The 144179-nt window shown below is 43.2% G+C and overlaps 1 protein-coding gene, 1 long non-coding RNA gene and 1 other non-coding gene across 3 annotated transcripts; all 3 read left to right on the top strand.

Moving 5' to 3' along the window:
- The first annotated feature begins 33361 nt into the window (after nucleotides 1-33361).
- TGFBR2 (transforming growth factor beta receptor 2) lies at nucleotides 33362-123094 on the top strand. Its single transcript, XM_030330092.1, is given in 8 exon segments — nucleotides 33362-33547; nucleotides 70720-70888; nucleotides 76048-76238; nucleotides 103061-103860; nucleotides 105555-105696; nucleotides 117315-117350; nucleotides 117353-117441; nucleotides 120451-123094. Coding segments are annotated over 8 exon segments (1701 nt in total). The 5' UTR covers nucleotides 33362-33453; the 3' UTR covers nucleotides 120631-123094.
- LOC115523840 lies at nucleotides 41871-51159 on the top strand. Its single transcript, XR_004344078.1, has 3 exons — nucleotides 41871-42138; nucleotides 42263-42435; nucleotides 43258-51159. It is a non-coding gene; the product is annotated as an uncharacterized LOC115523840 (long non-coding RNA).
- Nucleotides 98422-98506, top strand: TRNAR-UCG. Its single transcript has one exon. It is a non-coding gene; the product is annotated as a tRNA-Arg (tRNA).
- Nucleotides 123095-144179: the final 21085 nt, after the last annotated feature.

Below are 144179 nucleotides of genomic sequence, written 5' to 3'. Positions count from 1 at the left end.
TTCTAAAAGAAAGTTCCTCGGAAAATATTCCACTAAGAGAAGACGGGCCAGAGAAGAAGAAAGAGATTTGTTGAAGACGGCATCAGTGAGAATGCTCTCAGGTAAAAGAAACAAAAATACTAAACTATAAGGAGATATACAATTTAAGCACAGCAATTTTTATTTAACAAGAAGTCTAGGGGTGCCTGGGTGGTTCAGTCGGTTGAGCGTCCGACTTCAGCTCAGGTCATAATCTCGCAGTCCATGAGTTTGAGCCCCGCGTCCAGCCCTGTGCTGACAACCTCAGAGCCTGGAGCCTGCTTCAGATTCTGTGTCTCCCTCTCTCTCTCTCTGCCCCTCCCCTGCTCACATTCTGTCTCTGTCTCTCTCTCAAAAATAAATTAACATTAAAAATTAAAATACACCTATTAAAAAAAGAAGAAGTCTGGAGGCAGCCCCTTTCGGGGTTCCTTCATTAGCTCTGCCATGACAGTATGGATGACTGGGGTCTGCCACGCATTCTCTTGGACTCCACCCTGGATGGTCAGGCGGTTGTTGCCACTTCCTCCAGGGCTCCTTCACCTGACTGCTTCCAAAGGCAGGACACAGAGGCCAGGCAGGGTGGTAAGCAAGCTCTCCGTAGACACTCTTCTGCTTTCATCACGGAGGAAAAATCCTTCTTAGAAGGACTCCAGAAGACCGCCCTTACATCACCCTGTTCAAAACTATGTGTCAGGGCCGTTCTTGGCTGCAGGGGAAGCTGGGAAAGGCAACACTGAGTTTTTATCCTTTATAGTAGAAAGCAGAAAAGCAAAAGTGGGGCTGGGAACAGTCTTGAAGCAGACAAAGATTGCTGTCTGCCACGAAAATTCAATAATAAAAAAAAAAACACTGGGGATATAAAATATTTAATAATGTTGATGGCCTGCACAACAGCCAATCAGAAGAGAGGATGGCCTTGAACAGCTGGTTAGACCGTAGCAAGGGCTGCCATTTACATATTAGTCTTGATTACATACAAATCCCCAAAATCATTGGTGAAATTCTCACAAGAATGTTCATGTCAACTTTGTAGTTCTTCCCAGGAAGGAAATACAAGAGCTTTTGTTTGATCGGGCTTTGAGGAGAGAGGTGTGCTGGTAGTCAGCAGTCCATAGGGAGACTTTCAGGGGTTCCTCCTCAGGTTGGAGGGCAGGTCAAGGCCACAGGTCCCTCAAATGACCACCTGCCTTTGTCAGAGCGGCTCTGTGTTTGTTCTGTTTCTGTACTGAGTTTAAAAAGCAGTTCGCTGCTCGCAAAATGTCTGATAAACAGGGGTAATTTGTGGCAGCTGTAGTGTAGGGTTTCCCAAAAAGTGATCTGGGTCAGAATCCCCTAGGCATGCTTGTCTAAAATTCATTTTCCTAGATCTTATTCCAGACCCATAAATTAGATATTCTGATTCATTGATTTGGGGTAGGGCCCAAGTGTCTGTATCTGAAGCAAGATCTAAAACTGGAAACCCACCAGGATCCCCTAGACCCAAAACCGCCCTAAAAAGTCACCTATTTCAATAATTAAAGATGTGAGCAAAGATTAAGTTACAAGGATGATTATCCCTGCTTGTCTTTAATGGTGATTTTTTTTTTCTTTCCTAAATTCTTGGTTGACATTCAGCCTTGAAATGCTCATACAGATTCTGAAATTACATTTCTGGTTTCTCTTGGCTTGTGTCTACGTAGGCGAAGTAAAAAGTGAGATATTCATTGGAAGTGTTATATATAAATCACTTCTTGGTCCCTGCCGGGAATGCTTTGTTCCTTTCATCAATCGGGCAATATTTTAGAATAATTGTTTCAAATGACTGATGTGAGCTTTTTTTTTTTTTTCCAGGAGTTAAATAAAAACAGGCAAGGACAGACACATGCAAGAAGTACCTTGCATATGGTAGAAATTCAGGTACTCTGGTATTAGATCACGGCAGGGTGAGATTAAATTTCAAGCCCGGAGACTTTCATTTCAGTGCTATTCCTGCGATTGCAAAGCATCCTCAAGCATTCCTTCGCAGTAATAATTACCCTTTCAGTAAATGCAATTGTTCCTCAGAATTAAACAGAAAGGCGCTAAGAAAATTACGGTTTCTTTTTGTGTATCACAATAGGAAAGGATAAACTGTAGATTAATTAAATGCTCTTGCTTCTGTTTCTACGTGGCTTTGGTTTTTCAATTCAGAGTTAAAGCTTATGCTCTTGCACTGAAAAGCCTGTTTATAAGATCATTTTTAATCCTCTTCTGAAAAGGTTTAATTTGTAACGGAGTATGCTCTCTCCTCTACTTTAATTGTTCACAACAAACAATGCAAATGAAAATGTCTTTTATGGCATGGAAAACTGGGGATAAGAGAATTCTCACACATTAGCTTTCAATATGTTTTTATAAATTCTCCGGAAATGGTATTATATTTGAATAAGGGCCCTCTCCCATTACAATGGAAACATTGAACAAAAGAATGAGAGCACGGGTTTCTGTCCCAGAGGTAAGCCCACCAGGACCCAACATGATAATAAAGAGCAATAGTTTTGATTAATGACTATAGTGAGTAATAGTTCTGTTCAGGTTTTATTTCCCCTGCCTTTGCTCTCTCCTGGTCCCCCTGCTTCCCTTTCTTTCTCCTTCATTTCAGTGACTTCTCATCTCTCGTTCATCTTTTAGGGTCCTTTGTAGGATTTCTTTAAAATAACATTTTGTGTATTTTAGAAAAATACCAAAGCAATAAGAGAAGAAGAACTGAAACCGGCAATGAGCCGCAGTAAATTGCAAGGAAAAAAAAAAAAAAGTGTCCCTAATAACTAAGTGTTCAAACGATTTAAGCTGGAAATGTTAGCACGTGCACACACACGTGCACACGAAGAGTACAAAAAAAAAGCGTACTGGAAAAATAGATCTTACTCAATTTATCCTTTCGAAAAGCACATGACCTCATCATTCACCACTAAAATAAAGAGGCTTCTTAGCATGAAAAGATTCTGTACCTTCATTTTGTCTAGTGTGGGAGTTTTCATTTGTTTCATTTCCATTTCAGTTTGTATTTGTATCTTAATAGAAAAAGTCAACCTGATCCCAAGCGGACCTCAAAGCCATGATGCAGAATGGAGACCATTGATAAAAGGTAATCCCCTTTTCTCCCAGCCTGGTGGATGAGATCTGGATGGATTAAATAGATTTGGACCAAACCAACAATGTAGTCATTGATTTATGAAAGTCCCAGCTGTGAGCTTGGCATCAGACCAGAAACCATTTTTTGGATGCCCTACTCAGGAAGGACAGCCAAACCTCTTCTTTGCCAGCAAGGTAGAATCATTAAAGAATCCAAGGATCAGAACACTCACAAAGTTTGGAGACCATAAACTGGCCTTTAGATATATGTTGTTTGGGTTTTAAATATTTTTAATGCATTTCCAGTGTTTAAAAATGATTTAACATAGAAAAGCAAGATAACCAAACTTTTGGGGAGAAGCATAAATATCTGGCAACACTGTACCTGCCAAGAACACTGTGACTGGCAAGAACGAGGGAGGCGCTACCCCCTTTGGACGGAATGTGGGAGCTCTGGTTTCCAGCCTCCACTTCTCTCTCTTGCTTGTGCCTGGCCCTCTTCGCTCACATTGTTGACTTCCCGGCCTCTGTGGCCGTCTGAGCGTGTGTCCCCTGATGCAGTCCAATATCTGCACTCTTTCAGATGAGCAGACACAGTCGTAAGAATGGCGGAAGTCAGCTTACCCCTCAGTGGGGTAATGATGAACAGAACTCCGAGGGTCAGACTCCCCTGCGCTGAGAAGGCGATGTGGTATCATTCCAGACACAAGAATCCCAGAGAGAGAATCCCAGAGGTCAGGATGTGTGGGCAGATTTCCTTACCTGGATATGCTTCTGCTGTCTCCCAGTAAACTGGGAGTCACATACCAGAGATTAGAGGCTTACTGTTACTGTTATGAACTACATGCTTGTTCTTACCGGAAAGGCCAGGCCCAATTCCCAGGGCCTGATTAGACATGCGATAGCTCTCCCATCTAACAAAGATTGCACAAGAGCACAAGATCGTGCTAAGGGCAGGTCTGGGAGTGGCTGGCCCCCACTGCGGTCAAGAGACTCTAGGCACTGCCTGCAGACAATGCTAAAAAAATAATAAAATTGACTAAAAGTCAGCCTACATTTTATTAATACCATGCACTTGCAAATCTGAACCATGTCGGTTACATAGAGCTGTTCCTCCCTAAAAAAATACGTTGTTGTTTAACTGCTAAACAATCACTGTGGTTATCATTGAAGCTTGAAAATATATATGTAAGCAGAAAATTAACATATTTCAATATAGCTACGTGACACTCAGAGAATTCTCAGTGAGACAGCCTGACCCACAACACCTAGACCTGGCTATATATGAATTCCCTTTGAGAGTACATGAGTAACGGTTTGAAATCCTTTGAGCTATTACTTTCAGGCTAGTTCCTGTACTACGCATTCCTGTATTTAAAGCGTGACTTGGAAATGAATAATGATGGCACGATGATTGCAAAGACGACAAACAGAACTTGAGTGACGAATTCATTGCATTGTGTTTTAATGTCTGTTTATAATTTTTCAGCTACAGAGGCATTTGCTTAAAGCCCCTAGAATCAATCACACTATCTTAAAGACACAAATCTATGGGTAGATGCATTTTGGAGGATTTATTATAAAGTGGAGTTTTTAAGGTCTCTGCCAAATTGATCCTTACATTTAAAGTATTTCAGAATTATTTCCACATATGTTGTTTAACATAAAAACAACTCTTGGAAATTAAAATTAATAAAGTATGTTCTCTCATCAACTGCAAATAAAATAGATTGAAAACTCGAGGTATACTCTTTTTTTTTTCCAGGAATATGTGAAGAAGATTAATTTTGGTGAGGCCATCAACAAATCGCAAGAAACTAAGCCTCAAAAACGAACTGTGATGTTGTTATTCATTACTCTGGGTGAACCCTATTATGGTATACATTCTCCTCTTTGAAGATTGCATTAATGTACTTAAAAAGTAATAATCTATTACTCTGCGCTTCTTTGAAGCCATTATCATTATGAATCCTTTTACTTCAGAATAACACTAAAAATAATTTTATCTAATGAAGAGTGGTGGTGTTAAAAAAGGATAAGCTCCAGGTGACAATTATGCTAGACCTTTCACCTTGTGAAGTGCCATGCTTCACCTTTACCCCAAACTAGATTCCTGTGACTTATCAGATGTGGGCAGCAGGTTTTCACCTGGCCGCCATCTGGGTGGAATTTAGTGGCGGTTTATTATCTATCATAGAATTCTCTGCATTATGATATTTTCCTAGAGGCCCCACTCCTGAAGAGTCAGGGAGTTATTCACTCTTCAGTTGATGCCGTCGTACTTTGCCCACAAAAAAACATGTCATAAATAAATGTTTGCCTGACTGTCTCCTCCAAGTAGGCAAGAGCTCTGTTATAACATAGGGAACGTGCATTAATTATACTATTCCTACTACATTTCAGGTGCCTACAAACGCCATTGGATGGATGGATGGATGGATGGATGGATAGATGGTGCTCTCATCTAAGAACAATGCTTTGTGAATACATGAGATGCACATTTCTACTAAATTAAACATATAAATTTTAAAGGAGCCGTACATTTCCTTGAAGAGCATACTTTAACCCTAATATAATTGATAGACTTTAAAACCACACCTCACTTGTGTTAAGTGTCAGGAAATCTGAATGAATTCTTTGGAAACCCTTCAATGGCCAATAGCCAGTCAATGATATCATGACAACCTAGTATATACAGTTTCTAAAACTTCAGCTTCATGGCATACCACTTCATATTTTTGCCTAAGCTATTTTATATAATTTTGCCATGATTTTGTGAATATTTTAACCACATGCCCCTTTTTAACGTCAATAAATATCTTAAGAAAGAAATAAGAAATAGCAGCAGGTAAATATCTGAGCTTTATGTGTCTGTTATGTTACTTTCTTAGTGCACACTGAAATCAACAAATAACTATTGCACTATATTATGTCCATCCTAGAACCATCTAAAATAACCTTGTAAATACCATGGGAAACACTGGCACAGTGGAACGAACATATACTTTGGGAGAAGATGAATCTGCATTCAAGTCAGAGCTTTGCCATTTCCCAGGTAACTTAACCTCTTTAAAAGCCAATTTTTTATGTAAATATAGAGATATGGACAGCGACCTCCGGGAACCGTGAAGATTAAATGACATAACATATGCAAAGCACCTAATCAGAGCCTTCCATAGATGATTGAAATGCTCGGTCGTATCTGCTAAAATGGCATTGACATTTCACCTTTTAAACAGTCTTCTTTTTGCCTTTTCCCACTCTCTCTGAAAACGTGTTGACCACTCTTACTCTTTTTTTTTTAAGTTTATTTATTTATTTTGAGAGAAAGAGAGACAGAGAGAGACAGAGCACAAGCAGGGGAGGGGCAGAGAGGAGAGACAGAATCCCAAGCAGGATCCAGCTGTCAGCACAAAGCCTGACACAGGGCTCGAACTCACAAACTGTGAGATCATGACCTGAGCTGAGACCAAAAGTCAGATGTTTAACTGACAAAGCCACCCAGGTGCCCCAACCTTTCTTATCCTAAATATGGCCCCACTGAACCAAAGTGGCCCAATTTTATATAAAGCAAGCATCAGCCATAACAGTCACACTTAATACAAGTAAATAGGAAAAAATATGTAGATAAAGCTGGACAATCAATTCTCAGGGAGCAAGAGTACAAATGGAGAATTCTGCGGGCACTGCTGCCCTTGGCTGCCTGCTACCTCAGAAACACCACATAGGCTCTCTGGGCCTTCGTCTCTTTATCTAATAAAATTGAGGGAGTAAATTCTTCTTCCGTCTCAAACATCAGTTGGTAAAATGCTCACTATTTCACACACACACTATCCCTTTGCTTTCTTGTTCTCTCTCGTAACTGTTCTTATTCTTACTATGAGAGCCTACATAGAGCGAAGTGCACTGAGAAAGTATAAAGACCTTGTACTGGGGTTTCAAGAAAGAATTTTTCAAGTTCAAACAAGTTTTAACTTAGGGTCCCTTAACCCCTCTCCTATTGAACCATCAACCCAGGCCCTTATCAGGGTGTTCCAATCCCCCCTCCCTTTTTCACCCAGGTGGCACCCACTTGCTTTTATTTATTCTCATCTTGTTGAGGGACTTGCACTCTCAGAGAGAAAGTAGGTTAAAATCAAGAGCAGAAATCAATAGCTGGAATTTGAACCGTGGACAGGAATTTTAGTTTACGGTTTTTTTTTCCCAAGGAGAGAAAAGTGCTTAGAGTTTTGATTGTATGGTACAGGCTTCCAAAGCATTTAATTAAGATGTCTGAGGCAGATAATAACAAATGTGAGGGATTCAGCTCTCCAAATGATCATCCTGCAGACAGCCTGGAAACAAACAAGCCCTGAAGCAAGAGGACATGTTTCTCTTTCTGCCCCTTCGTCCTGTGGACTCAGCAGGCTGGCCACACATGTGCCCTCCTTAGAGGTCAGCTTGAGACAGATGTGGTGGTGAGAAGAACAAAGATTCTGCCTTAAGGCAGATCTGAGTTCGAATCCTAGATCTGACACTATCGATGGTAGGACCAAAAGTTACTGAAGTTCTCTCTTAATTTCCACCTATAAAAAATGGGATTGTGCAGGGGTTTGTGGAGCCAACTGAGAAACCCTTCTGATTACTTTTTACTGCATCACTCACCACTCCAGAATGTAATGGTGTATCCATGACTGTGTTATTTTGCTTATGAATTGTATGGGTCAGGAATACAAATAGGGTATAGCCGATATGGCTTGTCTGTGCCGCACCGTCTAGAACCTTGGCTGGGGAAGGTTCACCTGGCTGGGGTTGACCTGAGTGGACGGGCTGGAATTATCTAAAGAATTCTTCACTTACATGTCTGGTGCCTGAGCCTGGATGAGTCAAATGGCTGCACTCGGGGCGTCTACCTGTGATTTCTCCTCGAGGCTTCACCGTCGTGGTGACCACAGGGTGATCAGATTTCCTACAAGGTATCCCAGAATTCTGACAGCAAATGTTACAGCAAACCAGGGGGAAGCTAAGTGGCCTTTTATGGCCTAACACAAATAGATATCATATTTATTGCTATATTTAAAAGTTGCTATATTTAAACATATCAGGCCCAGTACCTGGAACATTATTGGAGATGTAGAGGTATTCTAGAAGAGAATGCCTCCAAATCAATTTCCTATTGTAATAGTACTCTAATAAAGAAAGAAAATATATTAAGTATATCCTTCATAAGACTTTTATATTCATTAGTTCATTATGTCACATTATCCCTATCAGAGTAGGAGAAATATATGTATATATAAAGCTGTAGTCATCAAGACAGTATGGTACTGGGACAAAAACAGACACATAGATCAACAGACGAAAATAGAAAACCCAGAAATGGACCCGAAACTATATATTCAACTAATCTTCAACAGAGCAGGAAAGAACACCTGGCAGAAAAAAGACAGTCTCTTCAACAAACGGTGTTGGGAAAATTGGATGGTAACAAGCAGAAGAATTAAACTGGACCATTTTTTTACACCATCCACAAAAATAAATTCCAAATGCATGAAAAACCTAAAGGTGAGACGGGAAATCTTCAAAATCCTAGAGGAGAACACAGGCAGCCACCTCTGACTTAAGCCGTAACAACTTCTTACTAGACACATTGATGGAGGCAAGGGAAACAAAAGTAAACATGAACTCTTGGGACTTTATCAAGATAAAAAGAGTATGTACAGTGAAGGAAACACGCAGCAAAACTAAAAGGCATCCTACGGAATAGGAGAAGATATTTGCAAATGACATATCTGATAAAGGGTTAGTAACCAAAATCTCCAAAGAACTTTTCAAACTCAACACCCGAAAAACAAACAATCCAGTTAAGAAATGAGAAGAAGACACGAATAGACATTTTTTCCAAAGGAGACAACCAAATGGCTAACAGGCACTTGAAAAAGATGCTCAATATCACTCATCACAAGAGGGGCGCCTGGGTGGCTCAGTTGGTTAAGCGGCCGACTTCGGCTCAGGTCACGATCTCGCGGTGCGTGAGTTCGAGCCCCGCATCGGGCTCTGGGCTGATGGCTCGGAGCCTGGAGCCTGCTTCCGATTCTGTGTCTGCCTCTCTCTCTGCCTCTCCCCCATTCATGCTCTGTCTCTCTCTGTCTCAAAAATAAATAAAACATTAAAGAAAAAAAAATTTGTTTTAAAAAATATCACTCATCACGAGGGAAATACAAATCAAAACCATGATGAGATACCACCCACACCTGTCAGAATGGCTAAAATTAACACCACAGGAAGCAACAGATGTTTGTGAGCATGTGGGGAAAGAGGAACCCTCTTACACTGTTGGTGGAAATGCAAACAGGTGCACTAGAAAACAGTATGGAGTTTCCTCAAAAAGTTAAAAATAGGACCACCTTATGATTCAGCAATTGCACTACTAGGTATTTACCCAGAGGATACACAAATACAGATTCGAAGGGGCACATGTACCCCAATGTTTATAGCAGCATTATCAACAATAGCCAAACTATGGAAATAAATTTATAGAGATATATGTATATATATATACATATATTCAATGCAATATTACTCGGCCTTCAAAAAGAACAAAATCTGGGCACCTGGGTGGCTCAGCCGGTTAAGCATCTGACTCTTGATTTTGGCTCAGGTAGTGATCTCATGGTTCATAGGATCAATCCCCTCATTGGGCTCTGCACTGACAGTGCAGAGCCTGCTTGGGATTCTCTTTCTCCCTCTCTTGCTTGTGTGCACATGCTCTGTCTCTGTCTCTGTCTCTCTCATTCTCTCAAAATAAGTAAATAAACATTGGTAAAAACAAGAATGAAATCTTTCCATTTGCAACGACATGGATAGAGCTACAGTGTATTATGCTAAGTGAAACAAGTCAGTCAGAGGGACACAATGATTTCACTCATATGTGGAATTTTTTTTTTTTAATTTTTTTTTTTTCAACGTTTATTTATTTTTGGGACAGAGAGAGACAGAGCATGAATGGGGGAGGGGCAGAGAGAGAGGGAGACACAGAATCGGAAACAGGTTCCAGGCTCTGAGCCATCAGCGGGGCTTGAACTCCCGGACCGCGAGATCGTGACCTGGCTGAAGTCGGATGCTTAACCGACTGCGCCACCCAGGCGCCCCTCATATGTGGAATTTAAGAAACAAAACAGGTGAACATAGAGGAAAGGGGAAAAATAGAGGGAGGCCAACTATAGGGGACACTGAACTATAGAGAACAAAGTGAGGGTTGATGGAGGAAGATGGGTGGGGGATGACTTAAATGGATGATGGGCATTAAGGAAGGTACTTGTTGTGATGGGTAATGAGTATTGTATGTACGTGATGAATCACTAAGTTCTACTCCTGAAACCAATATTATGTTAACTAGTATGTTAACTAGATTTTAAATAAAATAAAAATTTGGAAAAAAAGAACGAAAGAAGATGCTACCTGAAAAAAAAGTAGGAAACATATGTATGTATGTATGTATTGCGATGGAAATAAAGAAAAGGAAATTCAGACAAGTTAAATCGGTTCCCCAGGATTATACAACTACTAAATAGTATAGTTGGGAACAAAACCCAAGATGTACATTCATGATGCGATCTGTTTTACTTTGTAGAGTGAATGGGTATGAATGTAGTCAAATATATAAGCATACAGTTATACAATTTTTTACATTATAGAGATCGGGTAATCATTGACCATTTCAGTTCATCAACTCTTAAAACTTGCATGTGTGTGTGTGTGTGTGTGTGTATACACATGCACATATATACATAATAATAATATATTAATGTAATAATATTATTATATATAATATATTATGTAAGTTTTCCTTTGTATCTATTTCTTTTACTAACTTGTTAGAAACATAAGGTTGTGGGGCACCTGGGTGGCTCAGTCAGTTAGGCATCTGACGTCAGCTCAGGTCATGATCTGGCAGTTCATGAGTTCGAGCCCCATGTCGGGCTCTGTGCTGACAGCTCAGAGCCTGGAGCCTGCTTCGGATTCTGTGTCTCCCTCTCTCTCTGTCCCTCCCCCATTCATGCTCTGTCTCTGTCTCTCAAAAAATAAATAAACGTTAAAATTTTTTTTTAAAAAAACGAAACATCAAGTTGCAATTTGTACTATGTCACCGGGTCACATTTGTACTATATGATGCTAAGTTCCATGAATATATTTTTAGGCTGAATCCTCCCCTTTTTGTGTGATAAGAGAGAAAAGTCCCTGAAAAGACCACCTTCCTAGAAACCATTAACAGTTACTTACATTTCGACAGAAATTGATTTCTCAGGCTCTCTCAGAGTGAGTTGTGTGCCTGGAGGCTAGTGTCCCATTATCTATTCCACTGCCTTCAGTGGGGAGTGACCTCGGATCAGGTGTGACCCTGACTGGTTTCAATGTAATCTCACTCTTCTTGCTAAGGAAATGTTCGGGAATGATCATGTGGCTAGATTTTGGCCAATAAACCATAGGAGAAAATTGGTGGGGGCTTCTGGGAGTTTTCCTAACTCATTTGGGAGACTCATAGGGATTCCAATACTCTGCCCTCCCCGCCCCAGGAATAAGAATTGAAAAGCAGGTTTCCCCAGGGGTTGCTGCAGCCATCGTGAAGCCGGGAGACAAGAAATGCTAAAGGCAAAAATCCATACACAGAGGAGAGTATAAGGAGAGAAGCATAGACGAATGCAGCTGTAGGAGATGCTGTGGGTACCCTGCCCTGACCCCACACTGACACATGCCACTGCTAGGAGTGTTGGCTGCAGAGAGCTGACAGCTGCCATTTTCTCCTGAGAATTGCTGTCTGTGGATGAGATGCCCGACTGTCCCCTCCCAAAAGGTATGCACCCTTCCATCCCTAAAATAACCGACAGCAAATGACTGACTGGCACAGGAATACAAGAGGCTACCTTCCTAACTCACAGTTAAGACTGGCTTTGTGGTACCATTCATGCTACAGAGGATATCATGTCTCTGCTTGGCTCCTCTTTCTGCCTCTTGATTCATTCACTCCCTTTCTCCTGAGGGTTCTTCCTCCACAAACCATTTGGACTCAAACCCCTGTTTCACGTTATCTATCTTGGGAACCCAACTGAAGACAGTGCCTGAAAGCATGATTAAACCGTGCCTGACACCCGCCCTCTCTGTTCTTCCAATTGTGTGAACCAGTATGAGCTCTTGTGTTTGAATACAGTATGGGTAAGGTTTTTCTACTACTTGTAGCTGAAACTTCCTGAGTTAGGACATGGACGCTAATGGATTTTACTGGGAAATCTGGGTCAGAAAACACACACAGCATGAGCTGCAGGTTTTGATGGCTGCTATAAGACCTAGAGCAAAGTGATCTTGGACTCAGGAAAGAACAAGGATATTCCTGGGATAATAATTTCTGAGGGTATGTTGAATATGAGAGATCTTATTTGCATATGCTAGGAAGTTAAGCCAGGTGAGTGAGATTTGTATCTACTAACAAAATTGTATGACCATTGAGACACGTGAGGGGGGAAGGGGAGGAGTTGGGTCCAATGTCCGAATATCTTCACCACCGTCTTACATTACAATAGAGAAACAGCTTAATCCTAAAGGGAATTACCTGAGAAATGTATTCTTGAACTGACATTGAGATTAGGAGGTTACAGGACCCATGTCCCCATCCCCAGGATATAGCTAGGTGTTTATCCCCCATGTTACAGGCCTGTGCTGACCAGTACACTGGCCATTTGTCACATGTGGCTATTGAGCATTAAAATGTAGTTTAAACTTGCATGTGTGATAAAACCTGAAATATACAATGAAAATAAAATACTTATATGAAGTATCTCATTAACAATTTTTATTAAATTATGCTTTGAAATTATAATATTTTAGATCTACTAGGTTATTACAATTAATCTGACATGTTTATTTTTATACTTACTAATGTGGCTCCTAGAAATATTAAAATACAAACATGGCTTCTATTAAATCGCTGTTAGTACTTATCTGAGCAGTTGAAGGCATAGGGCTGTGTCATACTAATAACATAGGAGCCAGACTTGGAAGCTCATGCCAAAAATTCATTAAGGTGCAGGAGTTTGGGTTTAGAGCTAATATTAGTGTGAAAACATGACTAACCAGACAGTTAAAAACTAAATATCCAGGATATCCAGGGAAGTTTAAGTCACCGCATGCTCAATCTAGTGTTTTACAAAATGCCGCTCAACAATTATAACTGCTTATTTTTTATTTCCAAAATAAAAATGGCTGAAACGACATTAAGGTGCAACGTGGCAACAGACTAAAAGGCGTTTGCCAACAAACTTACAGGAAAATGCACAGAGCACAGGATGGAGAGGATGTGAAAGAGACGTGAAAGAGACAACCGTTACAACGAATGATACAACGTGGGAAGGTGCTGTGCAGTTGAATAAAAATACTTGTCTCTATTTACACTATTTACTAAATCCCTTTGTGACACAGAGATCCATGAAGAAATACATTTTGGGAAACTATTACAAGAGATGATGCATTGCTTAAAATGTTTTGGAGAGGAGCTGTGGCTGTTTTGACTGGAAAAAAATAGATTCCAAAGCAAACTGGCAGGAAACCTTTCTTTTCTTCAGTGATATTTGTTGGCTGTGGTAGTGTGTCCCACTAAGGTACTACAGTCCCCAGCCTCCTTTGCAACTATGTACAGTCAAGTGACCACATTCCGGACACTTAGATGAAGACCTTAGATGGAACTTCTGGGAGGCTTCCTTGAAAGAGAGAACAGAAAGCTAGAAATACAGCCCTTTAGATCTTGCTCTTCCTTTTATTCCTTCTTGGGCCCAGATGTGATGGCTAGAGCCACAGTAGCCATCTTGTTGCTTTGAGGATGGAAACCACAGAAAGGATATGGGAGCAGAAAGAGAAAAAGCTTATGACACTCTTGAAGGTGAGTCTCAGGGCTTTTTCTGTGTGCAATAAAATTAGTGTGTTTTCACTTTTTTTTTTTTAACTGATAAAGGTAATTAAAATTTTTTTGAAATCCCTGGCCTGTGGAAGAAGATAGAGTGTCCAGGATTGGAATTGGGGAATGAACAGAAAAGGGAAAGTAAAACAGACCACAGGAGGATAGGAGAGGGGTTGGGGAGAAGGAGGACTCTCTTTTAGAACCGCACCAACCTCCATTAAGGGAATAATCAAACCTGACCACACCAAGGGGCTCTTTCTTGTTTAAGTTCCTTGGAGGCACCCTAGAGGTATCTTGATAAAGATAAAATAAAAGTCCTCCATGATCAGGCCTGGCTACCTCTCTGGTCTCAGTACCTGCCAATCACTCTTTCTTTTGGTCTGCCATTGCTTTTGAAGACTCGCTCAAACATTAATTCTTTATCAAGAGCAAAGTCAAGTGGAAGAATCAGAGAGATAAAAGCAGATAAAAGTAGATAGGCAGCATTAAAGCCATTTAGCTACCCGCTTGTGAGCAAGACCGAGAAGTCCTATCACTGCCCTATGGTTAAATTTTGATTGTGAAAGGTTATAAAACTCTCTTAACAGTAGAGCCAATAGAAAGAGTCCATTTATTTCACAGCGTTGTGCTGCCAGCTTCAATAGCAGCCTCATGGCTATTGAACTCACTTTCAACACAACAGTCAAAGAATGGATTTTTTTTTCCCCTCTTAACTATCAATTCCTTGCCTGTGAGCTTTACATATGGATTTCAGTTTTTGAACCAGAACAGTCAAGAAGCATCTCCATATCGTCGCCAAACAAATCCCTCAATTTTTCCAAAGGCAGATCCCCCAGATAAACTGAATTTAAGGCTGCTTGAACTCTTTATAAAATCTGAACCAGAAATCTGTGTCAGGTTTCAGTAATCCCTTCCACAGATATAGTATCAAGATCTCCAAACTGCAAACTTCTGCCTTCGTCAGGAAAACATAAATGAACCTCATAAGTATACATGCACGTGTGTGTATATGGCTGGGTGTGTATGCATATAAATGCTCAGAGGTAAAAGAAAAGGCTCCCTTAGAAACATTTCGTTTCTAAGAAAAGGAACAGAGCTCCACCGGTTATTGGATTTAAGTTTCCACAATGAATAAGAGGGTCATGTGTTCAGAATCCCAGCTTTAGCTGCAATTAAATACTGACCTTGTTTGTCTTTCTTATGAAGGATTTGTATTTATGCCCGAATCCTGACTTGACAGATACGCAAAGGAGAATTAACTGTACGTAGATAAAATTTCATTTTTCTTCTTTAAGGTTAATATTCACACTTCGCTTCCTAAAATTCTTCAATGGTTTATAGCCAAGAAATACAAAATTAGATATAAAATTATAATACTTCAGGAATGTAACTGAAAAGGAGCACAAGTAATAAATCCTATTATTGTAGCTGGATAATGCAGACGAGGGTCTGTATTTACACTATTTGCAATGTGATCTTTTATTTGGAATAGGTTTTAATTTAAAATGTAATTAAGATTATATCAGTAAGGACTCTTTATATTGTACACCATAGGAAGCCCAACTCAAATGTAATGAAAGACTGTATTGACTCACAAAATTGGAAAGTTCAGAATTAAGGCAAGCTTTGGGTTTTGTTTGACCCAAAGACTCACAATATCATCAAGCCTCATTTTCCTTCAGTTCTTTCAGCTTCTCCCTCCTTTGTGCTTTCATTTCATCCTTAGGCTGGCTTGCCTCGTGGTAGGAAGATGGCCGCCAGTGTTTTCCAGAACTCCATACTGGAGTCTTCACTTCCAGGTGAGGGATACTGCTTTTCCCCAAACCATGAGTTAAGAGTGTTAAGCTTCACATTGTATCATCCTTCAGTGTTTTAGCATCTCTAAAACTATAAATGTCACAGGAAGTTAGAATTATCTTGATTGACCTGGGCCAATTCTGACCTCTAGACCTAGGGGCCTGGTTAATCTCACATAAACATTATGTCTGCTATTCAGGGGAAAGGGAATGAAACAAATTTTCGAGAGGCCACCAGAATATTCATTACCAAAGAAGATAAAAAAGATATATATTTCTAAAGTGCAGTATTTACTTGCCTTAATGTCATGTCCAGTCATAAAACCATGACAATGTAAGGTCCCAGCACAGGAAAAACTCACAGATTTGATGGTGTAAAACTTACCCAATAAGGAATCGCAGTCTGGGGAGAAGATGGTGAAGTGACCAATAAAGGTACTATTGTGTGGTAAGTACTGTGAGCAATAAAAACACAGTCTTGGAATTATCTGGGGCTTCAGAAGCTTGGATCTGAGTGGTGGATGCCTTCGACACATTTCCTCAGCAACAAAATGGGGATAAGATCTTATTATTCGCGGTGAGTTCAGCTGCAAGTAACACAAAACAAAATTCAAATTCTTTCACCATAAGAACAATTACCTCACGTTACAGAAGACCAGAATTGATAATTCGGTCACTTGATGACCTCATTAAGGACCAAAATTCCTTGTGTATGTTGGTATTTTCCTTCAGTATTAGCCTTTTGTGTTTGCTAGATGACCAGCTCCTCATGTAGCCACACCCATAAGACCAAAAAGGAAGTCATGCATCTCTGTGGAGAGCAAAAAAACTCTTGGGCAGAAGCCATTTGTCACCTTGCCATCAGCAAACATCTTGTTTGGGCGGAATTGTCCACATCTTAACTTCTGTCTGCTGGAGATAGTAGAATGGTATCCTTGGCCCAGACGCATCAAGGTTCATCCTCTTGAAATACGCAGAGAAAGGACTTTATCCCAGAACATGTGGATAAACAAAACTTTTAACCAAAATTCAGGAGGGAAAAGTTATGTAGAGTTGGAGGTGGAGACAAGCATGGACCAGACAGATTTGGGAACATCTACCCAAATGCCCACTAAACCAAACTCACAGTTAGTGTAGGAAAGGAGCTTATCCCACAGTTAGTGTGCAGTATGTGCAAGGGCTCAATAAATAGTTACTAATGCTGCTATCTATAGAAGATTCGTGTGATGTGGAAAAAAATCACGCTAGAGGATGCACCAGTCTGGGTGTTGAAAACAGAAGCGTTGTGAACTTTCCTAGATGACAAATGACAAGGGAAGGAAGGGGGCCAGAGGCTATGGGGCTGGAGATAGTAGATAATTAAGTAGTTGCTAAGGACTTAGTTTCCAATTGGATCAGGAAGTCTAGAAAGATTGAACTTTCTGGTATGACACAACAGGATCTGTGGATAGATGTGTCATTTGCTAGGACAAGAATAAAAGGGAAGTGTCTGGTTAGATTGCAGGGTAGAGATGCCAAGTTCAGGGATGGGAATTATGAGTTTAAGGTGTCTTCAGAACATTCCAGTACAGACTTAATTGTAGTACAATCTGCTACTGTTTATTTAGTAGTATGTCATTCATTCATTCAACAAATATTTACTGTATACCTACTGTGCCCTTGGGTCTGAGCTCAATCCATTACAAGCATTGTTGTATAATCTTCTTAAAATTATTTATTTATTTATTTATTTATTTTTGAGAGAGAGAGAGAGAGAGACAGAGAGACAGAGAGCAAGCAGGGGAGGGGCAGAGAGAGAGAGAGAGAGAGAATCCAAAGCAAGCTCTGAGCTGTCAGCGCAGAGCCTGATGTGGGGCTTGAACCCACAAACCATGAGATCATGACCTGAGCCAAAACCAAGAGCTGGACTTTAACTGACTGAGCCACCCAGGCGCCCCATGTTACGTAATCTTCCAAACCCTGCTACAAGATAGTTGCCCAGTGATCTCCAACCATTGCTTTTGAAGCCAATTTTGGAATCCATTCACTGGCGCATCACCGATAGTTAATTACATTGTTGGCAGCAGCATCCTCAAACACAAAAGCCACATTGTTTATGTTAACTCAGGAGTGAGGTTTTCTCTTGTTATCATTAGAATCAGACCTGCAAACTCATTAACTTTTTCTCATTTATATACGCTAAAGAACCTGAAAATGAAGTGCATGAAAATGCATGGAGTGAAATAGACTGATAACATATCACATCCAAATACATGCAAAGAAAAGCTTAATGTTGGTGCTATTTTGATAATAAAGTATATATATATACACACACATATATATAATTTATTTTCTGTATATATTTATTATATATATAAAGTTAACATCTGTCAGAGCTTTATAAGTTATAAAGAGTTTTCATAGACATTATCACGCTTGATTCACAAGAGAGAGAGTGAGACATAACCCCCCCCCTTTTTTTAATGTATTTATTTTTGAGAGAGAGAGAGAGAGGAGAGAGAAAGAGGATCCTAAGTGGGCTCTGTGCTGACAGCAGAGAGCCTGATGTGGGGCATGAACTCACAAGCCACAAGATCATGACCCCAGCCGAAGTCAAAACGCTTAACCAACCGAGCCACCCAGACATGCCAAGACATAACCCTTTAACTAAACTTCTATTTTAAGATAATTGTAGATTCACATGGCTATAAGACATAATACAAAGAGCTTCCAGGTACTCTAAATCCAGTTATCGATCAATGGTAACATTGCAAAGCTGTCATAATATTTCAACCATGATATTGACGTTGATGCAGCCAATAGTACTAGTCCGTGGTATAGATGTATCACAATGTATTCAATCACTCACCTGTTGAAAGGTATCTGTGTTATTTCCACTTTGGGGCTACTACAAATGTTCTTGCCCCTTTTTCTTTGTGAACGAATATCTTCATTCATATGGGATAGATGCCGAGAAGTGGAATTGCTCAGTTATGCCGGAGTTGTAGATTTAGTTATTTAAGAAACTGCCACATTGTTTTCCAAAGTGGCCATACCATTTTACATTCCCACCAATAGTGTTTGAGTGATCCAATTTCTCCATGTCCTGGCCAACATTTGGTGTTGCCCTTATTTTTTATTTTAGCTATGCTCACAGGTATGTAGTGATATCTCATTGCGGCTTTAATCTGCAATTCCCTAATGGCTATTGTTGTTGAGCATCTTTTTATGTGCTTATTTGTCATCTGTGGGTCGTCCTTGGTCAAATGTCTTCTGGTTTTGTTTGCCCATGTCCTTACTGCTTTGTAGTGTTATACATTCTCAAATAATTTTGAGAATTCTTTATATGTTCTAGATAGTTGTTCTTTATCAGCTATGTGAATCATAAATATTTTTACTCACCTGTAGCTTATCTATTCATTTTTTCAAAGGGTCTTTCATAGAGCAGACATTTTCATTTTGATGAAGTCTAATTTATCAACTCTTTTCTCTTATCCTTTTGTTCTCAAGACTAACAATACTGGGCTAGAGCTACATTGCAAAGATTTCTCCTCCTATGCTTACTTTTCCAAACTTTGTATAGCTTTACCCTCTACATTTAAGTCTGTGATCCATTTTGACTTAGTTTTTAATATAAGATGGGGGGGGGGGTTAGGTCCAAGTTTTGCTTGTTTTCTTTCGGTTTTGGCTTTTACGTAAGGAAGTCCACATGCTCTAGCATGATTTGTTGAAAAGGCTATCTTCTCTCTGTTCAATTGCTTTTGTATGTTTGCAACACATCACTTGGGCGCATTTATACGGGTCTATTTCTGGGTTCTGATTCACTGATCTATGTGTCTTCCTCTTTCTGCCATTACCATGCAGTCTTGATTACTGTAGCTTGAAATCAGATAGACTGAGGCCTCTCATTTTATTATTCTTTTTCAAAATTGGCTTAGGCATTTAGGTTCCTTTGCCTTTCCATGTACATTTTAGAACAGGTTTTTCTTTCAGGACATTTTTCCATGCCAACAAAAGATCATGCTAGTATTTTGACAGGAATTGATTTAAAAGTGTATATCAATTTAAAGAGAATTGGTGTCTTCACTACTTCAAGTATTCCAATCAGTGGATCTTGTGTGTCTCTCCCTGTATTTGGGCCTCTCCTAATTTCTTTCATCAATGTTGTGTAGTTTTCAGCATACAAGTTCTGTACGTGTTTTGTTAAATTTATACCTATGTGTTTCATTTTTGAGCTATGTAACTGGCATTGTAGTTTTCATTTCAGTGTCTACATGTCCATTGCTACTGCATAGAAATATAATTGATATTTATGTGTTTATCTTATATCTTGTGACCTTGCTGAACTCACATTATTTCCAGGAAAGTTTTTATAGATGGGATTTTCTACATAGACAATCATGTCATCTGAAAATAGGGACAGTAATTTCTATTGTTCTATTCTAATTCACTGATTCATTCTTCCATCATTTCTAATCTGTGGAACCCATCAAATGAGATTTTTATTTCAGTTATTATATTTTTCAGTTCTAAATTTCCATTTAATTCTTCTTTATATTTCTCGTTCTTTGCTGAGTTTTCCTGTTTTTATTTTTCATTTATTTTTAGGTATATTTCTAATTTCTTATTGAAGCATTTTTATCATGGATGCTTTAAAATCTTTGGTAGATAATTGTAATAGCACCATTTTCTTGGTGTTGGCGTTTGTTATCTTTTCCCATTCAGTTTGAGATCTTCCTGGTGTTTGATATGAGTGATATTCTAGAGAAACCTGGGCTTTTTAAATTATGTTGTGAAACTCTGGATCTTGTTTAAATCTTCTGTTTAAGGGTTTTGTTTGTTTGGTGTGTGTGTGTGTGTGTGTGTGTGTGTGTGTGTGTTTGTGTCTGCTTGGCTTTCAATACTGCTCCAATAGGTTGAGGGGCACCACAGTGTTACTGACAAGTAGAAGTCAAAGTCCAGGCTGCCCATTTGACCTCCACTGACACCTGGCTGTGGTGTGGGGAGACTCTCATTGCTGGGTGCAGTTAGGAGTTCCGGCTCCCGTGTGGTATCCACTGACGGGAAAGTAGAGGTGGCCTTCTTACTCCTGGGCAATAGTAAAAGTCCTGATTTTCCATGAGCTCTTGTCTGATAGCACCCCAACGGGAAACGGTAGAGACACCTTATCACTGCAGGATAGGGGTAGAAATCCAGGCTCTCTACATGGTCTCCACTCACAGCACAGAAGCAGGAAGGGGCAGAATGGGGCGCTCTACTGGCCAGTGGCGGTGAAAGTCCTGTCTTTCTACTTGGCCTCCTCTGACCCCACCTTAGTAGGGGGGGGGGTGGGATCCCTCATTAAAACTACACAAGCATGGAAATCTATGCTCCCCTTTTGGTCTTTGCTAGTATGGGTGGAACCACAATATCTTATGTGGTATTTTGATGAAGTATAGCAGTTACCGTCTACAATTTTTCTGTTTTGCTGGATTGCCTCCTTTCTAGTCTTTTGGCTGGGGTTTTGTTTTTGTTTTTTAACCTTACCTGTTGATGTTTCCTGGTTGTTGGCTTCTTTAGCTCCGAGTATGAGCTTTTGGGGAGGGGCAGAGGGGAGGACTGAGAAACTCACCACCATGTGGTTCCTCAGGTTCGAGGTCCCTAGTTGGTTTTACTTCTTTCCACCTTCCATAGTCTTCCTATGTTTTCCTACATATAGAGTCCAAGGTTTTTACTTGTGCTAATCAGGAGGTATAGGGAAAAGTAGCTCTAAGCCATCTTTGAAGTGGAAGTCTGATGTGATTATCAACTTGACTTTAAACTTAAAATCAATCAGGCTCAGAAATGTTGGATAAATTGCTCAGGGTCTCCAACCTAGAAGGTGGAAGATAGGAAAAAAGGGTCAAGAATAAGGACTCTGACGTGAGATGGATTGGGTCTGGTTCCCAGATCTATCATTCACTCTAAATATTATTAGTAAACTTTTTTTTTTAATCAAAAACCCCTTTGAAAATCTGATGGAAGCTATGATCCCCTCTTTTGACAAACATGTGTACGTGAATTCATGCAAATTGTTGCACATCATGGTAAATTCCATGAATTCCAGATTAAGATCTCCTGTTTTGGAGAAAAGTATGCTATAGGCTTGCATGTAGGGAAGAGAGAGGCCACACTTATGAAGCAGCAGCAAAGAATCACATCCTAAATGGTCATTCACTGGTCCAAGAACTGACCTCAGGATCAGACGGCTGTGAGGCCATGCAGCAAGGAGAGGGCAACCATGGGGGCATCATGGGAGTGCCAAGAGTAGGGGGTTAAACTGGATGGTATCCCCCTACCTTACCAGCGCTCTACTGTCTACCCCCACCGCATCTCCCATCCCAGGAGTCTCCAGGGATGACTCTCCTGGACAGGCAGTTCCACTGGGCTCCTCTGTGTGTGAAGACACTGTCCACTAATTGTCAATCACCATGATGCATGGGCTGTAGAAATGCTCCCAGGGCATTCTGGCTTCAGAGCGCTCTGGCCCCTTCTGGATAGGGAGCAAGTGACCGTACTTGAAATTTTGGTGTGGACTTAAGCATATCGGTATACCCTGAGCCAGGAGCAGACGTGAGAGCCCAGTGTAGGGACATGTAAGTCAGCAAAAAAGAGAGTTGAAGAAGTCCCTGAGGAACAGAAGAAAGAAAAGTCAGGTAACCAATTGGTGTTCTAGCTCTTACTAGCTGTGTAGCCTCAGGCAAGTCACTAATGTCTTGGAATCTCGCTTTCATCGTCTGCAAAATGGAGTTCATAATTCTCGCCCTGTCAACATCATGTGGTTTCCGTGAGGCAAAAATAAGATCTGGTGTGTGGGGACTCTTTGTGAATTGGAAAATACTACACCAGCATTATTTTTAGGTCTGGCTGGAGATTGTACACTTCACCCAGAAGTAGAATTTTATCTACAGAATCATTATTTTTCTGTAAAAGATATTCATGTAAAAGCCCTGATTTGAAAACCTATAAAAGGTCTATGGTAAAACCGAGATCGAGTTTTCTTTACTTAGAGAAAAAATGTCCTGGGGAATATGGGTGTTCCCCATGAAAGAAACAAGTACGTTTCATGGGAGCAGATGGTTGAGATGAAGGAAAAGTAGAGCATAACAAAAGGTGTCTATAAAATCAGTCAAACAAAACATGAAGTGTTGGGAAAATAGCCCAATGTTTTAATTGTGTTTCGGGAGTTGATTTTGTGTGTGGAGGCAAAAGATAATGATAAATTTCAAAGGCAGCCTCTCTGAACTACTTCCTCTGGAATTCTAAAGAACGAGTAGCATTCTGATAGCCTGTAGGTGAGGAATGACTGCAACAAGCATATGGCTTGATGTTGTTAAGACTTGGCGATAAGCATTCACCATGGCAATTCTAAACAAGAACCAATGGGTCTATTGTCAACTTCCGGAAGGAGGCACCCCTTTGAAATGCCCGAAGGCACATGTAGCACATGCTTTTCCAATGATTCAGTGGGTTAATAATTAATCACCTCTTGAGACTTTTGCAAATGATTATGCAAGAGCGCATTTCACGCTGTGAATTCTTCACCTCTGATACACTAAAGCATAAGTGTTTTGTTACCAAATATTCTTTGCAATTGTTCTTAGCTGTTAAACTAAAGCTTCTGCGTTTATAGAACTGCTGTGAACTGACTCAAGGCATTTTGTCATTGCCCAACATTTGCATATGTTTGGTGGATGGGGGAAATTAGAAATGGGTTGAGAACCCAAGGTCTCCCCATATCCTTGCCACCAGGTTAACACTTAACACTGGAAGCAAGTCTCAAACTGAATTCTGCTACACGTATGTATATTTATTAAGTAAACCAATGTCCACCTCCTCTGTGGAAAAGTGAAGTCTCTGCTGTCTGTCCTTTCACACACTCTGAAAGTATTTTGCAGGAAATAGTCACTCCAGGAAAATGTGACCGTTTTCTAGCAGTAGAATTCAGTTAATCTGAGATCAAGGGTCAGAACCTTCCAACAGAAGCCAAACACAGGATACTGGGTTAGGCCTGGGCCTCCCTCTTTAAGCCAATTTATATGTCTTGAGCAACAATCATTTCACCAACAAAAATTCATTTCTGACTTGCACATGACACTTAGCAAACCTTCTGGAGTTGATCTAAGATAAATATGGCAAAAACTGCTTAGGGGTGCAGTCTCGATAAGAGCTTTCTAGATGCTACTGTTACTCACAAAATATTTCCCTTTGACTTGGGTACAAAAGTTTTATCAGAAAATCTCAAATATTCATCGAGTCTAATTAGCACACATGGGTATTGCATGCTCTGAGATGTGTAATACCATGAAATCAAAGTATAAATTAAATGTAGCTCTTAATATGGTTATATCATTATTTTTCTGAGACCAACTACATAAACTCCCGTTAAGGTATAATTTTGTAAGCCGATGAACCAGTACCACTAAGTAATTTTGTATTTCTGCGAAATGAACAACTAAAACAGTTTGTTGTAATTTAAAGCAATAACTTAAGTTTGACTAAGTGTCTAACAGTCAAGTCTTATAATATCATTTGGTTAATAACAACTTATTCAACTGAATGATAATCATAATAAAATTTTAAAAATAAAAAAATGAAACCTCTTTTGTTGCAGTTTTCTTTTTTTTTTTTTTAAACTTAAAAATCAGAGATGAACATTTACCAGGGTGAAATTGATCAATGTAACTATCAAAAATATAAACGTTCTCTTGGGAGATAAAATCTATTTTCATTTATTTGTACCATTTTCACTTATGGGAAGCATTTTTCAACAACTTAAGAGGAAGTTTATGCTGGTGTTTAAATTCCATGGCAGGTATTTCTAGCCTCATTTGGTAGTCAGGCATTGAGGGTGTTATGGATTTTATCTCCCAGATTCACAATCTGTAGAGTCTCAGTTTTTTAATATTACAGATTATGGAGTCTATTCATTGCATCATCTTATCATTCACGGGTATTTATTGAGCAACAAACATAAATCACGCACAGGAAGCTAAAGATGTGAAAAACACAGTTCCTGCCTCAAGACTGCCACAGTCTATGGGGAAATCTAAGGGGTGGCCACTGTAAGGACGGTAGATGACAAAGTGGCTTAGAGCCTGGGATATGCAGCTGGTCTCTACTGGGCTGGAATTCTGGCTCTGTTGTTACTTAACCTCTGTGTGGTTTAGTATCCCAACCTGTAAAGTGGGTATGATAATACCATGTACCTCATAGGATTGCAGTGAGGGCTATGGGCATTTATTTATATCAAAAACTCAGAACAGTGTGCAACATAAAATGTGCTGGGCGACCAATGTTGGTTACAATTATTAAGCAGGATGTTTTGGAAACCATCTTCTGCAAGACTATCCCTCTGCTTCGTCCCATGTCAATTCAGACACCAGTTTCTGCCAAACTGAGCTCTTTATATATTTCTTATCCATTGATTTCCCTCCATTCCCATGCTCCTTTGGCTCAGACTTGTGATTTCACAGTTGTTTTCCCGACATAGTCTTACACCCTCAGATGCATCCTTCAGACTTTTAATCACTATTTTGAAAATCTTATCTGATTAGTTCTGATCATCTCCCTCCCTTGATCAAAATTTCCTTCAATGTTTTCATCACCTGACATATGAAATATAAACTCTTTAGCTTGACATAAAAAAAAAAAAAAAAAAGGGCTTCTCCAAGCCCAAGCTACTCTGGGCCACTATTGGGTTTTGAGATTCCCTGTTAATGTCCACAACTAGATAACTACTAAAATGAAATAACAAAATTTTGGTTCACTTACACATTAGTTATGTATAAACAAACATATACACGTAAATATGCATTTCTTTATGAATGCAAATACATAAAAAATGTAATTGTGTGATTTCCAAGATAATTGGAGAAATCATACAGTTAAGGCATAATTGACGTGATTCTGTATTTGGTACACAGATAGACAGCCATGTGGTGACTGGAACATCTCCTTCTTTCCATTTCATTAGTGGACTTCTCTGTATTAGTTAGAATTTTGACTGGAACTGACAGTTGACATGATATTAGTTATGATGTCTTGTGATTCTGCAATCTGGACTGGGATCACCTTGCTGATTTCTATCCTCTCTGGCATTTGCTGGGGCTGGGAAGTCCAAGATGGCTTCTTCACTCATGTGTTTGATGCCTCTACCAGGAGGACTGGAATAGCTGGTGGCTGGTTGGGTATCTTTCTCCATGTGGCCTCTTATGGGGTTCACTTGGGCCTCCTCACAGCATATGGTTGCAGGGTATTCAGACTTCTTACCTGCTAACTGGTTTCTGAGAGAAGTCTCTCTTTGAGGCCAGCCCTAGAATGGGCACTGTATCATTTCTACCATGTTCTATAGGCGAAAGTAAGTTATAAAGCTAGCCTGGATTCAAGGAGAGGGAAAAGAGAAAATAGGATCCATCCCACCTCTTGAGGAGCAACCGGAAGCCAGTGAGGAAAGGAAAGGGTCATAGCCATCTGCAAAGACTACCTACCATACTCAGATAATGTCTAAGTTGAGGTGGTTACTTAAATTTTTTTTTTCAACGTTTATTTATTTTTGGGACAGAGAGAGACAGAGCATGAACGAGGGAGGGGCAGAGAGAGAGGGAGACACAGAATCGGAAACAGGCTCCAGGCTCTGAGCCATCAGCCCAGAGCCTGACGCGGGGCTCGAACCCACGGACCGCGAGATCGTGACCTGGCTGAAGTCGGACGCTTAACCGACTACGCCACCCAGGCGCCCCTGAGGTGGTTACTTATATTGGTTCAGTAGTTCTACTTTGGGATACTTTTGGCCTTCTGTCATTGTTGAAAGGTGACTGTATCCCTGTAACTGCTTCAGCCTCCCCTAATTATGTTTAAAGGTAAGAAACAGGAGCGGGAAGAGTGGCTTTCCTTGGAAAGAAAACTTTCTCACAAGCCCCAGTAGTATTCCTTTTTATATTTCTTTGCCCAGACAAACCAGGACAGGCTCTTTCCCTAAGACACAGTTAAATCCATATCCTAAACAAAATTAGACTCTGATAACAAAGCAGGAAGGGGAAGAATAAATTTTGTGCAAGCCAGCCATGGTGTTGGCTGTATTCTATAACTTCCTAAATAATCAAATGTGTAGATGATGCCAAGAATCTAAATTAAAGCTGCCTTGCCCTCCTCACCTCCAGCCCCATGATGGACCCCATGATGGTTTTTGCCTGTGAGAACCCTTTGCCTCTAGTGGGAGGAACTCCACACTCAAAAGGCAAAGAACATGAATTCAGGGAGGGGGGCAGAACTGGGGCCAAAAAATACAACCTAAAATCCCTTCAAATCTGTACTCTGGGCATTTTAAACTCCTTGTATTTCCCGGCCCAGCCTACGCTCGTACTTCCCCTTGTCTTCTCATGGCTGATCTGTGTATCTGCAACATGCTTCCACAGGCCTTCATGGCCTGACCGTGCTTCAGGATTCAGCTCAAAAGGCACTCCTTCCCTGTGGTCTTCTCTCACTCTCAGGCTGGTTCTTGGACCCTAGTGCCTGCTTCTGTCGTAGCCTGAGCTTATCACCGTTGTGACAATTATATTATCAGGGCTATTCATATTATTTTTCTACTTATCTATGTTTCACATCGGATGATAAGGACAGCCTCCTGCCCTTCAGTTAAGGCTGGGATTACATTTTCTGAGTCCTCATGCTTTCAGTGCTTAACACAGTATTTGGGTCATAGTACAGAATCAAATGCTGGTGAGATGCATAAATGGATGGACATCAGGTTGAAATTCTGTCCTGAAGGCAATGGGAAGCCATTGAACAATTTTAAATGTGATTGCTATTCTGGTATCTTTGGAGAAGAATATTTGGTCACAAGGGAAGATGTAGTGGGATGTGGTGAAACTAGAGAGGAAAGCCGGTGAAGAATCTAAAGTAATCCTCATAACAAGAGGCAGAACTAAAACATGCAAATGGGGGATGGGAACAGAACAGACTCAAGAGATATGCAGAAAGTAAATAGACAGACCAGACCCTAATGCCCACTGAGTTCAAGAGGGTAAAATAGAAGTAAACTCTTAGCTGATTTTTAATGTTTCTAGCTTGGGCTATCCATTGGAGTTGGAGCCTTTATACAATTTTCTCTCAATTTTAACTTTAGAAAGAGGTAAAGGAGGAGGGAAGGGTCAGAGAGAGAGGGGGAGAATCCCAAGCAGGCTCTGCACTGATCATGGAGGCTCAGTCCCCTGACCCTGAGATGGTGACCTGAGCCAAAATCGAGAGTTAGATGCTCAGCCAACTGAGCCACCCAGGCACCCTTTTTAACATTTATAAAAAAATTTTTTTAAAGATAGAGCCTTTTCTCCATATGGGGAATGTACCAAGGGGACATGCACTTTGGAGTCCAATTTTAAAATTCTGAGTGTACACGATGCCAGTGGAACATCCATGAAGAGGCGAGTAGGCAAATGGAATAATGTTAGCTTAGGTGAAATTAGAGCTTGATGATTAGATTTAGAAATCATCATGTATTAGTGAAGCCATACAAATGCACGTGTTCCCGGGAGGAGTGAGAGAGGGGCAGAGAACAGAGTTGGTAAGCACTAGCATGGGACCAATGAGCGGAGGAAAACAAACCTGTCAAGATATTGAGAAGGAACAGCAGGAAATTGGGCGCACTAATCTGCTAGCACTCCCATAACAAAATACCATAGACTGGGCGGCTTGAACAGCAGAAATCTACTTCTCACACTTCCAGAGGCTGGAGGTCCAAGGTCAAGGCGTTGGTGGTTCGGTTTCTCCTGAGACCTCTGTTCTGGGCTTGCAGGTGACCGACTGTCTTCCACGGTGTCTTCACTGGCGTTTTCTCTGTGTGTGCACTTCTGCCTCCCTGGCAACTCTTCTTATGACGATATCAATCGCATGGGGTTCGGACCCTAACCTCATGAGCTCTTTCAATGTTAATTATCTCTTCAAAGCTCCTATCATCAAATTTAGTCATATTGTAGGTTAGGGTTTCAACGTATGAATTGGGGAGGATATTATTTAGTCCATAACATAGGAATGGAAGAGCAACACTGAAGTCAAAGGAGAGAGAATGCCAAGGGAGAGAGGCGAGCAGGCTCCTGCTATCCAAGGTAATACAGCAAGAAGCCAGGTAAGCCCCTGATTGGAATACGCCCATCCGTGGCACAAGTTAAAGACAAGATGTGAGCTAAGCAAAAGTACTTTCCAACGGAGAGGTGACTGCCATGGGCTGACCAATGAGTGAGGGAGGAAGTAGTGATAGGAGAGGGTGGGCTCTCACCAGCCCATAGTCACCCAAAATAGTGTGATGATCAGGCTGGTCAGGTGGTTAGGATCGACCACTTGATCAACTTATTCTAGAGTGTAGACTCTGGAGCTAGACAGGCGTCAGTGTAAACCTGGGCTCTGTCCCTTACTAGCTACGTGAACTTTGCCAACTCTCTAATCTCTATAATCCTCAGTTTCTTCACCCGTAAAGTGAAACTCAGATCAGTACTGCAAGGACGTGCTCCCAAATGTTAACAAGTGATTATATTTGGGTGATAGAGTGAAGGATCTTTTTATTGATTTCTGCCTTTGGCTTATCTCTATTTTAGGTTTTTTTCCACCTAAAGTGAATATACATTATTTTTGCAATTTAAAACACAACTATGTTTTCTCCAAAAGAAACAATTCCTGCTTTCTCTAAACATGTGGTATAATAGTTTTATAAATATCTGTAGAGAACTGCAAACAAGGCGATAGATGAGAAAAACAGATATTCTCATTTTTTCCCTTTATCGAAGACAGGAAACATACATGGAGTACTGTAGGGCGCAAAGTGTGGTTCAAATTTGAAAAATGAATAATCTATGTTTCCAAGGGTTTTACAAGTATGTGTGTGTGTGGGGGGGTAGGATTCCAAAAAAAATAATGAATAATTATAACACACTCCGTGTCAGAATGGGATAAACATTACAAAATAGGTCAAATAAACGAAATGCTCCTTGGGTTCCCTCTGGGAGAGGAGAGATCATTTGAAGCTGGAGGAATCACAAAATATTTCCTGGAGGAGCTAACATCACGTAAGATTCTGAAAGGGGTGGGTGGTTCTCACACATTCAGTATTGTCTCAATGTTCATTGGCCTGTTTCACAATAGAAGGAGAATTGGTCAAGAGATAAGAGCTGAGAATGCAGAATATGATTGATTTCTATGAGGAGCAGTCTTCTGTCAACTGCTTTGGTTGCCAGTAACCTCAGCAGCTGCGTGTCAAAAAGTCGAGGGGAGTGGAAAGTTCTGGCTTATCACAACTGGAAAATGCAGGGCTTAAGTTAACCATTTTGATTCAGTGCAATTGTGTGTGTGTGTGTGTGTGTGTGTGTGTGTGTGCGCACGCGCGCTCAGAGGTTGTAAAACTGGAAATGTGAAGACACTCAAGCCGTTTAACTTTGGTTCAACTTGGTTTTTATTGTTTTTCAAATTGGTAAGGGCCTAAAAATTACTCTTTGTTTTTTAAGTCCCGAGGAGTTGGGGTTTTAATTTTTGCTTCTATCTGCAAATGGCCCCAAGTTTTGCATATGTCTATTAACTGAAAATTATATTGAGTCAAATATAAAACTCTGTGTGAAAGCAATGTTTTAACTGAGAGTATCAGACTTCTTTTACGGCGAGAATCCCAAAAGGAAGGTCAAACTGACAAATTTTTAAGATTGCCAAATTGCAGTATGTGTGAGTTTACAGGCCTCTGATTTCATCGGGCTGATGGTTTCTAAAGGATGAGTTTGCATTTGGCAACGCTGAATTCAGACTCTCAATTTCACAGGAGATTGGGGATTAAATCAGAAATGTTAAAGGCAAACAACATTAAAGTCAACATTACTAACACATGATGGCAAAGGCCCTCCAGTTAAATTCTCTGCCACGGAACTGAGTATCTTAAACCTGGCCTCTGACAATCTAAAACATCTGTCTTTGCATTAAATATGGGGGAAAAAAAAGCCTTTGGGATCACCTGGGCATTTATTTGCTTCTCAGTATGTCTGGAGGAGTAAGGAAGTATATGTCAGCTGTCCAGAGGAACTTGGGCAAATTTAGAAAAAAAAAGAAGAAAGAAAATACCCACACACTTCTCCTTTTTAAAGAAAAGGAAGTAATAGTGACATCACCTGTAGCTAAAAACTAGCCTGTTTACATCTCAATTTATTAGGTAATAGAATGCCTTCTCCAGAGTTGTGGAATAGGGCACTGAAGTCCAATTTTCTTCTAAATCTTTATTAACGCATTCTTTCGTTTATCCAACAGCTATTTCTTAAACACCTGTTACATGCTAGGAACTAAGCTCACAATGGTGAGCAGAGGGAAAAATTTAATCCCTGTCCTCAAAAAATTTGGACTTGAGCTGGGGAGAGGAATAGAAGTGAAAGAGCGACACCGATAATGACACAACGATACCTGTAGTAAGTGTTAAAAATGAGAAGCATAAGGGTGCCAAGAGAACATATAATAAAAAGTCTATTCAGAGAGGTTAGGGAAATCGTGTCCATCAAGGAAGTTGGGATTTACCAAGAAGACGAGGAATTGGCTGGGTGAAGAAGAAAGGAAGAACAGAGAGAAGGAAGGGGGCCCTAGGGGTGGCTCTGTACAAGAGGAGTAGTGGACATGCTCTAGGGAATTTGGAGAAGGCTCTCAGCAGGAGAGGAAGGGAATTGAAGGATCCAATTTCTACCCTCTCTCAAGAGCAGTGGGAAGCCACTGAATGCATTTAATCAGAGGACTGGGATAATTAGGTTTGCACTTTGAAAAATGGACGTTAGCTCTGATTTGAGAAAGTGGGTGTCCAGAATGGCCAGGACTGGGGATGGGTGGTTGGGAGACTCCCGCCCAAGGGTTGGCAGTGGAGAAAATGGCAAGAAGCAGATTTTGAACTCCACTTTCCTTGGTGGCTCAAGAGGCACCAGCTTTGGCGAGGCTGTGGTTGAGCAAGAAGATGCCCAGCCCCTCCTGGTTTCCCTGCACTTCCAGCATCCAGAACACAAGAGGGCTGGGAAGTGGCCTTTTCCTAAGAGACATTCAGAGGCCGCTTCCGTGTTGGGTGGAACAATGGTGACAAGGCTGATGGCTTCAGGATCAGGCAAATGAACTCTTAGATTGACAGGGAGGTTTTCCGGCGTTGGGTTTCCTGGGAGAGCTATTTGCTTTTATTCCCAACGAACCTGGCCACCTGCCTCTGCAAATGTTTCTCTCAGATAAAGAAAATAAGTTCATTGTGTAACCTGCTGGAAGATCTCCTGACCAGAGAACCGTACACGGTTGGAACTGGGATGAGCATATAATTCCCTACCCAACCAAGACGCTTGGGAAAGGAAAAGGGGCTCCTTGAATGATCGAACTTCAAAACAGGTGTGCACATGGATCTTTTCGGGCAAACCTGGTCACCCTAGCAAGAAGGGAGGGTTCAAGTTGCCCCAGCTTTCCCTTTTGCAGAGGCGCTAAGGATTCTCCCTTCACGGGCAGTATGGGAGTGCAAACCCTGGCACTTCTCTCACTCCTGGGCCACTGTGATATTAACATTTACTGCCATACTCCGTCCATTCTGCACATGAAATGTCCCACCACTATCCCTCTGTGGTGGCTGCTCCTTCACACTCACTGAAGCGCCCCCACCCCCACCCCCCGGGAAGGGGCAGTTCAAAACGGGAGGCAGCACCCCAGAGCTCCTCGGAAACGCTGCAGCTTGGGGGTCCTGGATCAGAAATTTTACATGTTAGCAAGATACTCATTTGGTTAACACGCACATTAAAGCTTGAGGGAAAAAAAAGGGGGGGGGAAGGGAAAAAAAAAAAAAAAACTTCCGGACTCGGACCTACAGTAAGGAAAACATTTCACAACGAAACAAAAGTTTCTCGAGGCACTGCTTGCTATTTTATTTGAAACAAAACTGCGCTCACGCCTCAGATTTCGGCATCCGCTCGCGGGGGCCGCACTTGGGGGGCTGAACACACGATTCCGGGGCACCCGGGAACAATGCAAAGGGGGTGTGCGGAGGGGGAGGATGCTTGGTGCGGGAGCTCGTGCAAAGCGTGCAGACTCGCTGTGCTCGGCTACTTTCTGAGACGCGTGCCCTTAGTCACGCGGGGGGGCAAATGCTCGGAGCCAGCAACTCCTGAGGGCGGCGGGGGCAGCTGAAAGTTTGCCAAAGCCCTCGGAGGGGCCGGTCTCAGGGACGTGATTGGCAGGCAGGAGAGAGAGCGAGGGCTGAAAGCCGAGCGGAGGGAGAAGGCTCTCGGGCGGCGAGAGGTCCTGCCCAGCTGTTGGCGAGGAGTTTCCTGTTTCCCCCGCGGCGCCCGGGCGAAGTTGAGTGAGTCACTCGCGCGCACCGACCGACGACACCCCCGCGCGCGCACTCGCCGGGGGCAGGAGCCGGCCTCCTGCGCAGCTCCCCTCGGCCGCCGGGGGCCTCCCCGCGCCCCGCCGGCCTCCAGGCCCCCTCCCGGCTGGCGAGCGGCGCCGCATCTGGCCCGCGCATCTGCCCGGCCGGCCGGCGCAGGGTCCCGAGAGGGCGCGGCGCGGGGGCGCAGCCGGGGCTCCGGGAGGCGCCGTCCGCTGCGCTCCGGGCTCGGTCTATGACGAGCGGCGGGGGCTGCCATGGGTCGGGGGCTGCTCCGGGGCCTGTGGCCGCTGCACATCGTCCTGTGGACGCGCATCGCCAGCACGATCCCGCCGCACGTTCTGAAGTCCGGTGAGTGCCCCCCCCCCGCCCCAGGCGGGCTCGGCGGGGCGCCGGGGGTCCCCGCTGCGCTTGACAGGCGGCCCCGGGCGCCCGGCGCTCGGGCGGAAACGGGAAAGTTCCCTCGGCGGCACCCACGCAGCCCGGCTCCCAGAGGGGCGCCGGGGTGTGCGTTTCTCTTTCAGAAGAGGAGGAAAGTTCGAGGGGAAGGGGGCGCGGGGCACGTCGGGCCCCCTTTGTGCGGGCAGGAAAGGCGTTGCGCCGGCCGCGTCCGAGGCGCGCCCCCACCCCCGGAAAGGGAAGTTTGAGAAGTTGCTTGGGCATCCGAAGGAGGCAGGGGAGCCGCGCGGCCCGGAGCCGAGGCCGCCGAGCAGCTAGAGCAGCTGGCGCACCTGGGGTCGCCGCGGCCCGGGCCGAAGCCGCGCGCCCACCCGGGTATGGCCGAGCCACCCCCCTCAGTGGCCAGCGAGTCCAGCCTTCGCTCGGGGGAGGCGCCGCACGTCGCCCCAGGCCGGCTTCTCGGCCCGCAGTCACTGTCTGCAAGTTTCAAGGAAAGAAACAGTTTCCCAAGGAAAGCTCTCTGGCCCCGCCGATGGCTGGGCGTGGACGGGGAGGGGAGCAGGGATGGTCAGGTGGAAGGCGGAGAATTAGGAACTCAGTGCCTACTAGGTGCTGGGTGCTGGAGATGGGGCCTGGAGCGAGACAGCCCTGCCTTCCCTGAGTTGATGGGTTCTGGAAAGGTTCGATTCCTGACCGTCCGTACGCTTCCTAGAGGTTTCTGAAGGTGAAAAATGCAGGAATTGAGTTCTTAACTGACTTGCTGCGGAAAGTGCGGAACCCCCGGGACCTTAAAAGTTAAAGTTTTTGCAGCTGTGATTCCGACAACTGAGTGTCTGCAGCTGGGGTCAAGGTGAACTGAGTATTTGGACCTTTCAAGGCCTCAGTTCCTTCATCTGTAAAATGGTTACATTGGGATAGTTTTACATCCCTTTCATTGGTAGCGCTTGTCGCTGCCTTTCCCCTTCGTGATTTGGAGATGCCTTGTGTAGGTAGATTTGGGACGAAGTGTAGAGGATCTCACAGGCCACATCACCTTCAGGTACTTGCTTGTTTTTCCCAAGGGGCCACAGGCAGACTTGACCTTTATGTTTGTCCAGAAGAGAGAAGCACCGGGTTCTACATGGTACCTTTCAGAGGATTTGAAGTGGGCTGAGAACTTTTTAAAATGATGCTTCATATGGAACGTGGCATGGAGATGGGAGTTTTCAGTGGAATAAGGCAGAAGAACTGTTGTAAACATAACGTCCTGACGCGCATTTGAGTTTAATAAGATCCTAGTATTTCATTCTTGGATGTTTTCCTACGTTGCAGCACCACAATGTTCAACTGTCTCTGATTATATTCCAGACACTTAAAAACTGAACTGTATTTTGCTAGTAAAGATTTGAAACAGCACCCTTCATTTTCAGAGTACGTTAAAAGTCATTAAAACTCTTCGTTTCAGATTACGAAAGAAGGAAATCAGCAGGCCCTGATTTCGTTAGGTTTTGTTTACGAGGATAAGATTTATGAATTTTCAAATTCCAGACTCAGTACTTCATGAGTCCGTTTCATTTCATCTGTATACACATTTTTAAACAATTAGCTTAAGAGCCTAGTGGCTTTTCATTCGGGCTTTTGAACAGTTTTGCAAAACCCACAGGTTTCATATTTTGATGGAATTAAAGTTTCCGAATTTGAACTAAGGAATCACTTTGAATTTGGATTCATTTGAAATTAAACTTTCAAGGATAGTTGAAGGTTGAAGGTAGCTATAATGAAAACAAGAAACCTACCTTCCACTTGCATTTTAATTTTCCATGTAAGTAAACGGTTTCAGGATTTTTCTAAAATAACTGGTAAACTGTCCAGGCTTTTTCAGAGCATCTTAAATGTGTGATAAGATGGGAGGAAATGAGATTGTTTACCATGTCTTGTTAGGTCACCTAAGTAAGTCCCATCTTCTGTTTGGCAGACTGATAAGTGGGCAAAGGATTTCAGTGTAAGAACAAACTTCTCGAAGAAATGTTCTTAAATCCTTTTTTGTTTGTTTGTTTGTTTGTTTCGTAGACCCACTCTTCCCGAATGCCCCAAATACTCTTTAGGGGAAAATCTTACATGTCAAAAAACTCTTCAGATCTGAAAAATGCCACTTGTGCTTTTCAAATACCTAACGAGATTTCTGTGGCGGTCTCAGTGTTGGTAAAAGTGTCACACAGATAAACTTCTTTCCTAAAATCATGTTATGTTCTTACTTTGTCAAGGTCAGAGGCTAGAGATTGCTAGGCCCGGAATTTGATCTTTGGTCCTATTGCTTTTCAGAAAACACATTTATACCCCTAGGCCACTTCCTTTAATAACAGCTTACTTTTCACCAGTTATGGTTTATACAAAAAACTCATCATAGTTTGGATTTATTGCCTTTTATCAAGGTAGCACCCCATGGTGATGAGTCCTCATTACAGTCTGTGTGGCTACCATAACTGCTACAAGGTTTCCATTTTATTTTTTTAAATGTTTCTTTATTCTTGAGAGAGAGAGAGAGAGAGAGAGAGAGAGAGAGAGAGAGAGACAGAGTGTGAGCGGGGAAGGGACAGAGAGAGAGAGGGAGACACAGAATCCGAGGCAGGCTCCAGGATCTGAGCCGTCCGCACAGAGCCCAACACGGGATTCAAACCCATGAACTGTGAGATCATGACCTGGGCCGAAGTCGAACGCTTAACTGACTGAGCCACCCAGGTGTGCCGCACATGGTTTCCATTTTAATTTAGCAATCCTTAGTTATCAATGCTACTTTAAAATTTTTTCGTTATTTTTTTAACCCTAATTTTCCAATTAAGAATGATACCTCATTGGGGCCATTGTAAAAAGTGGCCAGTACTCATTCTGCCTTCTCAGTATTTATGGAGTATGTTCTCCAGGCTCAGACCTGAGGACACTGTCCTGAATGAGTAAGATGAGACTTGGTCTTTGCTCTCATTGAGCTTAACGTTTGGGAGGGTGTGAAAGGCCTCGTGCAAGGACTTTGAAAGGCCTCCATAAACAAGGACACATAGTTTAACCCTGTGCACTTGGAGGCGTTAATGAACCCTGGTGGTTTATTTCCTAGACCCCTCTTTCAAAAGCCCGTTTGCTTGTTGAATGCTCTTATAGGAGTGCCTGTTGAATGTTTGTTTTTTTTTTTTTTCTCCGTCCCTCTGAACATCTTTTCTTTCCATTGATCTGTCCTTTTCTATACCTGCCATGTTGTAGGTCCCCACTTGGGCCACCCTGGTTCCGCACTCTGTAGCCATTGTGGTAGACCCAATGTGCCCATCCAGTCTTTCTTTTGAGGACAGGCTTAGAGATACAAGCTTTGGAATCGAGGCCTCCTGGGTTCCAGAACCACCTCCTGCTTACTGGCTGTGTCGCCTGATGTAGAAACCTTCCTCTCTCATCCTCAGTGCCCTCCCTCATTTGTAAAATGGGGATTATGGAGCCATGGTAAAGATGAAATGAAATAAAGCTTTGAAGTGCTTAACACAGTGCCCACAGCATAGTAAATGCTCAATAAATAGCAGCTTTCATTATTATTATTATTAAGTCCTCAATCAGGCCTCACAAGATGCTCCATGATCTGGTTGTCCTTTGATTCTGAGACTTTGCATCCCACCAAGTGTCACATTTTCCCAGTGTACCCCTGTCATCCTGTATACACACGCCCTGAATAGTTTAGCCCTTTTAGTTAGTGTCTTTGTTCAAGGTGCTCTCTGCTCACACCTCCTGCTCCCTGAATAACTTTCCCTTGTCTTTAAGACTGCACTCAAGGGGCGCCTGGGTGGCTCAGTCGGTTGAGCGTCCGACTTCGGCTCTGGTCATGATCTCCCAGTCTGTGGGTTCGAGCCCCACGTCAGGCTCTGTGCTGACAGCTCGGAGCCTGGAGCCTGTTTCAGATTCTGTGTCTCCCTCTTTCTCTGACCCTCCCCTGTTCATGCTCTCTCTCTATCTCAAAAATAAATAAACGTTAAAAAAAAAAAAAAAAAAAAAAAGACTGCACTCAAGTGTAGAGGTACCTGGGTGGCTCAGTCAGTTAGGCGTCTGTCTGACTCTTGGCTTCTGCTCAAGGCCTGATCCCAGGGTCGTGGGGTCAAGTCCCGTGTTGGGCTCTGTCTGATGGCACAGAGTCTGCTTGGGATTCTCTCTCCCTTTCTCTCTGCCCCTTGCTCATGCTCTCCCCCCCGCCCCTCAAAATAAATAAACTTAAAAAAAACAACAGCAACACTTTGCTCAAATGTCATCTGCCTAAAGAAACCTCAACCCCAGGTTGAGCTAAGACCTTAGCACCCAGGAAATGTTGAGCTGAGCTGCTGGTACAATCCAGGCCAAGCATTTTAACAACCGGCAATCACTATGTATTGGGAGTTTGTCTGAATGATAAGATCTTACTTTTGGTTAGAATAGTTTTGGCTCCGGGATGCCTAGGTGGCTCAGTTGGTTGAGCTTCTGACGTCGGCTGAGGTCAGAGTTTGTGAGTTTGGTTCATGAGTTCAAGCCCCACATCGGGCTGTCTGCTGTCAGCACAGAACCCACTTTAGATCCTCTATACCCCCCTCTCTCTGCCCCTCCCCTGCTTTCTCGGTCTCTCTCTCTCAAAAATAAATAAACATTTAAAAAGGAAAGGAATCGTTTTGGCTCTGATCTAAGTGGGCAGTATGGTTGTTTTTATCCTATGTCCTTGTTTTCTTATTCTGGTGAGATACGGAATAAGAGGCTTCAACTTCTCACAAGGCATGATGGAAAGTTCTCATCCAGTCCCTTCAGCTATGCATTTTGAATTAGCATTAGGCATTCTAAGCCCTTCCAAAACATTAGGGTTTCCACCGAAGAAATTCTCCAGTAAATCCTGAATTCTCTCTCCTTTTTTTTTGTTCTAGAAGGTTGTCGAAAGGAGACTTTCATTAAAAATGAAGTGCTGAAGTCTAAATATAGCTTTTAAGTTTCTTTTTTTCATCAGGGTTTTATGTTTTGGTTTATAAGCAGTGACGCAGAGTTGGTCTAAGGGCAGAGTGGCCCTCGAGCAGTCTCTCTCTGCTGCAGAGCTGTGTGGATGTTATTTAGGTCTGATGCAAACCACCAAAACAGTTTAAAATAGGGTGCAGAGGAAACCTACTTCCTGGCTAGAGCATGGCATTATTTAGCCAATTTCCACATAAAAGCATAACTCCGCTACCTTGTTACCTTCCGCTCTCTGGGTCCTCACAGCTTTGGCCGATTTAATGCGTGATTCTCAGGGGAAGTGACTGAGCAGAGAAGCATTAGCAGTAAGAACACTCACCACGTGTTTTGTGCTACCTATTTTCCGTGTAATGTTGTGTCCCGTCTCCCCCCCCCCCCCCCCCCCCCCCCGTGTACTGTTGCTTCTGACCTGGGCACCGAGATCATTCTCCTTCCTTGCCTGGCATGTCAGGAGGGTTTAGAAGGCCGAGCGGGCACATTAGCTCATCTCAGGGAGAAGTGGGGAGAAGGGAAACCAGCATTTGAAAATCTGCTCGCAGCCGGCTGCTTGACATGGCTGATCTAATTTAATCTTCAGAAGAAGCCTGCTATCTTTATTTATAAATGGGGAAGATGGAGTCTGCTCAAGGTCACTCGAGGTTTGTGTGTATGTGTATTCAAAGTTTGCCCCGCTTGCACTCTGCTTGGCTCTTTTACGTGGTGTATCTGTGAGTACAGAAGTTGAGATGGAAGTTCGGGAGGGGGTGAAGAGTCCCCGTGTTTCAGCCAGGGGAAACTGACCCTCTGATAGGATCAGTTCAGTGCTTCTGATTTCATGATTTGCTCTGCTTACGTGATCTGCCTCCTTCCTGACTCTCTTTGTACTACAGAAAATCAAGATAGGGCAGTCTCTTTGCAAGGAAACTCTACTCTTCTAGTCTGATCACAGAGGCCTTCATGTGACCCACGGTTTGACTGTTGGCGGCGATTGGACAAGCACCATCCAGGCCTAGCGTGTGGGCAGAAGGGGCCTCTGCCCAAATTCCAGGCACGTAGGGTCAGCCTCTGCATACAGGCCGCAAATGACTGTTGGTGAGAGCAGAAGGAACAGACTTTATCAGGCATACCAAAGGGGAAAGATTCGACTGTTGAGGTCCACCCAATCTGAAGGCTTGCAGGTGGTTAAGATTCTTCTCCTCATGATAAGTTCCGGCCTTTTACTTGCTATGATCAGCTTTTTAGGTCTTGGCACTCAGCAGGAAGCAACTGCCTCCTTACATGTAGTCAACTCAGCATGGCTTGCTTAGGCTCTTATGGGTTCCCTAGCATCTTTGTTTTGTTTATGGGGCTGAAGCACAGCTCTTTAGGATGGCTTTAGCTGCAGACTAAGTGCCTATGACTAGTGGGGCTGTGAGTGGGAAAGACTGTCTGCTCTGAAAATAAGCAGCTTGCTCACCCCCTCCCTCCCTCCTTCCCTCTCTCCTTCCCTCCCTCCCTCCTTCCTCCCCTCCTCCCCCCACTTCTTTCCCTCCTTGCCTCCTCACCTCCTCCACTTTTTCTTCCTTCCTTCCTTCCTTCCTTCCTTCCTTCCTTCCTTCCTTCCTTCCTTCCTTCCTTCCTTCCTTCGTGATGAGATCTCCTCCCCCTCCCAGTTTATTTCAGCTCAGTTAAAATATAGGCCTAGTGTATGGGCAAAAGGGTCCTCTGCCCTTGGTTGTAGAGGGCACTACCTTTATTCTTCTCAAGTCAGACCCCTTGTCCATGGGGTGAGGAGACTCTGGGCCTCTGAATCCAAACTCCTCCCTCTTTTAGATCACGTTTCAGGTACCTGGGAACCACAATTCGCTGTCCAGATGGCCCTGTTAGCTTTGACAGACTACAAGGACCTTTTGGTCCATTTTGGTGAGGGCCCATGTAGCCACTGGTCTGTGCACCTGAGCGATGGCTAAGGGGCAGCTGTGTGTGTATGGGGTGTGTTCAGGGGAGTGTTACAGCTTTGTGTGTCTGTACATATCTTACAAGGTCCCTCTTGATGTAGGATGGAAGGGGCAGTGGAAAGAGGAAGCTATGTTGTTGGCCAGGCCCCGGACAGTGTTTACCCAAAACACCCAGTTCTAGGGAGGGATTTGAGTAGTTCAAGAGTTTTCAAATGATACTTGGTCCTGCAAAGTGTTATGAAGATATATTTTGTCAGTGGAAGTAGGACAAAACCTATTTTACTGAATAGTTTCTCAGCTTAATTTAGAACTTCCAGTATTTTGACCTGTGGTGTGTGGGCCTCTTTTTGTCCTGGCCCTGGGTCTTCCAGTGCTGGGGATGCATCTGGCCTCAAGAACATTCCTTTGCAGAGGTGTGGGGTACAAACTTAGTTTTTGTGGATTGTATTATATTTTCCCTGGAGAGACTGGTCATTCATGAAAAAGCTGACTCTGTTTGTAATTATAACGTATTTTTTTTGTGTGCAGTTCAGTTTCTCATAGTATTTTCTTGAAGGAAATTTTAGTTCTATTCATTTGACTTGTTCTGTGTGCTATTTCACGTATACATTTTTTTTTTTTTTAAAGATTTCCCAATGCCTAGTTGCATTTCCTCCATGTGTTGGGAACACTAGGGCAGGGTGAGACTTATCTAGATGTTTTCTTCCACTACTGTAAATGTTTTTACATGAGTATCCGTGGCCCTCTCAAGCCTCTGTAAGGAAAACAAGAACAGTAGAACAGTGCTAAGAAGGAAGAAGCCCTTCTGACCCTGTCAAAGGTATAGATTGCCCAAACTATGCATGTTGGGGAGCCGGGGAGTTGGCAGAACAAACAGGAACGTTTCGAAGGAGAATATGAAGTCTGGTACATACTTAGAGCATAGGCCACAGCAAGTCTTATCTGAGAAAGCTGTAAATCGTTACAGAGAATTCACTGACTTGGGAGGAAACTCACTCGGCTGTTTGTGGATACGACTGGCCATCCGAAAACTCTGTGAAACTTTTCTACACAGGGATATCCAATGGGCTTCATGCTCCCTGTGAGTGAGGAAGTTCTCTCTCTCCAGGAAGCTTTATTCAGGAATTTTCATGAACAGGTTTCCCAATAATGTGTGTAGCTCGCTTCTTGAGATCTTGCTACTTCCTGGATCGTGCTGAGCATCACATCTCTATTAGTTAACCTTCAAACAAATTTTTTAACGTTTATTTATTTTTGAGAGCGGAAGAGAGAGACAGAGCACGAGTTGGGGAAGAGCAGAGAGAGAGGAGATGCAGAATATGAAGAAAGAAGCTCCAGACTCTGAGCTGTCAGCACAGAGCCCGATGCGGGGCTCAAACCCACAAACTGTGAGGTCCTGACCTGAGCCAAAGTGGGACGCTCGACCGACTGAGCCACCCAGGCGCCCCTCTATTAGTTAACCTTCAAAACAACTCTATGTGGTAGATTTTATAATGCTCATTGTAAGTCCTCCGGAGTTTGGGAAACTTAGCGAAGTCTGCCTGGGTAGCAAATGATTATGCTGGGATTGGAACCAAGATGGTTTGGTTTAGACACCTGGCTTCCCAGTTGTTACATTACATACTATACGAAGGCGAGGCTGCCTAAATTGACGTAAGTAGTTTCTCTACTGTAGCGGGGGGGGGGGGGGGACATAGAGGCTGAGAAAAATGATTATATCCAATATTTTTCTAATGCTTTAGTGTTTTTCATTTATTATCCCATTTAATCTCTTTAGCTAAATAAAATAGTGTTTGATTCATACGCCAAGTAATCAGACATCATGCCTGTCTTGTGACCTCAGTAGGAAAATGAAATCTATACATCCATTGATGCATTGTGGAATATTTATGTCATCAAGGGGCAAAACCGGCCCTTTATTTGGAAGGACTGGGGGGAATTCAAGGATGTGTAAGTATGTAGGGAATATATATGGTATACCAAGGTGGGATGTAACTTGCAAGGCTTATCCTTGGTATAGGCCCATTTCTGGCTCTGGAAGGGGGACTGGCAATGTGGTTAGCGAGTGTCATCAAGTTGAAGAATATTTAAGAAATCTTGCGGTGGTGCCCTAAATATCACAGCTCACGTATAAAAGAAACTTGATGGAGGTTTTCCCAAATTTAGAGGCAATTCAAATATTTATAGGATATCACTTAAAATGACTTATGAAGCTGAAATAAACTTTTTCCAAGCTATTAAACAATAAATTACAGGGGCGCCTGGGTGGCTCAGTCTGTTAAGTGTCCAACTCTTGGTTTCGGCTCAGGTCATGATCTTGTGGTTCATGAGTTCAAGCCCTGTGTCAGCCTCCGCACTGACAGTGCAGAGCCTGCTTGGAATTCTCTCTCTCTTTCTCTCTCTCTCTCTGTCCCTCCCCTGCTTTTGCTTTCTCTCTCTCTCTCTCTCTCTCTCAAAATAAATAAGTTTAAATATTTTTTAAAAAATTACAAATTCTGATCAACAGGTCTAGAGCAAAGATTGAGTTCTTTCTTTCTTTCTTTTTAATGTTTATTTGTGTGAGAGAGAAAGAGACAAAGCATGAGCAGGGAAGGAGTAGAGAGAGTGGGAGGCACAGAACCCTAAGCAGGCTCCAGGCTCTAAGCTGTCAGCACAGAGCCTGAGGCAGGGCTCAAACTGCTGAACCGTGAGATCATGACCTGAGCCAAAGGTCATGCTTAACCAACTGAGCCAGCCAGGCACCCCTGAATTATTTTTCTATTATCTCTATAGAGAATATTGTAAAATATCATTGGAAGAGGTGATCAAAGAATATGCAATCAAAAAAGGTAGCAAAAATATTTCAAAGGTATGTCAGTTAATAAAAACTTTTTTTTTTAATTTCATGTTTGTGGTATTTGTAGCTTTTTAAAATTTGTAACTTGTAAGATGCCATTTTAAATCCTAAATATTTGCTTTCATACCTAAATTTCTATTTTTAATTTTTGTATTCTTTTCCTTAAAAAATGCCCTGAAATTTAAAACCTTCACAAGATCCAACTCTATGCTTAATGGTAGGATTTGCTTTTTGGCCTAAAAAGTAAATAGAAGTGCCTCCTTCCCCACCCCCACCCCCATACAGAGACTGAAGTCTGCATTGTTACATCACCAAACCCAAACTCCCCCCCCCCCCCACCTCCAGGCTTAGCTAAACCCTTCATCATTTCCCTAGTTTGGAGGCCCCATGCCAAGCAGAAAAGAAATTGTAAATATGTAATTATCACAGAACCTTGATCTTGAATGAAACCCAGATCTGACCCTTAGTTTGAGTGAAGATTCTGCCTGGGAGACAGCTGAGGAAGACTAAAGTGTGTTATGACAACCAAGGTGTCCGGGTGACTTGCCTAAGTCCCTCGGCCCCGCTAGGTCTAATTTTTTTCTACATACAGTGGCAAGAATTGGACTAGATGATATTTCCAGTGTTTTTCTGTTTTGAAATGTTTCATTTTGTAGCTTAGTGGAGGAAATCATTGAAACTGACTTAGAAAACATAACCCTTAACTAATCTAAGCAGAAAACTCAAAAGTCATGACAGGTCAGAACTGACAGATAAACATCCACTTGGAGTTTGTTGGAGATGACTACTCTTGAAAAAAGAAAAAGAAACCATAGTTATTTTGAAAATTTCTTGGTACAGGTGCCTGAGCATACACCCTGACTAAATAGCATGTTTACTTGAACCTAGCACTTCTTCCTTGCTGAAGAAAAGACTTACTTGGTTTTGGTGGTAATACCATTTCTCTTTGGTTAATTATGGCGTTCTCATTCCCCCTTTCCCCTGAATTGGTTACAATGTCTGGGAAGGCTTTTCCTGAGGAAGAGAATTATGAAATGCTTTGCTGTGTCTAGGAAAAGAACGTCCTAAAGGAGCTTCTATGGGTTTTTGGGGAAGAGAAAGGAAACTCGTCTGAATATATTTAGTCTTCTCCTGCCTTTGAAAGATTTCTCTACCACTTTTCTTAACATAGTCTCAGAAAAGACAGAATTTGCTAAAGATTGGCAGATTGCAGACTGCTTTTTTTAGGCAGAAGAGTAGCTATGAGCCCCGTAATTGCATTTCTGTAGTGTCTGCAGACACCAGTTAGCACAAAAGAGGAATCTTCTAACTATTCCTTTGAATGACTATCTTATTATTACTACATCTCACTTTTATATGTTGTTCCCCAAAACCCATAGGATTGGGGGAAAATGTTGATAAAATTTGACCTCAAATATGTGAAAAGGAAAAAAAGACCCCACGGTCACATTGTGGAATCCCTTAAATCCTATTGTTGTAAAATACTTTCTAACAGTCTCAGCCCATCCTGAGCACTCTCTTATTCTTATCATTTCTATTATAATTAATCATATAATTTTTATTGCCTCTTATCACCTGTTTATTTACTGCAAGGAGCCACAGGCCAACCAGTCTTTTCCTTTTTTGCTATTTTCTGTTTTCCATCACCTCCAGCAAGCCCTGCTTGTCCTAGTTGCTCACCCCTTCACGAACCTCATTTAACATCTACTTTTCATGTGTTATAATACAGGTTGAGGTTCAGATCTTGAGCTCAAGCATTCTGACACCAAAACATTGCTTTTACATCATCCCCTGATAACAGCAACTGAAGATGTTCTAATACCTGGCTACTCAACGGGTGGTCCAGAATCTGCATTTTAACAAGATCCCGGGGTGATTCATGTACGTACTTGAGAAGTCCTGCTCCGGTAGCATTAAAGCATTTTGCACAGAGGAGTCAAAGGATCTACAGTGATTTTGGGAGATCAGATCAGACTTGCTTCTGCCACTGAGGAGGAGAAGGATTCCAGGGGAGTAGTAGCTCCTGGTTTTCGGAGGGTGTTTTGAGTCCTCCCTAGCTACAAGGCCCCCTTTAAACCGTATGTAACTAATGCTGGGAGGCTAGCAGGTGCGAGTGCTCTGACAGCGCTTCAGGTCAATTACTGAGTCAGTTTCACCCTGTTTACCCAAAGCGTCTTCCGTGGCTCTACCATTGACCAACAACCAAGATCCCAGGGATCAATTTCTCTGCTGAACTCATGGCATTTATCACGTTTACTCATTAGGCTTTTAATCACAGACTACCTTGACATTTGTAGGCCTTAATTAAGAGCTATCATACCTTGGCATTTCTGAAAGTGGGTAGCACTGTGCTGTATATAAAGTATGTACCCAGTAAAGTAATGAATAAATGCCCGGTTTTTCGGGACATGGTTTTCCTCTTCAACATTAAAAAAAAATTCTTTTGCCTTGAGAAACTTATTTGGTTGATGCTGAGTGAGAACTCACTAAATTTTTCTTGAATCCATCAACATTTATTTTAGATGTTCTAAGCACCACCATGGACTTTTTCTGTGATTGGTGTCTGTATTTTATTTACCATAAGGCAGGTTTTTTGCACCTTGGTTACTTTCATCTTTAAGAATTTTGGGTCACTAGCAGTTACAACAACAACCAATTCTCATACCTCTTCCTGATCTTATTTTTTTCAAATAGCTTTATCTTCTGACTTTTTTCTTCTTCTTGACAATTTAACTGTATTTGGCAAAAACCAAAATAAACAAAAAACTGAAAAAACTTTCCATTGAAACTTGTATCTCGTGTTGCTGCCTTTTATATCAAATGTCAACTTATTCAGCAGAATAACTGTAAATCTTAATACTTCGAATCTCTTAAGCAGATGTTTATTTACAACAGGAACCTAATTACATGAAATGCATAACCATTTGCTTTCATATTTGCTCCTAAATCATGCTACCATAATGAAAATCTGAACTCTTACCTTCTGCTGTCTGTAAGAAGCTCCATGGTTTCTGCCCATGGACACCCTCTGTCCCTTTTCTCTTTAATAAATATACATGGCCATCAGTTAAATCTTCTCCCCAGACTTCATTTTGAACAGCTGACCCCTGCTAGAAAGCCTTCCATGGATCTTCTCTGTCGATCTCGGGGATTGATTACATGGCCCTTGCTTTCTGTTTGAGGTCAGGCGCTGCATCAGTATCCCTGGTTCCTAAGACTCACTGATGGTTCCTAAGACTCACAGGATGGGTTTGATGATTGCGTGTGTGAATGAGGCCAGTCCTCTCCCCCATTTCCCCTTCTTCTCTCAAGCATGCTATGGACCCTGGTTCCATTCAGACTGGGTCTCCTCACACAGCCTTTTGCTTTTAGATTTTCTATGTTTGACTGTTCTGCTCCCCCGCATTTTCCCATTCTCTACCCATGTCCTACAACACCTCCACCATGCTGAAATAATGCCTGACCAAATGCCACTCCCTCTGTTGGGTTTTCAGTTTATTATCCCATCAGATCTCCTTTCTTTCTCCTCTTTGCAGCCTCTCTAACAGGCCTGGCTTCCACACTCAGGTGGCTTTGGTGGCCAAGCTACTCTTGGCTGTATTATGTGCCCCTTATTAGAATGAATGAAAATTCTTTGAGGGAGAACCTTCTGTCTGATTTTTCCTGGCACTCAGTGTGTATTCTCACTGAAAGGTAGTTGCTGTTTAGAATTTATTACTTTTAAAGACCAGGGAAACTGCTTATAAATCCAAGATGGGATGGATAGATCTATAATATTAACTATAGATATTTTTTTATATAAATTTAAGTATTTTTTTTCTAGACTGTTTACCCTTTCACCACCAAGTGTGTCATCAGTGGTCTTGTCATTTATTGCCACCTTGAGGGCACCTTGGGCTTGTGGGAAATTTTAAACCATCTGACGCGTGTAAGTTGCTCTTTGCAGTGGAGGATCCCCTGTCTTTGGTCTTTAGCTTCTGTGAACTTGGGGGAGCTATAGTCTGTGGGTGTTATAGCCTGTTGTTTTTCCGTCCGTCACAGACCGCCTTTGGTTCATTTATCCTCTTGTGTGTGAATCTTTTGTAGAGGGCCCAACGTGTTGTGACTATAGAAGCCAGAAAAAGTCATAAAGGAAATCATAATACCATCAGACTCAGGACAGGTTTTTATTTATTTATTTATTTTTGCACTCCTGCCTTTCATTTTTATGAATTGTGGGTTATCTCCTGCCATTGAGATAGTTGGGGATGGGACAGTTGAATGAAGGAGTCTTAGTGCAATGGAGAGTGTCCGAAAACACCCTTCCACCTGCCCAAGGGAGGACATCCCATATTGCAAAGATGACTCCTGGCTGCACCTTCTGGAAAGGCTGTAGACATGGCCCCTAGCTCTCTTCCAGCTGGATTGTCACCCATAGACCCCCCTCCTCCAGGGAAATTTTGGAGCTACCCATGAGTTCATAACATTAGGCGTGGCTAGCAATGCCCTTTCTGTTCTATCTAGGGAGAAAGGGAGATGAAATAAGAATTTTATGTCTTAATATTCCGTCGCACTTACAGGAAATGGTTTTAATTTGATGGATGTTGGTTAGCTTTCAAAACTGCTGAAAACCTTTTATCTTTCAAGATTTTGACGATGAAGTTGGTGAGGATGTCTGTGGCAATTATATAATCGGTTATGCAGCACTGTGCAAAGCATTTTGTCAAACTCAGAGCGTCTCCTGTTACCAGTTTATTAATGAAATACTTATCTTCAGGGCCAAGGAAGGAATCTAGTTTCCTAATAGTTTCATATTTACTTGTTGGATAACTGTTGGAGCTACAGTTAACTCTGTTCCGAGCTCACTGGCTTTGTTACTCCTCAAGGTATAACTCCTCTTAAAAGCAATTGACTAAATGTTAGATGCCTCTGTTAGTCATCTTCTGCTAATCAAAACAGTTTTCTTCTTCTCTCTCTCTTTTCATAGAGAGTTCTGTAATTCGTCTTTAAGTTCTGGGAAGGGAATCTTCACTGTGAGCTCTGATACAAAGTACTGTTTTGATTACAATCAGTACTTTAATAAAACGTATGTGAAAGTGAGTTATGGTGAGCATTTGATAATGTATATAATTGTCAAATCACTGTGTTGTACACCTGAAACTAATACAATATTGTATGTTGAGTATACGTCAGTTAATAATAATAATAATAATAATAATAATAAAGGAGTATTTAGAGGGAGCCCCTGAATGTCTGATTGATCCTGTGTCCCTGATCTTAAATCTACTTCCCTTGTTACACAAAGTGACCATAGAGCCCACCTTGGCACTCGTGCTCTCTGAATTGAAGTGTCTTTGAAGTTAGGGGAAAATGAAGGGATCAGAGTGAGGAGCTGATGATTATGCTGGTTGAAAGCCACTCGTGTGCCCTTTATCAGCAGTGACCAGGGCTGCGGTAGAACGTCCTGATTGTAGTGAACATTTCTGCCCACAGCCCTCCCTGGTGCATATCTCTTGGAAACACGTAAAATGTCTTTTGTTGTTCAAATAGCTGTTAAATGAAGATGAAAAGCACAACAAACATCGTAAAAATAGTCATTTGCCAGCTTGTCCAGGCAGATGAAAAACTAGTGTCAGGAAAACAGAAACGAGCAGTGATTTGAATAACTTTATGAGTTCTGAGACTTATGGGGGAAAGAGTACCAGTGGGGAAAAGAGTCTAGTCCGATAACTTTGAAGAAAACATATTGACCATGTCTGGTTATAACAATTTTTAAATAATCCCTTATGTTAATAGAGTGCTTTATTATCTGTAAAAGAGTTTCACCTGGATATCATATTTCATTTTGGAAACGACCCTCTGAGTGGGTATAATTACCCTGTTTTACCAATAATATGGAAATGGAAGCCCAGAAAGATGAAACCATCTAAGGCATTGTAAAGCATCTCAAGTGTGTGTTTTTGTCATTTTACCATCTTTTAGTCATCGTACCCCTGGCTGCTTAATTTCTAAGAAAATGTGAGACAAATGTTATGGTCCTGTCATGTTTTTATATTTCAGTAGCCAAATTGAGGAAGACGGGATCATAGGATTGACCTCAGAAGCCTTGTTCTTTGCTTCAAAAATTGGAAACCATATTTGGGACTAGCGAATACCCTCCTTCAAGATACACTTCTTGGAGGGTTTTGTCACCGGTCTTCCTAGAGCTGAGCTGTATAATGAGTTATTTTTCTCGTTCTCCTTTTCCTGTAGGGCAGTTTTTCTCTTAAATACCATGCGGTCTGCCTTCCCGAGGGTTATATCACCATTGCCAGTAGGCACATGTCGCCATTTATAAAAGACTATGGCTTTGCCACAGTCTTGTAGTTGTGCTCGTCTTCAGAGTTTCGGGATGCTTCCCATAATCACACAGGAAGGGTGTGTCTTCACCATATAGGCATAGAGGTCAAGTATTGTCCTTGGCTTCCTTTCCCAGAACTTCTTAGAGATGAATGTCTGAGTAAAGATATGGAGAAGAACAAGATTGTTTTGACTGGCAGAACACAAGAAACACAGGCATCCAGTATTACTGGAAATCCTAAATTACTTTTGTACCCTAAAACCAAGAGCACACTGTATACGCTGTATGTGAGCCAACTTGACAATAAACTATTTAAATAAATAAATACATAAATAAAAGGAAAAAAATAAATTACTTTTGTATACAGTAGCTTCTATCTTGAGGAGTAGCAAAGCCGACTTATTCGACTGACATTTTCAAAGGATATGGTAAAGAATGACCTTGATTGGCAGAAACTGCACTCAGCTTGCGAGCTACACAAAGCTAACGGACACTCCTGCTTGCCTGCAGTTTGTTCTAGAAATGTCATTTCCCCCACAACATAAAAAGAGAAGTTGAGTCATGATGTCGTTTTACTTAATTTTGGTTAAGGAAACAAATCAAATCAGCTCCCACACTATAGTATGGGCTTCTTTCTCTTCTTTTCTACCATTCTTCTTTTTTTTTTTTTTCCAGTGGACTTGGGACGAAGGATTATTCTGATCTTTCCATCTCTGGGAAAATTTCCTAGAAAAGATGATCTTCCTTAAGTAATGACTGGGTTCATGAATTTATATTAGAATCAGATCTTCTTCAAATTAGAATGGATTTCAGTGTTACTTTTCATGTACTTCTTGTTTAAAAGGGATTTCATGGTAGATCTTCTAGAATACTACCTATTATATAATCCTTTTAAAAATGGTAATTTGTGCATACCGATTCCTGTTAAGGCAGGTGTAACTGTATTTAGAAGAATATTCAAATTTTGAACATCTCGGAGGTGATCCTTCTTCAGATCTGGTAAGATAATACTCAGTATATATCTGTTAGATGGAATAAGAAAGAAAATATACCACAGAGACAGGGAAGAGAAGTTAAGCTGTAGGACTATATTGACTTAAAACTTATTTTTTTGTGTGTTCTATCTATTTAGCTTTGTGATTATCTGAAGGAAAAACTTGTCCACAACCTCGAACTCTGATCTAGGAGCTATTTATCTTGTTAACTCCTTTGGTAGTGCATCTGAAAGGAGATAACACTTTCTTATGTTGGACTTTTTGAAGTCATTATTCATTTTGCCTTGTGGAGTCAAAGCCCTTTAGAAATTCAGCTTTCTCAGGAAACCTGCCCCTTAGGTCTTCAAACAGATCTCCCTTCAAACTCATGCCCTTGGTGATTGACCAAGGATTTCCACCCTTTAAAAACATAGGAATATGTAAAATCCCTACTAAAAAATTAACCTAAAATGACCTTCCAGGGGTGCCTGGCTCATTTGGCTCAGATGACTCAGTTGATTGAGGGTCTGACTCTTGATTTTGGCTCAGATCACAATCTCACGGTTTGTGAGTTTAAGCCAGGCGTGGGGCTCTGTGCTGACAGTGTGGAGCCTGCTTACAATTCCCTCTCTCCCCCTCTCCCCTGCTCATGCTCTCTCTCTCTCTCTCTCAAAACAAATAAATAAACATTAAAAAAAGAAAAACAAAAAATAAATAAAAGTGACCTTCCAAGGGAGAATTTGTACAACAGCAACCAAATGCCTTGGGACCGATTATGTTTACGATCCCTGCCCTATCCCAAAACATTACTGGAGTTTGAGTCACATAAGAAAATCACTTGGGTTGGGTTTGACCCAACCCGTGTACGTTGATAAAAATGTTCTGTTAATAATGCGGTTTGCGACTTTCCCCGCAGCCAGGCCAAGTTGAGAGGCATGATTTGCAGGCGGACCCTCCTCTCTCGCAGACTGCCTTGCTCCCTATCTCTAACCCCTGAGCTTGTTCCTGTTTAGCTCTTCACTCCATACACAATAAATCCTTTCCTGAGCTGTATTTACTTTTTTTACTTCCGGCTGCACATTAGAATCATACGGGGAGCTTTTAAAATAATCCCAGTGCCTGAGCCAAACGCCTGAAGTTCTGATGCATTTGCCCTGGTGGAGGGTCCGAGCATCGATAATTGTTTTAAAAGATCCCCCGATGATTCTGTTGTGGAACCCAGGTTGAGACAGACTGATTTCTACAAAGGGAGAATTTGCACAGAGAAGTCGAGGCGTTCACTTAATGTCCCGTAACAAAGTAGTACCATTTATGACTCCTGACTCTAAATCCAGTATTAACAAATAAGGGCAAGGCTTTGTTGGAGAATGAGGGGAGAATCAAAATCCCTTTACTTCTGGAAACTCATCGGCAGAGTGGGGTTAAACACACACCCATCCAAAAGCCTGTCTCACAGTACAGGTGGTTAAAAACCAAGGCCGAAGGAATCGGAGCGCTGGGCCCTCCTCAGTGGTTGTATCCGTGCACCTGCTTCAAGGGAACCAAGGGAAGCTGGGGGGATGCCTGATTGCAGTGTATACCCAGCAACCACACCCAGGACTCTTCCGGTTCTCCCGAGCGACTCCACCCTCCAGAGCGGACAGTCGACACACTCACTGAGTTGGGCCTCTCCTTGGGGAAGGTGTCAGATGCCAGGTGTCCTTGGAGAGGCCATTCTCCGAGTTCCTTTCCAGCTGCTGGCAGAGGCACTGCCCTCTCTCTGAGGCCTGGGCAGACCACGTTGGGGATGGTAGATGATATGCGGAGGCGGACACGCTGGGGGTGGAGAAGGAAGAAAGGGTGAACATATCATAGGGGTTCTGATAAGACCTTCAGCAGAAAGATACTCAGATCATCGGGGCCTTAAACGCCAGGCCATGTAGTTGGGCTTAATTCTCCAAGTCACTGGCGGATTGTAAGCAGGGACGTAACCCAACCATCCCCAGGCCAGACGTTTGTGATGGAAGGCTGTGAATGCCTTTCTTCTCTTTTCCTCTGATGCCTCTGCAGCTAGCAGAGGGCAGCGGAACCCATCCCAACCTGCCTGTGCACCTGGTCAGCACCTGCGCCCTTCTGGATTCTGATCCCACATCAGGGTTAGGGTGTCATCACCGGCACTTAATGGTTTTGTTAAAGAAAAGAACAGTTCTGGGGCGCCTGGGTGGCGCAGTCGGTTGAGCGTCCGACTTCGGCCAGGTCACGATCTCGCGGTCCGGGAGTTCGAGCCCCGCGTCGGGCTCTGGGCTGACGGCTCGGAGCCTGGAGCCTGTTTCCGATTCTGTGTCTCCCTCTCTCTCTGCCCCTCCCCCGTTCATGCTCTGTCTCTCTCTGTCCCAAAAATAAATAAAAAACGTTGAAAAAAAATTAAAAAAAAAATAAATAAAACACTGCAAGGGGCACCTGGGTGGCTCAGTCAGTTAAGCATCCAACTTCGTCTCAGGTCATGATCTCGCGGTTGGTGAGTTCCAACCCTGCGTCGGGCTCCGGGCTGATGGCTCGGAGCCTGGAGCCTGTTTCCGATTCTGTGTCTCCCTCTCTCTCTGCCCCTCCCCCGTTCATGCTCTGTCTCTCTCTGTCCCCAAAATAAATAAACGTTGAAAAAAAAAATTTAAAAAAAAAAGAACAGTTCTTTCGTTGGACCTCAGAAGATATAGGCGGAAACTCTTAAGCATCGCAGAACCTCTACTGTCTCCACCTTATCTTTAGGTTCTGTGCTGACCTCACTCCATACAAAGTAGTCTGCCGACTCTTCTGGAATGAGGTATGAACAAACCAAACAGGGGCACAAATTCATTAATTCCAAGGGGGCACTTTCTTTTGCCAGACCTCACTTATAGATGCTTTCCTGACGTGTTCACACCCCAAGTATCTCAAACATATGCCTCATACTTTTAGAAATCTGAAGAATTTAGAGTTTCAGTTGGGTAGAGCCTCAATGGAATACTTTTATTATATCCAATGCCATTTTAATGGGCTTGAGACTAGGGAGGTTGGATTGATTGGACAACGTATATAAACCACTGCAAGGAATTTACTAGAGTGGAGAACGATGCCAATAGCTCAGAAATGTGGTATTTAGGGAGCTTTTTACTTCATAGTCACCATGACAACATTGGGACAAATTGTATAGCCCTCTTAGAGAGCAAGCACTTGTTTGCTGGAACTTTCTGCAGTGGTGACAATGTCTAATGTCTGTGCTCTCCACTGTGCTAACCATTAGCCACCTGTGCCTTCAGATGTGGCCGGTGCAGCTAAGGAACTGGGTTTTAAATATTATTTTATCTCAGTTACACTTAAATGTAAATGACCGCCTGTGGCTATTGGCTTCCATCGTGGACAGAACAGTTCTAGAATATCCTTAAAATCCTCATTCCCTTCAAGTCCTCTGATGAAGCACAATCAGATAATTTCTTAGCACCTATAATCATAGGCAGATTACATTATTTATACCTTTACAGTCCTGTACTTTGGAATTGTAGGCTGTTTCTGTCTTGGATATATGATATTCTATTGTTTACGAAAATACTCTTTAGTGTAGTACGCTTTAATTATAATACTTTGTTCTAGGAGGATCCAGCCGGGGCCTCTTTTATCATCTGTGTTTTTAGTTTTAATCTTAAAAGGGCTATAAAAATAGTATTATTTTGTGGGAGAAAAAAAATATGCTTAACGTCAATGCCTGTGGAGCGGTAGGGATTATGAAACATTCAAACTCCTCCTGGAAATACTGGATAAAGAGAAGTTAAAGAGGCAGGTAGAAATCTCCAAGGAGAAAACTTGCCCTGGAGGAATGCTTTTAATTAGATTTAGCTTCCATCAGAAGAGTCTAGCAAGGTGGCTTTCCCTGAGGGCATTGGGATTTTCCCCTGTGAATAAATTCTCTCTGCCATCGGTCACCTATCTGCTACGTTCTTCTAGAAACTCAGCCTTACTTGGCATGCCGTGACTTAAACTCTCCAAAAAACCTTGGAAAAGAAGCCAGTATTTTTTCTAAAATGTTAATTTCCTTGCTTTAGGCTTATGTAGGCTTTGACTGGAAACTCAATCTGTGCGCCTCGGCTCTGCATTATGTTTCAGTCATTGAAATGGGGCTTAATAAGAATTACTTGATACCTTAGGAGTCAGATGAGCCTCACTTTTTTTTTTTTTAAACAGTCTTTTATCTTAGGCACAGGGATTTGCATTTTGAGAGGTCGTGCCAGCTGACTTGAGCCTCTACAGGTTTCAGCTTGTTGCAAACCTAGTTTGGTCCATTTTTCTCACTTCTGGGACCTTCTGTTGCTGCCACTCATGGCTTATGGGTTTACTGAGGAGATCTAGTCCCTGTCCCTAATTGTCTCCTGTCCCTACCTCAGCAGTAATACTACAGATAGCCAATCATTTCATATATAACACATCCCTTAAGAAGTCGGGATGGAATGTTGGGGCACCTGGGTAGCTCCATTGGTTAAGCATCCGACTCCTGTTTCCACTCAGGTCATGATCTCACAGTTACTGAGTTCGAGCCCCGCATTGGGCTCTGCACTGATAAAGCAGAGCCTGCTTGGGATTCTCTCTCTCCCTCTCCCGTGTGTTTTCTCTCTCTCTCTCTCTCTCAAAATAAATAAGCTAAAAAAAAAAAAAAAAAAGTCAAGGTGGACCGTTAATTACAAACAACGTCCAAGCCAGTCTCTTCCCCATGGGACTTCTTTTCTGGCTCTGCCCTACTTCTCCTTCCATGTCCCTTGTAGCTTCTGATTTCAGAGCTCCCTGGAAGCTGAGGAGCCCAGGTCTGTTCAGATTTCTTCAGATCAGTGTTTGTCCAATAGAACTTTATGCTGTGATGAAAATGTTCTGGATCTATCCTGGCGATATGTGGCTACGAAGCACTTGAAGATGGCTAGTGCTACTTGAAAGTGAATATATGATTTTATTTAACTTCAGTTATTTACGTGTGTTAGTTTAGTTATTTAAATTTAGAAAGCCGCGTGGACTTCTGGCCACCATATTACACAGCACAGCTCCAGACTGAGCCCTCGACTTCAGAACAACGTGCCTTGACAAGAGCATCTTGTCTTGGGTGCCCCGTGGTCCTCTACCTTCATGAACGAGCTCTTCCCAGGAAGGAAACTCTCCTGACCTCTGAACTAACTTCTTTATACTGCTAACTTTGATTATTGAAATCTTGAGCTTTTTATTTTTTATTTTTTCAGGCACTGCACAGACGGTTCACACTCTCTACACCTGGGTTCTGGGTTCAACATGCCAATTTTTTTTTTTTCTATTGTCTTCCTTGTCCAACAGCTACAAATACGCATTAATTTACTTTTTAACAAATAAGAGGAATTTGTCAGAAACAGTAGAACTTTTCTCCGGGAACCTAAGGAAGGGATGTGAAACTTGGTGTTGCAGGATGGAGGGAAATGGAAAAGTGGAAACAAGTGTTTATTGCATGCCAGCTACTACGTGCCAGGCAGCGTCGAAGATTCTAGAGGACAGCAGTGAACTAAACAAAGACCATTATGCTCCAGCTAGAAACAGGATTTTACTAATATGTTGGGATAATAAGTGCAGAGTAAGGAGCAGAGGCTGATGGCTGAGTGTAATTTTAGAAAAGGGCTACCATATTCCTATCTGAAAAAGGCATCTATCTTCAGAATGTTCTAGGTGGAGGGAATAGTATGTCAAAATGCCCTAAAACCAGAGCGTGCTTGTTACCTCTTCACACCCTCTCGGTTTCCCCGTGGTCTCTCATCTTTGCTGGTCTCTCTTTCTCTCTCTCTCTGTCTCTCTTTTTTTTTTTTACATTTATAGACACACATTTTTACATTGGACTCCTCAAGAAATGAAGCCAGTCCACAACCCCATTGGTGTTGGTAAAAAGATTAGACTGAAATGGTTGAGAGTCGGTGAAATGTAGTCAAAATGTGCTTTCTCGGTCACCACTGGGGCCATGCAGCATTTTACACATCTTGCCGCTCACTCCATTAGGTAGTTTCCAGCACTAGTTAGGTTTAATGAATAAGATTATTTGAGTTGGGGGGCGGACGAGGGCAAATCCAAGGTGCAGAAGTTAGCTGCCTATGGGAGTTGGCACAAAAAGTCTTCTAAAGAACTAAAAGGTGTCGTAATTTGATCTCCCAGTCAAAGACAATTCAGAACATTTCAAAGTTGAAGTTACTTATTCCACACTTAGCCCTAGCAGTAAATGTTATTGCCGTATGCAAATATGGCCGTCCCCATAGATGGAAGGAGCCCACTGTATTCCAGTACTCAGTGGGAAGAGCCCTCAAGGACTGTGGGTGTGGTTCTCATTTTCTGTACTGAAATGACTGCTGGGATCTATCTTGACTCTGCCACAGCCCGTTGACAACAGTGAAAACAATATCCTCTGGTAAATGGCTGTTCTCTCTTCTTACCAACCGCAGTGGGCTTGTTACAGCGTGGAGGGCAGTTGGCTTTTTACCTATCGGAGGACAGCATCATACAGATCACAGCTACTTACCTTACGAGAGCCCTGTATGCTGTTTACTGTGAATGGCATTAATGACAAGGGTGAGGAATACCCAGGAAAGGCATAAACCCTCCCCACACGTTCTCATCCAACTGTATTGCGAGAAAGCGACAGAGTTGCTCGGTTCAAGAGCAGATTCTCAGAATTCATTTCAAATTTCCTGCCCTGTGATGTCCCTCCTTGAAGGCTTCCCAGTGCTTAAAACGTGTTTCTTTCTTTTTTTTTTTTTTTTATTTCACTTCCTCTCCTTGAAAAATATGAAGGGAGGCTTCAAAGCGTTTGTTGTTATCTTAGAAACCAAAGTGAATCCGAACGCACCCTTTAGTTTTCTCGTGCCAACTAGTCGAAGGTAGTTTGGCAGCTGCTAGTCAATGAAAAGCCTCCCCAGAATCTTTTACGAGTGGGTCACAGTTTTAAACATCATGCTGAAACTGTACCAGAACTGGTTGTTACTTTCATTTTCTTAAAATCGACCATCTTTCTTTGCCTTAATTTTCACTTGAGGGAAAATTCAGCCTCAAATAGATGGCCTAGTAGAAGGAGCTTGGTTTTGAATTTTGGCTTTTACTTCAACATTTATTGAGCCCTGTTCTGTGACAGACCCTGGGCCGAGGCTGTCCCTCTTGGAACAAGACAGATGATAGTCCCTGACCTCATGATGCTGATATCCTACTGCCTGCCAGCCTCAGCAAGCTACCTAAACAGCTCCTCCGTCTTCTGTAAAATGGAAGCAATAATCTAATCTCTCACAGCCACTTGCCAGACACAGTCAAGGCATAGATCAAGTAATGGGATGTTTTTGTACAGTTATACATGTTATTATTACTTATCATTCAAGCTGAGCCCAGAAATGGATTCAGAGTAAACAGACATGTTTCTAATGCTGAAGGTTGTTTTTTTTTAAATGGCTAGAGTGAATGTCTGTGCTGTAAGCCAGAATTTCCTCCACATCCCCCATAAAATTAGAGGAAATGCCTACACGGGCTGAATGGAAAGTGATCCTTTGTCATCTGACATAATTTTCCTTCCTTCAAACCTCGGGATGCACAAATGTTTGTTCCCGCAAGATGGATCAACTTCAGTGATCGGGGTTAAGCCCGAGTATTAATGGGGGACGTGGACCTCCCAAAGTTGCAGAGAGTGTGGTTTCTCAAGGAGCAGAGACAGCAAAACTGAAATCACACCGCTTGATAGTCCTGAAGCCGTTTTTTCTTATAAGCTGAAACATAGCATCTCATTCTGCTTAACCAGGACTGCCAGGTCAGTGCTGGGGCACACCTGAATTATTCAGGTTTCTTGACTCTTGGGGGTTGAACTGTGAGTGTTTTCCAAAACGAAAGGGACTTAAAGATCGTCGTGTTCAGCCCACCTATTTGACCGGTCAGAGGATGGGCACAGTGTGGTCGGGTAGTTGGCCAAGAACGCAAAGCCAGGCACACAGTTAGTTCAGCGTCTTCTCTGCTGCAACCCGCTTCTACTCCCAGCGTGAATTCTCCTCGAGGGGAAACTGTACAGCAATGTCACATAATTAATTTTTACATGAGGAGACGGCTTCGAGGAAAAGAGATTAAGGAATATTGCTTTCCGTGTATCTGAATGGCACAGAACGCTTCTTAACTGGATAGATAGTTACAAATCTAGGAAAATGGTTGCTTATATTCCTCTCCATGTTCCTCATCAGCTGTGAATCACATTGTGCTGGGTTTTTCCTTGAGAAAGAAGGCCAAACATAACTTCATTTCAACATTTTAGAATTCCATAATCTTAAGGCGCCTCGTTGCCTCCCCACGGCTGCCCGTCAAATTCACTAATATTATTAGCATGTTGCCAAATGACACACGAAGTGCCTCAAAGCCAAGGCAGATCAGCTCTTCATGTTGAATGTGGTGCAAGGGTCAGCAGAGGATTTGAAAATCGAACTCGATCCTCCAGTTACTACCTAGTTGCCAGACCTAAGCTGGTTCTGAACAGTATTTTAAAACCAGATGGTTTGGTTCTAGAAGGGTGTTTAAAGATCCAAAGCACTCTTGGGAGCTTTGTTATCAAACAGTGATTGATTCGGTTAGATCTCTTTGAAAGCTTTGGCTCCAGGTCGCTGGTAACAAAAAGTTACCGTATTTCAATTTGTCTATTCGCTCAAATTTCCTGAAATATTTTGTAGAGGTCATCAGACTGCTGCATTCTGGTGATGAGGAGGCATAGATTTACCAGACTTTTAATTATCTTGTGCCTTTCCTGTAATTTTCGTTTGTGAGGGAGTGTTTGCATGCCGTGTTACTTTTCTAACCAGAGTGCTTGTGTGGCACTTTTTATTGTCCACATGATTTTCTCATGTACTTCAAGCATGTTTTCACTTCATCCTGACCCTAGAGAGTACCATTTCATTGATCAAGAGAAGGGGGTTTCAAGAAGTGGCTTGCCTTGGTCCTACAGCCTTAATAGTGGCAGATCCTGAACTCTGAAGTCTTTGACCTTAAAATCCTTGGACTTCACAAGCTGACTGTGATTCTATATGTCTCCTAAAATAAGCAAAGGAATTACAAAGAACCAAAGCTCTTTTCTCAGAAACGTGCTGCTCCCCTGGCCCTACATGACCCCCCTCTACTACTTCTGGCCACACTCAGTATCTTTGCCTTCTGCTGGAGGGACTGTTAAGTGCTTCTCAGGAACCTTTACAATGGGGACATCTGTCACACTGCTAGTGTCAGGGAGGCTGAGGGTTTTCATGTGACTTGTGGCTTTGTTTCTCATTAGCTGTGTCTCATTGACCTTGAATAGTCATCTCACCTCTTTGACCCTTAATTTCCCCATCTGTGAAATGGTGATGACAAAATGCCATGGTGGTTGTGATGAGCAAACGAAATAATCCTCACTCTTGGTACTGGACTAGGCGTTTGGTCTGCGTTCAATAAATGGTGTAGAAATAACTAGTATTATTATTATTCTCCCATACAGTTCTGATTTCTAAAGTAGAACATTTTCCTTTTCTTGAAACGTGAGTGTCCACGTTAGTGAATCAAATACATATTGGAAAATTACCATATTAGAGAGTTATACGTGAGTTTTTGGCGTTCCAGTTAAACCTCTAATGTTGGAATAGAGAGTTGAACAGATATGTTAAAAAAAAATCATTAATGGTAAAGCTTCAGGTGGCCGCAGGGGCCGGGCAGGGGGTAGGAGTCATGAGGGAGCAGCGGTGAATGGCAAGCCGGCCAGTGGGTACTCGAACCACCTCAAGGGCCTACCACCCCTCGCTAGCTAACGTCTGACTATTGTCATGGCAACTCTGTAGGTCCGCGGTTGCCACATCTTTTTAATTTTCTTTTTTGTTTTTCATTTTATTTATTTGAGAGAGAACAAGTGAGGGAGAGGAGCAGAGGTGGAGAGCAAGAGAGAGAATCTTAAGCAGCCTCCATGCTCAGTGCTGAGCTGGATGTGGGGGCTCGATCCCATGACCCTGGGATCATGACCTGAGCTGAAATCAAGAGTAGGATGTTCAACCAGCTGAGCCACCCAGGCACGCCATCTTTTAATTGTCTTAGTTGGAGTTGGAAAGCCAGCTTTTCATGTGAAATATCCTAATTTGAAAACCTGGGGGGCGCCTGGGTGGCTCAGTCGGTTAAGCGGCCGACTTCGGCTCAGGTCATGATCTCGAGGTCTGAGGGTTCGAGCCCCGCGTCGGGCTCTGTGCTGACAGCTCAGAGCCTGGAGCCTGTTTCAGATTCTGTGTCTCCCTCTCTCTGACCCTCCCCCGTTCATGCTGTCTCTCTCTCTCTCAAAAATAAATAAACGTTAAAAAAAAATTTTTTTTGAAAGAAAACTTGGTTCACATTTTTTTTTACGTTTATTTGTTTCTTTTGAGAGAGACAGAGAGTGAGGAAGGGACAGAGAAAGAGGGAGAGAGAGAATACCAGGCAGGCTCCACGCTGTCAAGCACAGCATGGACTTGAACCCGTGAACCATGAGATCACAACCTGAGCTGAAATCAAGAGTCAGACACTTACCCTACTGAGCTACCTAAGAGCCTCGCTTGGTTCACATTTTAAAAAGACAATAGTTTAGGCCAAACAGAACACATCTGTGGACTCTCTGTGGCTCATGCAATCCCCACTTTAATGTGTCTCAGTCTGGTCTACTCCCAGCTTATTTGGGTGTCAGAAACCAAGCATCTCGAACCTCACCCCTTAAAGAAGTACTTCACCTGAGTGCTATCGTATTTCCAGCCCTTTTCCAGAGCATGAGCCTCTGAATCATCTGCTTTGACCAGTATTTTCACATACTTCACAAAACTGAAGAGCCTTTCCATTTCCAAAGTTTTTTTGATAAAAATCATACAAGTACTGTTTGTTTTTTTTTTTTTTTTTGGTTCCCTACAGGACTGTAAGCATCTTGAAAAGAAAGGGTTATGTCTCATAATGTCCACCCTTTCCATAAGAGTTCTTTTTAAAAATTTTTTTTAATGTTTATTTATTTTTGAAGGAGAGAGAGACAGAGAATGAGTGGGGGAGGGGCAAAGAGACAGAGAGGGAGACCCAGAATTCGAAGCAGGCTCCAGGCTCTGAGCTGTCAGCACCGAGCCCGACACGGGGCTCGAACTCACAAACCGTGAGATCATGACCTGAGCCGAAGTCGGACGCTTAACCGACTGAGCCACCCAGGCGCCCCCATAAGGCTTTAATATCCGCTCACAAAGCAGATAGGTAATGCATGTTTGCTTATGTCGGCTAATTTTTCTGGTAATTATTTGAGTTGAGTTGGAATGCTATAGCACTCCATAAATCGTGTGCTCATTATGGTGCCTCTGCCAGGCTATTTACCAATGCTGTTTTGACTGTCACCAAGAGAGTTAATCATATTTATTTGCAATAATCTCTGGGTGCTTTTGCTTGTTGTCACGGTATACCATCCAAGTCACATCAACTGAGGGAGAATTGTTTTCTCAGTTACTATTACTTTACATAAAGCACCAACTAACTTTAAAGCATTTCCCAGCAGAATAGTTATTTTGACAGTATGTGAAATGGTGTCAAATTGTACTCCTTCACTTGGTATAGTATCCCATTTGCATTGTTGTGGCTTAATTTATTCAACTGGTTTCCTCTTTTCCTCAACCCCAGCCCCTGCATTCTCCTGGTGTTGGCTCATTTCAAAGTCTGTAGAGTTAAGATTTTGCCAGATAAACACACTGTGAAAATCAGCTTTCTCAATGGTAAACTAAAATTGCCATGTGTGGACAGTGGCATTTGTTGCCAACTGCTCACCCCTGCCCAGCTTTCTGGGGGCTGTTTTTCTACTAAATCCCTGTTAAACATTAAAGAAGATGATTGAGAGAGCTAAGAGTTTTTCAGCTCTTTGTGGCAAAAATTCTAGTATTCGGAAATACTGCCTTTGGCAGTAATATAGATATTTCCATCTGCAAGAGTCATTTAAAATGTGTGGGTTTTGTCACCTGATATGTGGCCTGATTCTGGGACATATACCCGCCACCCCCCCTCCAAAAGTGTTTTCGGAGAACTCAAGCTGCACTTCATCCTCAGTGATCCAAGAAATTCAGGGCTAAGCAAGAAAACAGAGTGTGCATATTGGGAGCTATTTGGAAGTATAGGGGTTGGGGAGTGTTCAGTTGAGAAGTTTGCAATCAAACTCTAGCTCAGTTATTTTATGTTTGTCACTAGAAAATGCCAATTACTTTTCCATTCAGCTGCAACTTGTTTTAGTCTATATATGGCTTTTAAAAATCTCCCTGTAAATCAGAATTTTAAAATCCTCCTTTAAAGGTACAGTCAAGTTTTCAATGTAAAATGCCCTAGTGGATTAATCCCTTTGAAACATAGCTTAATCCCTTCATTTATTTGTTTGGTGAATACAAGTTCCTACATTGGTTTATGCAGTTTCCCTGAAACAATCCATAGTGAACAATTCGACTCATTTTAGCCAAAAAGGCTAAAGAAAAAAAAAATAAAGAAACCCAAACCTTCAAAGCTAACTTCCTCCACTGAACAAGTCAAAAAGGGAGGGAACACACACGCACACACACAGGCGCGCACACACACAGGCGCGCGCGCACACACACACACACACACACACACACACACACCTCCTCTCCGATTTATTCACAGTTACCTACTTTTTAGTGAATTTAGGCTGGAGTTTTATTAGGATGGTTGACAACTGTCCAGATTCATTAGTTTACTTGCCAGCCCCTGACTTTTAAGTTTTTAAACCAGGCCTGGAGTTTCTTCAGTTCATTCCTAGATTAGAATATTTCTATTATGAGAGGAGGCAGACTACGTCTGAGATTCAGTTCTTGCCTCCTGTGCTTCTGGTCCCGGGGCTTTTGCTCTGCCTTCCCAACTCTCCTTGCCTTTTGTAAATCTCACTTATCGAGCCAGTCCTGTGAATAGCATACACACCAGAACATGCATGTGCCACTCAAATGCAGGATGCCTATTTGATGAATGATTCTCTGTCTTCAGAGATCTCATCTCTGCTCAGACTCTCCTGGTCTGAGCTATTTGCTCAGCCCAGAGTGCCTTTATTTCAATTAAAAAAAATTTTTTTTAACGTTTATTTATTTTTGAGAAGAGAGAGACAGAGCATGAGCAGGGGAGGAGAGAGAAAGAGGGAGACACAGAATCCGAAGCAGGCTCCAGGCTCCGAGCTGTCAGCACAGAGCCCAACACAGGGCTCGACCTCACGGACCATGAGATCATGACCTGAGCTGAAGTCAGAGGCTTAACCGACTGAGCCACCCAGGCGCCCCGCAGAGTGCCTTTTTGTCCTTCCCTTGCCAAAGCCACCCATTCTTCAAGGACCGATCCCCACCCCCCACCCCCCACCCCCCATAAAACTGGGTATTCCTGTGCCAGTCTCTCTCCTTTTTTTGACCTCATGCCTGCATTTAAAGACAAGTCAGTTACATTTGATAATTTTCTTCTCCAACTAGAAGGTAAGCCCCAGGAGGGCAGATGTTTGTTTTAAATCTCTTGGGACGTGGAGAATATCACAGACGCTTGACAGATCCTTAAAGGTTGGCCATGTGGTAGGCAATTTCAGTGTGAAAGGATACGTCTTTTCTTATTAGGTTTTTGACTAGAATGATTTTTCTGCCATTTCAGAGAGATTTTCGAGTATTGTTTCGGTCATCCTTGGAAGGTTTTTTAAAAGTATTATCATAGAACATTTGCACGAAAAGAATTGATGTATTCAGGCCACTTATCTCTGTTTCTTTCCTGCCCATACTCTGGTCTCCAAGTTAACTAAGCGATGGTTTCTCTAGGACTCATCCTGGTCCTTCAGAGACCCTGCCGGACTATCACTTGAAGAAGAGCCCACCTCCCCCGCTCTCCAGATATTTACAATTACTTAGGGAATGGCGGTTAAAATACTTTTAAAACTAAAATAGAAGGTATTGTGTTGTGTTACGATTTCCAGCTATGCTGTAGAGAAGAAAAATATTCCTAAAATATCTTCGACTTAATCACGAGGTGTTATTTGTTTGTTTATAGTCATAGGCCAAAGTATTTTATTCCCTTGGAAATGTCTTTCTTCCGTGAAGAGTTATGAAGGGCCTGCTCTGAGGCTGCTTGACTTGCTGCTTTGTTCTGGAGGGAGGACGTGTGTGACGGGCCAATACACTTGTCCCACCTGGTCTCGGGGGCCGTGGGGCATTTGTTGCCAGCATCACAGACCATGGCGGCTGTCTGCCAGATGGTCGCCTCAGTGTCTGACTCCGAAATGCCAACTGCAATTAAAAACCTTCTTTCAGAGAACAAGTCTTTCAATTCTGGGCCCATATGGTGATCAGAGCCTCTGGGCCTGTGATCGTTTAAGAGGCCAGACTCAAGAGAAAAGCAGATGGAAAGAACTGTAAGATGAGACACGCCTGTAAAAAAGGTGAGGAACGGTATTTAATTTTGCTGGATCCAGTATGAGTGGAGAAGGGGAAATAATGGCCAGGCAAAAACTGGGCTCCCCCTAGCCTTGCTCCCCAACACGTGAACCAGCGGCATCAGCAGAATCTGGGAACGGTCTCAGTTTCTACCTGTAATGCTCAGTTTAATGAGTACTTGGCCAGGTTACAGGGCCCAGCTCTTCAATCAAACATTAACCTGGGTGTTGCTGTGGAGGTACTTTGCAGATGTGATTAACAACTGTAATCAGTTGACTCTAAGTCAAGTCACATTACCCTGGGTAATGTGATTGGGCCTCATCCAACCAGATGGAAGGCCTTGGGAGCAGAAGAGGTTTCGCCGAGAAGAAATTCTGTCTCAGTGCTGTAGCATTCATTCTTGCCTGGGTTTCCAAGCCCTGGCCTGCCCTCTAAATTTTGGACTTGCAAGCCCCACAATTGCATGAGCGAATACAGTAGCCCACACCTGGGGGTTTAAACATATTCCCCAAATCTTTGTGCCCCTCGTAACATCTGAGAAGCACTTCTCAGAAGCATGTGGAGTTCTATTCACCAGTTGCCATGGATTATTCTTTGAGATGCTGCAGGTAATTGTATCAATTTTAGTGGTCCTGCTCTGAAATAAATAGCACTAAACAAGACCTCCACAGGTGTTTGTAGAACGAATTCATTCTTAGGTGCCCCCCAAAATGCATCACTAGGCAACAAGAGATAGATGCATGAATTCAAACACACGGGAGTGCATTTCTGGTGAAGTGTTTAAGATTATGTGTAGAATCTTGAGATTTCACCTAGTACTTCAGTTAACAGTTGCCACCGTTCCAAAGATAACGGACTAAGAATTCCTATCCGATAGTCATATCTAATATTTATCTGGAATAAGTCTAAGCCTTATTAGGCTGCTCATCACTAACCTTCAAAGACAACAGTGTTGTTCCAGAAATAGACACAGCTAAGCTTTTACTCAATTCATATTCTCAAGACCTGGAACTTGTGTCTCCAGGCAATGAGTTTGGGGAAAATGTGCCCTAAAATGAGGAAGGCAGTATGAGCTAGACTGAAGGTCTTGGTATTACTCATGGGTTTGTTTGAAGAGAAGTGAAATGCGGTGTGCCATGTGACCCCATCATATGCTGAAGGAGGCTACCCAGGCTCACTTCCTTTAGCGAATGACTTTCTAGGTGAGAGATGTTCTTATTGGAACCTCTTTCTGGGGGACATTATGAATAGCTGATTTGCCTGGTATGGGTAGAAAATTCCCTGAAGATGGTCAGCTGTGCACAGAGGGCATAGAGACACTAAATGAGAACATATTAACTAAAGATGCAGGAGGGTAATTTAACCCGAATTGGAAGTAATTTGGAAGTTGGTTAGGGTCTACTGTGGGGTTAATTAGGTGGCTTTTGTTGTGGTGTTTAGGGTAATATCTTTGTCCCTGGATATATGCGATTCACATATATCCACTCACCTTTCATTACTTTGGCTTCACAAACATGTATTCACAAACATAAGATGTTTGATACCTGAGGTTGCAATGGTAACTTCTTCTGTTGATTGGAATGCACAGATGGAATCATGCACGTGGTGAATAGCTACTAGGGCCCTTCCTGCACCCCCCCCAGGAACCCCCCCCCCCAACTCTGAATAGCGGTGTGCTACTTAGGGTGCTATCGGTGATTCTTGAGGACTCTGGGCTAGTCCTTGGAATCTTCGGCGGTGGGGGGCTTGTGGATCTTCAGGGAGTCTGTAAGTCAGCCCTCTGAAATGATAACCAAAACGTCCTAAGTATGTCTCCCCCATCTCTTCAGAGTGACTTCATAAAGTTTTTAGCAAAACTAGATGACCTCCAACAAAGCTTAAGAGAAGCTTTGCCCCTTACATTTCGCTCTATGCCACCAGCACACGTATTCACAAGGGAGAACACTGGCTTAAAGCAGAGGCTGATGTTTACTGGCTGGCTGGAGTTGTCAAGGTAGGGAGCCTCCTGAGGTCGGTGAATAGGGAGTGGCTGGCTGGAGAAGGGAGGGCAAGAAATGATAGTGAATATGCCCCGGGTAAAGGCTTTCAAATTTTTCAGAAAAACAAAAACATAAAAAACAGCTGCTCAACCTTAAAAAGTCTGTTCACCTTAGCAGTGGTCGCTTTTACAATAATAAAGAGAAAGATGAGGCCTCTTCACTGGGTACTTACGACGCGATATGTGATAACTTAACATCCTTTGGTGCACAGTAGGTGTTTGATGTGTATGAATCCCCACTGTCAACTGTCCCTTCCCCCCCGACACACACACACCTGTACCTCCAAGTAGGGAGTGAAGTTGGCTGTTTGCCTTTTTCCCAGGGTTCATTGCAAAGGCCTTCCCTTTCTGGGTCTTGCCGTAGGCAGCCGGCTTTGTAGACCTGCATGTCTCCAGGGGCCCCGTTTGCACACACTGCGGTCGGAATGCCACCCCCAGAGCTGTGTGGCTTGGCGGCCCTTCTCTAGCCTTTCTCTTCTTTGATGGCCCTCTTTGGTGTCTTCACTGTTGATTGTGCTTTGTAGGCATCAGATCTAAAGCCCTTCTACTTGTCAACAGGTCTGCGGCTGCCCTGGTGGCTTCCAACAGTGGACTCACTGTTTGCACTCCTCTCCTGACTTTTCTCACACTTCTTAGCTTGTGTTAGAAAAGCACTAGCCATCCCTGAGAAGGACTCCTTTTAGGGGCTGGTACTCCTGGCTTTATGGAGGGGCTGCTCCATTACGGTCACAGAAGTTGTGTGTGTGTGTGTGTGTGTGTGTGTGTGCGCGCGCGCGCGTGTGTGTGTATGTGTTGTGCGCAAGTGTGTGTGCGTGTGTGGTGGGAGGGTTGTTTGTTTTGTTTTGCGCCGGTCATGTTGTTTTCAGTTAATTCTAGGTCAGGATTCTCTGCCTTGGGTGCACGTTAGGATCATCCAGGCAGCTTCTTAAAATCCTGATGCTCAGGCTGCCTTCCAGCATAATTAAATCAGTGTATCTGGAGGTGGGGCCTGGGCCTCATTATCTTTTAAAAGCTCCGTAGGTGATTGATTCTAACATGCCCTCAAAGTCGGTAACCGCTAACACAGGCTAAAATCCTAAAATGCTAGAAGGCTTAATTCCATTTCATGGAGGCTTCATTTTATATTTAAAAAGAACAAAGCTTCTGGCAAATGCATGTTTGTCTGTCTGAAACATACTCTATACCAAAAAAAAAAAAAAAAATTCACATAAATACAACATGCTCCAGCTTTTTGTTGTTTTACAAATGTCTTATAGGGAAATCTAAAGGGTTAAGTTAGTTATTTCATAAATAGATCCAAATCTAACTATTGCAAATATATATATATATATATATATATATATATATATATATTCATTGTCGTGTTAGTCCCAAATTGAACACAAGGTTCAGAAAGTATTTTAGCCTGTATTTTTAGCTTAGCATAGAGCTCTGGGTCTGGGAGACAAATTTCAAAATAGTTTGTTGCCTAAAAATATACTTCCTGAAATGAACTTGAGGCCTGCGAGGGATGAATGGGTTTGGTTTTTTTTTTTTCTTCTTCTTCTTCTATATTTAATGTTACCACAAGAAAGTAAATCTTAAATTTATATATGTTTGTATTTTTAGAGACCCAGGAAACAGGTGCTGTGCCCAAGTGATGAAGAGGGTTTCGTGGCAAAGTGTGGATGACAGAAATCTGAAATTCACGGGACAGGGAGAGACAGGGGGTGGGTGATGAAGTCGTTCCTTTGGCTTTAGGCAGGAGCATGCTTGACACAGGGAGGAGATGGGGAGGCTCTCCTCAGGCCTTTCCAAGGGTGATCCCTGGGAGAAACGTACCTCCCAGCTTCCTAATGGCCAGTGACTGTTATGGTGCTACAGGTGGTCTAGGCACCTAATCTTTCTTAGTCCAGTTGATAAGTGTCTCTGAGGTCATGTTTGTTGACCAAATGCCTAGTAGCCTTGTCTTTATTTTTTATTTTTTTTAATGTTATTTATTTTTGAGAGACAGAGAGAAAGAGGGAGGGAGAACAAGTGGGGAAGGGGCAGAGAGAGAGGGAGACACAGAATCTGAAGCAGGCTTCAAGCTCCAGGCTCTCAGCACAGAGCCGGATGTGGGGCTCGAACTCAAGAACTGTGAGATCATGACCTGAGCTGAAGTCAGACGCTTAACCGACTGAGCCACCCAGGCGCCCTCCCCCCGCAACCCGCAGTAGCCTTGTTTTACTTCTCTTGACTCTCAAACTCATCCATTGAACTTCCACTTTTGCCAGTAGAAATGGATCTCATGCAGGAAAAATAAGGGAAGGTAGTGTTATCCCCTTTTTAATGGTCTGTTAACATGCAGCATGTGTCTTGCAAAGAAAAGTCTGTCTTCAGTATGTTATTGATGACTGTGAATGAATATTGCATGTATAATCACACCCGCCACCCCCCAATCTGAAGGAAGAAGTTATGTATCCTTTCCCGCTTGATACAAAAAGCCAAATGTGAACTTCTTATAGTTAGTCCTTTATGTATTCATTCTTCACGTAGTCATCTGACAAATACTTTGGATACCTTCTATGTAGCAGGTCGTCTTCTTGGCACTAGAGATACAGTGTGTAAACAGGGCAGATGAAAGTTCATGGAGCTTGCATCTTGGTGGATAGATTGTAAGCAAGTAAGTGACTGAGATAGTTGTGCAGGAGATAAAACAGAATTCTGTGGTAGTTACTTGTGGGTTGCTTTAGGATGAAGAGGTCACATTAACTGGAGACCAGGAAGGTGACAAAAAGCCAGACAAAGGGAATAGCAAGTGAAAGGCTCTGGGGAGGAAGGAACTCGGCTTCTTCCGGGGAAGGCCTATGTGTCTTAAAAGGCAACGGGTAAGGAGTAAAGGGGCTGGTGGGGGTGTGGCGGTGGATAAAGTCAGAGACGTAGCAGGTGGTAGATTCTCGAGGTAGAACTCACCTTTCACTCACCTGCGGGACTCCGGCGCCTGGAGCCTTGCCAATTTTGGGGATTCTCTCTCAGAGACAGTCAGTGTTGGTTGATTAACTGATTTCCTTCAAGGCAATGGGGAGAAGTTAGAACCAGTCTCTGGCCAAGAACGCCCTTGTAGCTCTTCCCATGCAGGTGAGGAGAATGACGGCAGTGTCCTGCCTCACCTACAGTGTCTCCTCTGAGTTGGCCCACACGCTTTTGTACCGCACAACTCTGCTCCATTGTGACCTCTCTCTGCCCATCTAAGTGGTGGCCCTCGTTAGGATCCTGTATCTTCTGTGTTTCTATTTTGGGTTACCCTACCCTCATTTGTTTCCTTGTCTGTCCACTCAGCTGAATGATGGTTTCCTTAAGGTAGTGTTCTCTGTGCCTCCAGCACCCAGAACTATGCAGTAGACCGATCAGTTCGCTGTTTCTGGATGGAATGATTGTTTGTAGATAGAGTGCCTTAGGTAACCCCTGACAAAGTCAAGAAGTTACTCAGACGTCCCCCCGCCCCGGCCACCACCACCCTGAAATGGCTTTCATTACGAATCGCCTGTGTGAAGGAAATTCTGATCTGACATAGAGGCATGATTTTATTTCATTCGCAATTGCAGCACATCATCGGGGGGTTCGCTGGCAGGCTGCCTAGCAGTTAGATACTCACTTAATGTGTCCTGCTTTTCCCTCCCCAGTTAACAATGGCATGATGGTCACCGACAACAATGGGATCATCAAGTTTCCGCAACTGTGCAAATTTTGTGACGTGAGATCTTCCACCTGTGACAGCCAGAAATCCTGCCTGAGCAACTGCAGCATCACGTCTATCTGCGAGAGGCCGCACGAAGTCTGTCTGGCCGTCTGGTAAGTGGCCTCTGAAAATCTGCCTTTTCTCTCTTTTCTGAGTGATGCGCGCTGCCGTGCGTAAAGTCAGGGTGTCCCCTGGCCCCCTGACTTGTCCCTTTCCCTCAGGCAGCCTCTCTTCCGGAGATATTCTGTATGTTTTCAGATACATACACACCCCCGTGGCTCTGTTTACATGTGGGTGTGACAGTGTATAAGATGGCCTGAAGTGTTTACAATAAGTCTGGGACCCCTTCCTTGTATGAAGGAGAGACATTTGCCACTTGTCGTTTTAACTGACAACCTCCCGCTCGGTACCCCAGAGTGATACCAGGAGCTTTGTTTCTCTGAGGCAATGTCAGTCTTGTTTTATGGGAGGAGAGGGGATGAAAGGTGGCTGTGTAAAGAGGAAAGACCTTGTCAAAAACAGGGAAGTTCTTAGGAGAACCAGAAAAACAGCCCATTCATTAGTCAGAAGTCCTGGCCATGTTACTCACAGCACCACTGGGCTACATAATCCATCTCGCTCTGGGATCAGAACTGCTTGTTTCTTGGATCACATTCCCTTCATATTCTCTCTCTCTCTCTCTTTCTCTCTCTCATTCCCCCTTCAACACATGCGTGCACGCGCACACACACACACACACACACACGCACGCACGGTGCTCATAAATCCTTTGATTCATTCATAGTTTGGGATTGGGAGTAAGAGCAAGAGATAAAAGGAAAATAGAGATTAAAAGAGTCCTCTTTTATAAAATGTATAAATTCATTAATGAAATACAGCATTTGCAGACTTACTCTGATGTTTTAAATTTGTCAGCCAATTTTTTCTTAAGTAACCTATGCGTTTCCTGGTCAGTTGGCAAATGAGAATATCTGTATCTATCTATCTATCTATCTATCTATCTATCTATTTTCTTAGTATTTTTAACATTTATTTATTTTTGAGAGAGCGAAACAGAGCACGAGTGGGGGAGGGGCAGAGAGCAGTTGGGGACACAGAATCCAAAGCAGGCTCCAGGCCCTGAGCCGTCAGCACAGAGCCCGACGCGGGGCTCGCACTCACAGACCGTGTGAGATCATGACCTGAGCCGAAGCTGGCCGCTTAACCGACTGAGCCACCCCGGCATCCCGGCGAATGAGAAGATAAACCCAAATGTCTCCCTGCACCGCCCCCCACCACCCACCCCACCGCCTTTTGGAGAAGAAGTCTTTTGAGACTTTCTCCAGACCACATACAGTTAGCCTTGATGATAGATCTGAAAAGCTTGCAAATTTCGATACATACCAGGGGATGAACGAGTTTCTTAAGAATGTTAACAGCCAGTAGCTGTCGTGACGGCTTGCTCTACCTGCCAACCTCATCAGGTCCCGTTCTGAGCACCGTCTTTGCGAAAGGGGTTTTGACAAAGAGCGTGTTCAGAGGAAGAGGGGCCGGTACGCTTGCAGGCTTAGGAAGCTTGTGATGTGTCAGCTGTTCCTCACAATCTGACATGGTGAGTCCAGTAAAGAGAAGACATGGGCTCTGTTGAGAGACGTTGGATGGCCGCTCAAGGGGAAACTATAATAAACTCGTTCTCCATCATTCTGAAGGGCAGAAAGAGGATCCGTCAAATGAACAAGGGATCGGCCTGCAGTATAAGTGTGAACATTTTCACACTTGTGGTTTCCTACCAGCAAAACAGGCTTCCTCGTCTGAGGAGTCAAAGTGCAGGGGAGGCTAGGGGACCACCCATCGAGTCGAATGCAGGAAAGATTGAGGCACCAGATTGTTATGGCCTCAAAGCTTCCTCCTTGGCGTCTGGTCTCTGCTGATCACCTTTACTTAAATCTCCACCGTGACGTGAGAGTTTACTTCTGCGACCCCAGACAGGCTCATCTGATAGATATTTTGACCTGTAGTCCAAGCCCCACTGATGGCACATTAATCGAGTCGCTGTGAAATTCCAATCTCTGGAACGAGGCGTTATTCGCTGTCTCAGAGGATGTGAGCATGTAGCGGGGAGGAGACCTCCCTGTTTCCTTGGTGTGCCCACCATGAAGAGTTAATACAGCGAGTGTTGTTTTTCTACCTGTCTCAGCAAAGACAAATACTCCCGTGGGGGTGGAGTGTCGGTAAAGAGAAAGGGAAGTGAGAGGTGCTGTCGCACATCTTGCCCACCCTCCTCCGCACTGAAGCTCTCACCCCCTCAGTTGCTGGCACCAGTCGCCGCTGAGGGATCACCCGAGTCCCTCCAGCTAATTTCCCTCCCTCCACTGACTGGAGCTTCTGCCCTCACGTGGCCTCTGCTCAAATTTGCCCCTCCCCATGGGGAGCCAGCCTCCCGTGACTGATTGACTCCAGGGTCCAAAATGCCAGGCCACGTTGCCTCCTTTGGGACCGCCCTGACTGGCCATCTTAGCTTTACATCTTCTGAGGGATCAGGGAGTCATTCGCTGTGACCTTGCATTGTGGCTCAGCTCCTGCTGCAGGAAGTGCTCCTTCCTTCATCCCTTACAGGTGCCTCTCCAGAAACTCGCCGCAGAAATCTCGCCTTAAGGTCCGTTTCCAGGAAAGCCCAGCTAACAGCCAGATGTGGAAATGGAAAGGCTCTACCCCTGCTCGTGCATGCCAGTGCCTTTTTCGTCGTGGTGTTCTTCTCATTCATTCATTGACTCATTTGTTCGTTTAACTGATGTCAGCTGCGCCCCCATACCGTGTCAGACGCGTACGTTCTTGCCAAGGATAAAAATAATTTGGACCCAAAGTTAATTTCATTATTGTGTTTCTGTTTTCGAGTGGATGTTGACAAACCCCTTTAATGGCTCAGAGCAAATGTTTCAGCACAAAGAAGTCTGTATTTATTCCATCGTATTCTCCCTTCCTATGCTCAACTGCATCTGAAGATGTTTTTCAGAGTTGGCTTTGCCTGCCAGGGAGCACTGTTACAGGAGTGAGTGGAGAAAGCAGTTAAGGACTTTCCCCAGACTCAAGTATTCTAATTGAATTTCCTCTCTGCAATTTTAGTTCTCTAAGCAGCGAGGCGATGGCAGGCAAGAGGCTCGGGGAGCTGCCCAGGGATTATACAGCAGCTTTCCTTCACGGCCCACAGTTCCTTCCTCCTTCCATTCGTTGGGCTCTAGAAGCTTCACAAGGAAGAGACACCCTACTTTTACTTGGGGGGCACAGAAGACTCAGCCTTCAGTTTGTTACCCGAACCAAAAAGCAACCGTCTCTGGGCACGCACACAACACACACCCCCCCTCGCGGTGGGGGCAGGGAGGGAGGTGCTCTTGCTTCATGCCTGTCATTTTTGCCAAGACTTTCAGTAGCTTTGGGGTGAAGGATAAGTGGGTTTTTTAAATAGGCATGGTTCGTTGTGTGATCGTGCCAAGTTGGGTTTCACTTTGTTCCCCGCTAGCCACCCTAGAGTAAGGATTCCGGTTGTGGCATTTCCTTTACCAGGAGGGACCTGCTCAGCAAGGGCGTGCTTCTCTCGTGCCTGCTGGAGTGTTAGTTCCAGAACCCTTGAGCTCTCTCGCCAAGGGCCCGTTTGCCTTTGCGGGAGCCAACCCTAGGTTGCGTGGATGCCAGACACGCTGTCTGTATTCCTGGTTGGACCGTTCTATCTGTACCCTTACTTCTGCTCTTCTTATCCTTGTTGACATATTGCCCATTGGTGTCCTGGAATTTAACACCCCAGCGGTGGTACTGTTAAAGTTGCTCTTCCCCTGTGGACATGGCCTACCTGTTTTCCAGGTGAGGGCTGTACCTCAGCTGCTTCTTGCTTCCAACCTGCCTCCCATTTGCCTTGCTGCAAGCAGTGAGCTTGTTGCCGGGAGGGGAACAGCTGGTGAGTGTGTGTGGGCATGTGGGCACGCGTGTGCACTCAGTCGCACGCATTCAGAATCCTTCCCACGGGAGATTATATTTGCAAATTGATGGTCATTGAGGCCTTATTGACCCTTCCCTAGACAACCCCTGCTCCAGATATAGAGACTACCTTTCAAGACCACACGTATTTTGCATCTGAAGAGGTCAGAGATGGGAGGAAAGAGGTCAAACCAACCTTGGTGTTGGACACAGTCCTCCAAGATGGCAACTTTATGAGGAGCGGATTGAAACAGGCAGAGAATGGTGCACATTTTCAAGGATGCCAGAGTTTTATTTTGGCTTTTGCAATTATAACAGTGGACATTAATCATGTCACTTTTATTTATTTTTTTATTTTATTTTTAAAATTTTTTTAACGTTTATTTATTTTTGAAACAGAGAGAGACAGAGCATGAACTGGGGAGGAGTAGAGAGAGAGGGAGACACAGAATCGGAAGCAGGCTCCAGGCTCTGAGCTGTCAGCACAGAGCCCGACGCAGGGCTCGAACTCACGGACCGTGAGATCATGACCTGAGCCAAGTTGGACGCCCAACCGACCAAGCCACCCAGGCGCCCCTAATTTCTAGGGCCTAAGTAAAATGCCACGTGGGAGATTCTCTGAGCCCTTCGCTGAGTTAGGCTTCAAATATGTGATGTAAAGGGATACTAAATGTAGAAGTAATTTGTTTAAGACAGCATAAACTATTTCACCGAACTGTACATGAAGAACACCTTGCAATTCTTTCCCGTGTGTCTTTTTTTTTTTTTTTTTTTTTTCTCTTCTGTCCCTTTCTGTGAGTCGGGAAACTGCCAGTCCTTCCTCTAGGAAGTTTGTTCCGTTTGCTCAGCCCAGCAATCGGCTGACACGGAACACGCCCTCGCTCATAGTGCTCTGGGGCCCAGTGAGAACATTGTAGAAGCTAGACATGACCCTCATCCTGCCAGATAAACTGGGGATACGGCACGAGCCCGGTGGTGCGTTCAGGATGGAAGGTTTAATCCTGAGTCCCTAGCAATCTTCCGTTTACCGTGCCTTCCTTTCTACTGATCTAATTAAGACATAATGTGTACAATTCTCCAGCAGGACAGCCTCCAAGGAAAGCCTTCGTGTTTACGGACATAAATGGGTTTTGAGACTATGCAATGGAAAAACCAAAATGAGTAGAAAAAGCACAGGGGACTGGAGGACAGCCTGTTAATGCTGGAGAACAGGAACCAGCTGCCATTGTTAGAACAACTTTGTGAAGGCAACACAGGCCAGATTGCTTTTCTGCCCAGAAGACCGTATTTATCCGTCCTCTTTTTTCTCTCCTTTGCGCCCTAGGAGAAAGAACGATGAGAACATAACCCTAGAGACGCTTTGCCATGACCCCAAGGTTACCTACCATGGAATTGCTCTTGAAGACTCTGCTTCTCCCAAGTGTATTATGAAGGAAAAAAAGGTGTCGGGCGAGACTTTCTTTATGTGTTCCTGTAGCACCGATGAATGCAATGACTACATCATCTTCTCAGAAGGTGAGTCTTCTTCCCCTAAGTGTCTGGAGCCCCGCTTCCTCTGTGTCCAGAGTCTCAGGCTCCATCCTTCTGGGACTAGACAGGGAGCTTACGCTCTGTGGATTAGGAACCAGGCACCTGGCGGGACGAGGTGCTTAAGGAGTAACAGGGCTGGTCCTGGCCCAGAGCCAGTCTGGCTCATAGGGCCCACATTCTTCTTGGCCTGCAACCAATAGTTTCTTCCCCGACAGCAGTGGCTCTCCGTGCGGTCCCTGGAGCAGCTGCGGCGGCATCACCTGAAAACTTGTCAGCGACGCAGATTCCGGGTCCCCACCCCAGACTATGGAAGTAGAAACGCTGGGTGCAGGCCCCGCAATCTGTGTTTGAATAAGCCCCCCAGGCGATTCTGATGCCGCTGAAATATGAGAACTACTGGTCTAGAGATTGGAGGAGGCTGTCTTACCTTGAAGACTTACTTTGAATTAAGTCAAGAAGTTTTGTGTACCTGTTCTCTGGATTTGTCTGAAGGGTACTTATTAATGCCCCGTCTCTGAGGAGAGCTGAAATGCAGACAGAAAATAACGACCCAGGGTTTATAGGGAAAGATGAGATTAGAGTCTTGCCTCCATCTTTGAAGTTCAGCATTCACTCAGCTTAAAAAGAGAGCGCACACTATTCCTTCAGTTTAAACCACTATTCAGTGATTTTTAACCACAAAAATAGTATGTGTTCCTTATCAAAAATTCAGACAATCCACAGCCTGTAAAAATTTTAAATGGAAGTACGTAAGTTTCCTCTCCTCACTCTCAACCCAGTAGATCATCAATATGAATAGTTTGTTGGATGCATGCTTGTCTCTGTCATCCATTCATATTATCCTTCCTTATCTCCTCTGTTTCCCTGTTTCCTCCCCCTCTCTCTTCCTTCCTTCCTTCAATCCATGCATCTGTCTCTCCATCCATCCATCCATCCATCCATCTATCTATCTATCCATCCCATACCCTCATTCACCTTTCAGTGCAAATAGTTGATCATACTATAAATACTATTTGACAGTATTTTTTCACCCAGCCCCCTTACTTCTCCTTTTAAATAAGACAATACATATGGATGTACTGCATGCCTTTTAATTATTGTCTAGAAGTTCCGTAATGTGGATTATCTTCTATGACTGATTTAACCATTCCCTGTTGGTAGATTACTTAGTTGTCTCCATTTTTCCACTTAATCCTACATTGAATATCGTTGCAAAAACGTCTTGTACATTTGTGCTAATATTTCTGTAAGATAGATTTCAGCCCCAAGGAGGTCTGATTCAATAAAAAATCCTTTTAGAACACAAGTTCTGGGTTTACGCAGCATCCCTGCTGCTATGTATATCCCAGCGATGGAAAACGAGGTCTCATGCTTTGTGTATGGTGCTCATGAGCACTGCTGACCCACCTTTTTCTCTCTCTGTGTCTTTCACCTCCTCCCATTCTCCTCTTCTTGTCTAACCCCTTACCTATTCCAGATTCTCTGTACAGAGTCAGACACGTTCATCTTGTCAGCACAACACTTTCGAAAATCACCCCTCCCTCCTATTTTCTCATCCTATAATCCATTTGTCTCATTTTTCTTGTGTAATTTGAGTTAGGTGGGAAGATATAACTGTGTTAAATCACACTAAAGCATGGTAACACCTGATGTACTGACTTAACACATGAACCTTCCCCAAGCAGTTCACCTTTTCAAAGAACTCCCAGTCTAAGGTTAAGGGATTAATCTCTAATAGTAGAATATCCAAACAGTTTTACTGCCATCGATGAAACTTTTCTCTCCTTTGGCAAACTGGTTTATCCACCGTGGAAGAGTTTATTCTGTCCAGAAGGGACAAAAGTTAGTAAATGGCCTCAAAGTTGAATATATAGTTATATTACTATAAGCTTTTAAGATATTAATGACTTCAGGGGCACCTAGGTGGCTCAGCCAGTTAGGTGTCTAACTTTGGCCCAGGTCATGATCTCACGGTTCATGGGTTGGAGCCCCACATCCCACTCTGCACTGACAGCCCAGAAGCTGCTTTGGATCCTCTGTCTCCCTCTCTGTCTCTGCCCCACCCCAGCCTGTGTTCTCATTCATTCTCTCTCTCTCTCTCTCTCTCTCTCTCTCTCTCTCTCTCTCTCTCTCTCTCTCTCTCTCAAAAATAAATAAACATTAAAAAAAAAAGAGGGGCCAAATTCTTCTTAAAAAAAAAAAGAAGAAGCTGTTAATGACTTCAGTTTGCAGTATATTTCAACTCAGGTGATCATCATGGGCCCACGTCTGTACTTTCCCTCTTATTCATTATCAGACTGTTTCTTTCCTTATGAGGTAAGATAATCAGCATAAAGGCAGTTTCTCGTTTACAACGCAGGAAATCCAGCCCAGCTGATGACTGGATTGTCTGGATGACTTCAGAGTCTCTTAAAATGCTCCAGGGAGTGTTTGCCTTTTAGGCATCTCCCTTCTCTGCAGTGGGATAATTCCTCCATGTAAAACGCCACATAATTAGCAACATTTGGGGATCCACATCCCTTCTTACTGCCACCATCTCTTTCTTTTTTTTTTTTAATTTTTTTTTCAACGTTTTTTATTTATTTTTTTTGGGACAGAGAGAGACAGAGCATGAACGGGGGAGGGGCAGAGAGAGAGGGAGACACAGCATCGGAAACAGGCTCCAGGCTCCGAGCCATCAGCCCAGAGCCCGACGCGGGGCTCGAACTCCCAGACCGCGAGATCGTGACCTGGCTGAAGTCGGACGCTTAACCGACTGCGCCACCCAGGCGCCCCGCCACCATCTCTTTCTTATGCTGAGGAATGAGATGTCTTGAAGCAATTTTTATTTCTCCATTCCATGTCAAATAAGATGTCAAACACAAACACTATAAAGTGTTTTATGCTGTATTTTTATTCGTACGGTGCTCTGTTCTTGTTGCCAGATCTCTGATCTGCAAACGCTGTGAGTGATAATTACTCACATCTTCCATTGTTCTTAAATATTTAAGGGCAAAAGGTAAGCCACATGGTTTTCCTCTTAAATGTAGATCTTATTTCCAGGGCTATTAGCCACGATAGCTGACATTCAGCGAGAATGAATGCTGTCTCTGAAAGATTCTCTCTTGCTAAAAGGTGTTGTGTAGAAATCCGAGAAGTCCCAGTCCGCCCCTGGACTCCCCCAGACCGAAGATTCCAGCTAGAAGAGCGGGTGGTTGTGTTAGTCCTTCTTGATGGCCTCGTGACAGCTGCTAGTCAGAGGAGACCTGTGAGGCTCCAGGACCGAGCATAGAATGTGGGAGGAGGGAACCCTGAGCAAACAGCTGTCCTGTTTACTTGCAGATGACACATCCACTTTGCAGAGACATTATGCGGTGATCGATCTCCCACTGAACCTTTAAGAATCAAACGCAACCACTCGGCTTTATTCATTCCATAAACGGTTCCCAAGTGCAGTGAAGACACTCAATTTGCAGCGCTCAGAGCAAGGAGATGATTTTTTTGCTGTTTTAGGAAAGAGAAACGGTGTAGTGTAAATGGTTAAGGGTGGGAGCCTGAGGTGGGTTCCCTGCATCGATGGCCTGTTCTACTACTTATGAGCTTTGCCACCTTGGGCCAGTTACCTGATGTCTCCCTGCTTCAGTCCTCTTGGGTATGAAATGGAAATTAAAGGGCAGGGTTGGGGGCTGGGGCGGTGTTGTGATGTTGTCAGAATTGAATAGATGCGTGCGTGCGGAGCCCTTACGTCAGTGCCCAGTACAGCGTGGGGAGTCACTCCTCGCTGCTGGAGTTCGTTGGGCTTTTTGTACAGGTTTGGCACTTTTGGTTAAGACCTGGGCCAGGACTGTGCGGTGCCTAGGTCTCCTCCGGCACTGAGGTCGTGCGGTCGGGTTTTGACCATGGCATGCCAGCAGAGCATTGAGACCCCTCTAGCATACACGGAGGGGCTTGCTTTGCTGGACTCTGAGCCTCATCGTCCGCATGCCTTCACAGAGGAAGGGGAGCGTTTTGGGTCTAGGATTTCTAATCAAAGCTAACCACAGCCCTGACATCGCAGGATAATATTACAAATTAGGCACGTTGTTCCTGTTTTGACTCCGAATCACAGCAGGAGGCAGCTAAATAAAACTAGGAAGACTCACAAGTGCCTTTCAGATTAGTGATGAGGGTAATCACACTGTGTCCTTGCTAGAGGGATTCACCCCCTCTTCTTTTTTCCAGCTGAACGCTTGCCTGGGGCCACGTGCCCGTCTCGCTGAATGGCCTGCCACTGTTGACCGCCTAGTGCTGATAGTGGGGGGCCTGTGGCCTGGGGTGGCTGGGAGTTACAGGTGGTGCCAGGAGGGCCCAGCTCAGTAGCCAGCGCACAGTAGGTACCTTCTGTTTTACTCCTTCCTCCCTGGGGAAGGAGAACCCCGTGCCAAGGAGCACAGCTCTCCTGCATGGTGGAAACCTTTCATACACGGAGTGTTGGCACACCAGCATTACCAGGGAGCTTGCTAGATGTACACAGCCTGCGGGACCTATTGCATCAGCATCTGCCCTGTAACCGTGTCCTTGGTGATTTGTTTGCACGCTGAAGTGTGAAAAGCACTGGTGTGAACTCACCCAGCTAGGCACGGCACCAGAGATGGGTCTCGTTAAGTTCATGCTGGCAACTTGCTGAGCTAATCAGCCCAAGAGGAGTGCATTTGGTCTTAACCCTGGTTCTTTGGAAATGAGCTAAATATACTGTACTCGGTCCATTCATGAATCGCGTTAACGGAACTCCCCAGGGAAATGTGTTTTTCAACAGTGATGGTAAAGTTCATTTCTTGATACACCTGATGTCTTGTTCACTCCACAGACTTTGTGCTAGCGTCTGCATGTAGATACCAGGCCCGTTTTAGGTAACATTTCTTTCGTTTGCATGATAATGTTTATGCTAATTTGTCTGCGGGATTTGTCCCCTAATACTTCCCAAAGCAAGAAGACATTTAGGAATGCTTTTAAGACGTTGTTCTCAATTGGGTCTACAGAGGAGATGTTTAGTAGCCCCGGGGAGCCCTGGACAAGTAATAGAGTAACGTTACAAAGAGTTTGCCTGAATCAGTTTGTTCTTCAGTTGTTTGTCATGGTCATCTGCCAGAGTTGGGTACGTGAAAAACAAGAAAGTGACTTATAGGAACTTCCTGCTCCCAGGTGACTAGGCTCCTGGCCATCCCACCTTTCCTCCTGACTTGGAGCTGAGCTGCTCATTCTAGAAATGAATTCTGCAGGAAAGGGAATTAGCATTAAACTCAAGTCGTGAACTTTGAAAAGTTTGGTTTTAAGGCCAGAGACCCAACGCCTTCCTTAACTGAAGAGCCAGAAAGCTGAAGCCTTGTCCGAGGCCCAGGCCGTGGCAATTCATAGAACAGTTAGAACAATAGCAGCCGCGATCACTGCCTCGGGTTGAGAGTCTACTGTCGGTTGGCCACGTGGGCTAACCACTTGCAGGGATGTTGTCTTGTTTCCTAGAGTCCTATTTTTTTTTCTGCCATCATTTTTTTTTTTCAGCTTTATTGAGGCATAATAGACAAATACAATTGTAAGACATTTAGAATATACACATACGTTATGAAAGGATTCCTCTCATCTAGTTAAATACATCCATCACCCCACCTATTTGTGCGTATGTGAGAACATTTAAACGCTGCTTGCAAGTTCCGATTATTCAAGACAGCATTTTCAACTCTACTCACTGTGTTTTACATTAGATCCTCTGACCTTACTCACTTTGTAGCTGAAAATGTGTACCCTTTTATCAACCTCTCTCCATTTCTCTGACCCTCCAGGCCCTGGCAACCACTTTTCTACTCTTTATGAGTTTGACTTTTTTTTTTTTAAGAGTCCACATAAGAAGTGATAACATGCGCTACTTGTCTTTCTGTGCCTGACTTTTTTTTCTTTTTTTTTTTTTTTTACTTAGCTTAATGCCTTCAAGGTCCATCCGTGTTGTTGTGAATGGCAGAATTCTCTTCTTATGGCTGTATATGGATATATTCCACATCTTCTTTATTGAGTCACCCATTAATGAACACTCAGGTTATTTCTATATCTCAGCCATTATGGATTTATCCTGCAGTGAATATGGGAGTATAGGTATGTCTTTGAGAGCCTGTTTTTATTTCCTTGGATTATTTACCCCAAAGTCAGGTTGCTGGATAGTATGGTATTTCTATTTTTAATTTTTTGAGGAACCACCGTACTGTTTTCCATAGTGGCTGCTACCTTCCCACCAGCAGTCCCAACATTTTCCTTTTCTCTCCTTCCTGGCCAGTGCTTGTCCTCTCCTAGTTTTTTTGAGTCACATTTTTTTTTTAGGCTGAAATGAGTCCCTTGAAAGAAGCTTATCTACACTTTTCATTTTACTCCCAAAGAAATGGGTCTCCAGAGAGTAGCATGCATTTCCCAAGATCCCACCGTTGGTTCTCCAGCTTTTACCCACAGAGAATCAGAGAATCTCGTCTCTTCTTCAGGGAGTGCCCTCACCCTTCCACAGTCAGGTCTGGTTGGGGGTGGGGTGGGTCGTGTGTGCTTTTTAAATCAGGCTTACACCCGTGCAAGTTTGCACCCTTCACATAAGGGGCTGCCTGTTCTGTGGGCACATGACTGGTCACTGAACTGCAATACACAGTCACCATTCAGCAAGTCCTTGGCAAGAAGTACAACCTCAGGCTTCCACTGTTCATGGGTTTGTGAGAAACGTTTATCACGTAAAGAATGGCGAGCAGGATGCCCATCTCTTGAGAAGCTCATGGTTCCCCCCCAGTAAGATGATCCGAGTTTACATCCCAACTAAGCGACTTATAAACTGTCCCTTGAGTGGACTACTTCGCCTCGGCTTTCCCCTCTGAAAAATAGGGATAGAAATAGTGTTTCCTATGACCAGGATAAGTGTGAGGATAAATGACTTCATTCACTTAGGGGACTTAGAATAGTACCTGGATCAGAGCAAGTCTTCAATAAACGTTGTCCGTAAATATTACTATTACTTATTGGATTCAGCCAGATGATCAAGGAGCTTTGCGCACTGAAATCAGGGTGATACGTTCACGGTAAGGAATGCTGTTGGGGAAACTGTTCCCTGCATTGTGGTGGTATCTTCAGGAGGAAGCCGGGAGAAATTTCTCTCAGCTCTCTGCCTTAGAAAGACCGTTCCCCTCTGGGGCCCCGTTTGTGTCTGATCTTATGGACACTTTGAGGCGTATAGAACAGAGGTCAGCAAACTTTTTTGCCAAAGGACCAGTTGGGAAATAGTTTTTGGCTTTCTGGGCCACAGAGTCTGCCTCCTGCAGCTGCTCAACCCTGCCGTGGAAGCAGCTAGAGACAGCCTGTAAACAAGTGGATGCGGCTGTGTTCCAGTAACACTTCATTTACGGAAACAGACTTCAACCCCTGATGGAGAGCGTGTTTTTCGTACACCCCCCTTCAGTACCAACTGAGTTGAGCATCTAGCAAGATATGTGGCTACTGACACCACCCCTGCCTGCCTGTATTCCACATTTATCTTCTGTTTACCTTCATTCCACAACCCGTCTTTTACTTTTGTTGTCTTCTTTCCCTACTGTCTCTATCTGTAGGTGACATGAGATTTTTGTTGTTGTTGTTGTTGTTAAACAGGATGGGACTATCAGTAAACACATCAATTATTTGTCATCAACTTAGAAACGAGGACTCTAGAAACCACTTCTGACTCAGAGTTCAACCGATGTGGTTAAACAGAGAAACAGACCGTCCGATACAGGCTGCCACCCAATGTGTTGTCTCATTGCTGACGTGCCAGCTACGTGCAGACTTTTGCAGTTAGCATGCCCTTGAACCTGAGAGGCTGAGAGAAGAGAGACCAGGGCTCCCGGTAGCCACAGAGTTCCATTCCTTCCTCTCTCATTGTAGAATTTCTTTTAAATGAAAACAGCCTCTTCGGTTTGCAAGCCTAACTCTGGCAGGAAGACAAATGATTTTTTTACAGTATCAGACACGCGGTTTCCTGTCTGTGTTTAACTTGCTAGCAGAACATCTCAGCCAGCTGGTTCCCCCCGGACCTATTGTGACCTTAATAACATGGCCTCGCGCCATCCAGCACACGCACTCCGTGTATCGATCGCATGCCTCGTGCACTTTATTGACTCGTATCGGTTTCTGAGTCAGAGAGGACCTGGGAGCACCGCCCCCTTTCTCTTAAATCGCACTTTGTGTTTGTTCCGTCCCAGCATCACGGCGCTGGCTTCTTGGGGAAACTCTTCATTCTCACGTGGAAGAAATGAGAAGAATAAAGGGGCTTTGGCAGCTCCGTGAGTTCTGGGTGTGCTGCCTTTGAACTGTGCAGTCGCTACTCAAAATAGCTGGCCCGCCAGCTGTGCGTTTTTGTTGTAGGAGAAGCAAACCAGATTTACTTTCTGGTCTCAATGTAGGAGAAAAAAGTTAAGTGTGGAAATATGGTTGTGAAGAGTTGTTAGAAGAGGAAGAAAATTATGGATTAAACTCACTGGTTTCATTCCTGGGAAGAGAAGTCAGTTATTTGAGGTGATGATTCAGTGCTGAAGGAGCCTTTGGTTATGAATGAGCTAGGTTAGAAAGCATCCTCTGAATCTGTGAATACGGCCTATGTCTGGCCAAGGAAATAATAAAGATCGTACATGCCAGAGGGCATTGTGACTCAGTCAAGTGCAGCTTAGAATGTATTTGTGGCGTCTCCGGGCAAAGCAACTCGCCTTTGTAGATTTTTTTTTTTTTTTTTTTTTTCCCTAAGCAGCAAAGTAAACAAAGATGCTCTGAGGTTAGATGTGGTTGCTGGTTGTGAATCTGTCTACACTGGAACCTCATTCCACTGTGAATCATGGCAGAGTGGAATCTCGAATCCCATCCACTTGGATGTGAGTGACCAGTTAAACATTTGGTCCAATAAGGTGGGACATCTGTAGTCTCTCATCACCCCCATGACCAACTCCTTGTGCTGTACAAACAACACATAGATGGGTGACTGTGAAAAGGGTCCGCAGAGACCCTTTGGCTATTTTACAAGTGTCTCAGCGCCCCACCAGTGGAAAAACACCAGGAAGCTAGCTAACCACCATGAAATTGACTTTCATTTCCGCTCATACTAAACTCCAGAGGCTGTATTTACCACCAGTTGGACATCTGGCTGACAAGATTTTGTAAAATCTTTTCTGATCCTGAAATCACTCCTGCATGGTGCTAATTATGTAAATATCAAATTTACCAGCAATCATTATACATTCATTAAGAAGGAACCTTTTTTTTTTTTTTTTTATCTTTTGCTTTAGAGAACGGTATGAAAACCAATATGTGGATGTACAGGAAGTCCACTTTGACTTCATGTAAGGAATAAATTTTTAAATATCCCAGTGTTTAGACCTTATCCTAGATCTACAGCTAGATCTATTGGGATTAGATTGTGGAATGATTTACAGAGGAGTGGGGTCCATCCATTGTAACATTTCATCATTTTAAGGACATAACTCATGTTTTTACTTAAAAAAAAATGTACCTCGCATTGCCTCATTAGGATATAGCATGTTCCATTGTCAAGAACGATTGATCCGCAGCACCTGGGTGGCTCGGTTGGTTAAGGGTTCAACTCTTGACTTTGGCTCACATGATGATCTCACGGTTTGTGAGTTCAAGCCCCACATCAGGCTCCAAGCTGACAGCACTGAGCCTGCTTGGGATTCTTTCTCTCCCTCTCTCTCTGCCCCTCCCCTGCTTGTTCTCTGTCTCTCTCAACATAAATTTAAAAAATATAGTTTAAAAAAATCCAATTGATCCTAAATGTAGGCATTAAAACTCCTTCCATTCCTTTTTTTTCCAGGTCCCATCCTATTCAGAATACCTATTTCTCCCATCCAGCTGAAGTCGTTCTCTGCTTTGGCTGCACTTTGGAAACACCTGAGAGGCTTTAAAAACCACTCATTAACTGGGTCTTAGCCCTGTAGTTTCAGACTTAATTGGTCTGAGTCCTGGTATCAGGATTAAAAAAAAAAAAACAAAAAAAAACACAACTCCCTAAGATATTCTAATATGCAGCCAGTGTTGGGAACCACTGAACTCAAGACAGTTTGTTCTGCCAAATATTTTTCTATTTTTCATCATGTACCTCGTATAACCTGGAAAAGAATGGCAACAATTAGAGAATGGCAACCACCACAGGAAGTAGCTAAAATGCAGCCTTGTAGGTTAGAGGAGGAGGAAAACAACCAAACAAAATACCTGTATTACCACATCCCTGAGGAACAGGAGGGTTCTCTAACACAGGGTAATACCGTGCTCTCTGTAACTTACAAGCAGCTACTCCCGAACAAGGCCAAGCGCGTTACTGGGTGGAGGCATCCGAGGTGTTAGAACTGGTGAACTTGTACGGCATCATTTGAAACCTCAAAGTGTGACTGGAAGGTAGGATGGAAAACTGGGGTACCACTGCCCCGGCAAAGTCAAGGTGGGGCGGGAGGTGGGGAGGTGTGCACAGTTGGAGGAAGTGGAGACCCTCAGGTGGGAGGAACTGCAACAAGCTGTGGTTCACGTGGAAAAAGCCAGAAAAAGAGGCAAGTTGATTGCAGAAAAGTAGCTTACCAAAAGCTGGCTTGGCATCTGTTCATGTGATAAAGACCCCAGGGTTTACAGGTGAGTTAAGGTCACATTAAATTCAGGCTGATCTGACTGAGAGCATCAAAACAAAACCATAGAACCAACTAACCAATGAGTCTTCAACTGTGCTCATAGGAAGGGGCATGAGAGTCCCAGTTAAACTTTGCGACACAGATAACATTCCAAGTATTGTGGCTGGGTCTAGAGAAACATGGAGAATCATGAATAACAAGGATGATTTCAGAGAATACATCACTTCACACTTAGAAAACGGACCTGGCATTTCTTGGGTGCCTGCCATATGTTGGGCAGGCCGACTTTGGAGTCTGACACATAGATCTTTTGAAGAGCAATTGAAGGAAACGGAGATGTTCAACCTGAAACAGAAATGATTTAGGGAAGTGGGTGACATACTTACCAAGAGTTTAAGAGCGGTCATCTGTCCCATAGAAGAAGAAGGCATTTTGTTGTCTTTTACTCTAGAGAACAGCATGAAAACCAGTAAATAGATGGCCACATTTGATTTAATACAAAGAATAAGCTTAATATAAAGAATAAATAAGAAACTATCCCAGTGTTCAGACTTTGTCCTAATAGATCTCCAGCTGGATCTATTGGCATTAGATTATGGAATGATTTACAGAGGAGTGGGGTCTCTCTGTTGTAACATTTTGACTAGAGGTTTTATCTCTACCTCTCGAGAATATTCCAGAAGAGGTGGTCCTACCCAACTAGACTACCAATAAGGCCCTTTTGTTGGGGAGAGAGGTGGAAGGAAACAATGTAAGGGAGACCACAGAAGGGGTGCAAGGGCTAGGGAATGGCTTAGATTTGAAATCTGTGTAATTGGAATAAAACAACCACGTGGCCTGGAGGGAAGACATCTTCCATTATTTTAGGAAGAATTATCCTCAGAGTCTGTCCAGAATGTCGAACAGTCCTGTCAATATTCTAGAAGTTAAATTCAATCGTCTGTGCCCAGTGAGCTCACTGTCCTTCTTTTGTTTAATTAGAATGATTTCTTTTTGTTTGCCTGAATGTAGTTGTTTGCTTTTTACTGAGACAAGGAACGAAGAATCATATCTCCTGCAGCAGCTGATTTCACTAGTAAATTCTCAGAGACCCTTTTCTCACTGGCTAGCACTGAATACAGTTCTACGAGGGCTTTGCAAACAGGTCCTTTACGAATTTGCTATGGGAGAGGGAAACCTCTCTGTGGCAGAGGACCAAGGAACTTATTCCATGTTTGCTGAAGCCCCGCTTCTCAAAGTCTACTGTGTAAATGAAGCAGGAGGGAACTTTGTAAGATGCAGGTTCCGATTCAGGAATTTAGGACAGGCCTGAGATTCTGCATTTCAGATACGTCCCCAGGTGACGCCTGCCCTGGCTGCTAGTCTGGGGGACACACTTTGTTGTCGTCGTTGTTTTATTTGAGTATGGTTGACATACAGTGTTATGTTAGTTTCAGGCGTACAACTGGGAACACCCTTTGAGCAGCAGAGAGCCAAGAGAGTCTTTCTGTATCATGCCACCAGATTTTTTTTTTTTGATACAGAAAATGCTGATAAGATATTAGAACTCCTCAATTAGGAAGTGTGTGTGTGTGTGTGTGTGTGTGTGTGTGTGTATAAAATATGGTGGCTTGGTGTATGTGATGGGGCGAGAACAGAGGAAAGCTGTACGGATATGCAATGTAACAAATAAAGAGATGAAATCTGTTTTGCTTCTTATGCAGTCCCTTATCTTGTTCTCTGGGGACCCTGGCGTGTCTGTGCCTGGAGAGTGCCGTGGTTCAGTAATGCTTCCCTTGCATACTGAATGAACATGCACGAAACGTATTCAGTGAATGAAGAGGAGACATCCGTATTTTTGGTTCACTTTCATCCTTTTCTTTATTGTGACCGGGTCCAACTTCATTAGACATGTGGTTCACCCGAGTTATGTCCCTGGGAGGACAACATCCAAACCAAAACGCGCATGCCTCCGCTTTCCCAGTACAGCCAGACTGTCTTCCGACTTCCCTAAATAAGCCTTCCACCTTCTTTTTGCTGTTGCACTTCAAACTCGTCAGCATACGCTCTCTTAAACTTATTTCTGACAAGGGTATATTGCTTCACTTTCTCAAGAAAGAGAATCTTACAGCTCAGATAGTCATGGGGGAAATGGGTTCTCTAAAAGCAGCATTATCATAGGACATGATACAAAAAGAAGCCAGGCAAAACTGCAGTCAAACCACGAACCTAGTGAAATTTTAATGCTTCTTTACCAGATGGGGATTTTTTTTTCTGGTTGGAAACCTATGAAATATGTTACTAATGAGAACTATTATTTTTTTGTTAGAGTTTATCACAAAATAATACAAACATATTTATCGAATTTTTTTTTTTTTTTTTTTTTACCTAACTTAAAGAGCTTGGCAGATACTTATGAGAGTGCCAGAAATCTCTTGTGAGTCTTATAAAGAACCTAGTGGGGTTATTTCTGGGTTGTCTTCATTCTGCAGGTGAGGAGGCAGAAAGAAACAAAGCTGGCCGTAAAATCAGGTTCCAGAGTTTTTAAAAACCCAGTTATGCTGCTTTTCATGTAAATTTTTCAGGCTCGGGATCTACTTTGTTTTGGGAGCTTTCTGTTGCCTGGGTGAAGTGTTACTAGTTTGAATCTAGAGCTAGTTTCCGCCCCACCCCGCACACCCCCTGCAGATTGCAAACAAAGTCAGCTTTTCGGTGTGCATCAAAAAGTCAGGACACTGGATCCCAGGTCAGTGTGGTGTCTAGAAGGTAAAGTAGCATGAAAGATACTAGTCCTCTGCTTCATCCTGGAACACTCCAAAGAACTCCCCTTCCCAAAGCATCAGGGACTTCAGGATTTTACATGTGGTGGCTGCTGTAGGAGATACTGCTAAATAGTTTAAGGGAAGAAAAGGGACCTTAAATCCCAGGCAGCAAAGGGCGTGGCAAAGGTGATTCTGGGTTACAATCCCCAAATAAGCTGTTTCAACAAAATGTACTTTGTGTGGGTCTGTTTGGAAATAATAGTTTCTTGACTGGAAGAAAGAGTCCTTTTCATACCATGAACCACTCGTCCTTCCCGATACCTACATCATTGTTTGCGCGTATGTTATTTCATGAGAAAAGAAGCCACATGTCCGTGCGTCTGGTTGTAGAGCAGATTGAACTAGCTAGGGACACCTGGACACCAAGCATCACTGAGCCCAGGTGTAAAGGACTGAGCTAGATGAGCCTGTAGATTTATAAAAATTCTTTATCTTGTAACACAGATTCCTCCATTTTGTTTCACTGTGCTGGTTCAGATCTCCAGTTCATGTTCAGTAGAGAGAGCTGTGGTTGGCATCCTGTTTTTAAAAGAAATGCATCTACCATTTCCCCGTTAGAATCAAGTTTGCTGAAGACCATTGGTATGTTTTCCTTATCAAGGTGTTCAGCGTCATCATATAGTTCCTCTGTGTCCACTGAATTGATCATGTAGTTTTTCTGCTGTAATTGATTAATGTGGTAAATGACAGTAGGTGGTTTTGTTTGTTTCTCGTGCTAAAACATGCTCTCCTGTAACCTGGTCCTGCTGTCTTATCTTTCTATTTATTTTTATTTCAGTTGAGAGAGAGAGAGAGAGCAAGCCCAAGCAGGGGAGAGGGGCAGAGGGAGAGAGAGGGAGAATCTTAAGCAGCTTACGTAGCCCAACGTGGGACTCGATCCCATGACCTTGGGATCATGACCTGAACCAACACCAAGAATCAGATGCTCAGTTGTCTTAGCCACCCAGGTGCCCCTCTTATCTTTTTATATCCTTTAATGGGTTTGGCTTGCTGTTTAGTTAGAATTATTTGTTTAAATCACAGTACGTGAGTGAGATTGTTCTGTAATTCTCTTTTCTCATACTCTCCTTGTTTGCTTTTGGTTGTTCTATTTTCATGGAATGAATTGAACCATGGTACAATCTTTTCTGTTCTCTGCAAGCGTTTGTGTGATATTGAATGGGTTTGTTCCTCACAAGTTTGGTTCAGCTGGGACTGGTATGAGTTTAGGGCTTTGGGGGGGGAACACTATTGCTCAAATATTTTCAGTTACTTTTTTCCCCTACTTCATGTTTTTCCTTTTTTTTTTTTAAATGTTTTATTTATTTTTGAGAGAGAGAGAGAGGCAGACAGAGAGGGAGACAGAGGATCTGAAACGGGCTCTGTCCTGACACCAGACAGCCCGATGCGGGCTTTGAACTCACAAACCGTGAGATCATGACCTGAGCCAAAGTCAGACGCTTAACTGACAGGGTCACCCAGGCACCCTTCCCCCACCTCTTATTTAAACAAAATTTAAACTTGTAGAAAAGTTGAAAGGATGGCATAATGTACACTTGTATGCCCTGTCCCTTCCTCAGTATTTACCCTGTGTTAACATTTTACTACTTCCTCGTTTCTGTGTGCCTGTGTGCGCGTGCGTATGGTTATATCGTAGTCAATATTCAAGTTTCCCCAAAGCTGTGGTGTTGCTGCTGTTGCTTAAATTCCGGATCCAGGCAAGGACCACACATTGTATGTAGTTGTTTTACCTCATCCACCTGTTTCTTGTTTTTCACGACATTGACTTGGGACAGGCCGACCCGTTTATTTTATTCTGGATTTGTCTGATGGTTCCTGCTTAATGAGATTCTCTTTGCTGATCGAGATATAATTGACACTTGACATTATATTAGTTTCAGGTGTACAACATAATGATTCATTGTATGTATATATTGCAAAGTGATCATGACAGTAAGTCTAGTTAACATTCCTCACGGCGGCACGTGGTTACAAGCATATTTTTCTTGTGATGAGAACTTTAAGATTTACTCTGTTAGCAACTTTCAAATATGCAGTGCAGTATTTGTAACTAGAGTCGCTAGGGTGTACATTTTATCCTCCAGACATAATTTATAACTGCTACTTTGTACCTCTTGACCACCTTCGCTCATTTGTCCTACCTCATACCTCCCACTTCTGGCAACCACCAGCATGTTCTCTGCATCTATGGGTTTAGTTTTGTTTTGTTTCTTTGATTCCACATGTAACTGAAACGATAAAGTACTAGTTGTTCTCTGTCAGACTTCTTTCACCGAGCACAATGCACTTAGGGGCCATCCATGTTGCCATAAATGGCAAGACGTCCTTCTTTTTATGGCTTAATAGTATCCTACTGAGTGTGTATTTATATATTTATATAGATATATCGTGTTTTCTTTATAAATTCATCCACTGATGGACACTTCGGTTGTTTCCACGTCTTGGAACATTAAATAATGCACATAATGTTGCAATAAACACTGGGGTGCATCTGTCTCTTAGAGATAGTGTTTCATTTCCTTGAGATGGATTAGATTCAAACCAAACATTTCTGTAAGGATTCTACTGGTGTTTTTGTTGTAGGAAAGTTTGGGGTGGGGAGGGGGTTGACAGTTCTGAAAAAATCGAATTCTGAGATGTGTATTCAGACATGTTAATACCAAGAAGCTAATTTGATAGTGAAAGGCTACAAAAGAAGAAAGAGAAAAAAATTCAGAAATTAGGAAAATTTTGAATTACTCATTCAGTTTCTTTAATATTTATGAGATTATCCAAGTCTCATAGTTTTTCTTGGGTCGGTTTTGGTAAATTACACATATATTATTTTCAGGACTTATGACCATTGTTGTCTAAGTGTTTAAATTTATTGGGACGCCTGGGTGGCGCAGTCGGTTAAGCGTCCGACTTCAGCCAGGTCACGATCTCGCGGTCCGTGAGTTCGAGCCCCGCGTCAGGCTCTGGGCTGATGGCTCGGAGCCTGGAGCCTGTTTCTGATTCTGTGTCTCCCTCTCTCTCTGCCCCTCCCCCGCTCATGCTCTGTCTCTCTCTGTCCCAAAAATAAAAATAAACGTTGAAAAAAAAAATTAAATTTATTAGCAAAAAGGTCTCATGATCCTTTGAATCTTTGCTGTGCTTGTAATCACACCCCCTCTGTGCCTTTGCCTTATTGCCTTAACAGCTGCACAGAGGCTTGCGTACTGTATTAGTCAGTATCCACAACCAATTTTCGGTGTTGTTGATCCCTGCCCCTTGTGTCTTTATTCCTGCTTCACGATTTCAATCGTTATGTTCACTATTCTTTCCTCCGGTTCTCTAACATCATCCTCTTTCTAGGCTCTTCCTAGAGCTCGTGCCCTCTTCTCTGTGTTGAACCCTGTGTTGGCTGAAGGTCCCCAGAGCTGCCAGGAGCATCCCTCTTCGGGAAGCCCACCCCTCCATGTGCACCACTACCTGCCATCAGAGCTCCTCTGCTTTGATCCCAGCTCACTTCCTGTACATTTTCCCAGTTCCCACTTCTGCGAAATGGAAATAAATACTACATAACTAGCTGTGTGGCTGCAGGATTCAACATAATTTGTGGTATAAAACATAGTGTTTGGCATTAAGTAGAAGCTTAGTAAACGAGTGCTGGGCTTGTCACCATTATAGTGAACAGAATGACTTAAGACAGGAAGTTCTCCCTCCCCCCACAGGCCTCTCTCTCTCTAGCAGTTTCCTTCTTTGGATCTGGGCCAGTTGCATGTATATCCTGTTGCTTTAGACAGTATTGGCGTGTGAAAGCTTAGCGGTTAGACTGCTACCACCAGCTTCAAGAATCTCAGGGTTGTCCTGTGGTGTTCATTCGTAAGCCCATGCAGCAAGGAGTGTGTGGAACAATCATCCTTGTCCCTTGTATTGCTTGATAAATTAGTGTCTTGGTAAAGTTGTGCCTGAAACTCCCTCATTAAGTGGAGGAATTGCCAAAACTACTTCAAATATTAAAATAGGAGCCCATCTCTCAAATTCATCTATGGTGATTTGGCTTTTCTCAAGACACATTAACTGACCCACTGTGGCTTTTTTTACTATATTGGTCTTATTTATTGTCTCTGTTTACGGTGTGATTTTCTTTTGAAACTGTGAATTATAGAAGTTTACTTTCAAGTTCCTTTAGTAACCAGTGTTCGATTGGGGGCATAACAAAGGACTTGAAAGAGGCTGGACAACCTGTTTTCATTGGTGTGTGCGTGTGTGTGCGTGTGTGTGCGTGTGTGTGTGTGTGGTGTGTGTGTGTGTGTGTGTGTGTTACTAGGCAATTGTTACTTTTAAAATCACTCCAAAGGAATGTATACCATGAAATTTCCCCTTGAGGTTTTCTGCCAGTTTGTATTTTTTTTATGGCATACTAAACATTATCTTTGACATTTTCTTTAAAAAATATTATCATCAAGGCTCTGACATTTGCAAATGGTTCCTTATTTGCAACTAAGTCTGGGCTCTGTATGTGGGGCACATTTGGTTGGAAATTTTCAGAATTATTAAAGAGACCTCTGGGTTCATTCTAGGGAGACAGTTTGGTGGCATGGAAAGAACAAAGGCTTTAGGGTCACTCAGAGTTAAGAGAAACAGCCCCCCTATTTGCCCTTGACTGATTCATCATAACTCTCAAGTTCCCTTCCTTCCTCCCTTCCCTCTCTCCCTCCACATTACAAGAATGTTTCTGGCAACATCGGTCATAGCTCAAAAGGACCAACAGTGGTAGAATGGATAAATATATTATGGTATATTTGGACAAGGAATTTAATTTCTTCACCCCTAAGATGGGGTGAATACTTGAAAGGGTGTTCTGAATATCAAATGAGATTACGTATCTGAAATTTTTGGCACGTAGTAAGTGCTCAAAAAAAAAAAAAAGAATTTTATCTTCCCTTTTCTTTTCCCCTAATAGCATCCAAAATAATTTACTTAGCCCAGGAGCAAGGTGTGGCGTCCACAATTATTCTTCTGATTTCTCTCTTTTGAAAAGAGAAAGAATCTTGCAAATAAAATAAAATAAAATACAAACACAGAAAAGCACATAAAACAAATGTCCTGCTTAGCAAATGGGGCTAACATTCTTATAACCCCTGCCCAGGCCAAAAATGAATAATTTTGCCAGATATCCTACAAGTTCTATGTGTTCTTCAACTCAATCATAGATCCCTCCTTCCCTCCAAAGTAACCGCTATTTTTCTTCTATAATTATCACTTACTTGCGTTTTCTTAAATAGCTTTATCATCCACGTTTGCATCTGGCAAACACTAGCATAGTCCTACCTATTCTTCTTCTTCTTCTTCTTATTATTATTATTTTGGTAATTTGATACACCTACAGGTTCTTTTTTTTAAATCTGCTCTCCCCAGTTCCTTTTTCCCCTACATCGTATCTATTGAAGAACCACGTTGACCTGTACTATTTTACAGTCCGGATTTTGCTGGTGGCATTCATGGTGCAATCCACGGCATTTCTTGATTCGCTGTATTGTTTGAAAATTGGCAGCTGGATCTGGAGGTTTCATCAGACCCCACTTAGATCTCTTTGGCAAGTCTATAGGTACAGTTATTCTCCTCTATCAGGGGTGATGATGTCCGGCCATCTCTGATTTTGTTACATTGGTTGGCGTGGGTGCTTGTTGCCTAGATCCATTTAATTCATAAAGGGTTAAAAAAAAGGATAATCTGTTTCTTCCAACTCATTTGCACTTATTCGCTAGAATAACTTAACAAGGAGATGCTTTATTCAACTCTTTGGTTATCCAGTGCTGTGGTCTGATGGAAATGGCAAGATGCATGCTTGATGTTTTTCTTCATGTTCTAGTTTTCAGTATAATGAGTTGACATCCTGTTGCCCTCAGAAGTTGATAAATTTATTTGTCAATCATTCTTATATCATAAGTTGAAACGATCTTCATTATCCTGTCTTGGTCAGAGAGTCTCTTCATGATGGCTTCTGGGTCCTTTGGTCATGAGTAGTCTTTGATCACCTCCTTGTTATGTGGTATAACAAAATATTCCAAACTTATCATTTCCAGTCCCAGACCTAGAATTGGCCATTTTGCCAAGAAGCCAAGATGTCTTCTGTTGGAAGCCTTCTATTGATGAGGCATTTCTTTTTTCCTCAAGTGGGAACCAAGAACCATAGCTTTCCTAGGAAACTGAGTCCTTGTGAGGTGAAATGACTTGCTTCGGATGTCATGGGTGATTAATGACAGATACAGGAATATAATCTCAGTCTCCTGATCTCTAATCTAGTGCTCCTTCTTTCACACCACATTCCAGGTACTCAAGCTAACAGTGCCCACATGCCATGCACAAATTACAGGGAGACTGTATGTGAGCAGAGTCAGGTCTGGCTCACTCATGGAATTTGGCCTCTGGAGAAGAGGCAGTCAGCTTTGCAGAAATATTCCTCATCAGGTTGATTCATCAGATACATTCATTCATTCACTCAACAAACTTGACTTGTCTCCTTATCTTTGTGTCTGGCTGTGAGCGTGATGATGGTGAGCAAAAAACGTGTCTCGTTAATAACTATACTTCAGCTTTGGCTGTGCCAGAGAAAATTGGCAGGAAACTTGATACTAGGGACAACTTTTACTTGGTTTTCTAGGTAAGCTAAAAGAATGTTGTAGAACCAACCGAGGCTCAATAACCTCGTCTGTAAAACAGGGCTGTTAAGGGAACCTGACTTGGTTGTTGGAGAAATAAAGTGAAATGGTGCTTATAAAGTGAATTGCTCAGTGCCTAGTCCAATAAAGCACATTTTATGATCATTTTCTTTATTATTGTTGGGATTTCAATGGAGGGCTTCCCACCATTACCCATTGCAGACCTCCCTTCATGCGGGGCAAGGGAGACAGCAGCTCTTATGGAATTCAGAGTTAGGATCTGTCATTGGCACCAGCTTCCTCCCTTAGTAACTTCCTGGAGAAACAGCCCAATCTCAGAATCACTGCTCTAGGAAATCCTGGCAGATACTGGCACCCCAGTGACTTCCCTCTGCCATGGGCTCCTCGCTTTTTTTGTGCATGTGCCACGGACAAAAGTCCATAGACTTCCTGGAAGTCCGGTGAACCCAGTGGACCCCTTCTCAAAAGGATGTTTTTAAATGCATAAAATATAATATGCAGGATTCCCAGGAAAATTAATGATATTGAAATATAATTATCAAATGTTTTAAAAACTACATTTGTGATACAGTAATATGTGCTTCTGTAATAATGCTTTAACAAGATCTAGCATCAGATCTAAGACACTGAAGTATATTAAGTGATGAGTATAAATGATATACAAAGACATCTTGTGATAAATGCAACATGGCATGAAAATACCTGTGGTTTCTATTGGTAACAAAGTCATAGCTACAGCTACTTGTAGGAAATGTTACTTTAGCCAATAGTTGGAGAAAATAAAAAGATGTGATTTCTGCCCATTTAAATTCGCAGATCTACTGAATTCTATCCATGGAGCCCAGGCTGATAACTTTTCTATTAGAGTGTAGAGACTTATTTTTTATGAATCTTAAAGAAATTCTCTTATTTGTACTCCTCCCCTCCCAGAAGTATATGGTTTCCTCCACCACCCAAAAGCAGAGCATTCCAGTGAAACCTTTCGTAAGCCAAAATGACATAAAGCAAAGAAGCGATTACCATTAATTTATTTGGAAACATTTTTGAGCATTCCCACATTCCCCCAAATAATCACTTTTTAGGCTTTTCTGATACTGTGGGACACATCTTGCTAACAGATGCACAAAATAAATTGAGATAAAGCACAGATGTTCACAGAGTTCGAAGCTATGGCGGCCTGATGCTGAGCTGCTGAGTGTGGTTCCCAGGGAAGGGGCTTGGCAGGGCTGGTCTCGCTGCTGGGGTGGGGGTTGGGGGGGGTGCCTCCTCTACAACAGCTCACTGCAAAACACTGGATGCTGTTTTCTCTTTTTGCCTACTTTCATAGAAGTCAGAATCTCTGGATTTCTTTCAGTTAGCATAAACAGGTACTAGTGTAGATCTTGTGTAAAAAGCCAGTGACTTAACAGGAACGTTTAAGAAGTAGAGAACACCTGTGTCTAACTGGATGGTACGTGACAAGGGAGCATAATGTGATTGTCAGGTCTCGGGCACTAGTTACCTGACATCCAGGCAACAATTTATTATGTAGAAATTCCAGTGGTTCGGCAGTTACATCTTGAGCGTCCTATGTTGTCAAAGGCCCTGGGGTAGACTCTGACAAAAGAGATTTTAGGTTCTCCCTCATGTAAGACTTTTCTTCCCAGGCAGGGAAAAGACACATATTCATGGGGACACTACTCAACTGTGGTTCTTAGTTAAAAACCAAAGAGAATCACCTGCACACCTAGAACATGCCGTTTGGGATGTGTTATCTAAGAACTGCCAATATCACTTAATAGATGTTTCTAAAATCGCCTAGTGCCCATTGAAGGCAACCAGTTTATCAAGCTAAGGGGTTTTATAAATTCATTCTTCATTGGCTTTCACCAATGTGAAGTGTACAGACAACATGGCAGGGCTCCAATCAGACCGTTCGTTTCACATAGTAGCTTTGCTGCTGCCTCAATTTATGATCTTGGGAAATCATTTAATCCATATAACCCTTAGCTTCCCTATCTGTATAATGGGGCTTATAATAATAGTAATATCTACCTCCTAGGGTTTTTCTGTAGATTAAAAAAATATGACATAAAATTGGGGCGCCTGGGTAGCTCAGTTGGTTGAGCGTCTGACTTCGGCTCAGGTCATGGTCTCATGGTTCGTGGGTTCGAGCCCCGCGTTGGGCTCTGTGCTGAGAGCTCAGAGCCTGGAGCCTGCTTCAGATTCTGTGTCTCTCTTTCTCCACCCCCCCATTCATGCTCTGTATCTCAAAAATAAACATTAAAAAAAATTTTATATTATATATTTTATATATAATATTATATGTAATATATTTTATATATATTTTATTATATATACATATATATGTACATACATTATATATATATATAAAAATAAAAGTTAGCACATAGCCAGGCTCATACTAAGTATTCAGTATCTTAGTTCTTGTGTAATTGAGGGTTGGTGAAAAGAAATACCATCTCCTGGTAGTCTCTGAGTAAAGGAAATGCCAGCTTGTGCCTGTACCTGAATCTGCTTTTGTAGCAGCCCCAGGGTTAATACGGAGAGGGTGTGGGTGGCTCCTATTTAGATAAAACCACATCCCAGAGCTCCCTTTTAACCCTGTTTGCTATTGTTAGGGTTTTCCACCACCTCTTTGAAGTTTCAAGATTGACAGATGTTATTCAGTAATTCCCGCCCCATCAAATTTTTACATGTAGGTTTTCAAAAAGAAATCACAGGAAATTTGAGGGGAAAGTAAAACTTTTGGTTTCTGACACTGAACTGGGGGGCGGGGGGGGGGGGCGCGGTTGGGGATTTCTAGAATCTTCTTCACACATAAATTTCAGGGGATTTCTGTTTTTGTGTTTCCCTTAGCCTGGAAAAGAATAGAAATTAGCAAGGAAGATTATGGCCAGGAATTCTAAAAAATCATCAGCAATAAATAAACAGTTCATTTGAATGTTTTGCACACTTTGATGAATTGAAGACACAGCCAAGTAAATATGCAGTATTTATATTTTTATATTTTATAAAAAGTGGCTCAGTCAGTTAAGCACCGACTTCAGCTCAGGTCATGATCTCTCTGTTCATGAGCCCTGCATTGGGCTGTGTGCTGACATTTCAGAGCCTGGAACCTACTTCAGATTCTGTGTCTCCCTCTCTCTCTGCTCCTCCCCTGCTCGTGCCCACTTGCTCTCTATCTCTCTCCTACAATAAACATTTAAAAAAATTGTTTTTGTAATATTTTACATTTTCTAAAATATTTTAAAATATTTTAATAAAGTAATAAAATAAAATATTTTAAAATATTGTCTAAAATATTCAATAAAATAAAATATTTTAAAATTTTCTAAAATATTCTAAAAATTTTATATTTTATATATTTCTCTCTCTATCTCTTTTATATTTATATTTAATTTATATTTTTATTATAATTGTATTGCTGCCCATATGTGAAACGAATATATTCACCTTGGACCAAAGTGAACTCTCCCCAAATTCTGCCAATTGTTACAGGTTGTTAAAAAAAAAAAAAAAAAAAACACCCACACAAGATGGCCTGCAAACTTAGAGCTCTATATAGAGCGAGGTAGGAAGTATTTTAGGCTTTCTGGGCCAGATATCATCTCCGCTGCATGTACTTGTTAGTCTCTTTCTTTTTCTAAGCAACTCTTTCACAAACAAATAAAGCAACAAATGTTTGTAGCCCACAGGGCTGTACAAAAATAAGCCTTGGGCTGTGGTTTGCCAGCCCCTGCTGCAGAACGGAAAACGTGTGAGGGCTGTTGTCCTGTATAAGTTATCATCCATCCAGCTTCTATAGCGAACACTTGCTGAGTAGTGTAAGTGCCCCTTCCTCAGCCTGGCACTGGGTATAAGGATGACGATCGATACATAGATTTACCCATAAAGAGCTTACTTTCTCTTGGGGGAAACCAGCAATGCAGGGATCAAACCGATCTATGATCATACGGCATCGTGTAGTTACAGACAAGTGGGTGCTTGAAGCAGACACATTCATGGGATACTTCAGATAATAGAGGCAGAGTTACCAGGAGGGAATGTTGTTTTCCGCTCTATTCCTTCATCTGCCCCCCCTCCTTAACCTTGCTCTCCAGGCTCATACTTTGTTGAAAGATGGGGACAGCCTGTACTCCACAGGAACTCTCTTCGTTTGCAGTTCCAGCCCTCTCTGCCAGTGCCTTGTGCCACTGTCACTTACGGTGTCTCACCTGTCCTTTGTCCTATTCATGCCTTCCAGTGTGAGCAAGAATTTGGGTTTGCAAGAGTCAACTGCCATATTGTTTCCCTTTTCCTATTCTTTTTTTAAAAATGCACTAGGGGCGCCTGAGTGGCTCGCTCGGTTAAGCGCCAACTTCAGCTCAGGTCATGATCTCACAGTTCATGAGTTCGAGCCCCACATCGGACTCTGGGCTGACAGCTCGGAGCCTGGAGCCCGCTTCGGATTCTCTGTCTCCCTGTGTCTGCCCCTCCGCTGCTTGCACTCTGTTGCACTGTCTCAAAAATAAATAAATGTTAAAAACAAATTTTGTTTTAAATGCACCAAGAGACTTTTCCCCAAAAGAGTGACTTTTTTTTCCCCCTCTTGGTGGCTGAAATTCAGATGTGTGGGGGTTGCTCTTCCAGCGTTTTGTGGCATCTCCTTAAGATCTGAGGTTTTCATCTAGAACATACAGGCAGTTGAAGTTGGTGTTCCCACTCAGAACTGACCTCAAGACTCAGCGGTACATCATGTGAAACCTAACCACTCCAAACTGGCTTGCTACAAGCCTCCTTTCTCACTGAGCGTTGTTGACTGATGATACCAGACATGATTTAGGTGACGGATTCTCTTTGAAAGGTGATGGATCTCTCCCTCGTACCTGGACTGTATTCTCATCAAACGCCTATAGTAGGTGAAAACTGCCATTTGAACAACGATACTCTCTCTGACGTGCTCTCCAGTTCCGTGTCACCTACCCAACCTTTTTTCTTTCTGTTTCCTTGTGTGGAGCTATTGGTTTGGGAAAACTACTCTTCCTCAAATCATATATTCTTACTTTTTAACAGAACATTTCTTCTGGTCACCACTCACTTTTTCCCATTTTTCGTTGACCAGTTCAGAGGTAGTCCTTGCCACTGCGGTTCCCTGTTTCTCCAAGCTTTTCTATATTCTGCCAACACATAGACTGTAGCACACATTTAGCCCCGTCCCACTGCGGTTCCCTGTTTCTCCACATTTAGCCCCATCCCTGCTTGCTGCATTATCTCTATGCATTTGTACACGTACCCTAATCCTCTCCTGGGTTATAACCTCTTTGAGGGCAATGCCATGCCCACAGTGGCATCCAACAGTGCTGTGTTCAATGAGTGAATCTAGTCTCTGATCATGAGGACTGCTTCTTCACAGGTACCTGTGAGGGGAAATGAACGACGTATAAAACCAGTAGAATTCTGGCATTCTCGTCCAGTGGAGACAAGCTGACACAAAGGTCTCGCTGAACCATGACTGCCTTTCTCTGTCTTCTGCCACTGACTGTTTCCATCTATGCTCTTCTTCCCAGAGCCAGGCCAGGCTAGCACATGACCCAGAGTTTGACATACAAGACATTGTATGTGGTCAGATAGCTGGTGCTAAGGACTCCCCTCCATCAATCCCCAGGCATGCTTCAGTGGTCCAAGCTAGAAAAATGGCTGCCTTTCTTTTTACTCTTCTCAGCTTTGTAGTAATATTTCCACTGTTGTGGGGTGCCTGGGTCCAACTCTCGATTTTGGCTCAGGTCGTGATCTCACAGTTCGTGAGTTTGAGCCCCGCATCGGGCTCTGCAATGACAGCACCAGTCTGCTTGGGGTCTTCTCTCTCCCTCCCTCTCTGCCCTTTCCCTGCTCTCTCTTTCTCTCTCAAAATAAACATTATTTTTTTTTTTTTAAAAAAGACTATTTCCACTGTTGCTAGTAAGAATTCCTATTCTAGGAAACTGCACATCACATGCACGTTCAAAAGAGGGATGTTGGGTGGGTATAAGGTACCTGCCTTCCAAAAAGACCCTTTGCATCGATTCCTCTCCCCACCACCTATGTTTAAGGGTGGCCTGGGTGTCGGTCAGAACAGGACAAGCTAGAGTTTAGAAAAGAACAAAGACATTCTTTGTTTAGAAAAGAACAAAGGTCATTCTTTCTACATTACCGAAGCCTCCTGCTCAGCCTTGGGCTTAGTTAACCCTCAGTAAATGCTTTGTCCGTGTAGTGAGCACTTGCCGAGGACCTGACGTGTGCTAGGCACTGTTTACAATAGTGCCGGAGAAAGACACGGCCCCTGCCGGCATGGAGTTCTCAGTCCGCTGAGGGTGGGGGAAGTAGAGAAAGGCAGATGTGAAGCCAGTAACCAAAGTCATAGCTATTTAATTCAAATTGTGCTAAGTTGTCGCATAGGAAAAATGTAGAGCGTCATGAGAATATATAAAACAAAACGTTTTCCCACATTTTCCTAGATTTCCTTTAGAGAGTGACATCGAAGCTGAAGTTTGAGGGATGAATGGGAGACATTGAATAGGTGGCCAGAGGCGGGGAAGACTGCACAGGCGCACCCATCCCTGGAACAAAAAGTCACAGTATATTAACCACAAAAATAATGCAGGTGTCAAACCCTCTAGACGCCTAAGGCGTGGACCCGCTCCCTGACCGTGTATACCCGCTGAACCCAACTTCTTCTCTCCCTTGTTTTGTTTCCACATCAGAATACGCCACCAACAACCCTGACCTGTTGTTGGTCATATTCCAAGTGACAGGCGTCAGCCTCCTGCCCCCCCTGGGGATTGCCATAGCCGTCATCATCATCTTCTACTGCTACCGTGTTCACCGGCAGCAGAAGCTGAGCCCATCCTGGGATACCAGCAAGCCACGAAAGCTCATGGAGTTCAGCGAGCACCTTGCCATCATTCTGGAAGACGACCGCTCTGACATCAGCTCTACCTGCGCCAACAACATCAACCACAACACAGAGCTGCTGCCCATTGAGCTGGACACCCTGGTGGGGAAAGGCCGCTTCGCCGAGGTCTACAAGGCCAAGCTGAAGCAGAACACTTCTGAACAGTTCGAGACCGTGGCGGTCAAGATCTTCCCTTACGAGGAGTACGCCTCCTGGAAGACGGAGAAGGACATTTTCTCAGACATCAACCTGAAGCACGAGAACATACTGCAGTTCCTGACAGCCGAGGAGCGCAAGACGGAGCTGGGGAAGCAGTACTGGCTGATCACGGCCTTCCACGCCAAGGGCAACCTGCAGGAGTACCTGACGCGGCACGTCATCAGCTGGGAGGACCTGCGCACGCTGGGCAGCTCCCTCGCCCGGGGCATTGCCCACCTGCACAGCGACCACACCCTGTGCGGGAGGCCCAAGATGCCCATCGTGCACAGGGACCTCAAGAGCTCCAATATCCTCGTCAAGAACGATCTGACCTGCTGCCTGTGTGACTTTGGGCTTTCCCTGCGTCTGGACCCGACCCTGTCTGTGGATGACCTGGCCAACAGCGGGCAGGTAAGTTAGACCTGGATCCCCTTACTTGTAGGGGGGCCCCGCCCTACCTCTCCATCCATCTCCCGTGTCTTTTGTCTCCAACGGCCCTGTGCTCTGCACACCTGTCAAGGGAATGTAGCCGAGGTCGGGAGTTGGCCCTGGGAATGCCCCACTGTCTTCTGCCAGGGTGTCGTTACTAATGGACAGCATTTCTCCTCCTGTTTCTGCAGACCTCTTCCAGTTCAAGACAGACATTCTTCTCCTTGATTCGGTCTTCATTTTTCTCCCGTTTGCAGAGTACATTTCATTGCTTCTAACGCCATTAGTGCTTTGCCTCTATTTTTTCCCCTCTCTTACTCTTCTCCTGAGCACTTCCTACTCGGTACTGTTGGTGGCCACATTGTTTTCTTTTACCATTCTAGAAGGCAACCTCCTTGAAGCCCAAATGCACATCCATTTGGTCATATCTAGCACAAAGCCTTGAACGGTGAAAGTGACCAATAGATACTTATTGAGTGAGTTGACAGACTGAGTGAATATACAATTCTACAGTTTTTTTTTGAAGCGTCTCATAGATGAAAATAGAAACCTTTTTGGGTAAGGAGGTATTGGAAAGTCACTAGAAATTACCAAGCCATCCTTCACGAATGACGGCGCTCCATGTTTTCACACACTGGAAGCTTGATGTGGATTATAGTAGAGTCTGGAAAGCACCGTTGTTTCCTCTAAGAAACTGGGGGTATGTGCTTCTGAAGCATTCAGTTACTCCTTGGTCTGGCCTCTTGGGTCCATAGCTGCACAGCCATTGTTGAGGTAAACATATGGAATGCAACATGGACAGATTAATATGGCAGGGTAGTGAGTCATGCAATGACCTATTGAAAAGAAGAATTCCCTCTGATACATACGATTAAGAAACATTCCTTGGGATAGTAATATCAATTCACATGACCTGCCCTAGATTCTTGAAAAGGTAAGGACTTCATTGTTATTTAGTTAAGCTATAGATACTGCAAAATCAGACATTTAAGTGATTGCTTCCCTAGAAATATCTTTCTCCTTTTTTCCTGTGTATACCACTGTTTTTGCATTATCAGCCATTGTTCAAAGAAAACTGCATAGCATGCTCATCACAATTCTACAGTGATCTAGATTTGGCCTTCTACTATAGAAATACTTACATGCAGCTTAGTTTAGTAGAGATTTTATGAAGGTACACTACATTCTTGGCACACTACAATGTACCATGGAGTAAACAAAGAATATTGAGGCGTCCTTAAGTGACAGAAACTAATGGCAATTATTCTTACTTTCACCATAAATCTTGGTGTTTCATGAATGAGAAAATAGTTATTTGCAAAAGCAAAAATAAAGTTCTAACATATCACAGATGTCGTCTCCCCAGTTATCTGTGAGGATGTTATTGTATAATACAATGACATATATCATGAAGTGAGAGAAAGCAGCCCTGGGGTTTGACATTTCCTTATTTTGGCGTGCTTTGTTTATATTTTTGAAAGTGTGTTCAGGGAGAGAAAAACTATTTTTAAAAACAATTTCAGAGGCTGTCCCTTTCTGTACCAGTCTCATTATTTAAAAGAGCGGTGTGCTTTTCAAAGATCATCTGCATGTGTAGAGAACAAACATCAGTTATATTTTTAGAATAAAATGCAGCTGGATTACACGATGGGCCTCAATGTCTATTTTTGCTTTAGGTGGGAACTGCAAGATACATGGCTCCAGAAGTCCTAGAGTCCAGGATGAATTTGGAGAATGTTGAGTCCTTTAAGCAGACGGATGTCTACTCCATGGCTCTGGTCCTCTGGGAAATGACATCTCGCTGTAATGCGGTGGGAGGTATGTATGGACCACTCTCATACTGTGGGGGTAGACGTGTCTTCAAAATGATGTCACGTTGTTCGCTTCAAGCATGATTCCAGGGGTACGACAGAGTTAACCCCACAGTGAGAGCTAGCTGAGATCGGTTAGTACACAGCCGTTCCAGAATGACTGAGAATTGTGCTAAAAAGCCTAGATTTTTCAGCTGAAAACCATGTTTGGAGCAGAAGGCTTTCTATCCCCTTCTTTACAGTATAATTACTTTTCTCTCGACACATCTCTCCACGGCTATTTAAATATCTGGCAAGAGATGAACACTAGTAATATTTATAAGAATTCCTCCTGTTTGTCAAATAGATCATGTTGTTAGGAAAAATATCGGATTTTTGTTTGTTTTTATTTGAAGGTTTTTAAACCCATCACCTATTTGCCTGGGTCCCTGTGTGGGGACGGCACTTCCTGTCTGGCCGACCCCGTTATTTTCTGCTGCCTGCCTTCCCCCCGTGGCACGTCCAAAACTAACTTGGTTTTTCCTTGCACAGTGAAATTTGTTTAACCAAGTTTCAGCCCCTGAGAATAATTTTCTGCTTGAAAGCTTTGACAGTTCCAAAACGAATCCTTCGACCAGTATGAGTTGTATAAGAGATGGTGCTGTTGTCACCGTCAGAATAAATTTACCTAGATTTCGGTATCTTTTCTATCCTTTCAAACCCGTTATTCTGTAAACATGAGCTGGAGATTGTGTCTCTGTCTCTCCCTCTGTCAGCGCAGCCAGCTTATTAAGGCCCTATGTGAACTCTCTGCTTTCATTGTTATCAATGACTGAAGCCCTTTCCTGTTGATATTTGCTGAGTGTGGAAGAATTCGGGCTAATGGGGAAGAACTGAGTTCACCAACTTTTACGAGGTCTAAAAATGGATACAGTATAAACAAGTTTTCCCAAGGAAGGAACAGGATCTCATTTGCTCAGCTAGTCTCAGAAAACCTTTCATAACCTTCAGGATAAGAACGGATGGGTTTTGGGGAACCGGAAAGAGGCCATCCCGGTTCTCATTTTGTTTGATCTTCAGCCCACAGTCCTGCATCTCTCATCTCCGCTCAGGCTGCAGAAACTCAAGTTATTTATCGCTCCTCACTTGGATCCAGCTGAAAGCCCTTCACTTGATTTAGTGTGTGAACTCACGTATTAAGCCCTTTTCTTTACCTTCTTTTGGAAAGCATTGTGGATTTTTTGGGGTTTTTTTGGTTTAGAGGTTTTTTGTTTTTTTGTTTTTTTCGAAGGGGGTGGAATGTATCTTAAAAACATTAAAGACAGATTATTCGCTTCATCTTAATTTCAGAGACTTTTCCTTTTTTTAATATTTTTTAAGTTTTCTTATTTTGAGAGAGAGAAAGAGAGAACATGAGAGCACGAGCAGGGGAGGGGCACAGAGAGAGGGAGAGAGAATTTCAAGCGGGATCTGTGATGTCAGCACAGAGCCCGATGCGGGGCTTGAACTCACAAACCATGAGATCATGATGACCTGAGCCAAAGTCGGATGCTCAACTGACTGAGCCACCCTGGTGCTTCTCAGAGACTTTTCTTCTGTATTTCAGGAGTCCCATGGAAAGAACATAGAGTCGGCAGATAGACACATTCCCTCCCAGCTGTTGTAGAGACACAGGTAGAAGGACAGGTCTTGCCCTCAGGAAGCTTGACTGATGAGACAGACTTTTTTTTTTTCTTCTTTACTTTAAAAAAAATTTACAAATTCATCAATTTCTTGCCTTAGAAATAAAATCAATTATAATTCCCCCCAGTTGATGTTAGGCTTTAATTTTGAAGGTCTAAGAAAGAGGGTGGGATGTAGAAAAAGCTTTCCTTAAGCTTAAACCTTCTTTTCTCTCACTTGAAATGCAATGTGTGTAATTACTATCTTTTATTGACCATCTGATTTCAAAAAAGGAAATGTGGAATCTGAAGCTTAACTTGGTGTGGCGAATTAGAGATTGAGATTGTATTTTGTAACATAGGTCAACTAATATTCCATTCCATCCAGTTTTATTCTGAGTAGCAGGCATCTAACTGCATGCGGGAGAATGCTAACCATTAGGGGACAGTCTTGTAGGGAATGTGAAACCCCAGCTGTCCTGCCGTTAAGGGACGCCATTCTGTTCTTACAGTTGAGCCCAGACTCTTCACGTGAATGCTAAGCCTGGCCCTCGCTCGCCTTTCTAGCCTCATCTCCCCATAGCACTGTCATTCCACACGGCACGTCTTCTATGAATGCATTTTAGGTCTCAACCCTAGGCTTTGACCCGTGCTATTGACTGGGACCGAAGTAGACTTCTAAACACGCAAGTGCAGGTCAGTTGTGACCAGTGCTGCACGAAGGTAAGGCAAGGACACAGGGCCCCAAAAGCCCACGTCAACTGAGGGGAGCGAGACAGTAGGGTCGGGCAGGGAGGGCTCTGGAAGGATGCGTAAGACTTAGGACCGTCCTCTTGAGTTACTTCTTTATCAGCCTGTCTCTGCGAGGCGGCTCGAGGGGAACAGAGAAAGAGCACTACCACCCCACTGGACAAGTCAAGTCTTTCTTATCAGATGACAGAATGGCAGCAGTTGATCACAGCACTCTTCCGAAGCCAACTGGTACAGCCCCCTTCACACGGAGGAGCTCGAGAGGTGGGCTGCAGTCATTGAAGAGGGTGGTCCAAGTGGAAAGGCGTCCTGGTGGAAACAGCTCTGATCATGAAGAAAGCCACGAAGAAGTAGTAGCCACCATTCCCTGGGCACTTGCTTCATGGGTCAGCTCGTCCAGCCTACCGAGCACTCTCGGGCACTGGTATTAAATGCTGCATTTTACAGATGGGAAAACTGAGGCTTCGGGAAGTGGGAAAGCCGTGTGGCCATAACACTGCTGGCTTGACCAGTGGAGGACATCGTAAAGAAAGGACATCACGGATTGGGCAGCCAGTGCTACCTTGTGCATCCTGGCCTCTAATTCAGTGTCTTTCTGGAAGTAGCCAGCAGGACTGTCACACTTGAGGAACGTTCAGTGATGGCCTCACTCGTGAAAGTCTCCAGGGATGGACTTTCCCGTCTCCTCTGGGTGCATCTCTATTAACAGATTCCTAAAGCTCTTAATTTCTGAGCATGTTACAGACTCAGTGCCTTAAAGTCTGAGATAACTTCTTTATCCTTATTTCTCTGAAGATCTGTTTATTCGTTCATTCCTTCTCTTAACAAATATTTATTGAGTACCAGTTGTAGGGCAGGCATTATTCAAATGCTAAGGACACAGCAGTGGGGGGGCAAGAAAAAAAAACAGAAAAAATGCCGTCTCTGTCCTCCAGAGACAAGGAGTCTGTGAAGAACTAATACTGTAGAAAGAGGGGTAATGAACAAACAGATATGTGATTACAGCACCGGGGTGGGAGTAGGCAGATACGAATTTAGAAAGCAAAATAAAGAGGGACAGATGACAGAGTGCATCATCTCGGACACTCGGATCACCTGAAAGAACACGGAAGTCAGGAAAACAGGTCTTTCAGAGTTGTTTGAAGAAGGAGCCGATCGCAGGAGGTGATTGGTCTGTGACTGTCTCAGAAAGGAGGGAAGTCGTGAAATCGTCCTTCAGCAAGGACAGACCCGGAGACGGGCCCTGCTTTACAAAGAAATCTCTGTCCGGCTTTTGGTTTATTTGGTGTTCATGCAAGCGTTTGCGGTGCGTGGGAGGCGGAGGACGGTGGGGACCCTTTCGGGGCCCCCCTCTGGCGAGCACAGCAGACACAATAGGCACATCCCCCCCAGCCCAAACGGACCCACCAGAAAACCGACTTCCAAATAAATCCCTGGCCACTGAGGTCTTTGAATAGAAACTGACACACGGCAGCCGGCGGAGCGGGCGTTTAACAAGGGGAGAGACGTAGCTCTTAAGCATCCTGTCTGCCTGCCACAGGCCTGGAAGACAGAAAGTCACATGAGTCAAAAAGAAAGGCAAAAGAGAAAACAACGACGACGAAGAGGGGTGGGGGAGGAGGGCTGAAGAGAGGATAAGAGGTGCTCGAAGTTTTCCTGGGTTTCAGGGGAGCATCATTTAGAAGCAGATACAAAACTCAGGGGTGCTGCCTCGAGACCACTGTCAGGCGCTCTGTGAAGTTGGAACTGCATGAGAACAACAGCTGTGTTCCAGATGCCGACTTCCAGAGGAAGAGCATCGTGTCCCAGAGACTTGCCCTCTGCGTGCGCAAAATCCGGGGGGCGAGAGGCAAGGGTGGTTTCTCTTAAGAGCCTCCTGAGAGACATGAAAGGAAGCTGCCAGGGTCTGGGAGGGATGGCTTCCATCAGTGGAAAGACTCTGGGGAAAGCCTGGGAGAGGGGAGCCGGAAAGGAGAGCAAGCCCGTACGCGATAAAGAAGTTCCGCAGACAAGATGATGTTTGAGGCAGCCGGGCAGATCCCGAGGTGTCGTGTCGGGCCCTGGTGCGCCTGGCGGGGAAGCGGCCTGAGGGTGGGACAGAGACTGGGTCCGAGTGAATAGTTCTGTCGTGCGGAGTCTGCCTGGGGTTGGTTGCCTCAGAGCCTGGAACAAGAATTGAGCCCGAGTGGTTTATTTGGGAAGAGATCCCAGGAAATGCCAGTAAAGCGAAGGCAGAAGCCAGTCAGGAAAGGGGAGGAAGCCGGGAAATGGCAGGTCATCAAGCAGGCCATCGCTGCGGGCAGCTGGAACAGAGTCCTGCTGGGGACTCCGGGAGCAGACACACACACGCCCGGGAGCACACCATCCGACCCACGGGCAAGCCGGCCGTTTTCCTCCCAAACCCCATCCATCGTGGGTTCAAGGTCGCTCCCGGGGCGAGTCGGAAGGGCGAACACAACCTGCCCAGCGCGTTCCACCGTGTTGGGCCAGCGGGCATGGACAGCCGCGTGGCCGGCGGCCTTCTGGGAGTATATGGAGTAACGGTGCGGGGAGCCCGCTCCCCCCTTGACTGGCGTGATGACAGTTCCTCGCAGAAGGGAGGCCTGAGCCGTGGCATCGTTTGTTCAGATGCACAGACGGCACCTCCAGAAAATCACGCATTAACGCCGCGGCCAACACTGCCCTGATCTGGTGCTCGCGGCACAGGTTGTGATGGGGTCCTCTTCCCCCACCTCTACCGCCACCAGCCCACCTGTTTCGCCAAAACCCAGAATGGACCAGCGTTTGGGTTTCATGCTGGTCAATAAAAGCAGTTAGGGAGAAGGCTGCTCGTTGCCATCAGTGAGGGGTTTTCTCGTTGGCTCTTTTGTTCTTTTGCGTAACTCGTTTAGAAAACACACCGGAACCGTCCGACAGATTCCATAAGGTTCCCCTTCTCGGAGCCATGCGGTGCGGAGGGGCCGGCCAAGGAGGGAGGGACACGTTTGTCACATTTGTGACAGGCACGTTCCCATCTGGGGCTGCCCCAGCTGGGCTTGTTCTGGCCAGGGGGGAGAAAGAACTCACCGAAATGCTTAGTAGAGAGGAGAAAGCATGCAGGCTTCCTAAAAAGGCAAAGCCAGTTCATCAGAGGAACAGTAATACAGCCCGCGATTCTGAGCGTTCTTCCCGGAATCCAGCGTGCTCTCTGGCCTCGGTTTTCGCAACTGGAAAATGAACTGTTGGATCACATCTCTCAAGACTCTTCTTCAGCATTCTCTGACTCATTTGAAATGTTGAAAGTATGTTTAATAACTTGTATTCAGTTCCTCTGTCAAGACGCAACTCCCATTCCTTGCAAAACACGTACAACAGTCCTGCTGAGAGCATGGGCTGCAGAGGGTGCTGGCCCTCGGACGGGTTGTTTCAGATTTGCTACATGATGAGGACAGAGCGGGGGTGCGGTGTCTCTGATAGCAGTCTGGGGTTGCCCAGGACACCCAAATGGCATTCCTTCTTCCTGTAATTTTCTTCAGTGTTTTACCCAAGCTTCAGTCCCCAGTGAATTGGGGGGGGGGGGGGGGGTGCAAAACATCTATCTAGTCTTTTATCAAAAAGAGATAGATTGAGAAGCACTCATCATAAACAGTAAGGGGAAAATTTAAATCACTTTTTTGGGAAGTGTGTTTTTGAGAGAGAGAGCATTTGCGTGAGCAGGGAGGGGCAGAGAGGGAGAGAGAGAATCCCAAGCAGGTTCTGTGCTGTCAGCGTGGAGCCAGACTCAGGGCCTGAACTCACCCACCGTGAGGTCATGACCCGAGCCGAGGTCGACAGAGCCACCCAGATGCCCTTAATCACTTTTAGTCCCGGCATCGCACCTAAGCCACTTTTGTGAGACTAAGGATGAGGAGTGGGACAAAGATTTGCTTTGGCCTATATCCATCTACTTAGTAATTTTGGAGTTTTAAACACATGCATTTTCTAAAATAAAAGCATTTTAAGCACCAACACGAAAACAGATAAGGGCAAAAGATAAATAGACGGGGATAAAAGACATGTAACCCGGACCGAGCAATTTTGCCAGAGTGGATGAAGCATCTCAGCCCTAGTTGCCTGAAACCATGGGAGAAAGTTGGAGCTGAAAACCAACCTCTGGTTTGGCCAGTCACCACGTCTGCTCGAGTCCCCGGACGTCTGGGTTTCAGTGCTCGAGGTTTCATCCCAGGAAGGACCATCGGTGCCCAGCTGGCTGACAGAGGCTTCCTGCCCTCAGCCACCTGCCCCAGGGCTTAGGCCTCCACCTCGGTCTCTGTGGCCACCTCCTTCTGCTGAAGCAAAGAAAATATGCACGGTATCCTGAGGGCCTCTGAGCAGACCCGAGGAGCAGTTAGCACCTGGCCTCCAGGAAGAAAGAAACAGCCTCTCTTACAATGTCTGTCCGCGGTCATCCTCCACAACCTGATTAGAGACCTGAGAAGGCATTGCCTTCACAGTCACAGAAGGGAAAAAAAGGAAAAGAATGTTGGCAGACCGTGGTCTCCACCATCAGAGATTCAAGCCGGTGACTGACAGGCAGAGGGACACATGCTGCCAAGCACAGGTCATCTTTACATGTTATAGGGCATGATTTAAAAAACTGGGTGGGAGTGCGTACGTTTAACTGAGGGCGGAAAAGCAAAGAACGAGGAACTGCAAAAATCCTCAAGACAAAAAGCCCGCTTAGCTGTTTTGAAAAATATATGTTATGTAAATATGACATTCACCGGGAGTTGAAGAAAAGTCAGCTGAAAATATGCATACACTTAGTTTTTTTTTTAATATGCATATACTTGAAGTCTCCATCCCGTTTCCTCACTGGAAAGATACCTCGTTATTAAGGGATGGGGGTGTGCCAGGTGGGTCACAGCATGGTCACCCAGACTTGTCTAATTTTTTTTTTTTAGTGTTTATCTTTGAGAGAGAACGTGCAAGTGGGGGAGGGGCAGAGAGAGAGGGGGACAGAGGACACGAAGCCGGCTCTGCGCTGACAGCAGCGAGCCTAGTGTGGGGCTCGAACTCACAAACTGTGAGATCATGACCAGAGCTAAGTCAGACGTTTACTAAGCCACCCAGGTGCCCCAGACTTGTCTTATTTATTTATTATTTATTTATTTATTTATTTATCTAAAATGTTTTTATTTATTTTTGAGACAGAGACAGAGCATGAGCGGGGGAGAGACGGAGAGAGAGAGACAGAGACAGACACAGAGACACAGAATCTGAAACAGGCTCCAGGCTCTGAGCTGTCAGCACGGAGTCCGACACGGGCTCAAATTCACGGACTGTGAGATCATGACCTGAGCTGAAGTCGGACGCTCAACCGACTGAGCCACCCAGGCGCCCCCAGACTTGTCTAATTTAAACTGAAAAGGAGATTCATAGATCCACACTCTCCCAGTTCATCCATTCCTTGGCCAGCCACGTTCAGACTGCCCTTGACCTCACCTGCCTACGTTACCTCCCACAAGTCACAGACTCCTACCCCTCAGGGATACCAGGGAATCTGACAAATCTCACAGCTTCCCAAGGCTTTAGGAAAAGTAGGAAGTAATCCAGTTAAAATTCTCTTCACTCTGGGAAAGGACTGTCGCCTTTGTCTTCTTTTCCAAAGGGGCATTCATTACTTTTTCTTTAAGCAGAAAACAAGCCCGTGCCTAATGCCCTCTGCCATCCTCAGCTCGCCCCCATTCCCCATGGAAACCTGCGTTAGTCCCCACAGAACTTACAAAATTAGACACTGTGGTTTGTGGAACTTTGAAGATTAGAACTGGAAATTAAATAAATTGGCCCTGGGTTATAACGACCTCAACTCTGGAGATTTTTTTTCTTTGTTCTCTAGGAATCTTAGCCATGAGCTCAACACCTGGGATGATTCTGATCCCGCCATTTTCCTTCCCTGACTGCAGTCATCCCCCGCCCCTTTCTGAGCACTGTGCTATGGGAATTGTTGATGGGTTAGTACGTTCACTTTCTCAGGAAGAAGCCCTGTCAAGGCTTCCTCGGGTGACTTTGCCACCAGGGTCCGGTGGTGCAGTTTAGCTGAGAGATTGACCTGAAGAGAAAACACTTCTTTGACTGCTGTCTTAGGCTGGCTTTCCTAGAACTAATCTAAAACAAAGAGTTTTGTGCAGTGGTTTACTGAGGATGAGGTCTCAGGAGGAGGGAGGAAGGGAAGGGGAGAACCTCAGTAAGCCTGTAGTTTCAGGAGAGGTCTAGCCTCAGCCTCATCTCATGGGAACTCTAGAGTATGAACTGCACCATGGTTATCTCCCTGCAGAGGCAAGAGGGTTAGACTATTAATACTCCCACGTTAATTTATCATTGGCTGCCGGCTGTCTCTCAGGGTGAGGCTTTCTGGAAATCTCTAGGCCAGGCAGCTCTCATCAGCGAAGGGCCATCCTCCAGAGGAGGGTGAAGTTGTGGCCTCTTAGGACTCAAACACCTGTGGCAGCTGGGGGCTGGTGCTCTTGGCTTGGTTAAGGTATAGAGCCAGGGAGCCAACAATGCCAGCTATGGCAGCCAAACAGTTGGAAATGGAGAGCGTGTGGACCGACACGTTTTCTCAGGAATACTTTATATCATCTACAAATCCTATCCCATTGTATTGTATTAGAATATGCACACCTCAAGACATGGAAGTAAGAGGGCATCATATTATTTGACTAGGTTGGATTACAGGATAATCCGGAGGGCGACAGGGAGGTCATCCACTTCAGCCCCTTCCTTTTATAGAAGACAATATTTAGATCAGCGTAAACTGTGCTGAGAACCAGCTCTGATTACCAGTCCTCGGCTTCTAGAATTCGACCCAACTCCTATCTGTCGAATGCCTGCTATGTATATGGCACAATTTTTAGCACTGAGCAGAGAATCAGAGGACACTAGACTCAGCCTCTGCCTTGGGCCTTAGGAATGTACAGTCTGTAGAAGAAGATAAGGGAATGGAAGAAAGAAATATTATGCAGATCAAAATTCAGATCTCACCTCGAGAGTGGTAAGGGTTTAGTGCTGTGGCACTGGAGGGGCAAAAGTAGACACACCAAGGATGGTCTGTGCTCACCTCAATGTGATGGAAAGCCTTCATCACAAATTTCCTGAAAAAAGATCTTCTATTTGGGGGCTAGAGGAGGTACCACAGAAGATGAATCTGCAAGTGGGCTTCTGGGAAAGGGGAGAAAACAAAAATAAGAACGGGCAATCCATTTTCAAAATGGCATTTGCCTCAAAAGCTTCTTCAGTTCTTAGCCTGGAAGGGCAACTTATTGAAAGTTTTACTCATTAAACAAGATTATTTTGCTAAAAGCCCAAGGTCCTGGTTTCTGCAGGGAAAATGTTGGATCCAGCCCATCCTCCATTTCCAGCACAGACATCTTTTGCTTATTTTATTTTTTGACATTTATTCATTTTTTGAGAGAGAGTACGAGTGGGGGAGGGGCAGAGAGAGGGGGAGACACAGAACCAAAAGCAGGCTCCTCCAGGCTCCGAGCTGTCAGCACAGAGCCCAACGCAGGGCTCGAACTCACAGGCCACGAGATCATGACCTGAGCTGAAGTCAGATGCTTAACCCACTGAGCCACCCAGGTGCCCCCAGATATGTTTTAGTACAGGAGTGTTTTCAGTCTTTTAGGCTGTCCTGTGCCATACTGACATGTAGGGGATCCCCACCCACTTACTGCGTTGTTTTAGTATTCACTTAGAGTTTAGGCATTGCCACTTTGGACGGGATCTAAGATTCATCCATCCATCCATCCATCCATCCCTCAACAAAGTATTAATTGAGAGCCTCTTGTAGAGGAGGCCCTACCAGGGGTGCTGGGAATACAAGGATGACCAAAGGGAGTCTGAACCTACTCTCAGATGCACACAATCTTGTTAGATGAGACCCATAAATTTGACTACAGCAAAATATGATACATGCTAACATAGAGCTCTGCCCAGGACATCTAGCCAGGAATGTCTTGAAGGATATTCAAGGAAGTTTCTATAAAGAGATTCACTTTAGTTGAAATCTGAAGCCCTAGGGAAGGAGTACAGCATATCCTCTCTGATCATCTTTGTCACATGTACCGCTAAAGGAAAATTACCTTTTTAAATTTTGTTTGTTGATGTGTTGTCAATCTCTCCCCTCTGCGATCCCACTAAACAGCATTGCTCAATGTTTTTGTCATCATTGCTGGCCTTAGGAGTCTTTATAGTTTTTTCTTTTCTTCTCTTTGTGTGTGTGTGTGTGGTGTGTGTGTGTGTTTTAATTTTAGTAGGCTCCACACTTAGGTGGGTTTGAAACTATGACCCTCATATCAAGAGTCGCATGCTTTACCGACTGGGCCAGCCAGGCGCCCACCAACAGTTTTTTTTTTTCTAATCCTTACTCGCATCAGTGATTTTCCTTCCTGGAAGAAGATACATAATTAAAATTCACTGTCTCAATCATTGTTAAGTGTAGAATTCACTAGCATTAAGTACATTCACAGTGATGTTTAACCATCCCCATTACCTATTTCCAGAACTTTCTCATCTTCCCAACTGAAACTCTGTACCCATTAAACAATAACCCTCCATCTCTCTCCCACACACATGCACCCTCCCAGTCCCCAGCAACCACCGTCTACCTTCTGTCTCTATGAATTAGTCCATTTTAGGTGCCTCATGTAATGGAATCAGATGATATTCTCCTTTTGTGATTGCCTTCTTTCACTTAACATAATATGCTTGAGGTTCATCCAGGTTGTAACTTGTGTCACAATTTCATTCATTTTTAGGCTGGGTATCCCCATGAAGTTTGCCACCACCTATTAAACCTGTGTGTGTCCTAGGGACCTTTGTAGGGCTACAAACCATCGTAATGTGTAAGATTTCTCCACCTCCCAAGAACCAGTGTTGCCTTCTTGGGGCAACATCATCCCCCTGAGAATGCCTGCTTGAAAATGTAAGCTGAGGGACCTTGTTGGTCCCATTTCTTCACTGTCCGCAGCCATTAGCACAGTCCCTAGCACGTAGCAAGAGCTCAACAATTATCCATTATTTCTCTGGCTCTTTCCACAACTACTCCTTCTTTCTTATTTTAATCCACTCTTCTTTAAGCATGCTCTCAGAGGAATCACAGGTATATTTTGATGCTCAGTGGCTCAGGGTACTCAGCCAGGCTGCTCACCTTGTTCTTGTCCCCAAGCTGCCGACGCCCTTCTCAGAGGCCTTGTTCACCTGCTCTCTTTAACAGAGGTGAAAGAGTACGAGCCTCCATTTGGTTCCAAGGTGCGGAGCATCCCTGTGTTGAGAGCATGAAGGACAATGTGCTGAGAGACCGAGGACGACCAGAAATTCCCAGCTCCTGGCTCAACCACCAGGTAAGGAGTTGCTGTTTTGAAGGGAGAAGCAGATTTGTCTGAAGTAGCCTCTAGTAGAGGAGAGGATTTTAGGATATGGGCTTCAGTCGGAGGGCGGGTCGCTTGGTGCTCCACGATCCTGTTAGGTTTTGTTTCTAGAGAAAATGTCACTAAGTAGACTCACACGGCAGACACACCATTCAAAGAGTGCTCTCCAGTAATCATTTGCAGGCCATCGTCCCGTTATGCAAGCCCGCTTGGGTTCTGGCGTTAAAATATTTTGTTTTGCAGCCTCTGCCCCTCACCCCCCAAGCCTTTACGTAGCGTGTTTATGTTTTGTTCCCTTCTGGGTTCCAAATATCGTCTCCTGGGAATCTTCCGCTCTAAGAGTGAGAAGTAAGCAGAGTCTGTCCCCCAGTGGGACTGGGGGGCGGGTGCCGTGTGCTCATGGCCGTGTGCAGGCCGCGCACACTGGGTTGAAAGGACACCAGGTCTGCAATAAAAGAAAGCCGGGAGATGTAGGAAAGGGTCCAAAGTGAACAAATAGGAAATCTGTCTGTGGGGAGCATCCTCAGGGCTACTGCTTTTTCTTTTCTTTTTCCAAGAGATGGTAGGCAAGGGCATCTGTGGAAGGGCAGCGGTTCTGGACTTTCGGGGTGAACTATCCAAATTCTTTTGTTTGGGGGCATTTTGACGGGAGCGGTGATCAGAGAAGAAGAAGAAAGAAAGTGAGTGATAGGTTGCCAGGGCAAGAGAGCTGTGCGACAATACTCGGGAGAGAGCGTGAAGGAAGGACGAGAGGGAGCCGTGTGCTCCTGTCTCACGGACAGAGCTGATCTTTCTCCTGGGTGGACCCTCTGGTGGCCTCCTTGGAAGAATTCCCTTATCCACTGAAAGGCTGGGCTAAGTCGTAGGTTTTCCGAAGGGCAAGGCAAATTGAGATAAGCAACAGAAACAACAAATCACGCACAATCAGGAAGACAGATGGAGCCGGAAGCCTGGTCGGTGCCAAGCCTGGCCCGGAGCCACTTCAGCAGACAGTCCCTAATAAAGTTGGGGTAGAGCTGAACCAGGCCATGGTAGCCCAGGGCTTCCCCGGGGTTTCGGGCAAACCCTCTTTGGCTGAAAATGCAAGGCTGTTTTGTGTTCCTTCCGAAGTCCAGCAGGCACTGGGGTTATTTCTTTCAAACCCCGTTGCCTCCTCTGCTGTATGGTTCTTGTAATGAAGCCATTATTCATGATGATAAATTCTGGAAAGAATTTGCATAATACATTTTTTCTTTTAATGAGATTTGTTGCCCTATTGATTTCACGTTAATGCTTAATATTTAATTTAATTTACTGCCTGTAATTACAGGGCCAGAATAAAATAAATGTTACTTGTGTACCAACAGTACCACTGCACTCTTAACAGGCCATCAATCAATACCGTCAATTAGGTGAATTTTACAATTAATTCAACATCATGAATTCACTCACAGGGCAGGAAGGGAGGGAGAGGCTCCTAGGTGTGTTGGGAAAGTTACCTGTGGTAGATGCTCAACAACAATGTGCGGTTCTCGGGGCAGGTGCTGGGGTGTATCCGTCCCACCTGGGCCACTTGTATCAAAGATCACCAGTGACCATGGGGAGCCTCTAACTGTCGGACGCACGCTCTACGTCTGCCTCTCTGTTTAACCCCTGCCAGCTTGGTTGCCAAAAAGGACTTGAAGTGATGAACGCGTTTGCATTGCACTGCAAAATAAAAATTACACCCGTGAGAGAAGACCCTTGCCACCGTACTGGGCAGCATTTCCTGAATGCCACCCCCTCCTTTTTTTAAATTTTTTTTTTTTTTTTAAGTTTTTGATACAGACAGAGTGCGAGTGGGGGAGGGACAGAGAGAGAGGGAGACACCGAATCTGAAGCGGGCTCCGAGCTGTCCGCACAGAGCCCGACGCGGGGCTCGAACTCATGGACGTGAGATCATGATCTGAGCCCAAGTCGGACGCTTAGCCAGCTGAGCCACCCAGGCGCCCCCAAATGGCTCTTTTGAACGGCGTGTTTATGGGGCTGGACGAAACCTTCTGACAGAGCCTGGAGTCTAGCACGGCGACTTACAAAGACAGCTGCTTCCTAGGGTGCAGCCTGATGTCGCTGGGGAGGAGCGGGGCACGAGGGTCATCCTTGGCAGCTGCCGGAAGCTGTCCAGAGAATGTGGGACTTCACAGGAGGAAACCAGCCCAAGGTTTAGACTTCACTCTGACTGGGCATTTAACACTGTTTAAATAGAAAGGTGTCTGTGATTCCAACTATAAGATGCTCTCAAAAGGCAAAACCATAGACGCAGGAAGATCAGTGGTCTCCAGGGGCTCAGGGAAAGAGGAAGGAGGGGTGGTTGGGGTACAGAGGACTTTTAGGGCAGGGAACTTACTCGGTGGGCTATGACCATTGTGCCTCCATGCCGTTGTACATTCAGCAGAACCCCCAGCACGTCCCCCGCTGTAAACCACGGACTTCGGTTGGTAGCGATGTGTCCGTGGTTGTTCCTTGACTGGAATAAACGTACCACACGATGCGAGATGTCCGTAGTGGGGGACGCTATACGTGTTTCGGAAACCCTCTGTGCTTTCCACTTAGTTTTGCTATGAACCTAAGACCACCCTAAACAATAAGGCCAAAAACTGCTCTAAAGAAATAGGAAGGCGTGACAGGGTGTCAGGGGCCACTTCATGGGAATTTTCCGGTACCGGGGATGCTACTGCACCTCAGAGGCCTCCTGGAGAGTCCTTGTCGCGATCAGACGTGCCGGCTCTCCATCTCACGACCTGTCGTGATGCCATGGCGCAGGAGCGGAATGGGTAGAGCAGGCTTCCAGGACAGCGCACGCCCCTTTGTTCCACAGGCGAGTGGCCGGCCCCCGCCTCGTGGGTGCTCAGTCGGGACGTGGGGCTGGCACCCAGCCGCACCACAGGGGGCGAGGTCAGCAGGAGCCCCCCAGACCAGCAGCTCCGCGTGACTGTGACTTCTGTGACTTCTCTCCCACCGCAGGGCATCCAGATGGTGTGCGAGACTCTGACCGAGTGCTGGGACCATGACCCGGAGGCCCGGCTCACGGCCCAGTGCGTGGCAGAGCGCTTCAGTGAACTGCAGCACCTGGACAGGCTCTCGGGGAGGAGCTGCTCCGAGGAGAAGATTCCCGAAGATGGCTCGTTGAACACTACCAAATAGCTCTCTCCGGGGCAGGCTGCGCTGATCTAAAGAGGCTGCCCCTGTCACCAAAGAACAGAGGCAGCGGGAAGCTGCCCCTGACCCTGAACAACGCTTCCTGGAGGCCCCGGGGGCCACTCCCCTCCCCTTGAGCTGTGGGCGTGAGCAGAAACACCAGCAGCAGGGAGTGGGTATCATGAAGCATTCTACGCCTTTGACATTGTCATAGGATAAGCTGTGTTAGCACTTCCTCAGGAAATGAGATTGATTTTACAATAGCCAATAACGTGCACTTTATTAATGCCTGTATATAATAGGGAATAGCTATGTTTTATATATATCTATATATGTCTATATCTATATATATATACAGCCATACTCTGGAAAGAGACAAGGAAAAAAGATCAAAACATCCCAGGAAATTGGTTTGTTTGGAGCGCTCCGGAACCAGGCACAGGAGGAAGGGATCCGTGACAGCATTAGCATTTGACAATCACACGTGCGCTGGTTCTCTGACTACACAAGGTGGGGGCTCTGCATCAGGAGAGGGCTCCGAGGCTCCGAGCCAGCCGTGGCCACGCTGCACTCGCTTTTGCAAACTAAGAACTCTGGCCATGGAGCTAATTAGAGTCACGCTGTTTGGGGACCAGAATCCTGGGAGACTGGGTCTCCTGGACTTCTCACTTGAGCTTCAAGCCCACGATCGGTTTGTGAGTCACCTTCCTCGACCAGCTCAGAAACCCTGTCCCATCTCCAAGAGCTTTTAGCTTCCCAGGCTTCACGGGCATAAAAAATCAGAACAGATTTCCCCACTTAGGAAGTGGCCGCATATTCTACTAATGACAGATCGTTCTTTCTGTTTGTTAATCCCCCTGCCATATCTGTGTTACTCTTCTCTCCTCCCACCCAGATTCCCTTTCCTTAAAGGGAATACGTCTCCTGTCGAGGGTTCGCTGTGTTCATTTTCTCATCAGGCTCGGTTTGAGTCTCCAGCTTTCTGTGCAAAACGCCAAGAGTTTCCATCTCTCTGGGCTCCTGGATGCTTCAGTACATGTTGGCCTAGTCAGAAGGATTCGAGCTGCATGACACTGCCATGGTCAGAGCTGTTTCCTCAGGCACTCTGAACATGTGTTTTGCTTGGCCAGCACAGCGTTGAACAAAATTGAGCCACTTTTTAAATATTTGGAGATTTTGCAAAACAGAAAATCTGGATCTTCCCAAGTGAAGACAGATAGCAGATGGTTTCCAGTTCTCCCCAGTCCACATTATTCACAAGACAAAGGTGTGGACACACTTTTAAAGCTGCTTTACTTCTCGCTGTAAACGTTGGCATTTTCCACTGCCCACCCCATCCCAGGCTAGGAATTAAACCTGCCCGTAACCAAGGCCCCTTGTAAGAAATGTGCGTTACGTCAGCCATTCTCTGGTTAGATCATATGAGTTTGATTGCCTCTCTCTTCCTGGTCTGGTGTTAAGATTTTAAGTTGGTGGGTTTTTCTGGACTGAAGGGGACCCCCTCAAGTGGTCCCAGTTAAGCCAAATCTATTTTGCCTATATGTTAAGAGCTTTCCTCTGCGCATTACGGAGGGGAGCTCTTACCTAGAAGCTTTTGCCAGGGTTATCAGTCTCTCCACCATACCAGCCTTCCCCGCCCTTTGCAGGATTTGCTAGCAAGGACTTGAATGTGGGACACAGTCCCTTTTGCATTTAGGAAGTCTGTGTCCTAATGGGCAAGAACAAAGAATGAGCTTTAATACTCCATAGGATTTGTTAATCCACAAACAAATGTTAATGCTGCAAATAATCTCTTTTTTAATGTTGTTGAGCTACCTATTTTCAGCCAAATAGGAATATTAGGAACTGGCAGTGAGCAAATCAGTTCCATTTGGATTTTGGAAGGTTTCCTCTCATTTAAGTTTTAGCAGATAGGCTGAGATTTGGGATTAGATGAACCTTGTGGGCACCCTTCTCAGTGGGGGTGGGCTGAGAGAGTTCGGGGACAGTCTGTCTTCAGTACCTTGGAAGTGCCCGGAAATTCCTTTGCACCTTAGGGCTTAGATGCTGTCCCAATAGCTGTTGCTCATTGACCTCTAGTGGTGAATTTCTAGAATACTGGTCCATTAATGGATTTTCCAAGATTCAAAAGAGCTTTATCACTTCTGGGTGGTCATCAGCATAAACTGGAATGTAGTGTCAGATGATACTGTGGCTTTTTTTTTTTTCCTTGTCAAGAAAAAGACCAAGGAATAACATTCTGTAGTTCCTAAAAATACTGATTTTTTTTTTTTACTACTATACATAAAGGGAAAGTTTTATTCTTTTATGGAACACTTCAGTACTCATGTATTAAAATAGGAATGTGAATGCTATATACTCTTTATATCAAATGTCTCAAGCACTTATTTTCATTCTATGCATCGTTTGTCTTTATATAAATAAAATGTTTATTAGATGGAATAAAGCAAAAATACTCAGGTCCTTCCTACCTTTGATCCTGTTCATACGTGATTAAGCCATTTAACCACACTCGGTTATTGTGGGAAAAGTCACAAATTTTCCAATTTGTCGTCTTCTTCAAGTGGCAGTCTCAAGTCCCTTTTTTAAAAAAGCAATCACAAAAAGTTCCATCACAACAGATGCACCAAATGTCATTGATGGCCGGGACATGAAGTCTCTACGTCTCCTGGCTGCCATCTTGCCTGTCCCAGAAACTGCCTCCATTCACATGACTTTGTCTTCTAGGCTCCTTCCCTTGCATAGCAGGCCCTTGACTATCTTTTGACTATTGTCACTTATGCTTCCTCCCTCTTCCTTTCTACTCATCCACAGCATCTTACTTAGGGCTTTTAATCAGTTTATCTTCATCACCAGATGACTATGCCTTAGGCAGTTGGCTCCAGGTCCTTGCTGGAAGGATTTCTGGTAACAATGTCTGTGATTTGCTGCCCAACCTTTGGCCTTCCAGTTTTGGAATCTCAGAGATTCAATGGCTTCTTCTAAGTTATTAACTGAGTTCTAAATAGTTACAGTTCTAAATATTGGGCTTTCTTTATTTTTTTAATGTTTATTTTTGAGAGAGTGAGAGAGCATGAGCAGGGGAGGGGCAGAGAGAGAGGGAGACACAGAACCAAAAGCAGGCTCCAGGCTCTGAGCTGGCAGCACACGGCCCAATGTGGGGCTTGAACCCATGAACCGCAAGATCATGACCTGAGTTGAAGTCAGTTGCTCAACTGACAGGGCCACCCAGGTGCCTGCCCCCTACGTTGGGTTTCTAAACCTCAGCACTACTGATGTTTTGATCAGATAGTTCTTGGGGAGTGGGCCCGTCCTGTGCATTGTAGACAGCATCCCTTGCCCCCACCTCCCAGCCGTGACAACGAAAAATGTTGCCAAACATTGCCAAATGTCCCCTAGGGAACAAAATCACTCTTGGAATCACTGAACTAGATGATGTGGTCCTATAGTCCTGTGGGCATGAGTTATAGTCCTATGTTAACTAGTAGCTCGACAGTTTTAGTGGTTATCTGCTCCTCCATTTATCAGCTTTGTGACCTGCATAATTATATGCTTCAGCTTCATTATATGTAAAATAGGATTTTACAGACCTCATCCTATACAATATACCATTGTGATAGGAATACACGCAAAAGCTTTTGGAGTTGTGTCTTGAACTTGGAAAGCCTGCAGTGCATACTGGCCAATACTAAATTGGTTTAGTAGGCCAACGGCTGCTTTCCCAATGAGGTAGATTTTGAGGTAGACCCTAGAGAGCATTAACACCACTGAAGAGACCTGGGCATGTGCTCCCCGGCCTGTATGTCGATAATCTGAGGAGAGCTCCCATTCCCTGAGTACCTGCCATCTCATCAAATTGAATCCCCCACCAGCGCCCTGAGGTAGACAGTATGTCCCCTTTACAGATGAGAAATCATCCTGACAGAACTTAAGAAAGAAGCCTAGGGTTCACAGGGGTAGAATCTGGGTGACGGGCCAAGTTGTCTTAGAATTTGGAATAATTTGGAATATGCTTGGTTCTTTTCTCCACGTCATACTGTCTCCTGAGGGAACTGGCTTGTACGTTGGAACAAGAGGGCCATACCATGATGAAATGTTCTCCTCCACGTACACAGCATGGTCACTGTTCTCATCTCCCCTGCCCGTGGAGTTGATTGCACAGTGGAGATAAGGAAAATGCTGCTTCATCTATGTAATCCACCCACATGATAAATGTCATCTAAAGCCTTGATGAGAACACCTGGAAGATGAATGAATATGTGTGGACAGCGTTGCCTAATGTGTGGCACGGACACTGGTACTTCAGATGATTCTAGATTGTGACAACCCTTAAAAACGTGGTTTTAGTGGGCCTGTTCTTATTTAATTAAAAAAAATATTTTAAGTTTATTTTGAAAGAGAGACAAGAGCAGGCAGGGAGGGGCAGAGAAAGGGGGAGAGAGAGAATCCCAAGCAGGCTCCGTACTGTCAGCGCGTAGCCGGATGACAAACTGTGAGATCACGAGCTGAGCCGAAAGCAAGAGTCAGACGCTTCACCAACTAAGACCCCCAGGAGCCCCTGTACTGTTCTTATTTTAACATACAGTCAGCGGAAAAAATTAACACTTTAAGCCTCGGGTTTCACAAACATCAATCCATATTAATCACTAACATGTATTGAGTACTCAGAAGCACCAAACCCTGTTCTCTCTTCTACCTTCTTATCTGCTTTAATCTTCGCCCCAAACCTGCGAGGGAGCCTTACCTCCATGTTAGCGATGAGGAAACTGAGGCAGAGCGTGAAGTATTCCGGAGAGTTCCACAGTTAGCGATCCTTAGGCCAGGATTTGAACTGAAGCGATGAGATTCCAGAGCCATCCTCCCATCTCGAATACGAAAGAGAGGTGGCGTAAAAGAGAAAGGGGGAGACTCTGGCGTGCTCCAAGGTCTGATTCCTTAGCCTAAACTATGGAAGAGTAAGGTGCAGTTTGGAGGGCAAGGGGTTGGCCATAAGGGAGCCAAGGGAGAGAAAGCCATTCCTCAAAGTCACATGGACTCTGGGCTCCAGTCCAAGAGGTTCGGCCAAAACAGGAGCCGAGGTCTTCTGACCCCCCTTCGCAGGCTCCGTTTTGCTGGGGTTATTTCAGTTCTTGTTACTGCAAGGTCAGGCACTTTCCTGGTTGGCTGAAAGTCCCCAAGCGCCCTCAGCAGACCCATGGTCCCTTGCGCCAGTCCCCAGCTTTTGAATGCAGGCACTCTCAGAGCCCACGAGCTTCTGTTTTGGGGTGGGGGCTTTGTTGTAAGCCCTCTTTGCAAACGACACTCGCTAACGGCACGGTCCTGAGGGAAATCCCTCCCCTGGGTGACAGGAAACTTCATTTAAAACAGTGCGTCCGTCCTTTTTCACCAAACTCACCGCCATTGGTGTCTCTCATTCTGTTCATTTTCTTCCTGAAATAGGCCTTCTAATCATTGCTAATCACATTTCCAATTCCTTTTTTTTTTTTTAACTTGAATAATTATAGCTCCAGACGATGGGTTTGGGGCCGTGGCTTTTCAGGCCTGTTTTGCAAACTGTGCTGATAAAGACAAGATTGTGAACTTTCCCATAATACATGGCCTGCCAGTCACCCTCACACAGTGTAATTTCATTCTAGCACACCTCCAGATCTTTGCTGCATTTAAAAATAACTTAAGAGTCTTCCTATTCTAATTAAGCTGAAATTGTACACACTGAAATGCTTGCTCTCTTTCACTCTATGCACATGAGTGCACGTGCGCGCGCGCACACACACACAAAGTGGTCCTTAAAAATCTCTTCTGTATGCAGCCTGTGAAGTACACAGCTTCTGCAAATGTCCTCAGAGCCTTCTCTCCACCCATGCCCACAATAGCAAATGACAGAATGACTATAGCCCTGATGCCATTGGGTCATCAAAAAAGATAAAATGCCTTTGAATTTTCATGTTTTGTCTAAGTATTCATAACAAAATCATTAAAATTGGGCCCTCGAGAGCCAGACTCCCTTGGTTCAAATCCTAGCTCTGCCACCAACCACCTACACAACTTGGTGCCAGCCTCTTAACCACTGTATTCCTTCGGCTTCTTTCCATGTAAAATGGGGTTGGCGATAGGACCTTCCTGGGAGAGCAGTAAGGGTTGCCGTGAGAGTAGCGCTCCTGTTTTAAAAGTGGTTAGAACAGAGCCTGGTGTTGCAGGGCTGGTTAAATATTCACAAATCAATCAATGTGATACATCACATGAATGAAAGAAAAGAACCATATCCTTTCAATAGATGCAGAAAAAGCATTTGACAAAATACAGCATCCTTTCTTAATAAAAACCCTCGAGAAAGTCGGGATAGAAGGAACATACTTAAGCATCAGAAAAGCCATTTATGAAAAGCCCACAGCTAATATCATCCTCAAGGAGGAAAAACTGAGAGCTTTCCCCCCTGAGATCAGGAACACGACAGGGATGTCCTCTCTCACCGCTGTTGTTTAACATAGTGTTGGAAGTCCTAGCATCAGCAATCAGACAACAAAAGGAAATCAAAGGCATCAAAATTAGCAAAGGTGAAGTCAAACTTTCACTTTTGCAGCTGACATGATACTCTACGTGGAAAACCCGACAGACTTCAACAAAAGTCTGCTAGAATGATACATGAATGCAGCAAAGTTGCGGGATACAAAATTAATGTACAGAAATCTGTTGCATTCTTATACACCAATAATGAAGCAACAGAAAGAGAAATAAAGAAACTGATCCCATTCACAATTGCACCCAGAATCATAAAATACGTAGGAATAAACCTAACCAAGATGTAAATATCTGTATGCTGAAAACTATAGAAAGCTTATGAAGGAAATTGAAGAAGATAGAAAGAAGTGGAAAAACATTCTGTGCTCATGGGTTGGAAGAATAAATATTGTTAAAATGTCAGTATTACCCAGAGCAATCTACACATTCAATGCAATCCCAATCAAAATCGCACACAGCATTCTTCTCAAAGCTAAAACAAGCAATCCTAAAATTTGTATGGAACCACAAAAGACCCCCAATAGCAAAGTAATATTGAAGAAGAAAACCAAAGTGGGAGGCATCACAATCCCAGACTTTAGCATCTACTACAAAGCTGTAATCATCAAGACAGTATGGTATTGGCACAAAAACAGACACATAGACCAATGGAATAGAAGAGAGACTCCAGAAGTGGAACTCACAAATGTTTGGCCAACTAATCTTGACAAAGCAGGAAAGACTATCCAATGGAAAAAGACAGTCTCTTTAACAACTGGTGCTGGGAGAACTGGACAGCAACATGCAGAAGAATGAAACTAGACCACTTTCTTACACGATTCACAAAGATAACTCAAAATGGATGAAGACCTGAATGTGAGACAGGAAACCATCAAAACCCTAGAGGAGAAAGCAGGAAAAAACCTCTCTGACCTCAGCCGCAGCAGTTTCTTACTTGACACATCTCCAAAGGCAGGGAATTAAAAGCAAAAATAAACTATTGGGACCTCATCAAGATAGAAAGCTTCTGCACTACAAAGAAAACAATCAACAAAACTAAAAGGCAACTGATGGAAGGGGAAAAAATATTTGCAAATGACATATCAGATAAAGGGCTAGTATCCAAAATCTAAAGAACTCACCAAACTCCACACCTGAAAAAACAAATAATCCAGTGAAGAAATGGCAGAAGACATGAATAGACACTTCTCTAAAGAAGACATCCGGATGGTCAACAGGCACATGAAAAGATGCTCAACGTCACTCCTCATCAGGAAAATACAAATCAAAACCACACTGAGATACCGCCTCACGCTGGTCAAAGTGGCTAAAATGAAAAAATCAGGAGACTATAGATGCTGGCGAGGATGTGGAGAAACGGGAACCCTCTTGCACTGTTGGTGGGAATGCAAACTGGTGCAGACACTCTGGAAAACAGTTGGAGGTTTCTCAAAAAAATTAAAAATAGATCTGCCCTATGACCCAGCAATAGCACCTCTAGGAATCTACCCAAGGGATACAGGAGTGCTGATGCATAGGGGCTCTTGTACCCCAATGTTTACAGCAGCACTTTCAACAATAGCCAAATTATGGAAAGAGCCTAAATGTCCATCAACTGACAAATGGATAAAGAAGATGTGGTTTATATATACAATGGAATACTACTTGGCAATGAGAAAGAATGAAATCCGGCCATTTGCAGCAACGGGGATGCAACGGGAGAGTGTTATGCTCAGTGAAATAAGTCAGGCAGAGAAGACAGATACCATATGTTTTCACTCATATGTAGATCCTGAGAAACTTAACAGAAGACCAGGGGTAGGGGAAGGGGAAAAAAAAAGAATTACAGACAGGGAGGGAGGCAAACCACAAGAGACTCTTAAATACTGAGAACAAGCCGACGGTTGATGGGGGGTGGGGGAGAGGGGAAAGTGGGTGATGGGCATTGAGGAGGGCACCTGTTGGGATGAGCACTGGGTGTTGTATGGAAACCAATTTGACAATAAATTATATTTATATAATAAAAAAAGAACAGAGCCTGGTGCACATAAGAACTAGTTGTTAGGATGATGATCATTTTTTTTTTTTTTTTTGCATTCTGCTTTAAAATGAAGCTCTGTCATAATATTTCCCAGATATGCTGTGCCCCAAATTTGGGGGCAAAATGGACTCTTGAGGAAGATGAGCCCTATTTACATCTGTAACTATGAGCAGACAACCCCATATGGTTGAAGAGATTTTCACTCAGCCTGGCACGGCTGTGGTGGTAAACACAGGGCTCTGGGAGGCAGGAAAGCCTGGGGTCTAGTCTGGCTTCACCAGCCACCGCCCTGTTTGTCCATGACTTTGGCCTCTTGCTCTGGAGACTCACCTGAGGCTCTTCCCTGTCCTGCCCACATTAGAAAGCTGGAGACAAATCAAATGACATAAGTAAAAATGCATGGGAAAAGTACTGGATAGCATTGATGCAAGAAGGAATTTATTACCTTTTTTGGACATGGAGAGATACACTGAGATTTTGCTGGAACATTAGATTCTCTTTTGTTAATAACATTATTATTTATACGGTCATCATGCCAGCAATCCTGGAAGGGAGGAATTATTTTTTTTTTCCATTTTGCAGTTAAGGAAATGGAAACAAGTATCTTATGCAGGTTTACAGTTTACACCCAGTCTCTCCCAAGTGCAAACCATCCGCTCCGGCAAGCTGTTTTGTCCATATTTATTTCCTTCATTCAACATACGTTAATTGAATGCAGAATAGCCTACCACCCAAGGTCTGCTTGCAGCTTGAAAGCAAAAACTATGTGTTGCTACTCAGCGTTTTATACCAGCATCTAGCACAGAGTGGAGCACATAACAGTTGTTCAATAATTTTCACTGAAGGAAGAAAATAAGCCTCTTGGCCTTTGGAAGTTCACAATCCGACAGAAGACACAGACATTCAAATAAACAGCACACGCTCAGGAGGTCCTAATTGGTAATGCCTGTTGGAGGAGTGAAATAGCCTGAGGCCAAAAATGCCTAGATTTTGCAGAGAACTGCTTAGCAAGAGCCTGAGTGCTGTCCCTTATCTGCCATGTATGAAATGCTCCAGCCACCATGGCTATCCCTGACAAGGTGGACTTGCTCCTTCAATTCCCTTAGAACTCTCTCTCAAGGAGCTTGTGTTAGTTCCCTAGGGCTGCTGTAACAAATGAGCACAATCTGAACCAACAGAAATGTATTCTTCCACAGTTCTGGAGTCTAGAAGTCCAAAATCGAGGTGTCAGCAGGACCTCGTTCCCTCTGAAGTCTCTAGGGAATAGTTAAGACTAACTGCTTGATGTGTCCAGATCCCATTGGCTCCAGGCATTTCATGGCAGTTCTTGGCTTTTGGCCACGGCACTCAAGTGGGCCTCAATCTTCACATTACCTTTTTATTTGCTTCTCTGTGTGTGTCTTGTAAGTATAGTTTTCATTTGAGTTACAGCCCACCTAGGTAATCCAGGATGATCTCATCTCGTGATTCTTAACTAAATTCCATCTGCAAAGACCCTTTTTCCAAATAAGGTCACATTCACAGGTTCTGGGGATCAGGACATGGATACATTTGCGGGGGAGGGGGGCGGGGGGGACCATCATTCAACCCAATACAGAGCATTAGCCAATTCCTCTGATATCAATTCTTGCCAAGATGAGAAGATCTCAAGTCCAACACTCTCCCTTTGGTCACTTGAAGCATTCCTAAAGATGACCCTGACAGATTCACAAATTTCATTTGTTTCATTTTCTATCTTAACACACACACACATATGCCGTGTGCGCACGCACACACACACACATACACACACACACACACGGTATGTTTATACTGTACAGTAATTAAAATATCACTTAAGGATTACTGTTTATCTCAGTGACTTCATATCCTTTTTATACACCTATCATTTTTCTAGCAGTTAGGAATTTTGTCCTCCAGAAGCATGAGAATGAGGTGAAGTTGGCAACTCTTTTCCCACTATACCTCCCTTGGATGCCACCCTGTGTTTAACAGCCCCTGCTACCATGTAGGGAGCAATTCGTGGTTCTCCAACAATATTATGGAATTTCACACCAGTGCCAAACTTAGAAATAAACTGTGACAATTGGAAATATTCAGTTGCCTTGTTCCAATGCCCCATCTCATTCCTTTGAAATCAGAAAGGATGAGAACGACAAGTCAGGTTCTAGCCTATTTCTTAGTCCCTTACCTCCATGAGCTTGGGTATTCTAGTAATTATTCTAGCATAGCAAGTGACTGTAAGACCTAATGGCTTAAATCAACCACTTTACTTAAATTTTGTGGATCAGAAATTTGAGGAAAGCTGGGGCTGGACAGAGCTCCCTTGGGGTCTCTTCTGCCATTGAACTCCCATGTTGACTCATGGGATCATTAGATCATTAGATCCCATTAGACTCATGACTCATTAGAATCGTCTGATGGCTCAGTTGAGCTGGATGGCTAAGATACCTCACTTGGCAGTTAAAGCTGGTTATTGGCTGGGAGCTCAGTTGGGACCATCATCTAGCACACCTACACCAGGTGGCCTTTCCACCTGGGGATATCAGGGCACTAGTGTTCTTACACGGCAGCCGGCTCCCTGTAGGGTGAATGGGCCAAGAGAACCAGGCAGAAGCTGCATGGACATTCATGGCATCTTCTTGGAAATCTTATAACATCACTTCTCCCATACTCTTAAACCAAGCAGTTGCAAGTAACTCGAAATCAAAGCAAGGGGAGGGTCTCAAACCTCTCAATGTGAGAAGTGACAATTTTAGGCAATGCCTAAAAACTACCACAGGTACTTTACTGTATGTGGGTCTCAGTCTCTCATCTGTAAAATGGAACTACATTATCTCTAAGATTCCTCTTAAAATTCTCAGAGTTTATGAAGTACTTTCCTTTATTTATCTTAATAGACTCACATTAATATTTATATATTCAAAAATATTTCCTTTCCTTTATATCACAAAATAACCATATTACATAAAATTAGGGGGAAAAGAGAGAAAAGTTTCCATTCCAATAGACTTCCTAGTCTTCTCCATATTTTTAGAGTTGTTTTCTTCATGTAGTGTTTATGTGTCTGTGTATGTGTTATGTGTGGGGAAACTTTTCCCCAGAATTAAATAAGCCAGAAGGACATTCTGGAATCTTATTTTTAAGAGGCATCAGTTCCCATTATAACTAAACATGCTATGTAGTAGTAAAAGTTAATCTCCTAATTCAACTGTAGTGGTTATAAATCTCAAGATTACAAACTTGGGTGTGCCAGACATGTCCTGTGTCTTATTTTTATATAAATAACAAACCTAACTTTGATTCTGAGCCCCTATCCTGCTGGACTGGCAGGAAGTCCAGCCCTTTTTTGGGGGGGCTATTCTCCCCGCTAACTCCTGGAGTTTTACCATTGTTTCAGGCTTCCTGCAATGAGAACAAGGAGCAAGGGGTTGGATAGTTCTGGTTCCCAGTTATCAGTGAAGCCTGATTTACTTCTAAGATGCCCATTATCCCATTTGCTGGGTTTGTTCAGGTATGTCTTTCCTCTGGTCCCTTGCCTTGCTGGGGACTTGGCATTTTTCTTGGGAAAGCTTGAGTGCCATGGGTCTAGATTTGCTTCCTGGTACACCTGGGCTACTCCCTTAAAACCTACCATATCCTCAGGTTCCGGTCCTCAGCTCCAGAGACTAACACAACTGTCATTCCTTCAGGTGCTAGGACCTCTCTATCTTCCATGTTTCCTGTAGCCAAGCTCCGCTCCTGCCCATTTGTTACTAGATTTTGATGGCCTATCGACTTGGGAGTCTGAATCATTAGCAACCAAATAACTAGTTCATGTAATCTTCAAACTTTCCCTGGAGAAGAAAATATTTGCATTCCATTCTTCTAATGCTTCAGAGAAAGCAAAGAAGAAGAAAGAAAAAAAAACACACAAAGTGAAGAACCAATTGATTATTTTTCCATAAGAAGAGTGGATGTTCACATCTTGACACAGAAGAATATTCAGCCTTATTTATATGCATTGTATATCCTCCAGTATAATAAAGGGACTCAAACTTCCATCTGATAGTTTTCTTGAGTCTGTGTGCAACCATTTCCTAAACCTCCTGGGTCTGAGGGACAACAGCCTCTTTCGTGGCTGATAGCATAGAAGAAATACCAAAAAGAAAACAAAATGGTGGATCTGGTATTTACTGCTGGGATGAGACCATACAGGTCCATAATCCCTTATTTGCCATTTCAAATCCGAAACCTCTGAAACATATAAGTAAATTTCCTAACTCATTTGGTTTATAAACCTGACTTATGGTCATTATTTATCCCATTTAGGGTAAATATTTATGTTGTGTGGCAGAAATATTAATGTTTGATTTTGGGGCTGTCACCTGTACTATGCTTTAGGGTGTCACATAACATTCATCTTATTCTTTCTAAAATTGCCCAAAAGTCTAGATTTCTAAATCAATCTGACTCCAGAGGTTTTGGATAAAGTTTGGGAGAGGAAAAAAAAAAAAAAAAAAAAAAAAAAAAAAAAAAATATATATATATATATATATATATATATATATATGGAGATCTATCTATCTATATTTGCATATGTTGGGAGATATCTCCCAAACCTTATCCATATATACATACACACACACACACACATACACATACCAGTAAGTTTCTTAATCATGATATTTCTTTGTATGCCCATCCCATTCACGCTAGATCATGGGGCATGATATAGTGAAGCATGATTTCAGGGTATGATTATTAAAGCTGAAGAGAAGAAAAGGTAATTTCAAATTTCAAAAGCTTACGGTGGACTCAAAGCAAAGAGGAAGACAGGTATCAGCAGAACAAAACTTCTTGTCATTATACCACCAAGTGTAGTCAAAATTCCCCAGTCTAGGGGAGACAAAAGAACAATGAGGAGAATAGATGTCCGGGCCTGGGACCAGTGTGCTAGAGATCTTGGAGGAACCACACAGACCGAAGTTGAGAGACTGAATGATTTAAAGACACCCAGTCCCCATTAGTGTGACATTTTGTCCGCCTATGGAACACCATGGATACAGAGTCAGAAATTCTAGAACCTCTAGGGTCTACTCTAGTGAGTACTTCATGCCTTCTGTACCAAGGAATTATATCAATAGTCTTTCACATTAAGAATCTGGTGAGAAGCTCCTATCCATAGCAGTCTATTGGCCTCTGAACGTCAACAAGGAATGGCCCCAGGCCCCCAAGAGCCTTTTCCTAGGCCGTCATTGTTGCGAGTTAACCTGAGTAATTTTTGCCAGGGCCATAATTACCAGACTCTGTGGCTATCAGTAGCTTCTGATGGTAGCAGCTATATTGAGGCTCCAGGTCTCCCCAACAGTCTTACCAGCAGATTTTAATGAAAGCAAGTCTCATGCACACAAAAGGGGTCACAAACTGCTCCATGGCCTCAAAAAAAAAAAGTTCCAGATCTCTCTTCTTAGTGCTGTCGCCATACTTGGCAACATTCCAGAGGTGTGTTGGGTGGGGGGGGGGGGGCGCGGGTGTAGCACCTTATAATGATACCAACAACCAGAATTTTCAAAATCAGTACCTGAACACTGTTTTAGAAGCCTACCTCAAATAACAGTCTGAAGGAGCTAGACTTCTAAGCCAGTTGGATTTTTGTTCACAGGAAGACAGGGAGAAGCTTCAGAATTTTTTAGTCTGTTCACACATCTTGAACACCACCATTTCACCAACGAACGCTCATTTGTACATCCATTATGATAACTAACAAAACCTCCGTTCTCGTGAAGTAACAGTAGGGGAAATGCTTGTAGTCAGTCTGTGAAGTGTGCCATTTAATTACATATGAGTTAATCATCCTTGTAATTTATTGAGATTGGAGCAGCCATCCATCCTAGGAATATATGTTCAAGTTAATTTATGTAATATATGTATCTCGAATGTACGTACTAAAGTATTTTAAAGTCGAGTACAGACTACAACTCCCAGGGCACTCAGGAGCCCTTCAGGTTGGAGTGGAAGGCACTGGATACCTAGAAAGATAATGGTGGTGGTATTTAGCTGAAATCCCAGCTTCTCAGCCTCCACACTTGAACTTATCTGGGACTGAATGGAATCCGCTGAGAATCTTCCAAACTCGGGAAGCAATATACTTTCTTCCGCTTTTCCTGGTTGGGATATTAGATAAGACCCTACTTCTGCAACACAACTGGTTTGGTTAGAATGCCTCCTCACTCTAGCTTCCCGGTGGTCTATGCTGAGTCATGATTACTGGAAGGAATATCATTGCTGTTGGCACACACAGGACAGGAAAAAGCTGTTAATGCAGGCGACACCTTGTGGTTTTGTTTCAGGAGACAAGTATTGTATTAACAATAAAGATACTGTGTTAGGAAATTAAATCATTCATACTCTAGCACTGTGTAAAGACATTAAATCATTCACAAGTTATAAATCTTCAGTAATTGATACTAAATGTGATTTCTTAAAAGGCTAATCCTCAGTCTAAATTCAAACATTGGACATTCAAAATTTAACAGTCAATATTATAGAAGTGATTGAGTAAATTACAGTCAGAGGAGAATCATGTTATGTAGACTGCTATGCATGACCTAATGTGAAGTGGAAAAGAATCATGGAAAACATACTTTTACCGTTTTAAATTTTTTGTGTGTCTTTCACATCTACCTGTACTCATGAATTTCCCATTCTTGCATTGCCATTTTTCAGCATTATGAACATTGGTGCAATGAATATCTTTATATAAGTTAGCAACCGTATATTTTCCATTTCTTTAAAATAGATGATAAAAACTGGGGCACCTGGGTGGCTCAGTCGGTTGAGCATCTGACTTCTGCTCAGTTCATGGTCTTGTGGTTCGTGAATTCAAGCCCTGCATCAGGCTCTGTGCTAACAAATAGTTCAGAGCCTGGAGCCTGCTTCAGATTCTGTATCTCTCTCTTTCTCCCCCTCCCCTGCTCATGCTCTGTCTCTGTCTCTCAAAAATAAATAAATGTTAAAAAATTTTTTTAATAAAAATAAAATAGATTATAAGAAGTTATGAGTATTTTCATGGGTCTTGTCATCTCTGTCGAAAATATTTCCCAGAGTAATTGTGTCTGTTTATATTCCCACCAACAGTACACAAGTACATGTGTTTAACAGCACATGCACCAGCTTTACATATTATCATTTTTTGTTAATTTATATTCTGTGATTATACATCATCATTGATATTTGCATTTCTTTTATTGATAAAAGGTTGAATTTTTTTCATATGTCTGTTTAGAGATTATGCTTTTATCATTGACAATTATCTGTCATGGGAGGGAAACAAAACATGAGAGACTCTTAAATGTGGAGAACAACAGAGGGTTACTGGAGGTATTATGGGAAGGGGGATGGGCTAAGTGGGTAAGGGGCATTAAGGAATCTACTCCTGAAATCTCTGTTGCACTATATGCTAACTAACTTGGATGTAAATTAAAAACAAAACAAACAAAAAAACTAAGGGACAAATCCAAAAAAAAAAAAAAGAGAAAATTATCTGTCATGCCCTTTACATATTTATCTATTACACCTAAATGATTTTAAAAATTATAGTATTTGCCATACTTTTCCAGCTTTTATTTCCCTCTTCATTTTGCTAATGTGTATTTAATATATACAAATTTTAAAATTTGTATAGAGTTAAATCATTCACTCTATTTCCTTATGAATCCTCCTGCCTTCATATTTAGAAAGCAACCGTCTTTCCAAAAAGCCAATAAAGAACTAACGCTATTTTCTTAAAGATTTTCTGTGACATTATCTTTTAGTAATTATTTATTTTCTCTAGAATGTATTTAGGTGTATGGTGTGGGCTTGAGGGAAGATTATTTATATTTTCCCTTAGAATTTTTTTAATGCTTATTTATTTGAGAGAGAGAGAGAGCACAAGTGGGGGAAGGGACAGAAAGACAGAGAATCCCAAACAGGCTGTCAGCAAAGAGCCTGATGTGGGGCTCAAACTCACAAACTATGAGATCATGACCTGAGCTGAAACCAAGAGTCAGACGCTTAACTGATAGCCACTCAGGTGCTCCGGAAAGATCATATTTTTTTCTAATTGCTCAAGAGATACCCCAAGATCATTTAATGTGGAAATGAGGGCAAGAAACTCATTTATGATTGATTTGTGTTATTTCCGTCAGGATCCAGTATATTTATCCTTGTAATAGAAACTACTTCTGTACTATTTTGCTCCATTATCCAAGTTTCAGTGCAAGGCTGCTATAGATACTGTTACTTCTAATTAATGTTAATACTTCTCAATTCCCAGAATTTTCGTTAACATTATGGCTTGTTATTTGTTTGGTGGTGTTTTTCATGCTGTTTTTGTTCTCATTCATTTTTTTTAGGAAAATATTAATAATTCAGCATATACCCAGGTCTATACCATATATCCAGACTTCATAAATGCACTGGTTCTGAATTTGATTCAGAACTTAGCCTTTCATTTGAAAAAGAAACAAAATACTATAAACGTCACCACAATCTTGGTAGCTGTCCTTAGTTCCTAATCCCTGTTCCTACCGATCTTCCCAGGTCCCCCTCTATTACGGCTTAAATGTGGATCTTTCCCATCTATGCATGTACCTGTAATCGAGTGTTATCTTCTGTGTATAATTTTTAATTTCCAGAAGTGGAACTGTATACGTGTTGTTCTACTTCCTTATTTTCTTTACTTAAGATTATGTTTTTGAAATCCATCTATGTGGATACATATCAATCTTGTAGTGTTTATCACATGTTAAAGTAATCAAACAAAGATGCCATCAGATTGAGGTGGCTGAAATGCCTTGGGAGTCTAGTGGGCAAAGCAAAACTTAACCCAGAGTTAATTCCTATAAATGCCTCGAGGTTAAAAGAACAACCAATCATAAACAGCAAACCAGTGTTTCCTAAATAATGCAATCACTTAAGCTGTAGCCAATCAAATAATTTCCTTTTCTGCTTCTGTGTCTTCTCTATAAAAATCTTACCTCTAGCCCTCGTTGGTAGAGCACTCCTAACTACTTTTTATTTGGTGCTGCCCAGTTCAAAATGATACTTGTTCAAATAAACTTCAAAATTTTAATATGCTTCAGTTTATCGTTTAATACACATAAATATACCGCAATCTTTTCATTTACCTTGCTCAAATACCCTGGGTTTTGGGTTTTTTTTTTTCCAATTTTTTTTCCAATTACAAAAGGCTGAGTAGACAGTATTGATCTATTTTGATTAGAAAAGAAATGATAACAAAATTAATTAAAAGACGTAAAATAATTTAAAGTATGAAATTCATCAGAAAATATACAGACTGAGCAAAACTAGTGAGAAATAGAAGGAGAAATTAGCGTAATTATGACCCCCTCCCCAAGGTGAGAAAAGGTCTACCAGTTTAAATGCTAACAACATACGTGCAGGATCTGTATGCTAAAAACTATAATAAATTGATAAAGGAATATAAAAGACTGGTGAGGAGGAAAACATTTTACTCTGTCCTTCAACATTCCTCTAGCTGGTCTAAGAATCAAATGGACACAAAACAGACTAACGGGAAAATCAAACAAAAGTTTAACAACATTGATATCTCCTGTATTCACAGGAAAGACCCAGGAAAACTGAATAACCCCTCAAAATGACTGAGACAATCACCTTAAATACCATCTCCAGCTAAAGACAAAATGACGATGTTGGGGGTGGGAAGTCAGTTATGAGAGGTCACCAAGAGAAGCACAGTAAACACAGGTAAGGATACTGTGCAGATTAAGTCCTTGCCTTTCCCACAGATCAGGGTTTCTACATTTAGAGTCATTCCCCTCTTCCTGGCACAGAGGGAGACACCCTTACAAATGAAGATTTCCCTTATCCATGTAAATGTCTCTTATAAAAAAATGTAACTTCTATTTGGTTCCCAGAGCTTTGCTTGTGTCTACAATTGCTTAAAAATAACCAGCTAAAATGGGGCGCCTGGGTGGCACAGTCGGTTAAGCGTCCGACTTCAGCCAGGTCACGATCTCGCGGTCTGTGAGTTTGAGCCCCGCGTCAGGCTCTGGGCTGATGGCTCGGAGCCTGGAGCCTACTTCCGGTTCTGTGTCTCCCTCTCTCTCTAACCCTCCCCCGTTCATGCTCTGTTTCTCTCTGTCCCAAAAAAAATAAATAAAAAACGTTGAAAAAAAAAATTTTTTTAAAATAAAAAAAAAAATAACCAGCTAAAAATAATCAATATGCCAAAGAGGTATATCTTGAAATACCAACATTTGCTCCCTACAAGACAAAAATGATTGGAACACTATACTGGGATCATGAATCGGCAGACTCGATATCATTAAGACATCAGTACTCCCCAATTTGATCTGTAGATTCCACACAATCCAATCAAAATCCTAGTGCCCCCCCTCCCCTTTTCAGTAAACATCAGCAGGAAGATTCTAAAATTTATATAGAAATGCAAAGGAACCAGGACAACCCAAACAATTGTGAAAACAAACTAGGTTGAAGGGTAGACTATCTATTTTGAAGACATACTATAAAGCTATCGTCATCAGAATACACAGCCCAGAAATAGACTACACAAATATAGGCAACTGATTCTTGATAATTGGTGGGGAAATCTAATAATATAAATAAAATCTCTTGCCAGCCCATACAAACCTATCCACAAGGGAGAAGAGGGAAAAAAAAACAGTTTTATTATTGAATAAGCATTAACTCAGAGTGTAAGACACCTAAAGAGATTATACAGAAAGAAATCACATCTCTTTATATAGCAAAGCAGATACAATTCGTTACATACATGTAATTGTCTTTATCAAAAAGGAAAATAAAACTTCTCATATCTCTGTGACAAACAGAAATGTACAACTTGAAGTCAAGCACTGAAGCTGAAACTCCCACAGAGGCAGGGAGACAAGGTCATCCTTCTTGATCTTTGCATTTCAAAGAGATAGCCCATGCTTCTCAAGAAAGAAATCTCTGGAACATAAAACTGGCAAAGGTTCATTTAGCTTTTAAAAGGACTAAAATGCATTTCAAAGAAAACAGAGAGAGCATTTATAATTTCATGTTTTCTAAAGGAAAGGCTAAAGAGAAAGGAGAACAACAAGTTCTCTTCCCCTTTTGGTATGAGGGAGGATTTATTTATTTATATTCGTATTTGCCCTAACAAATGTACAAAGGCAATTCAATGGAGAAAAGATAGTCCTTTCAACAAATGGTATTAGAAAGACTGGATGTCGTTATGCAACATAAATAAACTTCAATATATACCACACAGGTTATAGCAAAATTAACTCAAAATGGATCATAAATGTAAAAGTAAAACTATAAAAGTTCTAGGAGAAAAAAATCTGTGTGACTTTAAGTTTGACACTGAGTTTCTTTGGACGTGATACCAAAGGCATGACCCATAAAAGAAAAATGGACAAATTGCAGTTGGTCAGAATTTAAACTTTTGTTTTCTGAAAGTTATTGGTAAGAAAATGAAAAGATAAACTGAGAGTATGGAGAAATATTTTTAAATCATATTTATGAGAGACAACTTGTATTCAGAACATATAAAGAATACTTAACACTCAACAATAAGAAACAAACAAAACAACAACTACAAAACACTCTAAAAACTGGGCAAAAAACTGAATCGGAAATTCACCAAATAGAATAGATGGATGATATATAAGCATATAAAAAAGCTCAACATTATCAGTCATTAGGGAAATGCAAATTAAAACCTCAAAGAGACATCACTATATAAGCATTGAAATAGCTAACTCAAGGGATCAAAATATGCCACCCCAAATATGGCACTTTGGCATAAGGGTAATTTGGAGCTGAAGGCAATTAAGAAATAGCAAACATAGGGGGAATTCTCCGACCTTTTACTTTCTGCCAGAAGAAGGGCATAATTTTCCCTTTTGTAAAGGAAATATATCAACTGAAAAGCTTTGAGTCTGTGTAACAAAACTCACTGAATAATCCTTATTTACTGTACATTTTGTAGTCGCCCTCTAGCCATTTACCCTTCCCTCCCCAGGAAGTCCAAACTTCCTTTTCCTTTTGTCTAATCTCTTCCCCACACTTTATCACCCTTTGTTAAAATTGTCTATAGACCTCTGGGTCAAACTACTTCTTTTCCATGAAGCCTCCACATGCATGCAAAATAAACCTTTCTCCTGCTAATCTCTTTTCAATTTAATTCACAGGTTCCAGTACTGAACATAAGAGGGTAGGGGAAATATTTTTCCCCTCCTTTACACAAATACAAAACTGATATCACTAAGTGCTAGTAAGACTCTTGAGAACAGAAAGTTGTATGCATTGCTAGTGGAATGTTTGGAAAATCATTCAGGAGTTTCTTGTAAAGCTAAACATATACTTAGCATATTACCCAGCAATCCCCTCCTAAGCATTTACTCAAGTAAATGGAAAATTTATGTGCACACAAAAACCTGTACACAATATTTATAGAGGCTTTATTCATAATTTCCCCAAACTGGAAATAACCCAGAGATCTTTCAACAGATAGACGGGTTAACAAACCATGGTATATGCATACCAAGGACTACTACTCAGCAATAAAAATGCATGAGCTATTGGTTAACATAACAACATGAGTGAATCTTCAGTGCATTTTGCCAGATAAAAGTTGCTAGACTCTAAACGCAACATTCATATAATTCCATTTATACAACATTATGGAAAAGGGAATAATATGAGATTACTGGTTGCTGAAATTTGAAGGTAGAGGAACTGATAAGAAGGGGGCTACACAAATACATTTTTAGGGTAATGGAATTCTATTATACTTTCAGATATTTGACTATATTTATTTTTTCAAAACCCATAGAAAAGTAAACTACAAAGGGAGAAATTTACAATATGCAACTTTTAAACTCAAGTAGGATGTCAGGATAACATTAAAGAAAAAATTATTCTGATCCTTGTTAAAATGGTAAGGAAGACTTTATTCAAGACTATGGCAATAAGAATATTTCAAAAGGGGAAATATTAGGTTCAACTTTGAATTGAAAGGTAGCTATGGATTTAGCCAATGAACAGAGTGAGGGGGGTCAGCGGACAGAAAATTACTAAGTGCAGACATCAAGGGTAGCATGATTCTTGCCTCCTGACCTAACAAAATTCTTGCTAACAGCAGATCAAGACTTAGATATCAAAGGTAGGGGATGAAGAACTTGGTCAGCTATCAAGTTGGGGAATTCTCTGTAAACCTAAGTCCAAAGTCAAAGCCTACTTGAGGGGCTCAGAGTGTCTATCGAAAGTTTGGGCAAAGAGAGATTTTTTTTTTGCAGCAACGAGAAGGGAATGTCGACTATGACAAATAAATCTAACAGTCTTGCAACTATGCAACATAACCTCACGGAAGGAGATGGAGAAAAAAAGGAGCTAACTTAAGTGACTTTGAAGAATAATTTTTTGGCTGGATACTGTAAAGCTAAAGAAAAAAGCAAACAGTCCACAAATACCATACTCCAGTTGGTACGTTTGTTTCTCTCAGGGGCACAATAATGCAGGTTAGCAATCTTGAGATTAATTTATATGTAGAGTACAGTTGAACAAATAAGTAAATATATATAAATAAAGAGAGCCAGATGTCTTACTGTTAGAGAAATAGGTTATAAATAAGCACGTCAGGGAATGCTAGAAAGAACCCTGCAGTGTTGGATTAGAATTGGTGATAACAGTGTGAATTCATGTTCACACACACACACACACACACACACACACACGTATGCATATGCATTATGCATGTGTGTATAGGTAATATATATAAATTGTGTGTGTGTGTGCGTGTGTGCGCGCGTGTGCGTGTACTTGGGTTAGGGTGGGTACATGCATATATTTTCCAGCTCTGTCTTCTGAGATGGCCTAGATGCAATGACAGCCCAATTACAACCAGCACCCTTAGCGTCTACACATTGGCTTCTACCATTTTCCAAAGAAAGGAGGTAGGACTTCATGGAGAAATGGCTATCTCTAGATATGAGCAATGAAAGATAAGCCTATGGCATCTGGTTGTGCTGAAGGGAATAAAGTGCTTAAGAAAAAGAGACGGGGACATGTCAAAAGGACATAGGAACCAACCTGTAAAAGCTCCCAATGGTCTAAACTGGATCAATCTGAGCACCAAAATAGCAATGGTGCTAGATACTGACTAAGAGAAAATGAGTATCTGTGAGTCCATGCTGACATAAGTAAGTGACTAAATAAATACGTAAGGAGGAAAAGAGACAAGACTTTCTTACAAAATAATCCCACTTAGTAAATATAGAAGGCATGAGGGAAATAGAAAATCACTGTTAGAACACCAAAGTAATAATTCCCATAAGGCAATATGCTCTGATGAATGATCAAACCTGTGGGTAAAACTTCAAGGAGAAAGATATTTAAGCTATTTACATAGCCTTAACATATCTTCCCCCCACCCCCCAAATATTTAGTAATTACCGCGGGTGTCTTTAACATGTATCTACAAATTCTTTGACACGCCTTTTCCCAGAAATCAGAGTTTAATTCTCTTCCATTTGAGAGTGGCTTGGATTAAGTAACTCACTTTTAAATAGTATATGAAAAGGAAGAAAAGAGTAACTTCGTAGTGGAGAAGCCTGGTAGGTTAAAGGTTAAAAACGTTAAAAAGACTACAAAGAAAGCAGGAGACAATCCGGATGTCTGAATGTAGGACTAATCTTGTTCCATCACTGAGGCAAGGCCCTTCTGAGTATTTTACTCAGTGTCCTGTGAGTCCTAGGGTTTTCCAGTGTGGCTGACAGGAGGAGGCATTACTATTCCAGGCCCTGTCAAAGCACTGGTTACTGTTTCCTCCAGTCCCTTAAGAGGGTTCTGCTTCTAGCCACAGGTCATTTCTTCACAGACACATGCTGATCGGTACTCTGTTAAAATATTCAAGGGAGACAAAACCTTTGTGGATCTCCAGAATTTTCAATCTCTGCAGCTCTTGCCTATTCAATGCTTGACCCTTGAACAACACAGGGAT

Source organism: Lynx canadensis, chromosome C2 (genome assembly GCF_007474595.2).
Source record: "Lynx canadensis isolate LIC74 chromosome C2, mLynCan4.pri.v2, whole genome shotgun sequence".
Taxonomy (NCBI): Eukaryota; Metazoa; Chordata; class Mammalia; order Carnivora; family Felidae; genus Lynx; species Lynx canadensis.
The sequence above is the reverse complement of the archived record's forward strand: the minus strand, read 5'-3'. Positions and strand labels throughout refer to the sequence as shown.